Source organism: Hyperolius riggenbachi, chromosome 2 (genome assembly GCF_040937935.1).
Source record: "Hyperolius riggenbachi isolate aHypRig1 chromosome 2, aHypRig1.pri, whole genome shotgun sequence".
Taxonomy (NCBI): domain Eukaryota; kingdom Metazoa; phylum Chordata; class Amphibia; order Anura; family Hyperoliidae; genus Hyperolius; species Hyperolius riggenbachi.
In genome coordinates this window covers 259346029-259479688 of record NC_090647.1, presented here as the reverse complement: position 1 = coordinate 259479688, position 133660 = coordinate 259346029, and the positions used below count along the sequence as shown (strand labels likewise).

At 44.0% G+C, this 133660-nt stretch overlaps 2 protein-coding genes across 4 annotated transcripts; one reads left to right on the top strand and one right to left on the bottom strand.

The window, feature by feature from the left end:
• Positions 1–16928: 16928 nt before the first annotated feature.
• Positions 16929–21153, bottom strand: MRPS17 (mitochondrial ribosomal protein S17). Its single transcript, XM_068265349.1, has 3 exons — positions 21082–21153; positions 20084–20226; positions 16929–17294 (listed from the first exon to the last, which is right to left on the bottom strand). Exons 2-3 carry the CDS (start codon positions 20204–20206, stop codon positions 16995–16997), a joined length of 423 nt encoding a protein of 140 aa, XP_068121450.1. The 5' UTR covers positions 20207–20226; positions 21082–21153; the 3' UTR covers positions 16929–16994.
• Positions 21154–29727: 8574 nt separating this feature from the next.
• On the top strand, positions 29728–126802 carry LOC137546286 (merlin-like). 3 transcript variants are annotated; one of them, XM_068268566.1, is made up of 18 exons: positions 29728–30188; positions 44828–44952; positions 65766–65891; positions 75069–75191; positions 87143–87226; positions 91324–91392; positions 91496–91578; positions 93998–94073; positions 96582–96719; positions 98489–98563; positions 100756–100869; positions 102347–102469; positions 104352–104569; positions 106248–106350; positions 107355–107470; positions 108712–108856; positions 121080–121268; positions 126309–126802. In XM_068268566.1, exons 2-18 carry the CDS (start codon positions 44860–44862, stop codon positions 126342–126344), a joined length of 1911 nt encoding a protein of 636 aa, XP_068124667.1. In that variant the 5' UTR covers positions 29728–30188; positions 44828–44859; the 3' UTR covers positions 126345–126802. The 3 variants fall into 3 exon arrangements, with proteins under 3 accessions (XP_068124667.1, XP_068124668.1, XP_068124669.1); XM_068268567.1 differs by having other exon boundaries at positions 29728–30193; XM_068268568.1 differs by lacking the exon at positions 29728–30188 and having other exon boundaries at positions 44874–44947.
• The last annotated feature ends 6858 nt before the right edge of the window (positions 126803–133660 follow it).

Here is a 133660-nt window from a genome sequence, read left to right as displayed (position 1 = left end):
ACCCCGGCGAGTACGAAAGAGGCAAATTCCCTCGGTGAGTAGTATGGTCTGCAGTTGATTAGGAGGACTTCAAGGTCTGGAGAGCAGCTTTTGGTCAGGGTGGTCAAGTCTCGACACCACTTGGAGCTGATATAGAAGCAGACCCCTCCACCCCTCTTTTTACCCGATGAGGTGGGGTCTCTGTCCGCACGAAGGAGGTTGAAGCCTGGCAGGTGCAGAGAATCATCCGGGATGTTGACATTTAGCCACGTCTCTGTAAAGCACAGAACAGGGGTGCTCTTTTCGATCGAGGGCTTGTGGCTCAGTAACTGAATTTCATCTAGCTTATTTGGAAGGGAGCGGACGTTGGCAAGGAGGATGGATGGAATGGGTGACCGCAGCCCTTTCTTTTTCAGTTTCACCTGAGCTCCTGCCCGCTTCCCTCTGTGGCACTTTCTCCTGTGACCTAGCGCATAGTTCCTCATAAGGAGGTCTACATGCTCCCAGATCGCCTCCACTAGGTTAGTAGCCTCAGGGAATGCATTGCTCGATGCGTGCTCCCAGTGTGCGAGTTCAGCTCTGCTGAGGATTGTGCGGTGGGTGGAGGGGGGGGGGGGGTTGGGCCTGCATCGTGGGGCGGGGGGGCTGGCGGAGGTGCAGGGGGGGGGGGGTGCGGCAGAGTGGTACTTTGCAGGGGGGGGGGGGTGCAGCAGAGTGGTAGTTTGCAGTGTGGGTGTGGGTGGGTGATCAGATTGCCCGCAAGGGGAAAGTTAGGGGCTGATTGATGGGTGGCAGTGACAGGGGGTGATTGATGGGTGGCAGTGACAGGGGGTGATTGATAGGTGATTGACAGATGATCAGTGGGTTATTACAGGGAATAACAGATGTAAATATTGCACTGGCGAATTGATAAGGGGGGGTCTGAGGGCAATCTGAGTGTGTGGGCGGGTGATTGGGTGCCCGCAAGGGGCAGATTAGGGTCTAATCTGATGGATAACAGTGACAGGTGGTGATAGGGGGTGATTGATGGGTAATTAGTGGGTGTTTAGAGGAGAGAAGAGATGTAAACACTGCACTTGGGAGGTGATCTGATGTCGGATCTGCGGGCGATCTATTGGTGTGGGTGGGTGATCAGATTGCCCGCAAGGGGCAGGTTAGGGGCTGATTGATGGGTGGCAGTGACAGGGGGTGATTGATGGGTGGCAGTGACAGGGGGTGATTGACAGGTGATTGACAGGTGATCAGTGGGTTATTACAGGGAATAACAGATGTAAATATTGCACTGGCGAATTGATAAAGGGGGGTCTGAGGGCAATCTGAGCGTGTGGGCGGGTGATTGGGTGCCCGCAAGGGGTAGATTAGGGTCTAATCTGATGGGTAACAGTGACAGGTGGTGATAGGGGGTGATTGATGGGTGATTGATGGGTAATTAGTGGGTGTTTAGAGGAGAGAAGAGATGTAAACACTGCACTTGGGAGGTGATCTGATGTCGGATCTGCGGGCGATCTATTGGTGTGGGTGGGTGATCAGATTGCCCGCAAGGGGCAGGTTAGGGGCTGATTGATGGGTAGCAGTGACAGGGGGTGATTGACGGGTGATTGACGGGTGATTAACAGGTGATTGACAGGTGATCAGGGGGGATAGATGCATACAGTACACGGGGGGGGGTCTGGGGGGGGGGGTCTGGGGAGAATCTGAGGGGTGGGGGGTGATCAGGAGGGGGCAGTGGGCAGGGGGGGGATAAAAAAAAAATAGCGTTGACAGATAGTGACAGGGAGTGATTGATGGGTGATTAGGGGGGTGACTGGGTGCAAACAGTGGTCTGGGGGGTGGGCAGGGGGGGGTCTGAGGGGTGCTGTGGGCGATCAGGGGGCAGGGGGGGGGGAATCAGTGTGCTTTGGTGCAGACTAGGGTGGCTGCAGCCTGCCCTGGTGGTCCCTCGGACACTGGGACCACCAGGGCAGGAGGCAGCCAGTATAATAGGCTTTGTATACATTATTATTATACTATGTACATGCGGCGATCCGGGTGCTAGTAACCCGCCGGCGCTTCCGAACGGCCGGCGGGTTACTACGAGTGGTGGGCGGAGCCAGTCCCCGGCGGCTGATCGCGTCACGAATGACGCGATCGCCGCATAGCCACTCCCGCAGCCGCCCCCGCCGATGGGCGTATTGCGGTCGTTTGGGCCCAGTCTTTGCCGCCGCCCATCGGCTGGGGGCGGTCGGCAAGTGGTTAAGGTGGCCACACACCATACAATTTTTTAAATATCTGTTCAATTTAAGAATTGCAATCAATTTTTCTGACTGATTGTAACATTTCAAAAATCTGACCAATGTACCACACACCTATGTTCAATTTTGTCCCCAATTATGATAAAAATGATTGGAAAATCAGAGAAAATTGCTAGGGTGTGTATATTAATAAATTGACAATCTAACACACACCATACAATCTTTACAAAGATTGAAGAAAAATATCTGGCATTCTGGATCGATAAAAATCGAAGAAAACGGGAAATCCGATCGGATTTTTCAGTCGAATGAAAAAAAAAGCTTTCAATTTTTTCGGGAGATCTGATCGTTTTTATCGAATTGCCGTAAAATCGGATCATTTTATTGTATCGTGTGTGGCCACCTTTACATAGACCAAAACAAATATTGGGGAACATAGATACTTGAGAGGTTCAAAATTCTGTACAATCGGGACATCCAGCAATACAAATATCCAGACATTGTTATTGTGTGGTTAGAGACGTCACCAATACTGGTGCATGTTCATACATGCTAAATTACATCAGAATAAGAAACACTAGGAGGAGGACTTTGCCCACAGCTTCCAATGCCCATTAAAGAGCAGTCCCCTAAAATCAAAAATTTCACTTACCTGGGGCTTTCTCCAGCCCACCGTAGGCCGCGAGCTCCCCTGGCGTCATCCTGGCTCCTGTCCGTTTCCCTCCGACTGCTCCCGTTACCGGCAACACCTGGGACTTGGTGTCGGGCCGGCTTTTCCTGATTTCTGATGCTCCTCGTCATCACGGCGGCCCTGGACGATAGTCCAGCGCATCCGTGGTTAGATTTAGCAAAACGCGCATGCACAGGACTGGTAATGCGAGCCGCCGGAGGGACACAGACAGGAGCCAGGATGACACCGGGGACCTCGCGGCCTACGGTGGGCTGAAGGAAACCCCAGGTAAGTGAAATTTTATGGGACTGCTCATGGTCTCTTTAAGCAGCAAAAACAGACAGCACACTGCTTTCCAGGCAAAAAGGAGCATGATGATGACAGTGTTTCGGACTGAAACATTGTCAGTTTATGCCAATAACCTATGAAACCACCCCAGCAAAATTAGCATGGTGCCCCCCTCTTGGATCCAAGCCCCCATTCTTCCCTGTTAACTGGTAAATCATACACACACCTACGAGGGGTGGCCTTTAGGGGGGGGGGGGGGTGTCAAGTGGGGCCATCGCCCTAGGCTACGCAGTCATGCCCGCCATGCTACGCACCATCGCCCCAGGTCCCACAGTCATGCCCGCCATGCCATGCTCATTTTGGTGGTGGTGAATGAAAGGTCTACAGAAGTCTAGCTATTAGTGTTCAATAACAAATGCACAGATCTTCCTATTTTGTTTTACGCACCTTCTATTTTGCACCAACCTCCCTTTTATTGCTCAGGTTTTTGTCTTCAGCATGCTTTTGCAGTTTGCATTTTTATAATGAATTTCTGCACTGACGTAAAGCTTTCCAAATGTCAGATTAAGGTGACATGCAAGAGCCTGAGCCTGAGGGGCCCAGGGGCAATTAGGTGATTTGAGCATGGACTGGAGCTGGAGGGGGCTCAGGCTGGAGCCTCCAGACTGGCTGGGGATAGGTGCTAGGTTTGAGAGCTAGGGATAGGTAGAGGCTGGCTGGGGAGCTAAGGGTGTGTACCCAGTCTGGCTGGGGATGGGTGTTAGGCTGGATGGGGGACTGTGGATGGGTTCTATGCCAGCTGGGGAGCTGGAGATGGGTGCTAGGCTGCCTTGGAGAGCTGGAGATTGGTGCTAGGCTGGCTGGGGAGCAAGGAATGGGTTCTAAGCTGGAGGTAGAGCTGGGGATGGGTACTCGGCTGGTTAGGGATGGTTACTAGGCTGACTGGGGAGCTGGGGATGTGTGCTAGGCTGACTGGGGATGGGTGGTAGGCTGGCTGGGGATGGGTGCTAGGCTTGCTGGGGAGCTGGGAATGGGTACTAGCAGGGGCGCCTTTACCTACTGACCACCCAGGCAGCGGCTTGGAGTGGCTTTGATGGGGAAGGCGCAATAAATTACTGTCAGTCCAAGGGGAAATAAAAATTCCTGTCCTGAAAGACCGTTGTAAGGGACTGGAGAGAAAAAGATTTCCTTCTGTTTTAAGAAGGCAAATTACACCAAGCTTTGCTTTTTTAGTAGGAGGGCATTTGGTTCCTTTTATCCCCCTATACATTCCTAGTAGCTTGGGTCACCCTGAGCTGCTTGGTTACTCTGCTCTTTTCATTAATAGTCTTCTGCTAAGTCACTAAAGAATCATTCAGACTTCAGAATTATAGATACTCCCTAAGAAGAAGGTGTCTGGCTTATAGCTGTTCTCTGCCCCTCTACAGAGGAGACAGCGACAGCGCCCTTCCCCCAAATGTTACTGAGTCTGCAGAGGGAGTGAGACAAACAAACAAACAAACAGTAAACTCTGCAGACAGCTGTGTGCTCTGCTAGAATGTCTGCATGTCTAGATGTCAGGAGGATCGCCATGACTAGCTATGGATCATCTGATCCTCTCCCCTACACAGCCTGCACTTCTCCCTGAATTCAACAGGACAGTGTTTGAAGTGTGTAATGGACACAGTGGGGGTTGCAGGTTTTGTCTTTCATTGTGCGTGAGTGAATAGGAGGGCAGCATCTAAAGCTCAAACAATGATAATGGACATGTAAGCAATGTGTGTAATTACATCCATCACTACTTATAATTGAAGATGGCATAATAATGTATTTCCATTAATGCTGTCTGTTTGCCCTCTCTCTAATGCTATGTACCACCTCACGATTTTTCCAACGATTTTCCCGATGTTCATCAATTTTTTTTTTTTGAGCGACAAGTAGTCATTTACACGATGTCGTGACATCGCTTAGCGTTGTGTGGTGAAAAGTGACCGTCACTGAGGATCAAGTAAAGTACTGAGGTCGCTTGACTTCTTGTTCGCGCCCGTCCTGTAATGTCACGTGACATCTCACATACCCGCTGGCAGGAAGATGAATCGCTGGACGCTTGTCATGAGGGACACCTCGCTGGATCCATCTTCCTGTGTTGTTGCAGTCACTGTGGTGAGTGTGGAGCTTAACTTTGCTTGCCCTCACCCTCTGCTCATGCTCCCTCTCCCACTGTCTCTCTGACCAAACAACTGCTACTTGGGGAACAATGTGCACAACTATGTACACTAGTCTGAGCACTCTTCAGGGGAGCCAGTAGCATTTGGAACTATTATTGTGTATTTATGTAGCACTGACATCTTCAGCACTTTACAGAGTACATAGTCATGTCACTGACTGCTCACTGGAGCTTACAATTTCATCCCTACCATAGTCAAACTGTAATGTCCGACCATATTATTATCATGTATTTATATAGCACTGACATCTTCTGCAGTACTTTATATAGCACTGACATCTTCTGCAGTACTTTACAGAGTACATAGTCATGTCACTGACTGTCCTCAGAGGAGCTCACAATCTAATCCTACCATAGTCATAGTCTAATGTCCTACCATATTATTATTATGTATTTATATAGCACTGACATCTTCTGCAGCACTTTACAGAGTACATAGTCATGTCACTGACTGTCCCCAGAGGAGCTCACAATCTAATCCTACCATAGTCATAGTCTAATGTCCTACCATATTATTATTATGTATTTATATAGCACTGACATCTTCTGCAGCACTGTAGAGAGTACATAGTGATGTCACTGACTGTCTTTAGAGGAGCTCACAATCTAACCCTACCATAGTCATAGTCTAATGTCCTACCATATTATTATTATTTATTTATATAGCACTGACATCTCCTGAAGCACTTTACAGAGTACATAGTCATGTCACTGACTGTCCTCAGAGGAGCTCACAATCTAACCCTACCATAGTCATAGTATAATGTCCTACCATATTATTATTGTTTATTTATATAGCACTGACATCTCCTGAAGCACTTTACAGAGTACATAGTCATGTCACTGACTGTCCTCAGAGGGGCTCACAGTCTAATCCCTACCAAAGTTATAGTCTAATATTTTCAATATAGGATTGTTTTGGGGTAAACCAGTTGACTTATTAGTATGTTTTTTAGGATGCAGGAAATGTCTGAAGTGTCTGAAGACAGAAACTCCATGCAGATTTTGCCCTGGCCAATGTTCAAGCCTAGGACTCAGCACTAAAATGCAGTAGTGGTACCCACTGAGCCTCTATTCTACTCATAGATATCTGCTCATCCATGTCATCAATTCTGACCCTCTACTACCCTTCCTCCCTCCATTCTACTTCTCTTCTCTTGTATCACTTACACTACAAACACACTGTGCTTATCTCCAGAATGGATTATGAATCAAACTGTTAGGCCCAGTGCACACCAAAACCGCTAGCAGATCCTCAAAACGCTAGCGGTTTTGGAGCAGATTTCAGAGCGATTCTAGGCATGTTTAGAGACATTTTCTAAACATGCCGAGCGTTTTTGTGAAGCAGATTACAAATATTGTTACAGTAAAAGCTGTTACTGAACAGCTTCTGTAACAAATACGCCTGGAAAACTGCTCTGATCTAGCGTTTTTCAGAGCGGTTTGCATTTTTCCTATACTTTACATTGAGGCAGAATCGCTTCTGCAAACCGCAAATGTGCAGCAGGAGGCACGTTTGCGGTTTGCTAAAAACCTCAAACCGCTGGTGTGCACCATCCCATGGAAATACATTAGCCAAGCGTTTTTACAGACAAATGCGGTTGGTGGATCGCTGCTACAACCGCTCGGTGTGCACTGGGCCTTAAACCACCTTACCATATCAGCCCTTCAATGTCATGATATACCCACTCTAGTCCTACCCTAACAGGTGGTAACATATTTGCATACTGGTGCATACTGGCAGCATGTGCTGTATGGCATACAATGCTGATCATCCACAAGGCAAACTTAGGCAGCTGCCTAGGGTCTAGAGAGAGTTTAGGGGCCTGGTGGTTGCTAGCCCCCACCAAATCTAACTAAATAAGCCAGGTGACCATCAGTGGAGGGCAAAGTGTTATCTTGCCTAGGGCCCCATTTCATAGTTATCCCTCTCTGATGGCTTATATCATGTGTGAAGTGTTCTATAATGTATATGATTTTTGTTTTATTTTTTATGGGGGGGGGGCGCCACAGGATTTCTTGCCTGGAGTGACAAGAAGGCTAGAGGCGCCCCTGGGTACTAGACTGGCAATGGAGCTGGGGATGGGTGCTAGACTGGCTGGGGAGATGGGGATGGGTACTAGGCTGGCTGAGGAGCTGGGGATGGGTGCTAGGCTGTCTTCGACAGCTGGGGATTGGTGATAGGCTGGATGGGGAGCAAGGAATGGGTTCTAAGCTTGCTGAGGAGCTGAGAATGAGTATAAGGCTGGTTGAGGAGTTGGGGATAAGTGCTAGTCTGGCTGGGGTTGGGTGTTCGGCAGTCTGGCTGGGGAGCTGGGGATGGGTACTAGGCTGGCTTGGAGTGTGTCTGGAGAGAAATACAAACCATGGACTTCCCATTCTGCCTAGCACCCATCCCCAGCCAGCCTAGAACCCATCAGTCCGTGAGGTGATTGATGCATTTTAAATGTGCTGCAATTGCTTCTTTTCATAGGGGGAGGGATTGCTGCATTTGGTATATGAGGTTAATTTCTGCATTTCATACAAGGAAGTAATTGCTGCATTTTAAATGTAGAGTGGATTTACTAATGTATGAGATGTGTTTTCTTAATTAAAACCACCGTTTCCCTTATAAAATGCCGGGTTGCCACTCAGTGATAAATAGGTTGATTTTGAGTCGCCATCACTGCCCTAGGGGTTACTTACCTCGGGAGGGTAAGCCTCTGGGTCCTAAGGAGGCTTCCCCTGTCCTCCGCAGCTAGAGGGGGTCCAGCGTTGGAACCCCCAAGACGCATTTGTCTGAAGCCTCACGCAACCACAATATCAGCTCCAATCAATCGCAAAAGGCACTTCCCAGGCTTCAAACTTGCGTTTGTGATTTATTGAGCATATGTAACGATCAGTGTAACACAGCGAGGGTCTGATTATTGGTGATCTGCAGTATCACCAAAAATACAGATATATACCTGATTATTGATGATCTGCAGTATCACCGATAATCAGATATATTACTAACCTCTGGACACCTGAGAGATAGGAGTGTTTGGTGCAACAGAAATACTTTGAGAACAATATCAGGAGAACAGGTACAAAGCAGTCAGTAATACTGCTAGGGTATGAGTACCTTTTTAGCAGCCTGAGAATCTCCCGCAGGGAGGAGTCAGACTGGGAGAGGAAGGACCAGAGCGGGAGTGACATCAATAGATGGATGTCACTGACTGATCTGTGAACTATCTCTTAACTGAGGAGATAGCTCTCAAGGTCGGACAAGCCAGGTCGGCAACACACGGATATACAAAGTACAAAGACAGGAGGCTGATTCGGTAATCCTAAGGCAAGCAGGGTTTGGCAACAGAGTATCAGATATAGCGAAGCACCGAATCGGTGAACAGAAGAGTGGTCAGGAAAGCAGAAAGTCATAACAGATAATAAACAATGCCTAGTCTTGGGTGTGAGCCCTGTGATCATCAGCACCCTGGAACTAGTCTGAAGAATAACAGAATGGTAACACAAGTCCCTAATCTTGGGTGTGAGGTCCTTGATCATCAACACCCTGGAACTAGTCTGAAGTATAACAGAATGATAATACAAGTCCCTAATCTTGGGTGTGAGGTCCTTGATCATCAACACCCTGGAACTAGTCTGAAGTATAACAGAATGATAACACAAATCCCTAGTCTTGGGTGTGAGCTCCTTGATCATCAACACCCTGGAACTAGTCTGAAGTATAACAGAATGATAACACAGATTCTGACAATAAGGTCTGAGTGCTTCCACGTAGTGATCGCAACGACAGACAACCAGTGAATGACCAGCACCCAGTATATATAGCCCAGCGCTCTCCAGCGCCTCCCCTAAGTGCTGGACCAATGGGAACTGGTTGAATCGTCAGCTGACCGGCTTGGTCAGCTGAATCCCTTCTGGCTGTCATTAAATTTCTGCCTCTTCTGAACCTGTGTGGACTATCAGTTCCAGCCACACCAGACATGTCTTGCGTACCACCCGCCGTGCTGGACGCGGAACCAGCCGCACCGCTATCAGGGCATGCAGCGTTTTCTCCGCGTACAGCCATACTGGCAGATATAGGCCTACACGTGCAAACCGCCGCCTTGGATGCGGAATCAGCCGCCTTGTTCTGAGCACACGCGGCGGCTTTTCCGCGTTTTCTCACAACATAAGACATACTTTGTGTTACGGGTATACTGACGCCTCCTCAGGTGTGTCAAAATCCTCAATATCAGCTCCCCCTTGGCCTCTGGCAGAAATCGCCAAGCCCGATTGGGTTAGCGGGCTTCGCTATTTCTGCCAGAGCCTGAAGGAAAGCCACTACTGCGCATGCACAGCCCAGATTATTGTTTCTTTGGGGGCTTAAGCTGCCAGCGCTGGAACGGAGTGCTGGGGGAAGCCTCATTAGGAACCCGAGGCTTCCCCCTCCATGGGTAAGTGTCTAATTTTTATTGAGATTAAAGTTACAAGTTTTCTTTAATGTGGACCTGAACTCTTGCACAGGAAAGAAGGAAACTATATAGAAATGCATTTTGTATGCATTTAGAGAGCTTAGCCTGCCTAATTCCCCCTCATGTGTGTCTATTCACAAGTTGTAATTTGACCTCTCCCCTGTATCACCTGACTTCTACAGCAGATAAGCTCATTTAAAAGCACAGGTCTGCTTCCACGAAAGCAGGAAGTAGAAACTCTGGAGATTTATTTTAGGATTTGTATCAGCCGTAACAAAGAAATGTTTTTTTTTAAGTTATTATGCTATTGAATATGTTTTAGAGCAGAAAGGAAGTTCTGAGTTTGAATCTGCATTAAACAGGATCTTTTGGGTACTAGGTAGCTTATAAAGTGATTGGCAGAGAGAGACTGCATAAGATGAGTGGTGGATGAGGTGGGCAGCAGAGTTCAGTAGCAACTGGAGAGGTGCCAGTCTGGTTTTTGGTAGACCGAAGAGTAAGGTGTTACAGTAGTCAAGACAGGATATAATTAGAGCAGGGGTGCCCATTAGGTAGATGGTAGATCCCGACCACACTACATTTTCTATTCTGTATAAACAAGTGTGCTCCTAAAATGATACATAAGTAGATCATATTGACTTGTTAATTTTTTAAAGCGGTATCGTCACCATAAAAATCAAATTTCAACAGCAACTGGTCTGAGTGTATTAAGTGATAAAGATGCTAATCCTGCATTCAAAACTTTCAAAACTTTTTCTGCTGTTATGATTTGGAGTTATCACATACTTAAGGAGCACTGGCCCTTTAGTAGTCGGTGCCAAAGAATTGCATTCTCTTTATCTATAATGTATTCCTCCTCTTTCCTTTATTTCCCTGCCAGCTGCTTATCTGAAACCTAATCCACTACTCACTTGTGTTTACAAGCAAGGCTGAGGCGACTTAGCGATTGGAGGAGACAAGAAAAAAAGTAAAGGGCAGAAATGACATCACGAGTTAGCCTTAACTGTGGGCAAAAGACATGGCCCCCACCAATTCTTGTCATTTACTATATAACATTCACTGAAATCAAAACGTGGACAGTAAAATACATGTGTTATGTAAGTAGATGTAAGTAGATCAAGTATTTATTTACTTATATATGTGTTTTCCCTGGCATAGTATGGCTGATCCTACTGCTTTAAAGTAGCTCACAAGCCAAAAAAGTGTTGGCACCTCTGAATTAGAGCGTGTATAAGGATTTTGGTTGCCTCCTGTAAAAGGAATAGCAGGAGGTAGTTAAGGGGCTCGATTCACAAAGCGGTGCTAACCCAGTTAGAGACTTTAGGCGTGATAACCATTGCACCACGCTGGTAAAAAGCCAGTTTAGGCGTGATAAGTTTAGGTGTGATAAGTTTAGGCATGATAAGTGTAGATCGCGCGCAAAGTCCCGCACGCAAAGCAGCGCCATTAAACTCTATGCAAAGTGCACCAGACTTTGCTAGCGCAAAACTTTTGATCATCTGTGCACTGCGGTGCTAACCCAGTTGGTGCTTAAACTTATCACGCCTAAACTTATCACACCTAAACTTATCATGCCTAAACTTATCACACCTAAACTTATCATGCCTAAACTGAGTTTAGGCGTGATAAAGGGCTTTTCACCAGCGTGCAAACTGTTAGCACCGCTTTGTGAATCAGTGCTGTACTGTATGTGGTACCCAGTATATAACAGCATACAGGGGATTTACTGGTTGGATTGGTCAACTCTCCCTAAGCGTATTGGTCAGCTCTCCTTGTCTACCTATTTATCAGAGCGGTATGAGAGAATAGATTGTGCTGTGCCCATAAAACACACTCCTTTCACCCTTCTGGCCCACCCTTGTATCCTATTACCATACCTCATTCTCTGCTTCTCAGATCTTGCACATGTGCGTCTGCGCCGCTTCACTACAGTCCTCAGCAGCAAGATCCAAGAGTCGGTAACACGATAGGGCGTATCACCCAGCATCAATGATATCCGGCTTTTAAGACGGCCCCTGACTTTTCAGAAGATTTTCAAGGGTTAAAAAGTAGTCTTATATACAGTATATCAAAAGATGGCAGAGCAGCAAGTGTCCATCAGTACAGTCATAAATGATCCTCTAGATTTAAACCTGCTTTGGGGATTATCAACTGGTCAAATTCAGTTTTCTGATTTACTGTTCCCTCCAAGGGAACAATGCTGTTCCTTTCCTATTGCTCTTTACCTAGAAAGGAACATGCCAGCTTGAGCAAGCAGGATTGTACAGCAATCACTGGGCACAAAGAAAAATGGCAATCAGATCAGGCTTTCCATGACTATACTTCAGCTAAACACAATTTCACTGTTGGATAACCAGGTTGTTTGATAGGTTTCTAAATAAGCTTAACCTGCAATGCATGCTAGGACATGGTTGTGACATTGTTTGTAGCTGAGTATGCCCTCTCACTGTGTACCTGGCAATTATCCTGCAAATAATGGAATAAGTTGGATGATGTTCTCAGGTGATCTGTTTGTCAGCAAAGAACAGCCAAAATATTACAAGCAGGATGATTCAGAACTGAAGTGTTTAACACCACAGAGATGGAAACTTTACCATAGAAAACCACGGTAAAAACAAAACAAAATGTACCACTTCTCTGATGTTGATGATGTGAAAGAAATTTAGATTATTTTTAATTAACATTCTTCTGATTAGTCAATAAAATTTACGACACAAATTCTGACATATGTTTGTTTTTGAGCATACTTTTTATTTAAAAAAAGCATTTCCTTAATGTATTTTTGTAACAACCTTTAGATGGTCATGTGTAGGAGTAGTGATGGGAATTACCTCAGTCCTCTCACTTGTCACATGCACTCCATTCAAGCCTCTTGCAGTGCCGTGACTGTTCTTGAAATCCAAGCTGCAATAAATACATTTGTTACACTCCTTGTACCTTTACTAATGTCACACCAGGTCATTATACTTCACCATAACAGTATAAGAGCAACTGTGCCTATTTAGTTCAAGAATCATCAAGAGCCATCAACGGCTCGATTGATAAGAGACAAACGCTCCGTGTATGCCAAGCATAACATGCACCACATGCAGTTCTATGCGCAAGGGAGGGAACACACTTGCAGGGCATTTTTCCTCTGTGATTCACAGGTCTGTCATCTTTTGTGTTCGCATTTAATGCAAACATTGTGACGCAATCGTTCCGCAATTTTGCATTCGCGGCAACATATACTGTAATTACGAATGTGTGTGTCATGCAGGAAAAAGCGAAAAGCTGTGCGATTTAAAAAACAAGCAGAAAATCGCAAATGCAAAACAATAACAGACAGTCACAAACAATCCTTGAGCCAGGTTATTGACTTCATTAGCATGGGAAATCATTTTTAGTGGCTGGATAGTGTACTGGTTAAGGGTTCCACCTTTGACATGGGAGACCAGGGTTCGAATCCTGGCTAGGTCAAGTACCTATTCAGTAAGGAGTTCAAGGCAAGACTCCCTAACACTGCAGGGTGGCCTCCTGAGCGCGTCCCAGTGGCTGCAGCTCTTGAGCGCTTTGAGTCCGACAGGAGAGAAGCGCTATACAAATGTTCGGATTATTATTATGTTCGGATTATTTTGCCGTCCGCAGCAAAACGTGCACACTCACATCTAGTGTGTTCCCTACCTAATTTCACTGGCTGCTGTCAGCATTACTTTAATCTCATGACTTCATTTAAAAGCCCTAGTTCAGGCTCACGTGTTTTAATACATATTGGCCCATATTCAAGTCACTTTTCTTGCTGGCTGGTGGCTTAAAATGTATTTTCATGATAAGGTGTGAAAATAGCATACATAAAAAAATGCCTGGAAAAAAAGGGCAGAGGGTTTGCGGCTAATAGAATCTTGCTAACATTAGTGTTAATCTACTACTGAATTACCATTGTAAAATATTGGTAATATATACCGATATTTTACTATGGCTAAACCTAACCCTATTCTCACACAGAACCCTCCCTCTGGTGGTGCCTAAACCTAAGATCAGGGTGGATCTTAGGGTTAGGCACCACCAGGAGGGTTGGTGCCTAACCCTAACCCCTCTTGGTGGCGCCTAATCCTAAACCCCCTTTTAAACTTTCCTCCTCCCTCTACAGCAGAGCAATCAAGGTAAATTTAAGCGCCTAGAGGCGCACGATTAGTGGTAGCGATTTGAAATAATCCTGGGCACCAGCGCTTGCGGATATGCTAATAGCAGCATTGCATTGTGGAATAGTGGCATCACATTGCGGAAATGTAAATAGTGGCACTGCAATGCAGAAATGGAAACCGCAGCATTTCATTGCAGAATAGCGGCATTGCGATGCCACTATTTACATTCCCGCAAGCCCCAGCGCCGATATTTCAATTCACTACCACTAATCGGCTCCTCCAGGTTGCCAAAACTTACCTTGATTGCAGCATATAGCAGTCATTATAAAAGCTGTGATTTGCAGTATAGAAAGTAAATTAAGACGCCCGATAGCGGTCACCGCGCCCTAACATTTCCTTTTTATTGCCACTACTTGTGGCTGTTTAAAGAAAACTTGAAGTCTCAAAAAAAAAAAAACTATTTCAGATTGCTCTATAGTATTAATGTGCCACCTAAAACGCCCCTGAAAGAAGACTGAGAGGGGCAGTGATCAGCGCTGATGGACGTGAGTAGAGGCAGAGCAACAGCCCAAAGCTCTGCCTCTACTAGAAAGCGCTGCATGAATCTTCCCCAGGGGGTTATAGGGAGTATTCAGTCACGGGTATGCAGCGTTTTAGGTGGCACATTAATACTATAGAGCAATCTGAAATAAAAAGTGGGTTTTTTTTAGACTTTAGACTCTCTTTAACCAACTTGGCGGTATGAACGAGCTCAGCTCGTCCATAACCGCCGCAGGGCACCGCTCAGGCCCTGGTGGGCCGATCTTCGTAATGTTTTTTTTAAAACATGCAGCTAGCACTCTGCTAGCTGCCTGTTGGGGACGATCGCTGCCAATGCGCTGCTACCCACCGCGTAACGCCCCCCCCCCCCCCCCCCCCGTGCGCAGCCTGGCCAATCAGTGCCAGGCAGCGCTGAGGGGTGGATCGGGACTTCCTGTGATGTCACATCGATGACATCATTCCGTTCATCGCCATGGCGAGGGGGGAAGCCCTAAAGGAAATCCCGTTCAGAACGGGATTTCCGGATGGGCTTAATCGCCGGCGGCGATTGGAGGCATGCCACAGGGAGGGGGGAATCATGTAGCTAGCGCTAGGCTAGCTACATGATTTAAAAAAATAAAAAAAAGTAAAAAATACTGCTGTGCAGCCACCCTGGTGATCTTAATAGAACGCCAGGGTGGTTTAAATGGGTGCCTATGGCGGTGCCATTTTTTTCCGAAAGAGCTCCTGCGCCCTTTTTTTCCTGCTTCGGTGAAAACATCACCAGAATAGGGAATAGAATAAGGGCCATTGTGTGGAATATATTTTAATTCACAAAAGGGTGTGCTTTGCATATGAAACACACACACACACACACACACACACACACATATATATATAATATATATCTTATTTTTTCCCCTTACTTGACTGGCTTTGCATTACTCACTTCGGGCATGCCTGTGAAAACCCCCTTAGCACGTCTAAACTAGCTTTTCCCGCGCAAAACTTTATGTGCACAAAACTTTGTGCGCGTAAAACTTTACGCGCGCACTGCACAGAGCGTTCCGGGCGAAGTGCCCATTTAAGCCTATGGGAATTAGCGCGCGCGTAAAACTTTGTGCGCAAAACTTTGTGTGCGATCTGATTGAGAAATCCGGTGCTAACCTACTTAGCACCCTGGTTAGCACGTCTAAAGACTTTAGACGTGCTAAGTAGGTTAGCACCACTTTGTGAATCAAGCCCTTCCTGTGCTAATGTCAGGCATCGATTAGCTGAACAGCAGTCTGTGCCCAAACTCCTCCTCCTTTCTTATAACCTGCAGGAGATAATCAGTGTGAAGCTGAGTGTAGAGACCAGCCAATCAAAGCTGACTGAGATGACCCAGCCACCGTACAACCACCTATAAACATAAAATGGGTATGGATAGGTAGTACTGTGTGTGCTCATTTGTCCTGGAAAATCATCTTTCTATCTTTTATAGTTTTTGAGATATTCAGGTTTTTATAAATGTCAAAAGTTCACTCAGCCTCAATCAGCCTTAGCAATGTTGTGAGGGGGCTGAGTAAACGTTTGCCCTTTATAAAAAAATGTTAATAGCTCAAACTATAATAGATAGAAAGATTATTTTTGCAGAACAAATGAGCACAGCACTACCCACCCATACCCATTTCATGTCTGCAGGTTCTTGTACGGGGGCTGGGTGATGGTACGGTTTTCGACAACGTAAATGCTTTTATCTTCAAAACGAAAACAGACAAGTGTTATTTTTTGCAACACAAATGTAGCACTAACCAAAGATGATGGAATTTTTATTTGTGGTGATGGTAAGGGGGCAAGCTTCACAATGATCTTTTTTCAGAAAGTTGAAAGGCCAGCCTTAGGCCTCTTTCACATGGCAAGCTAAAGGCAGTGAATTCACCACCTGTCAGCTATTCCCCGGTATGTGCCAGGTGTTTGCTAGCACTTGGTACTGGCGGTGAAGAGGCAGCCCCACCATGGAATCACATCTGAGCACGGTTGTGGCCCTGCTCAGGCACATGTCACAGTTCTCTGCCACTGGGTAACACCGTGTGTCAAGCGCTGACACGTGGGGTTACAAACACTGCCATTCGGCTGCATTTAAACTGCTCCTGAATGGCGCTCATGACTGGCTACCAGGAGGCTGAAGTGCACAGTTCAACCTTTCATGTGAAAGAGGCCTTTCTGTGCTCCTCCTCCTACTTCTTCCAGTGCTCTGTGACTCCCTCCATCATGTTTAGATTCCTATCCCTTTTGCACATGCACAATGATGCCCCTGCACACATCAGATTGTGGAAGAGCATGATCTACCAGGCTGTACATGCCAACTGGTAGTAGAGAGCAACTTCTTCTGAAATAGTTAATTCCAATAGCAGTGAAGAAGAGGGGACAGAGTATATAAGTACATTTTCACTGGTAAATATGCATGTTAATATTTCACAGATAAATCAAAACTTAATGTATAGAAAAGCGCTTTTAATTATTTATAAACATGATGGTCTCTTAAATATGGCTATATCTTCAAGAGTCAGCCGTCTTCACTTCTTGATTACTTGTTTCTGCAGAAATGCTGGTGCTCTGAAGTCTTTTATCAAGATTATCAACATCAATGTCCTGTAAACTTTCTAGAAATTTGGTGCCTTCACATAGTTTTCCAGTAAGGGGGTCCACCACTCTGCCAACTTTGAATATGATTTCTGCCAGTTCATGCTTGACATGTTTGCCTCTTTGTTCCTGTAGGGCTTTTAGCAATACAATGTCTCCCACTGTACACTGTTCTTGAGCATCATGCGCAAAATAGGTCTTCCTCTTGTTGTAATACTATAGAAAAAACAGAAGAGATGACATTTAATGCACTGCATCAAAAATATACTCCACAAACAAGCAGCAAGCTACTGCAGCGTGTACAACGCTGTAAATGATTCTCTGTTTTCACTAAAATGGTATCATTAATTTAATGATTTGAAACATCATGTCTGCCTCTAAAGCTGTTAAAATCTTAAAGGCCAGTTTATTTAACCACTTCCCACCACAGCTTGTTATACCCTTCCCACCACAAGGCATTTTCACCTTTCAGTGCTCCTCCCAATAATTTGGCCACAACTTTACCACTGCTTATTATTATTTTTTTATTTATTATTATTTAGTATTTATATAGCGCCAAAATCTTACGCAGCGCTGTATAGAGTATATTGTCTTCTCATTTAACTGTCCCTCAGAGGGGCTCACAATCTAATCCCTACCATGGTCTTATGTCTATATATTTATTGTGTAGTGTATGTATTATAGTCTAGGACCAATTTAGGGGGGCACCAATTAACTTATCTGTATGTTTTTGGGATGTGGGAGGAAACCGGAGTACCCAGAGGAAACCCACGCAGACCCGGGGAGAACATACGAACTCCTTGCAGATGTTGACCTGGCTGGGATTCAAACCAGGGACCCAGCGCTGCAAGGCGAGAGCGCTGACCACTACGCCACCATTCTGCCCTTATCACACCTAAATGATCTATATCTCTTTTTTCGCCCCAAATTAAGCTGGCCATACACTTATAGATTTTCATCCAATGTTCCAAAACGATAGTTTCCTTTCTGACAAGAATCGATTCCTACCATACACTGCACATCAATGTCCAATAGATTCCAGCAGGAAATCTACTGAAAATCAATTGAACTGCAGAGTTGCACTGTTTCATACAGTGCAAAGCTATATGCCATCGATCTGCTAATGCTCTAACCCCGCCTCTGATTGTTTTAAATTTTCCATCCTGTCTTACGGATACTTTTGATCAACTTTTAATCAAAATCAACCAACAGTTCTAACATTTATTTTTACAAGCCCTTATTTGAAATAAAGTTTTTTTTTTGTTTAATTACAAGCCCTTATTTGCAGAATTACAGTAATACATATATAAAAAAGACTAAGGTAATGATTTATGTATTTTTTTTAAATGCTGTCACTTCTGCTCTTCTATTTTATTTATTAGTGCTATTGACCATAGGGCAGGGGTGCCCATTGGGTAGATCGTGATCTACCAATAGATTGCAAAGGACTTCTGGGTAGCTATCACACCGCCCGCCTGAGTGACCTACACATCGTACTCTGTCTCTTTGACTTGGGTGAGCTTAGTGCAATATGCTATCCTGAAGCTTTGTACCTGAAAAAGTGGAATCATAGGATCAGCATAACAGCTGGGAAAGTAAGATTTTTAATAGTCATTAGGATGATTATTTTTGAATTTATATAGCACCATCATCTTTAATAGCACTATATAAATTTAGAAAATCATAGGTGTACAATATAGGGGAGATACAGAACATATACGTGACAGTAACTAATATAGATCAGTGGCTGAATAAAAAAGGCCACATTATTCGAGTACTTGAACAACGTTTTAAGGGAGTACTTGAAGAGAACATGAGATGACATAAAAAAATATTTATACATACCTGGGGGTTCCTCCAGCCCCCTGCAAGCTGATTGGTAACTTGCCATCCACCTCCGCTGCCTCGATTCTCCTTTATGGGTTCTGGTAAGTGAGTAAGTCGGAGCATAATGTGCAAGCGTGGCCCGGCTGTGTACTACTGTGCAGGCACAGAACGCTCCCAGCCACAGAAGCGCAACAGGAGCACGCACAGCTGGACTGCGCCTGCTGGCTCATTTACCGGGACCAATAGTGGAGGACAACAGCAAGGGACCGGGCAGCCTGCAAGGGGCGGGAGGAAGCCCCAGGTATGTATACATTTTCTTTTTTTGACGTCGTCTCAGGTACACTTTAAAGCAAAACTGAAGCCAACATGGAATTAAATAAAAAAAATACATATCTGGGTAGCTCAAATTACACCCAGCATATTGGTCTCCTTACTGCCACTTTGCCTCCCTCTCCTCGCGCAGCCGAGCTATATTAAAATGAAGGGGGCAGAGATGGGCATGATTGACGTGTAAGAGGCAGAGTTACGGAGAACAGCTCTGCCTCTTCCTCTTGTAAGATTCTCAGACTGAGTGGGTAGAAGAGGAAAGAAGGAAAACCGGGTTTCAAGGGGGCCTTGTTCAGCCACAGAATTACCGCAGACCAGCATGTGAATGGAATGCTGACTGAAATACACTTTTAAATAAGAAAACAAAAGATTTCAGGTTTGATTTAAAGTCCATCTCCAGGAATAAAATGTTTACATCCTTCTCTCTTACCCTTTCCAACTCAATGGTTTTTCCTACTTCCTTTGGCAACCCTTATGCTCAGGTAATCCTACAAGGTTCTTGTGGTGACTTTTGTCTAGATCCCATCAGATTCAAAAGATGGGCAGGCGCATCATCAGATCAGACTGGCCTCCTGTGGTGACATCTGGGTGGGGGCTTGATGCTTGCACCACAGAAAACCAACTCTAACTACTGACTGGTTGATATGGGAGTTTGAGAATACAACAGCAACTTGGGGGTTCCTAAGATGGGTCATGAGAGGGTGAAAGAGAGGAGTTGCAGCAACACTAATTGGCCAGAAGTCATTTATAGGAATCTGGAAGTACTTTTCAAAATTTAAACTGCACAGTCAACTTCTGATTTGTAACAAGTTACAAACAAAGAAAAAAAAAACATCATTAAACTTTTTCACCTTTAATACGTAATTATCCAGCAACAGTCTTGTCACTCTGACTTTGGCTGTCTTAGTCATCTTTGTTCCAATCACTTTTCCTACAATCCATTTTGCATGAACTGAAACACGTATACCTGACATGGTGCGAAGACCAAGGGTGCCTAAAGAAACAACCAAGTTACTTTCATCATCCTCATACAAGCAATGTACTTCAGTGACAAAGGAATGCAGTCCAGTAAATACTGCTAAAATGCTAATCGGAAAGACCATTTAAATTACTCTGAGCTTTTATGTACATTACTTAGGATTCTTTACAATCATGTGGGGTGGGGGACATGGCAGTCTTTTGGTGACCATTACTAAGTGGGCACTTCAGCAGAGAATTTGCTCCTCCAAAGGCTACTGAGTTCAATGGGACAGCAGAAAGCAAGTATGCACTAATTGGGTGCCTGAACAGGTTTACCCTAAGACATTTTAATAAGGGTAGGCATCCGTGCCTTACATATGATATTTCACTGCAGATGCTAAGTTGTACATAGGCCTATTCCAGGACAACAGAAGTGAGAGGGTTTAGGAGGCTGCCATATTTATTTCCTTTTAAATAATACCTGTGGCCTGGTATGTTTCTGATAATCCTGGCTTCAGGGAATAACCCACCTAAACCTTGCATGCAGTCAGAAATATCTGATCTACATGCATGTTTAGGGTCTATAGCTAAAAGTATTAGATTCAAATGTTTAGCAGGGCAGCCAGGCAGTTTCAACATTGTTTACCAGATATTTAAAAATTGTATGGAGTGTGGCCACAAGACTTGCACCATCGCTAAATAGTATAGTATCAGCGAGTGTACAGTATAGCGAAGGGTATATAGAAGCTGCAGATTGGAAAGTGTGAAGGGCACGCAGCACTCTGATCTGCTGAAGCACAGTCGCAATGTGGATAGAATAGGAGAAATAGATTCACTCAGTTTCGGAGTAAGCCTGTAGATTAGCGCCTGATGACCTAACACCGCTCACCTGTCTCTTCCACACACACTGTCACTCCCCGTCCCCTGCTCTGACCTCTGTCGCGCTGATGACGTTACACAGACAACACGATAGTGTTCCTGCGGCGGCGTACTTCCCCACAGCGCCATCTGCTGCTCATTTTTAATATGACATTCCGAGAAAATGATTTATAAGACTGCAGGGCACTTGGTAGACAATTTCATAAAATAGGAAAATTAAAGCATTTGACTGCCGAGTTGCTACTTCATAATCATAACCCTTAGAAATTAAGATGAAGAAGAACAGTAAGATTTAGGTAGGTGCCTTCTACGATTATTGGAATGGGAGAAAAGTGCAAACAACCTGTGTTCATGCATTAACTTGAACCTAAGCATTTTTTCAACAATAAATAAATTACAACTGTACACAAAGTTCTGGTCAGTTAAATTAGTTATTGGTAGACCTTAATTTTGTGAACATCCTTAGTGCAGCATACTGAAATCACAAACTGTAGGAAAGTCTGTAGGAAAACAGTGTATTATTACCGGTATTATGACAATTAATCATTTTTTAAATTATTATTTAGTATTTATATTGTGCTGACATCTTCCACAGCGCTGTGCAGAGTGAATTGTCTTGTCCGTTAACTGTCCCTCAGAGGGGCTCACAATTTAATCCCTACCATAGTCATATATGTGTTTATCGTGATCTATGGCCAATTTAGGGGAAGCAAATTAACATATTTGTATGTTTGATTAATGGTTTATATAGCACCATCATCATAAGAAATGCGGGTACATAAATATACAGACATTTTTACATATAACTCATAGGCAAACGCAGGGGGGGATTACAGCTGCCCAGAATCCCCCCTTTGACCAGGGCTATTGCTGTGTCTGGGGCCAGGCACAAGTTGAGATACCAGAATATCTGCAGGCATCCTGCAGCTCACAGCACTGCCCCCATTCTTTCCCTGCTACAGTTGACTTTAGATGTAGCAGCAGCATGAGTACAGAGCATGGAGCAGCAGCGTGTGTACAGAGCATGGAGCAGCAGTGTATGTACAGAGCATGGAGCAGCAGTGTGTGTACAGAGCAAGGATCAACAGTGTGTGTACAGAGCATGTAGCAGCTCTGGGGAACTTAACAGAGCATAATTTCTCCTGCTGTGTGAATGCATTACTTTCCCTTTCATTACCAATGTTGGCTGTCTTCATTATTATCTGTATCCAAACTGCTGATCCCGTTGTCGGTCGGAAAATTGCATTATGTGTACCCAAGCATGATGTCCTACCACATTATTATACTGTACTACTTAGTAGACCTAAGCCCGTTTAAAAACGGGCTCTAGGTCTCTCTCACCTTCGCCACCGGCACATGTCAGCGTGCATGCGCATTCGCCCACCGCGTGGGCATCCGCCCGCCGCGTGCACACGCACACCCTTCTACCGTGCGCTCACTTGTCTACCCGCACCCCTGGCCCTGGAGGATGACGCAGGGACAGTTAGGGTTTTATTGCTTAGGATTGTGCGTAGCTGAGGAGGACCTTTCAGGAATCCCCCCCTTGAAAATCCTGGGTTTGTCCCTGTAACTAAAGTGGTCTAAGTAAACCGTGTATTCCCAGCAAGGAAGTAAACTGATTAGATTCATGGGCACTAAAGGCTTATTGGCTTGTGTGGGTAAGGAAAGCTAGTACATCTAATCTAATCCCACGATCAGAGCAGGACATTGCCAGCCTTCCTGTCCAGGGGGTCCTTAACCCTCCTGGCAGTATGAAAAATTCCGCCAGGAGGCAGCGCGGCAGTTTTTTTTTTTTTTTTAAATTATGTAGCGAGCCCAGGGCTCGCTACATGATAGCCGCTGCTCAGCGGCATCCCCCCGCCCACTTCGATCGCCTTCGGCGATCTCCGATCAGGAAATCCCGTTCAAAGAACGGGATTTCCTGGAGGGCTTCCCCCGTCGCCATGGCGACGGGGCGGGATGACGTCAGCGACGTCGTGACGTCATTGGGAGTCCCGATCCACCCCTCGGCGCTGCCTGGCACTGATTGGCCAGGCAGCGCACGGGGTCTGGGGGGGGTCCGCGCGCCGCAACGTATAGCGGCGATCGGGCGCGGGGTGGCGGCGATCAGTGTGCTGGCGCAGCTAGCAAAGTGCTAGCTGCGTCCAGCAAAAAAAAAAAAAATAAGAAAATCGGCCACTGCATCCTCTGGCCCTCCACCACTGCCTGAGACCCTCCAACTGATCAGGCCACACTCCTCTTCTGACATGAGCACGGCCTCATCTGCGCAGTAGCACGAGCGGCTCCATCTTACTGGGAAGGCACCTAAGAAAGTATGGGTCCGATGCAGTAAACACCAGTAAATTACCCAAGTAGAGGGAGTGAACAGCAATTTTACCGTTACTAGTGCAGGGGAGGACCAGCCATTAAACCCTTAGTGCCACATGTGCTACCATAGTAATGCATACGTTGCTATGGTAATGCTTATTACACCACACTTTACCATTACAACAGGCTGGTGCTCCCCCTGCACTAGTAACAGTAAAATAGTCATGCCCTCCCTACTCACTGCACCTTTACCGGAGTTTACTGTATCAGGTCCCATATATCACCCAATAGTCTACTTTGTTACTCTGTGCTGCTATTTCAATTACTATTTCATAGTAATTTCCATACATGTGTAATGCTGGGGGTCATACTTTCTGACCACCCAGTACAACAAGGCTAAGAGCTGGATAATGGAAGAGGTTACACAGGCTGCCCAGAGCAACTGTAGTTCTGGGCATCCGATATCGCTACAAATAAACACAATGGCAGCGCAGTGCGATGTTGCGCTACCTTAGTTCGCACTGTGCTCCCTTAGTGATAGCAAGCACTCAGAGCGTAACTAGTAGCAACCGCAGCTCACAGTCATGTGCACAGAAGCAGTGCAAGCAGGCTAACAACAGTCACCAGCAAGCATCCACTCAGGCAAGACTACAGGATAGAACATAACTAATAGCAACTGCAGCCTATAGTTACGTTCCCAGAAACTAGAGTAGCAGGAATACTCCAGTCACCAACGTGGTGATGGCAGAATCCAAGCTATCTGGACAATGGACTTCACTGATCCACCGCGGATACAGTGAACGCCCACCAAGCATGGAACTAGGCAATACACAATAATAAGAAAAATAACAAAGGGCTCAGCTAACAGATAAATATACATTAGCAAGTCTGCATATATATTTATCAAGAACCAGCTAAAGCACAAGTAATAAGGTCGCATAGAACTACAATAACAGAACTACACAGTGTAACAAGTTGCCCAGTAGATCAGCGTACTGACCACTATGACGGGCGGGGTATGAAATGGGAGGCAGACCTTTATGCTGGCATTAGCCAATGGATGCAGGTATGCAATTCTCCACACAGCTGAATGGTAATCACTCAATCCTGAGCTGGCTTGATTACCATTTGCTAGCTGGCTGTGAATGCAAAGGACCTCCATAAGAAATACATGCAGAATTATGTAACAACATGCAAGCAGGAAATCTGGCCGCAGCTCAGCTGCAACAAGCAATTGGTGGAATGATGACAGCATCCTGAGCTGCCCAGAACTGCAGAGCGATTGCAAATGACAATGAGACCCACTGCAAATGCACAACCGAATGCAAGCAGATAAGCCAGAACTGTCCGTTTGCAGCTCCACTGCAACGGACAGAATACGCTACAGGAGGGGTCCTTACAACATGGTTCTAAATCTCACACCTGATACTCTTTACTTTCCTTTTTCTTTTATTTGTTTGCATACTTTAATCTGCAAGCTGACTAGCAACCTGCCACACACTTATTTCTCATTACCTCATGGTATCTTTGAGCAGGTTAAAATACTAGTTAGCCTGTGTTAAGTTTAACTCAATACTTTTTGTAGGTGTCCCAAGGCCACTCATTTGTCAAAAGCTGTGCTCATGAGCCACAGGATCTATGTTTGGCCTTCTTTTTCTTATTTTTAGCTATAACAACCTCAGAAGTTTGAGGCATGTGTAAAAGATTATAATAGTCTAATTACCAGGTAGCTCAATGGAGTAAACATATAGGGCTTGATTCACTAAGACAAATAGCATGTCTTATCAGAGTCAACATGTCTTATCAGCATTAACACGCCTTATCAGAGTAGCATAGTGGGTGCTACAAACTTATGCCTGCTAATTGGCAATGACGAGAGCTCCACTAGTCCTGCCCTGAGCCCCCGCGGGTCCAATCACTTTAAAAGACATTATCCCCGCACTTTGATTGGCCCAATAGGCTGCCTGTCAAGTTTCCTGCCAAGTGACAGGCAGCCTATTGGGCCAATCAAAGTGTGGGGATAATGTCCTTTAAAGTGATTGGACCCGCAGGGGCTCAGGGAAGGACGAGTGGAGCTCTCATTATTGCCAATTAGCAGGCATAAGTTCGTAGCGCTCGCTATGCTACTCTGATAAGGCATGTTAACTCTCATAAGGTGTGTAAACTCTGATGAGGCATGATATTTATCTTAGTGAATCAAGCCCATAATGAGGTCCCAGCCAGGGCACAAACTCACAGAGTTTGTATGTTCTCCTTGTGTCTGTGTGGGTTTCCTCTGGGCACTTTGGTTTCCTCCCACATCCCAAAAACATACAAATAAGTTAATTGGCTTCCTTCTAAAATTGGTCCACGATGAACATATGACTTTATACCAGGCATGGGCAAACTTGGTCCTCCAGCTGTTAAGGAACTACAGGTCCCACAATGCATTGCAGGAGTCTGAAAGCCACAGTCATGACTTATAAAGGCAAATGCATTGTGGGACTTGTAGTTCCATAACAGCTGAAGGGCTGAGTTTGCCCATGCCTGCTTTATTCTCTATAAAACTGCCATGGAAGTTGTTAGCGCTATATAAATACTAAATAATAATAGTACAATAATGAGATACTGTGTATTTAAAAATTTTCAATGCAAAGTCAAATTGAAAGTAATATTTGTGGCACAAGGTAATCCCAAAATAATGCAACTGAACCAGACATGTAGAGGAGGAAATAATTACTGTCTGATGTATTGCCATGGAAATAAGATATTTTCAGATATTTCATATATCTTTTTTCCCTAATGAGAGGAGGTGAATCTGGTTTAGAACAGTAGAGTCCACCTCTCCTTCCTTTGAAGTCCTCCCTGGCAGAGAGATGGTTAAAAAGTTTGCACTGCAGATCCACAGGGTCCTTCCATGCTTGCTCAACCCCTGATCCATGCATCCTGGATCTATGTGCTTGCCTGATTGGACCTGGACCCAACTCTCTTATTAGGACTTTCAACAAAGAGTTTCTCTCAACTTCTTGGACTTACAATTCCAATGGACACAGTAATTCCATACTGCTAAGACTTTGTTCAGTTTTGCTTCTACTTTAGTTACTAACATTTTACTATATCATTTCAGTCTCAGATAATTTTTGACATTTTTGTGTAATCTCTTACCTACAAGTTTGTTATAAAATAAACGATTAAAAACATTTCAGTCTAAGGGCCCATTCTCACTAGGGCGATTAGCAGGTGATTCCTGCTAATCACCAAAGTACTATCGCTTTTTAAAGTGCTAGCGCAATAGAAACCTAATTGCAGTGATCTCACTGCTGCGATTGCTGCCGATCGCGGGCATTTCACGATTAACCGCGATCGCAAAACATGTTACCTGCAGCATTTAGCCACGATTCTCGAGTGATCGCTTTACAGTGCTTTTACAAGTGGGAATCGCGGAAGCGTACAATGATTTTACCACGCTAATCGCGGTAAAATCACCCACGCAAAATGGTAGTGCTAATTGAATAGGTGACCTTGGTGCCTATGCTATCAACTTTGTCTCCTTAGTTTTCTCCAAGTTGATATTTTACACCTCGTCGATAAAATGCCTTTTAACCCTTTCCCTGCCAGCCAGTTGGTCCTAAACGTGAACATCTACTGCCAAGCAGTTTTTAGACATTTTGCATTCATTATGTTTACTTGGGATTTTTGACAAGAAAATCTACGTTTTTTTCCTAGCTTTAACACTGAAACAAAATGTTTTACTTTTTCTGGAGATATAGCAAAAATTTTGAGTGAAATATGTTAAAAAAGTGAAATACATTTACTGACAAAAATGTTAATGTTTGTAAATGCCTGATTCTGCTGAATCCAACGGTACCACATATGTACTGGTATCCCACTTTTCCTGTTCTGGAATAGGTGCGCCAGTACAGATAGCCAGATATAGGTGCAGCCAGTATACGTAGCCTGGAATAGGCGTGCCAGTACAGGTAGCCAGATATTGGTGCAGCAAGTATAGGTAGGTATAGATGCCACCACTACAGGGGGGCAAGCAGCCAGTATAGGTAGCCAGGTATAGGTGCCACCATTACAGGTAGCCAGGTATAGGTGCAGCTGTATAGGCAGCCAGGTATAGGTGCCACCAGTACAGGTAGCCAGATACAGGTGCAGCCAGTATAGGTAGCAGGTGTAGGTGCCCCAGTATAGGTAGCAGGTATAGGTGCCCCAATATAGGTAGTACAGTGCTGCCCAGAATTATTCATACCCCTGGCAAATTTTGACTTAAAGTTATTTATATTCAACCAGCAAGTCATTTTTTGACAGGAAATGACATAGGTGTCTCCCAAAAGATAATAAGACAATGTACAAGAGGCATTATTGTGGAAAAAAAAACCTATGTCAGTAGAGGAAGGGGGCCCATTTGGAGGGAGGGAGAAATGATGTCAGCCCCCCTCCCCGCTGCTTCCCGGGAAACACAAACTTCCAAATAATGTACCTAATACGTTATTGGCAGTTAAAGGGGAACTAAAGAGAGGTATATGGAGGCTGCCATGTTTATTTCCTTTTAAGCAATACCAGTTGCCTGGCAGCCCTGCTGATCCTCTGCCTCTAATACTATTAGCCATAGCCCCTGAACAAGCATGCAGCAGATCAGGTGTTTCAGACTTTAAAGTCAGATCTGACAAGACTAGCTGCATGCTTGTTTCTGGTGTTATTCAGATACTATTGCAGAGAAATAGACCAGCAGGGCTGCCAGGCAACCGGTATTGTTTAAAAGGAAATACATATGGCAGTCTCCATATTCTTCTCACTTCAGTTGTCCTTTAAGATTTTCTTTTTTTAAATTTTGCCCTTTACAAGTTATCAGCTGCCCCTGAACAAGCATGCAGCAGATCAGGTGTTTCAGACTTTAAAGTCAGATCTGACAAGACTAGCTGCATGCTTGTTTCTGGTGTTATTCAGATACTATTGCAGAGAAATAGACCAGCAGGGCTGCCAGGCAACCGGTATTGATTAAAAGGAAATAAATACGGCAGCCTCCGTATACCTCTTACTTCAGTTCCCCTTTAAAGCCCTTTTCTGCCAAAACGTACCTAGTTCATGCTTGGCAGGGACAGGGTTAAACCACCAACAAGCAAGAAAATACACAAATAATTTTGATAGTACTTTTACTACAGCTTTTTGCAGTTTTTTAAAATTGTGAAATTATGAAAAGTTATTTTAAAATGAACCTAAACTGAACACAAGACAAGGAGTTTCACTTACCTGGGGTTTCGACAAACCTCCTTACAGCCGTCCTGGCGTGCCAAACCAATCCTCTGGTCCCCCGAGAGCGTCCTGTGCAGGTCGCAGTACGAGGTTCTCATTTACTGTGCCTGTGCAGGATGCTCTCGCCAACATGAACGCATATGAGGATGCGCAGTGGCAAAAACTTAGCAGCGGCGGGGGACCGGAGGATCGGTTTGGCATGCTGCGGGCACAGGATGGCTGTAGGGGGCTGGTCAAAGCCCCAGGTAAGTGAAATTATTTTCCTTGTGTTCAGTTTCGGTTCACTTTAAAGAGAAAATGAACACGTATCACCAAGGAGAAAGCTCAGGAGAAAAAGTGAATTGCATATGGGCCCTTGGTCCATGTTCAATTAACTTTTTCTCATGAGTTTTCTCCTAGGAGATAATTTTTCATCTTCTTTTTAAAATATTTTTTCAGCACTTTGCAATTGAAAATCACCAAAAAGTTGCGATGAAGTACTTTCAAAATTATTTTGAGGATTTTCTCATTTGCTTGAGGTTTAAAAGGCATTTAATTGACAAGTTGTGAAACTTTCACCTAGGGAAAAAGTCTTGAGAAAAGTTAATTGCATGTGGGCCCTTGTCAATAAAATGCTCTTTAGCTCACCAGCAAGTGAGAAATTACTCAAAATAATTTTGATAGTACTTTTTCAACTACTTTTTGGTACTTTTTTTAATTGCAGTGTGCTAATAAGATATTTTAAATAGAAGATAAAAATGATCTCCTAGGAGGAAACTTAGAAAAAAAGCTAATTGCATATGGGCCCTTATCTTTCTCATGTTATCTTTATAGTACTTTTTTTTAAAGAATAACAAGCAAAACTAGTAACAAGCAAAACTTATTCAAAATAAGTTGTTCAAAATGAATTTCATCTTTTTTTACCTTTTTAAAATGGCAATTAGTTGAATGCTAAAAACCTGTTACATAAATAAGGCGAGAGAAAGATATGGAAGTGACAACTCATGAGAAAAGGTTAGTGCATCAGGGCCATTGTTAAGCGCATGCCTCATGCTGGAAGCATTCTTCTGCTTGGCTCACCTATCATTCCTTTCAGGTTATACACATTCCTCCTTGCTTCCTCATTGGCTGACACTCCTGTCATTAATGGCTTAACATGAGTGTCGTGGATTTCAGCTCTGCATATCTTCCTCCTTCCCTATCCACAAACGGGCAGCACAGACTGTATTTACTATTGCCAGCAGAGAGACATCGATTTACATGATTTTGTGATCCTATGGCCTGTGTCTGTGTGTAGTATTACAGGTAAAAGGTACTTGTGTGCTGAGATGAAAAGAAAACAACAGACATGACTGTTTGGCGACAAGATTACTCTGTAAAACCCCTTGGCATTCCAGCAGCAGGACAAAACCTTTCATTTCTATCAGTTTGCGTACTCAGAAACAGATTGTAGCAGAAAGGTGGACCTTTGGCTGTCACGATGCAACTCCCTGGAGCCTGAAACTTCCCTTCATACTTGTGGAATTACTACTCTCTTGTGTAACTATGCCCAGGATAACAACAGCATCAAGAAGCTCACAGCTTTGACAACTGGTAAGGTAAAATGTTTTTGTTTTGTTTTGTTTTTTCATTAAAGCAAATGTTTGCTGATTTTCCTTATGTGTAGTCACTGGGCAGATTACGTAAGACGCCTCAATCTCTGTATGCATGAGACCTGTTGCTGTACTCATGCACTGACAAGGAAGTGGTTGCTGGAAAAGATCTCAACTATCTTTAATTTTCCTGGATGAATAGAAAATGTGGGAGTAATCGTTAATTAGTAAACAAAAGAAACGTTCACCACTAGTATTTTAAATATGTGTTATAAAATGGAGGCTAGAAATGTGCATCTTGGCGGCACTGGAACCTAATGATTAGAGTGATTAGTGTGCTTGATCTGCAGTGCAGAGTCCCAGGTGTGAATCCTATGGTAGCTAGGGCACTATCTGTATCGAGTTTGTGCTCTCCCTATATTTAGGGGGGTTCTTTTGGTTAACCATTCCAAAAACACTTGTCACTTGTATCCATGCTTCCTCCAGTTAGTCTGCACCTATCACTGTGTAGGAGAGCAAAATAATATGGTAGGTTGTTTTAATTAAGTGAATGTTTGTCTTATTTTAGTTCTTCATCACAGTGTGCTAAGAATACTAAAATAGGGCGAGGGCCCCCCGTATAGGTAGCTAGTCGAGCTCCCAGTATTAGGTAGCCAGAGAGATTGCCCTATTATATGTAGCCAGAAAAGCCCCCCCCCCCCACTTCCAGTATAGTTAGCCAGAGGAGCACCCAGTATTAGGTAGCCAGATGCAGCTTCTCAAGGATAGGTATCTAGACATAGCCCCTCCCCCATCATAGGTAGCAAGATGAAGCCTTCAGTATAGGTAGCCAAATATTACCCCCCCCCCCTTATGCCTGCATAGGTAGCCAGAGGAGCCCCCAGTATTAGGTAGCTAGATGCAGACCCTCACGGATCGGTAGTCCCCAGTACAGGTAGTCAGATGTAACCCTACTCAGTATAGGTAGCCTGAGGAGCCCCCAGTATTAGGTAGCCAGATGCAGCCCCTCCCGGATAGGTAGTCCCCCAGTACAGGTAGTCAGATGCAACCCTAGCCAGTATAGGTAGCCAGAGGTGACCACAGTATTGAGTAGTGAGATGTAGCCCCTTAAGGAGAGGTATCCAGACATAGCCCCCACCATAGGTAGCCAGATGTAGCCCCCCCCCCAGTATAGGTGCAGAGAGGTGCCCCCAGTATCATAGATATACAGGTATAAACCCAGTTACTATATAGCCACAACCCCCATCTTGCAGAGATAGCAGCGGAGAAAAACGTTAGTGACCCACCATCCAAACCGGGAGAGACGCACAAGATCTGTCTTCCTCTTCGGCCTCCTGATCTCCAATAGAGGCAATGGAGTCAGTCCTCATGTAAACAGCCGGTGGCGGCAGGTCACATGATGACTGACATCCTGAAGTCAAGGTACCCAGGATGACAAAGAGGGAGACAGTTTGCGTGTGTCCTGGTGAGTTACCTACATCTCGCTCCGCTGCACTCTCTGCTAGACCGCGCTTATCTCCCCTTCATGCCCCTGCTCCTCCCCCCTCCAAGACTGCACCCTTGGTGGCGATATGCCTGGCCTGCCCCTTGAAATTGCACTGGCCTTTTGTTTGCATATCTTATGCTGTTTTCAGGATATAGTCATCTTTTCCACTGTCCAGTCTATATTTGAAGGGCCCTGAAAGCACTAAGTGACCATGTTATTGCTCTTGATATAAGTTAGTACACACCTTAAAATGACTTAGTACAGTATAACCAAACTCCTTTAAGGGGAGCAGAGAGGCAAATATGATACTTTAGTGTTTGGAGCAGGTGTGTAACAGCTCTGCAGGTAAGGTCACTTTCAGAATTTGGAAAAAAAAACACAAGATGGCTGCCTCCACGGAGCAGAGAACTGTCTACAAATTGGGGTAATAAGGTGAGATGGCAATGTGCACTAGTAAAACAATTTTTTATTAGAAATATGTAACATTACAGAGATGAAATCAGATGGAGAAACATTTCATTCAGGTTTACTCTATGGCAAGAAAAAGATAATTTGAATTAATTGACTAGTCTTACTTTTGTGAGTCATGAAAAAAAAAATGCTCACACTCCCTTGGAAATTTTTCTGTTGATGCTTATGTTTGGCATAGATTGCAAGCCCCATTACAGGAATACCGAGGTGACATGTGACGTGATGAGATAGACATGTGTATGTGCAGTGACGAGCACACAAATAACTAAGCTGTGTACCTTTTTCTCTTCCTCTGCCTGAAAGAGTTAAACATCAGGTATGCAGGTGACAGTTTCTGGTTGAACCGTATCATAAACCTCACTAATAAGAAATTACTGTCAAAAAACATAATCTGGCAGAAAATGGCTTCTGAGATCAGGAAAGAGAACAATTGCATCAATACTGTAGTTCATACAGTAGATTGTAGCTCTGGGAAACTTCAAAGACTGTGTCATTGAGCAGAGACAATGAAACGGTAAAAATTTAAAAAGCAGATTTAAATATAAAATAAAATTGTGGGATATCTGCAAAAATCATTTTTAGGAGAAGGAGGATAGATACAATTGTTTATCTCATCAGTTTATGTTCACCTCGGTATTCCTTAGTTATGCGAATTGTTCACATTAACTAACTATATCTATCACCTGCAAAACTGTGTTTTGGATTTGCAGGAGTGTAGTAATGAAATGGACATATTTTTGCAAGTCTGTCGGAGTAAAGAGGAGTGTTGCATCGAATTATAGAAATCAGTGTCTGAGCACAAAGATGTGTTGACAGCTCTGACTCTATGTTCTGTTTTTGGCTAAAGTGTCACATTGGAATAAAAAGACACAAACACAATTGAAAGCTTGACCTGAAAAGGCGATGACTGCAGCGTCTTGGAATGCTCTGTCTGCAATACTCAGACCGCACGTGATCAGATTCACTTTTGCCACTTTTGCAGAGTAGACATTTGTTCGGGCTAGTTATGAACCCTCCAAGTATTTTAGCAGACTTTACTGAACTCCATTACCTTTTCTGGTCTGGAGTTGGTGTAAACCATCACAGTGAGGCCTCATACAGGCATTAGGCTTCTCTTCTGTTGCCCATCCGTTTGGGTAACAATCTAGTGTCTGAACATGCATCTCTTCCTGTGCCTTCTAATGGAAAAAGCAATCATCCATGCTGGATATCTTGTTTGTTTCATATGTTCATAAGTCTGCACAAAGCAGGAAGTAAAACTTTAAACAAAGTCCAATTTTAATCTGCACTGATTTAATTCTGTTGTCTGCTATCAAGGAAGAACATTTTATGGATGGCATTGTGGTGTTCTGCTAAAAGTTTATGTATATATGATATATAAGGGCAACAAAAGAAAATGAATAAATTGGAACAAATCATGTCTACATACTTCAAGTATTTTAACACACTGGCCCGCATTTAATTTACTTTTCTCCTAGGTGATATTTATATACCTTATCAATAACATGCCTTGCCTCAGCTCATATTGAGTTGTTAATGAATACTTTAGATCCTGTTTATGCAATGTTAGTAGCCCTACAGACCCCTAAGCAGGACATACACTCACCACTCTGATCGAATCAGTGAGAAATCGGTGCAGCATTTGGCCTGATCAATTGGCTGATCAAGCGATTTCTGGCCAAAATCGCTTGATTGGGTCGATCGGTCTGGACAGAAAATTCCGGGTTAATTGGCAGAGGATCAAGAATGCATCACTAGCGACATTTGGATTCATCAACCACCTAAGGCCCTGTTCAGACTGTCAGCGTTTGCAGAATGCGTATAAATTAAAAGAAACGCAAGGTAAAAAACGCATGCGTTTGTATGCGTTTTCTATGCGTTCATAGTTACATAGTTACATAGTTATTTTGGTTGAAAAAAGACATACGTCCATCGAGTTCAACCAGTATAAAGTACAACACCAGCCTGCTCCCTCACATATCCCTGTTGATCCAGAGGAAGGCGAAAAAACCCTTACAAGGCATGGTCCAATTAGCCCCTAAAGGGAAAAATTCCTTCCCGACTCCAGATGGCAATCAGATAAAATCCCTGGATCAACATCATTAGGCATTACCTAGTAATTGTAGCCATGGATGTCTTTCAACGCAAGGAAAGCATCTAAGCCCCCTTTAAATGCAGGTATAGAGTTTGCCATAACGACTTCCTGTGGCAATGCATTCCACATCTTAATCACTCTTACTGTAAAGAACCCTTTCCTAAATAAATGGCTAAAACGTTTTTCCTCCATGCGCAGATCATGTCCTCTAGTCCTTTGAGAAGGCCCAGGGACAAAAAGCTTATCCGCCAAGCTATTATATTGCCCTCTGATGTATTTATACATGTTAATTAGATCCCCTCTAAGGCGTCTTTTCTCTAGACTAAATAAACCCAGTTTATCTAACCTTTCTTGGTAAGCAAGACCTTCCATCCCACGTATCAATTTTGTTGCTCGTCTCTGCACCTGCTCTAAAACTGCAATATCTTTTTTGTAATGTGGTGCCCAGAACTGAATTCCATATTCCAGGTGTGGCCTTACTAGAGAGTTAAACAGGGGCAATATTATGCTAGCATCTCGAGTTTTTATTTCCCTTTTAATGCATCCCAAAATTTTGTTAGCTTTAGCTGCAGCTGCTTGGCATTGAGTACGATTATTTAACTTGTTGTCGATGAGTACTCCTAAGTCTTTCTCCAAGTTTGATGTCCCCAACTGTATCCCATTTATTTTGTATGGTGCTAGATCATTTGTACGTCCAAAATGCATGACTTTACATTTTTCAACATTGAATTTCATCTGCCATGTATGTACCCATATAGCTATCCTATCCAGATCCTGTTGCAATATGACACTATCTTCCTGAGAGTTGATGATTCTGCACAATTTTGTATCATCTGCAAAAATAGCAACATTGCTCACTACTGCATCTACTAGGTCATTAATAAATAAATTGAAGAGCACTGGACCCAGAACAGACCCCGGTGGTACCGCACTGCTAACAGTCTCCCATTTTCCGTACGATCCATTGACCACAACTCTTTGTTTTCTGTCCATTAGCCAGTTCCCTATCCATGCACACAGACTCTTTGTAAAGATCGGTGTAACACAGAGAGGATCTGATTACCGGTGATCTGCAGTATCACTGGGAATACAGATATATACCAGATTATTGATGATCTGCAGTATCACCGATAATCAGATATATAAGCTAACCTCTGGACACCTAAGTGGAGTAAGAGTGTTTGGTGCAACAGTAATACTTTGAGGACTGAGCCTCAGGAACAAGTTCCGTACAGCAAGGAGTACTGCACAAATACAGATTCCTTCCGTAGACCTGGACTCTCTCGGGGTAGGAGTCAGGCTGAAGGTAGGAAGGACAGAACGGGAGTGACACCCTGGAGGGGGTGTCACTAACAGATCTAGGAACTGCCTCTAACAGTAAGGTCAGTTCTCGAGGTCGGACAAGCCAGGTCGGAAACACACGGACAGATAAAGTACAGATTCAGAAGGCAAAAGGCGGAGTCTAAAGTATAGGCAGGGTTCGGCAACAGGGTATCAGAAATATCGAGATACAAAATCAGGAGGCAGATGCAGGGTCTAAGGACGAGCCGAGGTTCGGCAACAGAGTATCAGAATTGCAAGGTACAGGATCAGAGTTCAGCAGGATAGTCAGGCAAGCAAAGGGTCATAACAGATAATCACAATCAAACTAGTACTTTAAACTATCAACAGACTCTAACTAAGTGTAGGATTACAGCTCCAGCTGGTCCCGGCACACTTTCGGATCTGACTCAGGTCTGCGTGCTACCACGTAGTGTTTGCAACGCCAGACAACCAGCAACTGAACAGCCAGCAGTATATATACACAGACACTCTCCAGCACCTCCCTAAGTGCTGGACCAATGGGAGGACACAGAAGTGTCAGCTGACCAGCTTGGTCAGCTGACCTTCTTCTGGCTGCCATATAGGCTCTGCCTCTCTGCGCGCACGCGTGTCATTCTGAATCTTGGTGGACTATCAGTCCCAGCCACACCAGTACTGTCTTGCAATGTATCCAGCGAACCGAGCGTGGGAGCCGCCGCACCGCTCACTACACCAGCGGCGGCTTCCCCACGCTCACCCCCCTTGTCAGGGACACTGCCATGCGGCAAGTCCGCCGCCTCCAATGCGGATTCCGCCGCTCTGCCTATGCGGCATGCGGCGGTTTTTCCGCGTTGTGACGCCATGCTGGACGCGGAAACAGCCGCCTCACCCTGAGAAGCGGCAGCTTTTCCGCGTTTCTTCACAGAACCCCCCCCCCCGAGGAGTGGACTCCGGACAGCTCCTACCCGGTTTCTCGGGATGTAAGGCATGAAACTCCTTTCTTAATTCGTCCGCGTGCATGCGACTCCCAGGTACCCATGACCTTTCCTCAATGCCATACCCTTTCCAATGCACCAGGTATTGTACTGAGTTCTGTACAATGCGTGAGTCTAAAATTTTCTCTACTTCGTACTCAGGTCGGTCATCCACCATCACAGGAGGAGGAGGATTGGGACCCACATGAACTGCCAGTTTAAGCAGGGACACGTGAAAAGATCTTACGCCCCGCATGCTGGCCGGAAGATCTATGGCATAAGTGACGTTGTTGATTTTCTTAGTCACAGAAAACGGACCTACAAACCTGGGGCCCAGTTTGGCTGATGGCTGCTTCAGAGTCAAGTGACGTGTGGACACCCAGACTAAGTCCCCTGGCTGAAACTTCCATTCCAAGGAACATTTCTTGTCAGCTTAACCTTTCTGACTTTGAAACGCCTTTTCCAAATTATTCTTAACAATTCCCCAATTGTCCCTGAGTAACCTCTGCCAGACCTCCAGTGCTGGAAATGGAGTGGAGGCCACTGGCAAAGGAGAGAACTTAGGCAACCTCCCGGTCACCACCTGAAACGGAGAGAATCCCGAGGAGGAACTTTTCAAGTTATTGTGCGCAAATTCTGCGAATGGCAAAAACTTGACCCAATCGTTCTGCGCCTCAGCAACATAGCACCTCAAAAACTGTTCCAAAGACTGATTGACCCTCTCCGTTTGACCATTGGTCTGTGGATGGTAACCCGACGAAAATGACAGCTCCGTGCCCATTTGATGACAAAATGCCCTCCAAAATCCAGACACAAATTGGACTCCCCGATCTGACACGATTTTTTCCGGAATGCCATGCAACCGGAAAATGTGGATGATGAACAAATCGGCCAGTTCCTGAGCCGAGGGGAGTCCTTTTAGGGGCACAAAATGGGCCATTTTGCTAAAGCGGTCGACCACCACCCAAATGACCGACATGCCTTCAGACCTGGGAAGTTCCCCCACAAAATCCATGGACAGGTGGGTCCATGGCTCACTCGGGGTGGGCAAAGGCTGTAACCTTCCCACAGGTGCCAGCCGGGAGGGCTTACTTTTAGCACATACCGCACATTCCCTGACATACTCCCTACAATCTGTTGCCAAGGAAGGCCACCAAGCACACCTGGCAACCAGATCCTGTGTTCTGGAAGCTCCAGGGTGACCAGCATTCTTATGGGCGTGAAACATCTGCAGGATCTGAAGACGGAATGGCAGAGGAATAAACATAACCCCCTCAGGTTTTCCCTCAGGAACATCCTGCTGAAAGAAACCTAAGACCTCTGTCCAATCTTCCCAGGTTTCTGTTGCTGCTAACACTAACCTCTGCGGGATGATGGACTCAGGGGCAGAGGCTTGTGCTGTCTCCGGCTCAAAACTTCTGGACAGGGCGTCCGCCTTAATATTTTTGCTGCCTGGAGTATACGTGATTATAAATCTGAACCTCGTAAAAAATAAAGACCATCGGGCCTGACGGGGACTTAATCTCTTAGCTCCCTCGATATATTCCAAATTTTTGTGATCCGTGTAAACCGTGATTGTATGTTCTGCTCCTTCTAACCAATGACGCCATTCCTCAAAAGCCAACTTAATGGCCAGAAGTTCCCGGGTTGCCTATGTCGTAGTTCCTTTCTGCTAGTGAGAACCTGCGGGAGAAATAGGCACATGGGTGCAATCTGCCCTGTAACCCTGAACGTTGAGACAATACAGCCCCCACCCCAACCTCTGAGGCATCAACCTCTACAATAAAGGGATAAGAAATATCCACGTGTCTCAAAATGGGTGCTGAGCAAAACAACTTCTTTAGATTGGAGAAGGCTGTGACAGCCTCAGGGGACCAGTGGTTGGTATCAGCCCCCTTTTTTGTGAGACTGGTAAGGGGTGCGATGATCTTAGAGTACCCCTTTATGAACCTTCTATAGTAATTTGCAAAACCCAAAAATCTCTGGAGGGCCTTCAGCCCCACTGGCTGCGGCCATTCCAGGACAGCTGTGACTTTAGCAGGATCCATTGACAGACCTGAGGTAGAAATCACATACCCTAAAAACGTGACGGATGTCACCTCAAAAATACACTTCTCCAACTTGGCATAAAGCATATTCTGTCTCAGCTTGTTCAGCACAAATTTAACATGGATCCTGTGTTCAGAGAGGTTGTTGGAGTAGATTAGTATATCATCGAGGTATACCAGAACAAACCTCCCCAACACCTCTCTGAATACCTCATTGATAAATTCCTGGAAGACGGCCGGCGCATTACACAACCCGAAGGGCATCACTAAGTACTCGTAATGCCCGTCGGGTGTGTTAAAGGCCGTCATCCATTCATCGCCCTTTCTAATGCGGACCAGGTTGTATGCACCCCTCAGATCCAACTTTCGAGAAGATCTTAGCACTCGTGACCTGCGTGAATAAATCGTCTATCAAGGGTAACGGATAGCGATTCTTCACAGTGATTTTATTCAGACCACGGTAATCAATGCAAGGTCGAAGACCTCCGTCTTTTTTCTTAACAAAAAAGAAACCGGCCCCTGCAGGCGACCGAGAAGGGCGAATGAACCCCTTGGCTAAATTGTCACGGATGTACTCCTGCATAGCCACTTTTTCTGGACCAGACAAATTGTATAGATGACCTCTAGGGGGCATACAACCAGAACGAAGATCGATGGGGCAATCGAAAGGGCGATGAGGAGGTAACTTATCCGCAGCCTTGGGACAAAATACATCAGAATATTCAGAGTATTGCTCGGGAGCTCCTTGCACATGAATCTTGGTCTGACCCAATGTCACTTTCCCTAAACACTGCTGAGAACAGAAATCTGACCAACTAGTTAATTGCCCCGCAGCCCAGTCGATCTGTGGTGAGTGGAGATGTAACCAGGGCATGCCTAAGACAATTGTGGAGGTGGCCATGTGTAACACAAAAAAACTCAGTCTTTCCCCATGCAGTACCCCAATAGTGACCTCCACCTCTGGTGTCTGGGACAGAGGAAGATCCCTTTGCAGCGGGGAATCGTCCACAGCCGTAACCTGGATAGGTGGTTTTACTGGGGTAAGTGGAATACCCAACTTCTCTGCAAACTCGTAATTCATAAAATTAGCCGCTGAGCTTGAATCAATAAAGGCCTCAGTGGCTTCAGATTTGTCTCCCCATGTAATCGTACAGGGAAGAAGCAACCGTTTTTCTTTCAGGGGTATGAGTTGGGTGCCTAGGGTGTTACCCCTTACCACTCCTAGGCGGTAGCGTTTCCCGGCTTATTGGGACAATTTCGTACTCTATGCCCCTCTTCCGCACAATACAGACATAACATAGTTGCTCAGTCATTCTCCGTCTTCGCTCCACCTGAGTCAGTTTTGACCGACCAATCTGCATTGGCTCTGGTGGAGGCAAGACCGGCGAGGATGAGACAGGAGGCGAGGGAGTCATGGGAGTTGCAGCGGAAGGTGCAGTGTAAGATGTCACCCTGACACGATGGCTGGCCCTGGTCTGTCTCTGATAACGCAGCCTGCGATCAATGCGAATGGCCGATGAAATGGCCTCATCGATCGTTCTGGGTTCGGGCTGACTCAGCATCAGATCGGAGACCTTATCAGATAGGCCTGACAAAAAGCAATCCAACAGGGCATAGGTGTCCCACCTAGCTGTAACTGACCACCTTCTAAATTCAGCCGCATAATCTTCGACCGGACCTTTGCCTTGACGCAAAAGCTTGAGCTTCCGCTCATAAGTCGAGGCAAGGTCCGGGTCGTCGTAAATTATGGCCATGGCTTTAAAGAATTCCTCCACAGAGGTAAGGGCTAAGTCACCGGCAGGCAAATTGTACGCCCAGGTCTGGGAGTCACCAGATAGCAAGGTTTTAATAAATATGACCCGTTGGGTCTCAGTCCCCGAGGATCGGGGTCTCAACTCGAAATACGATAACACTCTACTCTTAAAATTCCGGAAGTCAGACTTGTGGCCGGAAAATTTATCAGGTACGGGCATATGTATGTCATCACTAGGAGAGGATCGCACCTCATCAACTGACGTCTGGAGGGTTTGCACAGAGCCTGATAGGGCATCAATTAATGCTCTGTGCTGGCCCAGTGCTTGATGGATGTTATCCACCGAAGTGGCAAGCACACCCAGAGGGTCAGCGCGTGCGTCCATCTGTTTTTTGGTCTGGCGTTCTGCAAAAATCGGTGTAACACAGAGAGGATCTGATTACCAGTGATCTGCAGTATCACTGGGAATACAGATATATACCAGATTATTGATGATCTGCAGTATCACCGATAATCAGATATATAAGCTAACCTCTGGACACCTGAGTGGAGTAAGAGTGTTTGGTGCAACAGTAATACTTTGAGGACTGAGCCTCAGGAACAAGTTCCGTACAGCAAGGAGTACTGCACAAATACAGATTCCTTCCGTAGACCTGGACTCTCCCGGGGTAGGAGTCAGGCTGAAGGTAGGAAGCACAGAACAGGAGTGACACCCTGGAGGGGGTGTCACTAACAGATCTAGGAACTGCCTCTAACAGTAAGGTCAGTTCTCGAGGTCGGACAAGCCAGGTCGGAAACACACGGACAGATAAAGTACTGATTCAGAAGGCAAAAGGCGGAGTCTAAAGTACAGGCAGGGTTCGGCAACAGGGTATCAGAAATATCGAGGTACAAAATCAGGAGGCAGATGCAGGGTCTAAGGACGAGCCGAGGTTCGGCAACAGAGTATTAGAATTGCAAGGTACAGGATCAGAGTTCAGCAGGATAGTCAGGCAAGCAAAGGGTCATAACAGATAATCACAATCAAACTAGTACTTTAAACTACACCAGTACTGTCTTGCAATGTATCCAGCGAACCGAGCGTGGGAGCCGCCGCACCGCTCACTACACCAGCGGCGGCTTCCCCACGCTCACCCCCCTTGTCAGGGACACTGCCATGCGGCAAGTCCGCCGCCTCCAATGCGGATTCCGCCGCTCTGCCTATGCGGCATGCAGCGGTTTTTCCGCGTTGTGACGCCATGCTGGACGCGGAAACAGCCGCCTCTCCCTGAGAAGCGGCAGCTTTTCCGCGTTTCTTCACACTCTTCCCCAGTCCTTGCATCCTCAACTTTTGCACCAGACTTTTGTGGGGAACAATGTCAAAGGCCTTTGCAAAGTCCAAGTATATCACATCTACAGCATTCCCAATATCCATATTAGCATTCACTACCTCATAAAAGCTGAGCATGTTAGTCAAACAGGACCTGTCTTTAGTAAACCCATGTTGATGCTGAGAAATAAGATTATTTTCTAGTATGAAGTCATGTATAGTATTTCTCAGTAACCCCTCAAATAGTTTGCATACAACTGATGTTAAGCTTACAGGTCTATAATTTCCTAGATCAGATTTTTTGCCCTTCTTAAGCCCCATCTACACGAAGGGACATTGCAGCGATCCGGCGGCTCGATTAGCCGCCGGATCGCCTCTTCCGCGTGCCCGCCGCGTCCCCGCTCGCCGCGCGTGCGTCGCATTCGATTCCCCGCTCGTGCCCGCTCGTCCCCGCCGGCGCCGCTTATCTCCCGCACGATTCCCTGCCATTGTCCCCTCGCGGGGATCGAGCAGGGAATCGGCGGTGCGGAGATCCGTCCTGTCGGATCTTATCTGCGGCTCGATTGATAAGGAGCATCGCGGCCGCATCTACTCGTGTAGATGCGGCTTAAAATAAAGGGAAAATGTGGGCTGTACGCCAATCCACTGGGACTCTGCCAGTTGAAAGAGAGTCACAGAAGATAAGATAAAGGGGTTTATCTATAACTGAACTTAATTCACTTAGGACCCGAGGATGCATGCCATCCGGGCCAGGTGCCTTGTCTATTTTTAATTTATTTAGTCTTGCCTTCACTTCTTCCTGTGTTAAGTATTTAGTATTACAGTTAGAAGATTGAGACTCTTCTGCCTCTGTAATTTTCAACAGTGCTGTTTCTTTTGTGAAGACAGAAGCAAAGAAAGCATTTAATAACTCTGCCTTACCTTGGTCATCCACCATTGAGTTCCCATCCTCATCCTTTAGGAGTCCTATACAGTCAACCTTTCTTTTTTTAGAGTTAATGTACTTGTAAAACTTTTTTGGGTTAGATTTGATATCCCTAGCAATTTGTTTTTCAGCTTCAATCTTTGCCAGCCTAATTTCTTTTTTACAATTTTTATTGCACTCCTTATAATTGCTTAGTGCAGCCTCAGTCCCCTCCTGTTTTAAGACTTTATAGGCATTCCTTTTCCTCTTCATTTTATCTTTAACCTTTCTATTCATCCATAGAGGCCTTTTTTTATTCCTAGACATTTTGTTTCCATATGGGATATACATACTACAATATTGATGGAGTATAAGTTTAAAAGCTTGCCATTTCCCTTCAGTGTCTTCCCCTTGTAGTACATTATCCCAGTTCACCAAACTTAGTGCCTGCCTAATTTGATTGAACTTTGCTTTTCTAAAATTCATAGTTTTAGTGGTCCCGCTGTCCCGTGGCCTATCAGTCACCAGATCAAACGTTATCATGTTGTGATCACTATTTCCCAAATGTTCTTGAACCTGCACATTTGATACATTATCTGGTCTATTAGAAATGATCAGATCCAGTAACGCATTCCCCCTAGTTGGTTCCGTTACCATTTGAGTCAAGTAATTGTCCTGTAGTGCTGCCAGAAATCTGCTGCTTTTACCAGAATGGGTAGCCTCAATACCCCAGTCAATGTCTGGAAAGTTGAAGTCGCCCATAATTATGACCTCATTTTTACTTGCAGCTTTTTCAATCTGCTGTAGTAATCGCAGTTCTGCAGCTTCATTAATAAGAGGTGGCCTGTAGCATACCCCAATAAGCAATTGGCAACTTTTATTTCCACCATGAATATTTACCCAAACGGACTCCACATCTTCGCAATCTTCCTCCATCTCATCGTTGAGGACAGCTGTAAAAGAATTCTTAACAAAGAGACAAATGCGTTTTCTATTGCGTTTTGCACACACACGTCACACAGGAAACAGAAAAGAATTATAAGAAACACAGAGGGAAACGTACGCTAAAAACGCAATAGTACGCATTTTTGATACGCATCTATAGACTTTCATTGCGTCCGTTTCTGTGCATGACGCACAGAACTGCGTGCAGCAATGAAGCTAAGAAATGTATGCGTCTCATACGCACACATGTGAATGAGGCTATTAGAAAACATTAGTAGCCATTTCTATGCGCAAAATCTGCCCGTATGCGTTCTGTAAAAAAGACTAGGAACGCACATAGTCTGAACGGGGCCTAAGGTACTCTCACCTGTCCACCGCACGGCCTGGGCTCTGCTTCTCCCCGGCATCTTCTTCATTTCTGTGTTCCCGAGTGCCTGTGTGACGTAACGCAGGGGATAGCCTCTAGTGTCTGTAGCCCCTAGTGTCTGCGCCCAGGAAAATGGAAGTGAAGACAGAGCAGCCGGCGGGGAGAAGCAGAGACGAGGATGTACAACATGACGGACAGGTGAGAACTGCACAGCTCTCGGGGAAGGGGGGGGGGGGGGGGGGGGGACACAGAAGCACACAGATTTTCAAAGATTTCATGCCACTGACCAAATTTGTTAGCAGTATAGGCACCTATATTGTATGAACCAAACGTTTAGCAAATGTACAAGGCATGAAAACCTCTAAATATAAAGATAGAGGAACTGAAAGGGATTATATACATTGATTTGTCAAAACATTAAAACCTCCTGCCTAATAGTGTACAGGTCCCCCATTGTGCTGCAAAAATAGATATGTCCCATTGAGGCATGGACTCTGCAAGACCGGCTCTAATGTTATCATGTGATGTCTGGCACTAGGTTGCTAGCAGAAGATCATTTTAAGCTGTAAATTGAGCCTTCTATGGATCAAACAGGATTTTCAGCATATCCCTCAGAAAAATGACGCAAATCATATCAAAGAAAATGGGATTTATAAGACCAAGCCACATTCTTCAAATTCTCCATGGTCCTGTTCTGATACCCATGAACCACTGTAGTTGCTTTCAGCAGTGGACAGGCTACAACATAAGCACACTAAATGTGTATTTGTCTCTGCCCACTTTTTGGTTATGGGGAGAAAAAGTATCCTACATGTTATTCCAGGTAATGTACTGTGTGTGTGCCAAATTTCATTCAAATCCGTTCACCCATTGTTGCATGATTGAGTAACAAACATCCAAACATCCAAACTTTCACATTTATAATATTAGTGAGATACATGTTCCTCAGATGATGGTTGGTAAATAACTATTTATTTTTTTCCTAGGATACAATTGGACAGTGCTCGGATCATAAGCTATGTCCATCCGAGGGCTGAAGAAGAAAAAAGTTCAGAAGATTTTTAAGGTTAAGGTTACAACAATGGAATCTGAAATGGAAATCAATTGTGAGGTTTGTTTTTAAAGCTACTGGGAAGTCCGATGCAACATCCATTTTGGATGCCTATACATTGTCCTGAATTATGTTGAGTAACATGACCATTGTGCTGTGTTGATAGAGTATTGAAAAAACGTGGTTGGTTGCAAAATGTGCACATGCCGAACTAGGCAACAGGGTAGAGAACGCCGCACATTAATACTAGACGCTAAACTGAAAATCTATGTAATTGTGGGGCAAGACAACAGGCAGCATTAAAAGGAAGAGGGGAGTGGGTTATAGGAGCAGTATAATAGGGCACATTATAAGGGGACTAAAATAGAGGAAAGGGGGCAGAACAATAGGAGGGCAGCAATTACAAGCTCTGAGACAAGGAAGCGGTATTATGAATGTCAATATAATAGTGGGTAATTTAAAAAGGAGCACTATTATAGGGGGCCACTATAATAATGAGCACCTTAATTGGGCACTGTTATAATGAGCACTATAAAGGAGGCTCACTGTAATTGTGGGGGCTATAATAATAAGCACTATGATAAAAGTAAGTATGATAAGGAGCACTATTATGAAAGACATGGAATGCGTAATGTGTAAAGAGGCAACATGGAATGGGGCTAAACAAGGAAGCTGTTACAATGACAAAAAAAAAAAAAAAAACTATACTCAATAATAATAATAATAATAAACTTAAACTTGTATTCAGGGCAGGGGTGCCTCTGGCCATTTTGTCACTCCAGGCAAGGAGACCTGTGGCGCTCTACCCCCCCCCCCCCCCTGCCCTCTCCATGAATTGAAAATATTCGCAATGCGGCAGCTTTTCACCAGAAAATAATCGTATTACAGTAGTGGTTCAGCGCAATACTACGAGCCACCGATCTACCGCCACTATACCACTGTGTCCAATTGTAAAAATGTACTGCTTGATTGTACTTTTGGTACATTTTTGCCATGGATTGATTGAAATTCTGATCGATGTGGTAGTTGATAATCGCCATATTCGATCATTTTGAAAGAATCCCTCTGTAAAAATGAATGCATGTATTGACAGCTATAGGCTAGGGTTACTAATAACAAGATTGGGTGATTCAATTGTAAGGGTAAGATTGGGGGGGGGGGGGGGTCAAAGTAGAGAGTAACAAGGAACATTTATAATTACTTTTTTCCTGGCGGACTCAGTGCTGACTCGCTCAGTAGGCGTTAGCAGTGTTAGGGAGTCTTGCCCAAGGTCTCCTACTGAATAGGTGCTGGCTTACTGAGTAGGAAGAAGCAGAGATTTGAACCCAAGTTGCCTGTGCCAGAGGCAGAGCCCTTAACAATTACACTATCCAGAGAGAGGAGGAAAAGCACTTTTATTTTGCTTTCCTTTAAGACAAGAAGACAGCCAGCACTAGGGGAAGGGGGGGAATCAAAGGTGAATGAGGGAGAGAGGAGGAGTGGAGAGAGACTGAGAATAGCCTGAAATGGAGCAGACAGCTTATCTGTATTGCAGCCACATCACACAGAGGCGACTTGCCTGTAATGTGACTCCTGGCCCTGCCAATCTCTCACACAAGGCTGCAGCAGCCCTCCTGGAGTCTAAGGACTGTCTAAATCTTTTCAACCTGTGTAATACATACCTCCCAACTTTTTGAGATGAAAAAAAGAGGGACACTTCTGCCATGCCCCTGCCACACCCCTGATCACTCCCCCGTCACACCCCTAGTCACGCATACCATACAGATTTCATGAGAAAAATATGTTGTTTTATAATTCAAACCACACTGGTCCTTTCTATCCTGGGTCATTTTCCTTCATATTAACATTTTAAAAATAGTAATATATCAATGTAAAGGATGGGAATAAAGTTTACAGTCAAACACATTTTTAGTAGAGCTATATAGATTTACATAGAAAGAGGGACAAAATCCTGAAAGAGGGACATATGAGGAGGAAAGAGGGACAGAGTGACAGGGCTCCCAAAGAGGGACTGTCCCTCCAAAAGAGGGACATTTGGGAGCTACAACCTTATCTAGCTGACCACATGCAGTCTTTACAATGGTGAGAAAGCAGACAGTTTTTTTTCTAAGGACACTGTAGGAGATAAGCCTCTCTTCTGCATCATGCTGTGTACATTTACCAGCTTGCCATCAAATTGTACATTTATTTCCCTCAGCCAGCCTAGTGCTTCACATTGTTGGCTCTCCATAAACCACAGAATTATACACTGTACCAGCAGCAAGGGGGAAAAAATCTCACTCCTTCCTCCTGGCTAGTCCCGTTCTGGAATGCACACAAAGACACCATCCTCCTCTTAAGTCATAAGGAGGGGCGGGCAGGACAGGAGTCACACAGACATACTCTAGATCCTGAGATAACACTAACATTAGGGAATGCCATACAAAGTGTTGTAGACAGGGCCGGCACTAGACTTTTTGCCGCCTGAGGCAAAAGTAGAAAAAAATCGCCGCCCCCCCCCCCAGCCGTGGGGGGGGGGGGGGGGGTGCCGAGCTGGAGGGGTAGCTAGCAGAAAGGGAGAATTGGGCCTAGCGGCGGGGAGGGGGGTCGGACCCCCCCCTCCCTCGCCTGGGTCCCCCGATCTGCGCTCCTCCTCCAGCGTAAAGTACCAGCCAGCGCGCATATGTTGAAGAGGCAACGGGCGGAGGAATCACTCACCTTTTCCGCGTTCCATCGTGCGCTCCACTGACGTCACTTCCTGCAAGGCCGTCAACTTACAATACAGTGGGCGTCGTTGCCGGAAGTGACGTCAGTGCGATGGAACGCGGAAGAGGTGAGTGATTCCCCCGCCTGTTGCCTCTTCGTCATATGCACGCTGGCTGGTACTTTACGCTGGAGGAGGAGCGCAGATCGGGGGACCCAGGCGAGGGAGGGGGGGGTCCGACCCCCCTCCCCGCCGCTAGGCCCAATACCCTGTTTCTGCCCGCTACCCCTCCAGCTCGGCGGGCGGCCCCAGCGTCCATGGAGAGGCGGGTGCCGGCGCCAGGGCCGCCATCAGAAATTTTGGGGCCCCTCGCACATCATCAGGCCTGCCCCCCCCCTCCCAAGCCCACCCACTGGCTGCTGAGCCCGCTCAATAGCCACCCCACCCCCGTGCCCGTAGCGTCAAAAACTGTGCATGGCTCCAAAGAAAGTGGCACGCACAGCACGACGCAGTAAAAAAGTGTCTCCCTCTGTGTCACCCTCTGTGTCACATCAGTTTGTGCAACAGTGAGGTTAGTGTTAGGTGTAGTGATGGGAAGGCTTGTGTTAAGTGGTCAGTGTAGGTTCAGGGAGGTCAGTGTGGGTGCAGGGAGAGGTCAGTGTGGGTGCAGGGAGAGGTCAGTGTAGGTTCTGAGAGGTCAGTGTGGGTGCTTGGAGGTCAGGTCAGTGTGGGTTCTGGGAGGTCAGTGTAGGTTCTGGGAGGTCAGTGTGGGTGCTTGGAGGTCAGGTCAGTGTAGGTTCTGGGAGGTCAGTGTGGGTGCTTGGAGGTCAGGTCAGTGTAGGTTCTGGGAGGTCAGTGTGGGTGCTTGGAGGTCAGGTCAGTGTAGGTTCTGGGAGGTCAGTGTGGGTGCTTGGAGGTCAGGTCAGTGTAGGTTCTGGGAGGTCAGTGTGGGTGCTTGGAGGTCAGGTCAGTGTAGGTTCTGAGAGGTCAGTGTGGGTGTTGGGAGGTCAGGTCAGTGTAGGTTCTGGGAGGTCAGTGTGGGTGCTTGGTCAGGTCAGTGTAGGTTCTGGGAGGTCAGTGTGGGTACTTGGAGGTCAGGTCAGTGTAGGTTCTGGGAGGTCAGTGTAGGTTCTGGGAGGTCAGTGTGGGTGCTTGGAGGTCAGGTCAGTATGTGTGCTTGGAGGTCAGGTCAGTGTAGGTTCTGGGAGGTCAGTGTGGGTGCTTGGAGGTCAGGTCAGTGTAGGTTCTGGGAGGTCAGTGTGGGTGCTGAGAGGTCAGTGTGGGTACTTGGAGGTCAGGTCAGTGTAGGTTCTGGGAGGTCAGTGTGGGTACTTGGAGGTCAGGTCAGTGTAGGTTCTGGGAGGTCAGTGTAGGTTCTGGGAGGTCAGTGTGGGTGCTTGGAGGTCAGGTCAGTGTAGGTTCTGGGAGGTCAGTGTGGGTGCTGAGAGGTCAGTGTGGGTGCTTGGAGGTCAGGTCAGTGTAGGTTCTGGGAGGTCAGTGTGGGTGCTTGGAGGTCAGGTCAGTGTGGGTTCTGGGAGGTCAGTGTAGGTTCTGGGAGGTCAGTGTGGGTGCTGAGAGGTCAGTGTGGGTGCTTGGAGGTCAGGTCAGTGTAGGTTCTGGGAGGTCAGTGTAGGTTCTGGGAGGTCAGTGTGGGTGCTGAGAGGTCAGTGTGGGTGCTTGGAGGTCAGGTCAGTGTAGGTTCTGGGAGGTCAGTGTGGGTGCTTGGAGGTCAGGTCAGTGTGGGTGCTTGGAGGTCAGGTCAGTGTAGGTTCTGGGAGGTCAGTGTAGGTTCTGGGAGGTCAGTGTGGGTGCTGAGAGGTCAGTGTGGGTGCTTGGAGGTCAGGTCAGTGTAGGTTCTGGGAGGTCAGTGTAGGTTCTGGGAGGTCAGTGTAGGTTCTGGGAGGTCAGTGTGGGTGCTTGGAGGTCAGGTCAGTGTGGGTGCTTGGAGGTCAGGTCAGTGTAGGTTCTGAGAGGTCAGTGTGGGTGCTTGGAGGTCAGGTCAGTGTAGGTTCTGGGAGGTCAGTGTGGGTGCTTGGAGGTCAGGTCAGTGTAGGTTCTGGGAGGTCAGTGTAGGTTCTGGAAGGTCAGTGTGGGTGCTTGGAGGTCAGGTCAGTGTAGGTTCTGGGAGGTCAGTGTGGGTGGCGAGAGGTCAGTGTGGGTGCTTGGAGGTCAGGTCAGTGTAGGTTCTGGGAGGTCAGTGTAGGTTCTGGGAGGTCAGTGTGGGTGCTTGGAGATCAGGTCAGTGTAGGTTCTGGGAGGTCAGTGTAGGTTCTGGGAGGTCAGGTCAGTGTAGGTTCTGGGAGGTCCGTGTGGGTGCTTGGAGGTCAGGTCAGTGTAGGTTCTGGGAGGTCAGTGTGGGTGCTGAGAGGTCAGTGTGGGTGCTGGGGGACGGAGAGACACCAGGATTTAGGCCAAAGTGCTGTGTGGGGGCGGGGCTTACCGGACGTGGTGGGCGGGGCTTACCGGGAGTGGTGGGCGGGCTTACCGGGAGTGGTGGGCGGGGCTTCTTTTCGTGGCCAGGCGATCTTTATTGAAAACTTCTCTTCTTGAGGTCTGGCTGGGTGAGCCAGCCCATCACCTCAGTCATCTTGCCTCCTCCATCTTCAGCAGCACCAGGCCTCCTCCATTCCCAGCATGCTACCTGCAGCTCCTCCTCCCAGACCCTCCTTAGCTGGACGGCAGCCAGCCTGGCCGTGTCTTTGTATGCACCACAGACCACCCACAGCAGGCATGTCGGGACTTTGGGGTGGGGCCTACCGGGGGAAATCCCGCCCTCCCATTGGCTCAGTCTGACACTGGCTTCACCCTCCTCTGTGATTGGCTGGCATCATCACTTGCTGCAGCAGCCGCTCGCAGTTACCAGACATGACATGCTGGGAGCAGGGGGCCTGTAGCGGAGCCGCAGTAAGTGAGCAGGGGGCCCGGGCCCCCCCTTGGGAGCCTCAGGCGGCTGGGCCCATCACTTTTGTATCGGCTGTCCCCCCCTGATGGCGGGGGTGGATGCTGCCCCCGCAGATTTGCCGCCTGAGGCAAATGTTTCACCCCGCCTCATGAGCGGGCCGGCCCTGGTTGTAGACAAAAGGTTTGTAGATTCCTTATTTGAGGCTGAGCAGCAGAGGCTTTCATTAGAACTTTTTATCTTTGTTCCCTGAGTTTTCAGCCTCTAAGGACAGGAAAAATAAACTTTTTTTCCCTCAAAGCCGCCCTGCAATAAATCTGACGCTCTAGGCAATTAGCTGGTCAGTTGGTCTCTAGAAGCGCCTCTGATTAAGGGGTTTCCTGAGATCTCAAAATTATTTGCAGGGTTCCTCCAGGGTATTCAGGTTAAAGGGACTCCGAGCAGTGCCTGTGGTTATGCCTTTAAGCAAACCCACAACTAATTAATTATATCCTCACACCTATCAGCATGAGGTTTGTAATTATATCCACCTGGGTTCCTTGTATTTCATTGCATTGTGCTGAATTGAGCTGCCGACTTTGGGGAAAACTCGTCCTGTGTAATAAAATACTGGACTCCAAAAAGTGCAGAAACTATGGAAAGATGCATATCATTTTTAAGCTCTCTTTCTCCTCTTTCCAATGATATATAAACCGCCACCCTACGCCTTTTAGTTTTCGCTATTTTCGCGATCGAAATAGCGAAAACTAAAAGGCGTGGGGCGGCGGTTTATATATTGTTGGAAAGAGGAGAAAGAGAGCTTCAAAATTATATGCATCTTTCCATAGTTTCTGCACTGCTCAGAGTCCCTTTAAGAAAAGATGGTTAAGGTGTCATCATATTGAACATTGAATAGGAATAAGTTTGCAAGATACACCTTTTAAAGGACAACTGAAGCGAGAGGGATATAGGGGTGTGCATATTTCCTTTATCATTCTGATCCTCTCCCTCAAATACTTTTAGCCATAGACCCTGAACAAGCATACAGCAGATCAGGTGTTTCTGACATTTTTTGTCAGATCTAACAAGATTAGCTGCATGCTTGTTTCTGGTGTTATTCAGACACTACTGCAGCCAAATGGCTGGATAGTGGCTGGATAGTGTACTGGTTAAGGGCACTGCCTTTGACATGGGAGACCAGGGTTCGATCCTGGCTAGGGTCAGTACCTATTCAGTAAGGAGTTCAAGGCAAGACTCCCTAACACTGCAGGGTGGCCTCCTGAGCGCGTCCCAGTGGCTGCAGCTCTTGAGCGCTTTGAGTCCAACAGGAGAAAAGCGCTATACAAATGTTCAGATTATTATTATTATTATTATATTATTATTATTATTATTATTATATTATTAAATGGATCAGCAGGACAGCCAGGCAACTGGTATTGTTTAAAAGGAAATACATATGGCAGTCTCCATATTCTTCTCACTTCAGTTGTCCTTTAAGATGTTCTTTTTTTAAATTTTGCCCTTTACAAGTTATTAGCTGCCAAAAGTATTTAGAATGTCTCTCACGCGTTGCCAGACCCACTGTAATGAATGTGAAGTCACCCTCAGCACTGCAGGCAAAGTAACCTTTTGGATTGGTTGGTGAATCCACACAGCGTACACTTTTGATTGTATGTACAATTGATACAATCTACAATCTGATATAGAGATCGGGTCGCTGCCACCAATTCGCAATAAGCATGTGAATACACCAATCTAACTCTAGCTAAATCCTGTAGGAAAAAAAGGTTATTCAACAACCATTGTAGAGATAACAAAATGTAACGATATTAATAAAACGGTTATGGTAACATTTCCCTTAGGAGATGAGGAACTCTTTGCGGCTTTCAGAACAAGCAGTTGGACAAACGTTTTTTAATCATTTATTTTATAATAAAATAATGCTTAAACTAAATACAGCAATTGGAACAGATTGTTCTAGTTAAATAATAAAGGATTATACTTGAAAATAATAACTAGGTATAGTCTGAACAGTTGGTCAAGTTACTGTGTCCTTTGAAATTGGAAGTCCAAAACAGCAGATATAATAGTCCAATTATGGAGAGCTCAGATCTGTGATGGAATATGGATACTGGCTGGGAAGGACTCTCTCTGACAGATTGGGTGTCCACCCATTTAACCCTTTCTCCACTGGAGGGTGCAGATGGTAATAAGAGATGATTCCCCCACCCCTAGCAAACTGACCTTAGGTTGAGGTCCGGTTTGTGTTAGGGACAGAGTTTGGTAATTTCTCCAATTATGCCATAACTCGGCGGATATCCGACATATAATACAAAAAACAACATTTTACACTCAGTCATCATGCTCTGGAGCCATAGATATCAAACATGTTTGTTTTACCGGCCTCCTTGTCTAAGGTATTAATATCTCAGGCTGTGGGATAGCTAGACGCATCATCAACCTCTGAAAAGGTATATTGCTTTTGCCGTATTACACACTGTGAATTAGGAATGACTGGGCAAAGCGGATCCGGAATATTCATCAAACTATGACACCATGTGGAAATATATATATATATATATATATATATATATATATATATATATATATGTTTAAATAAGGGCTACTATAGGACACACCAGGTGAATGTCTCTTTGTCATTTATAGGTTTATGAACGGTGTGCTGTTCTGGCTTAGCTTTAAGTCCCCTATTGTAGTAGGAACCAGGAATATAAAATGGATCTGCTGTGGAGTTTTTTTATGGAAACATCTCCAAGGAGAAACACACGCTACATCATTTCCTACAGAGAGTGACTGGTTTTTGGACTGGCAGAATATTTTCTTGTTTTTTTAAGTGAGACTGGGGGCCTAAAGGGGTACTCTGAATCACAACTTTGTGCGCATTTTCACACGCTGGGCGCATTTAGCACAGGTGAATCCGTCACCCCCCCCCCCCCCCCCCCATATATATATAAAGTGTTTTCCATAATTATACATACCCTTGGCAAATTTTGACTTAAAAGTAACTTTTATTTGACTTCTATTTACAAGTAATTTTTTGACAGGAAGTGACATAGGTATTTCCCAAAAGATAATAAGACGATGTACAAGAGGCATTACTGTGAAAAAAAAACATTTCTCCGCTTTTATTTACATTTCAGCAAAGACTGTCCAGTCCAAAATTATTCACGCCCTTCTCAATAATCAATAGAAATGACTTGACATGACTATTGGCTATTACAGCATTCAAACACTTCCTTTAATTGCAGACCAGCTTTTTGCATGTCTCCACAGGTATTTTTGCCCATTCATCTTTAGCAATAAGCTCCAAATCTTTCAGGTTGGAGGGTCTTCTTGCCATCACCCTGATCTTTAGCTCTCTCCACAGATTCTCAATTGGATTCAAGTCAGAACTGTGCCTGGGCCATTCCAAAACGTTAATGTTGTTGTCTGCTAACAATTTATTTACCACTTTTGCTATTTGTTTTGGGTCATTGTCATGCTGAAATGTCCATGATGCTCAAGGCCAAGTTTCTCTGCAGATTTCCTGATGTTGTCGCTGAGAATCCTCATGTATTGCTCTTTTTTCATGGTGCCGTTAACTGTGATACGGTTCCCTGGTCCATTGGCTGAAAAACACCACCAAAGCATTAGGTTCCCACCACCATGTTTGACAGTGGGGATGGTGTTCTTTGGGTTGAAGGCTTTATGTCAAATGAAGGAAACATCATTGTGACCAAACAATTCAATTTTTGTTTCATCTGACCATAACACAGAAGACCAGAAGTCTTCTTCTTTGTCCAGATGAGCATTTGCAAAGGCCAAGCGAGCTTTTGTGTGCCTTATCTGGAGAAGTAGTGTCCGCCTTGGTCTGCATCCATGGAACCCATCAGTGTGCAGTGTCCATTGGATTGTCTGACTCGAGACATTGCCACCAGCAGAGCCCAGATTCACCAGGACGGCCTTGGTGGTGATCCTTGTATTTTTTTAACACCTCTCTCACTATCCTCCTGGCCAGCACAGGTGTCACTTTTGGCTTCTGATCTTGTCCTCTGAGATTTTCCACAGTGCAGAATATCTTGTATTTTTTAATAATACTTTGCACTGTAGCCACTGGAATTTGAAAAAATTTAGAAATGGCCTTGTAGCCATTTCCTGACTTGTGAGCAGGTACAATGCGCAGCCGCAGGTCCTCACTGAGCTCCTTTGTCTTAGCCCTGACTGTCCACAAACCAACTGCAGAGAGCTGCTGTTTTTCACCTGTTGAAACTGTCCAGGAAACTGTTCATCTAGGAATGCTCTGACCTGGCACCCATAATGTGGTGGTGCGCCATCTTGCAGGAAAAACTCGCATATCCAGTGGCCTTGAGGTTTCCATTGATGAAGAATCAACTATCAACTATCTTTGTACCCCATATACCACACCATACCATCAATTTTTTTTCTTCCAACAGTCTTGGAGGGATCTATTGAATGTGGGTTAGTGTCAGACCAATAGCGGTGGTTTTGTTTGTTAACTTTACCATTCACATAAGAGTTTGCCTCATCACTGAACAAAATCTTCTGCGTAAACTGAGGGTCCTGTTCCAATTTTTGTTTTGCCCATTCTGCAAATTCAGTGCACCGATCTGGGTCATCCTCGTTGAGATGCTGCAATAGCTGGAGTTTGTAAGGGTGCCATTTGTGAGTAGCTAATATCCGCCGAAGCGACTAATGCCACTCTCCAGTGACATGCGGCGAGTGCTACGCTGTGGGCTCTTGCTGAATGAAGCTAGGACAGATACTGATGTTTTTTCATTAGTGACAGATTTCATGCATCCACATTTTGGCAAATCCAACACTGAACCAGTTTCATGAAACTTAGTAAGCAGTTTGGTAACTGTAGCATGGGAGATGGGTGGTCTCGTTGGGTGTCTTGCATTGAAATCTGCTGCAATGACCCGGTTACTGCGTTCACCAGACATCGACACAATTTCTATCCGCTCCTCACGTGTTAATCTCAGCGACATGTCAATGGCTGTAAACAAAGAGAAACTTGTAAATAACTCATGAAAGAATAAAGTTATGTTAAAACCAAGCACACCATTGTTTTTCTTGTGAATTTCCCAATAAGTTTGATGTGTCAAATGAACCTCTTCCTATTGAAAAAAACAAAAGTTGGATTCAAAATGGCCAACTTCAAAATGGCCACCATGGTCACCACGCATATTGAAAAGTTTCCCCTCTCACAAATACTAATGTGCCACAAACAGGAAGTTAATATCACCAACCATTCCCATTTCATTAAGGTGTATCCATATAAATGGCCCACCCTGTGTGTGTGTGTGTGTGTGTGTATATATATTATATATATATATATATATATATATATATATATATATATATATATATATGGAAACGTCTCCAAGGAGAAACACACGCTACACCATTTCCTACAGAAAGTGACTGGTTTTTGGACTGGCAGAATATTTTCTTGTTTTTTTAAGTGAGGCTGGGGACCTAAAGCGGTACTCCGAATCACAACTTTGTGCGCATTTTCACACGCTGGACGCATTTAGCACAGGTGAATCCGTCACACCCCCCTATAGTCTCGCGCATGTTGCCTTGCAGGAATTGGGATTCGATCCGCAACTTTTCACACGGCGGGCAAGGTAAGTGCAGAAAATAATGGTCTTGGCATTTCCTTGGCTGAGTCGATCTGCCAGCCAGGTTGATCGATGGCTGAGACATCAGGGGCCAGTGTACACATGCTAGATTCTCAGCAAAAGTGGTCTTTATAGGCTGAGTTTCATCCAGCATGTGTACACAGCTTATGAATGAGTCTGGAGATAACATGGTAGATTATTTGCACTACAGCTAAAAGGACAACAGAGAAGGAAGCCTGAGATAAAAAGCTTATCAGCCTTAAAGTAAACCGGAAAAATTTAAATAATAAAAAAAAATACTTTCCTCGGAGGTAGAAGGCTCTGGATCCTAATAAGGCTTCCCCCGTCCTCCTCAGCCAGCCCAATCCAGCACGGAGACTACTACACAAAGTAAAACAATAACAATACCAGTGGCCTGCCTGCGCAGGCGCACTAGCATCTTTCCACTCAGGAAATAGCCGAGCCCAGTCGAGTCCTCTCTATTGCACGGGCTTGTGCTTGTGCAGTAGAATGGAAAACATCAGGCTAGTGTGCCTGTGCAGGAGCGGCGACAAACACCAACAAGCTGACTGCTGAATCCCATCTGCTGAGGAGGACAGGGGAAGCCTCATTAGTATCCAGAGGCTTCCGCATCCAAAGGTAAGTACCCCATGTGCCATTTTTTTCCCCTAAAAGTACACTTTAATATAGAAAATGTGATAGTCCATTTACCTTACTCCAAGATAAAATACTGTGTCCAACCTTTTTTTTTAAGAACATTACAAACAAGGAAATAAAGTATGCAAAGGTAAATATTACAATAACTTAACTTGGGAAAACTTTTGTTCAACAGATCCTTAAAGGGATACTTAAGTCAAGGGGCAAAAATGAGTTTAACCCAGGAGGCCGCAATAGCAGCATAGGGGGCGATATTATGGCTGGGAACGTGGAAAATCACTCGCGTTCCCATGCCTGTCGGCCGGTGACGGCGAAACCGGAAGTCGCCGCCGGCGGGTCCAGGAGCATCAGAGCGGGGCTGCGAGGGCACCGATCGGCTGCAGGGGGCTGAGGAATGCCCCAGGTGAGTTAAACTCATTTTTGCCCCTTGACTTAAGTATCCCTTTAAGAGGGACTTTGGACCACTCACACCAGGTATCGAAAAGCTATTGGGTTCTCATATCTGCAGACATACAAAACCATGAGAATTCATATCATATGAGAACTCAACATCATATACTTCTCCTCACTTCCTGTAGGCAAAATATAAGTATAGAAGGAGATATGTTCAGTAAGGCCCGGTTCACATTAGCGGTGGCCGTCCGGAATCGCCGTGCCGGAGCCGGACCGCTTGCAGAACGGACGGAACGGACGCACGGCATGGCAATTAAAGCCTATGCGTCTGTTCACATGCGTCCGTTCTGCCGGACCGGAGCCGGCCCGGATCCGGACTCCGGCGTCCGTTCCAACATGCGCTATTTTTGGGTCCGGCTCCTCCGGCAGCCGTATCCGGGGCGGAGCCGGACTGCACCATCCGGCCAATACAAAGCAATGAGAACCGGAGAGCGCACAACACACTGGCTAAAAATCCGGATGTTCTACCCCACTTCCTATGCGGATTGTTGCGGCGATTTTGGATGGGGACACATGGGCAAGCATTTTGGAGTGGAGCAGCAGTGACTTTACACGAGCTGGAGATGTTGGCAGCATGTCGGAGGTGGAGGTGAGTGCTAAACAGCAGAGGGCCTGATTCCACAGGTCCCCCTTCTGCTGACCTCCCAGACCCCAACATTTTTTTGGTTTGTACTTAACTTTTGCCAAACGGATCCGGATCGCATCCTGATGAACACCTGATGCAACCTGACCGGATCCGGATCGGATCCGGATCAGAACCGTACGGTTCCGATCCGGATCCGGTCCGGATCCGGTCAGGTCATCCGGTCCGTTTGGCAGACAACCGCAAGTGTGAACCGGGCCTAAGGGGAAAAGAGCAATTGGGTTTAGGATTACGGCCCATATGCAATTACCCTTTTCACCTGAGTTTTCTCCTAAGTGATATTTTCACAACTTGTAAATAAAATGCATTTCAAACCCCCAGCAAGCAAGAAAATACTCAAAATAGTTTTAGTAATACTTTTTCACCTATTTTTGGTACTTTTTCAAATGCAGAGTGCAAAAAAATTATTTTAAATACAAGATTATTATTATTTTTTATTTATATAGCGCCAACATATTCCGCAGCGCTTTACAAAGCACAAAAAGACGACAAGGGGAACATAGATACACTAACAAAATGTACAACAGAGTCCCAAGCACCACAAATATTGTGCCATAAACAGTAAACATTAGGAGGATGACCCTGCCCTTGCGAGCTTACAATCTAATGGGTAGTTGGGGACACACTAGGTAAGGGGGTGGAGGATGGATGAGGCAGTGACCCTTTGCCTCTGATTACATTTTGTCAGATAAGTAAATAAGGGCTATAGAATGTTCTAAACTTGTCTGAAAAGGTGTGTTTTAAGAGTGCGTTTGAAGATGTCCAGGTTTGGAGCATGACGTACAGGCTGTGGAAGAGAGTTCCAGATAAGGGATGATGCTCGTGTAAAGTCTTGGATGCGAGCATGAGAGGAGGTGATCAGCTTAGAGGCCAGAAGAATTTCTTGGGAGGAGCGGAGGTTGCGGGAGGGACAATATCTTGAGATTAGTGATGAGATGTATGGAGGGCACAACTCCATGGAGGGCTTTGTATGTTAGAGTCAGGAGTTTGAACTGGATCCTCTGGGTAATGGGTAACCAGTGGAGAGAATGGCACAGTGGGGCTGCATCGGAAGAGCGTGTGGAGAGGTGAATGAGGCGGGCCGCTGAATTTAGAAGGGATTGGAGGGATTACAAGATGAAAAATTATCTCCTAGGAGAAAACTCAGGAGAAAAAGTGAATTGCATATGGCCCTACATCTCTTAAGCCCCATCTACACCATACAATTTTTTTTTGATTCATTGATTCGATTCAATCCGACATGTCCGATCGAGATTCGATTCGATTCAACTTGCCATTGTAAAACAATGGTAAATTGAATCGAATCGAATTGAATCCCGATCAGACATGTTAAATTGAATCGAATCGAATCAAATCAATGAATTGAATTGGACAAAAAATTGTATGGTGTAGATAGGGCTTACGATTCGTAATACTTTCTGTGCCCCATTTGAGAAGGTTGTTATGCAGAGGGAACATAAACAGCAATAGCATCCGAATATTTTAATTAACATAGCTATTTACATAAAAAAACAAAATGGCTGCAATTCCAGTTAAACACCCAATAGTTACAATGAAAATTACTGTAACAATCTCATGTTTACATCCCCAATGCTCTGTGACTCATGTCATTCAGGTGTTCCTAGGCCTCTGTTTCATAACACATTGAAACCTGTTAAAACCTGTACTGTGGTGCTCATACAATAATCAGTCCCTGAAGGCACTACACACTGGATGTCAAGTGCAATGAAATAATAGCTCATGTTACACTAATCTTTGTTTGTCAGGTAAATAGAATGCTGCTGTTTTGCCTCAGAAAGCTTACTGGTAAAACAGCAAAATCTGTACACCTTTCTGTTTTATATAGATGACACATAATCAGAATGATGAATACCATGGTCATCTACAGTATGATGCAACATTTTAGAAACATTTCTGATTTGCTTCAGTATCTGTTGGTAAACTTTTTACTAAATATTAGAGCTAGCATTATTACTAATGCACTTAAACTATGATCACACAAATAAGCAAATTGCTCATATTGCTTGTTTTCTCATTCAACAGTAAAGGCAATATGTTCAGCACAGTTTGTCTTCTTTAAAGGACAACTGAAGTCAGAGGGATATGCAGGCTGCTATATTGTTTTCTTTAAAAGCAATTTGCCTGGCTGTGATGCTGATCCTCTGCCTAATACTTTTAGACATAGACCCCGACCAAGCATTCAAATCAGGCATTTGTGCTAAGTTTGACTGCATATGCTGCATGCTTGTTTCTGGTGTGTGATTCAGACACCCCTGATGCATGAAAGATCATCGCTAGCTATTTCCCTAAACACTGTGCAATGAAAATGGATGTGACAAATTCCACAGTAGCGATTGCTATTCACCAAATCGCAGGACATGCAACATTTTGGGAGCGTTTGCGCTTCAATGTAAAGTATTGGAGCGCTGGCAAATCGCTTATGAGTCACTACACATTGCGATTTGTGTGTGACTTTAAATTAATGCAAACTGTAAAAAATGTATGCAAACTGTAAACTGTAAAAAAAAATTATAATGTTTTAAAACGACCAATCAGCGTTGAAATCACTAATCGCAAATTGTAATTACAATCGCTGGCAAAAAGCTTACATTTTTATTAAATCGCTACCAAAAGAAAACGCTCATGAAATCGCTTGCAAATCACTCATTCAAAATGCAGGAGATTGCGATTTGCGACTTGTAGTGGGTTCCAGGCCTTAGGGAGTCTTGCTAATGGACTACTTATTGAATAAGCAATGGTAATACTACTTTCACTCAATGACACATAATTGGCATGCGCGAAGTCGTGAAACAACTGCTTTGTATTTATGGCTGGTTCACACTACCAAATCAAAAATTGAGTAAACACACAAATATTTTGTTTGTATACTCACAAAAGACTAATAACCTTAAGGCCACTTTCACATTGGTGTGTTGAAGTTTGGCACAATGGCTGTCCTCTGTAACGCGGCTTGCCACACTGCAACGCACCACCAATCCACCATTCAAGGGTGACGGGTGCGTTTCTATGTAATGGAGCATGAGATGGTAATGTACTGCAGCTACTACAGCGCATTACCACAAAGCCAGTGCGTTAACGCGCTGACCGTGAAGCATACTGTTCATTGACTGTATGCTTCACTTTATCTGACGCAGCTTACCGCACTGCAATGCACCACCATTCAGAGTACGGCGGGTGCATTGCCTCGTAATGCACTGCCTGCAATGCATTACCACAAAACGTGCATGTTACCAGTGACAGTGAAGTATACTTTTCATTGTATGCTTCACTGTACAGTATCACTATATGAAACACTGTTATAGGGAACGCAACACAACTCTCACTGAGAGCCGAGCCTAAGTGATGCATGAATGTAGCAAGTTACGCAATTTTGCGTAACTCCCTATGTAAATGTCTGCTCACGTTAGGTTTACCTTTCATTTGCCTTATGTCTGCTGCTCAGCGTTTTGAATTATCGCACTGAAAGTGGATAGCTGAAGACTGCAATGATTGTCTATGGGCTAGTTAACATTGATTTTTTTTTATTGCAGTTGCGGAAAAGTCCTGCTGCACGCATTTTCCTGGACAGTGGATTGCATTGCTATGCATATGATGAATGCCTCCTCACTTTTTAATAGGCATAAAGCACTTTTTAGGATGAGTTGTAGGGGTATCTACAAATTTGTCCATGCTTGTTGCAAACAAATCGGACTGAAGTAAAAAACCATCCCCACTTAAAAAGAGTTTTAAAGCCACCGCCATCTGAGAAATTTCTCAACAGCATTACTCCTTAAGGGCTTGTTCACACTATGGGGCTGATTCACTAAACCGTGATAACTCATATCACGGCCACGCTAGCTTGTTTGTGCGCGCAATTGCGAATTTCTGTGCGCAATCGCGAATGTGTGAAAATTTGCAATTGCAGGCGAAAACGCTAGCATGGCCGTGATATGCGTTATCACGGTTTAGTGAATCAAGCCCTATGAGCGCTTTGAGTTTTATAAGCGCTGGCGATTTTAAAAAGAGTTTCAAATGCACTTGAGCAATTATTATTATTATTATTATTATTCAGTATTTATATAGCGCCGACATATTACGCAGCGCTGTACAGTGTATATATATATTGTCTTGTCACTAACTGTCCCTCAAAGGAGCTCACAATCTAATCCCTACAATTGCCATATGTCTATATTATGTAATGTAAGTACTGTAGTCTAGGGCCAATTTTTTAGGGGGAGCCAATTAACTTATCCGTATGTTTTGAACTTCAATGTGAATGTTCTCACATAAGTGATGAGCTTTCTTTCCACTCGCAAACGCGGGTCCTGCACCATTTTCAGAGCAATTGCACTTCAGTGAAAGATATAGGAAAACTGCTAAGCGCTTTAAAAAGCACTTGGCTAAGTGATTTTGTGAGCGAATTTCCTCACAAAGTACATTAAAGTGATTCAGTTCGAGGTCACTTCCTGGTTGTCTGTAAAAAAAAAAAAAACAATGCCAATCACCAAACAATGCCAGCAAAATGGCTTTAAAAAGCGCTCACAAAAGCGTTCAGTGCTTGCGATTTATAATGTGAACTAGGCCTAAGACATGAAGTAAGAAAAATGTTATCAGTGCAGGACAGACAACAATAAACGCCTGAGACCCATATGCAATTATTTTTCTCTCCTGAGTAATCTCCAATGAAATAATTTTCATCTTCTCTTTAAAATAACTTTTCAGGATTTTACAATTGAAAAAGCACCCAAAAATTGGTGAAAAAGTACTGTGAAATTTATTTTGAGTTTTTTCTTGCTTGCTGGTGGTTTAACCACTTTACCCCCGCGCGTACGTATTTCTCCGCCCCTTTTTCCATCCTTTAACAACCAGGGACGGAGAAACACGTACTTTCCGCGTTCCCGACGCTGCCCGCGCTCCCGCTCGTAAACACGCCGCCCGCCGCTAGTAAACACGCCGCTGCCCGCTCGCCCAGAGATCAATGAACGGGAAAATCCATTCCCGTTCGTTGATCTAAGCCCCGCAATGATCAGCTGCTCTCCTATGGGCAGCGCGATCATTGTGAGAAAAAACTCACGTGTCCAGCCTCCTTATACTTCCTCCACGCTTCCGGAAGGAAGCTTGGAGGTCGCATTAAAACAAAAAGTTACTGTGGCCATCTTGTGGCCAAATAGTAAACTACACCCTACACATTTTTCACATACAAATAAATGACTTTTACACATAAAATTAACTCATTACCTCCCACACTCCCCATTTTTTTTTTTGTAATTAAAAAAAAATTAAAAAATTTACAATTAAAAAAAATACATAAATAGTTACCTTAGGGACTGAACTTTTTAAATATTTATGTCAAGAGGGTATAACACTGTTACTTTATAAACTATGGGCTTGTAATTAGGGATGGACGCAAAAATGAAAAAAATGCACCTTTATTTCCAAATAAAATATTGGCGCCAAACATTGTGATAGGGACATAATTTAAATGGTTTTATAACCGGGACAAAAGGGCAAATACGTTTCATGGGTTTTAATTACAGTAGCATGCATTATTTAAAAACTATAATGGCCGAAAACTGAAAAATAATTATTTTTTTCCCCACATTTTTCCTATTTTCCCATTAAAACACATTTAGAAAAAAATAATTCTTGGCATAATGTCCCACCTAAAGAAAGCCTAATTGGTGGCGGAAAAAACAAGATATAGTTCATTTCATTGCGATAAGTAATGATAAAGTTATAGACGAATGAATGGAAGGAGCGCTGAAAGGTGAAAATTGCTCTGGTGCTCAGGGGGTAAAACCCCTCAGTGGTGAAGTGGTTAAAGTGCATATTATTATAAGGGCCCATATGCAATTATTTTTTTCACCTGAGTTACCTCCTAGGATATAATTTTCATCTTCTCTGTAAACTACATTTTCAGCATTTTACAATTGAAAAAGTACCCAAAAATTGGTGAAAAAGTACTGTGAAATTTATTTTGAGTTTTTTCTTGCTTGATGGTGACTTAAAAAGCATTTTATGACAAGCAGGGGCGTAGCAATAGGGGTTGCAGAGGTTGCGACCGCATCAGGGCCCTTCAGCCCCAAGGGGCCCTCCCTCAACTGCAGTATTAGCTTCCTATTGGTCCTGTGCTCATAATAATCACTTCTATAGATGCTTTCAATAGTGGTAATCATTAACAAACTGCTCCCAATCCCCTTCTTGCACCTCTGACACTGTAGTTGCCATTGGCAGGTTTTGGTGCGCCGTATCAATTGTTATGTATAGAGTGCTTAGGGGGCCCCATTGTAAAACTTGCATCGGGACCCACAGCTCCAAAGCTACGCCACTGATGACAAGTAGTAAAACTATCACCTAGGAGAAAACTAAGGAGAAAAACTGAATTGCATATGGCCCAAGGTGTGAAAATATCACCTAGGAGAAAAGTCAGGAGAAAAAGTGAATTGCATATAGGCCTGAGAGTTTCTTTGACACTAAGGCTGCTTCCACACAGGGACGTTACAGGCGCACGTTAGTGCAGCCTGTAACGCTCCCCAACTCACAGCAATACAAAGTCAATGGGGCTGTTCTCACTGCCCACGTTGCGTTACATGTAACGCTTCATGTTCTTCAGAACGTGCAGCATACTATAGCGTTCCAGCAGCTTAAGCCGCGTTAGACTGTTTGCACATGCTCAGTGTTGGGGCGGAGAGGAGGCGGGGAGAGGCCGCTACCTAGCCGCGCACATGGCTACTCAATATGCACTGCACTGGTGGCCACTGATTGGCTGGCGGTACCACGTGATGCGGAGTGTTTCACTCCGCATCACGTGGTCCCGCCGGCCAATCAGCACCACTCTCACTGCCCTAATGCGGAAAGAGCCGCTTAACGCGCCTCACTCAATGTCCTCTACCAACACCGTCAGACGTTGCGTTAGGGGACGTTATGCGACCATAACGTCCACTATAACGCAACGTCCCGGTGTGTAACTAGCCTAAGGGCCATATGCAATTCACTTTTTCACCTGAGTTTTCTCCTAGGAGATAATTTTTTAACTTCTTTTTAAAATAGCTTTTCAGCATTTTGTAATTTAAAGAGTACCAAAAAGTAAAGAAAAACAGTTATCAAAATTATTTTGAGTATTTTCTTGTTTGCTGGTGGCTTAAAAGGGATTTTATGACAAGGTGTGAAAATGTAAACTTGGAGATAACTCAGGTGAAAAAGTGAATTGCATATGGGCCTAAGGGCCATATGCAGTTAATTTTTTTCACCTGAGTTATCTCCTAGGAGATCATTTTCATCTTCTCTTGAAGCTACATTTGCAGCATTTTACATTTCAAAAAGTACCCAAAAGTTGGTGAAAAGTACTATCAAATTTATTTTGACCATTTTCTTGTTTGCTGGTGGCTTAAAAGGCACTTTATAACAATCTGTGAAAATATTGCCTAGGAGAAATCTCGGGAGAAAAAAGTGAATTGCATATGGGCCTAAGGGCCATATGCAATTCACTTTTTCACCTGAGTTATCTCCTAGGACATACATTTTTTAAGTCTTTTTTTAAAATAGATTTTCTGCATTTTGTAATCTAAAAAGTACAAAAAGTAGGTGAAAAAGTACTATTTTCTTGCTTGCTGGCTTAAAAGGCAAATTATTGACAAATTTAAAAATATCACTTAGGAGAAAACTTAGGAGAAAAAGTTAATTGCATATGGGCCATGGCCCTAAAAGTTTTTCAGTGGAGTTCTACTTTACTAAATTACATGGACTAGCAATGGGAAGATCTACCAGACATGCAGAATATATCTAATATCTATGAAAAATAAGGGAAATGTGATACAGAGTATGACATTGTGCTCTTAATGTTTCTAATATAATGTGTGTTATATCAATATAACAGTATATAAGCTACCTTGTTAATGGGTGTTTTGCTTGCAGATGGATTGGAAGGGGAAAGACCTGTTCGATTTAGTGTGCAGAAACTTGGCACTGAAAGAAACGTGGTTCTTTGGACTACAGTTTGTGGCCAGTGGGATGGACACATGGTTGAAGCTGGATAAAAAGGTATGATTTAGACTATCTACATTGATAAGTTCATTCAGTCTTTTGTTTCTAAGTAACTTTCTTTCAAAATGTGTTATCTATGTAACTGAGGTTGTTGAAAAGCTTTTCAAATACGGTCCTTTCCCTGAAAAGTAAATAGAAGCCAAAACAGCTGAGAAAGAGTGAGATAAGGTTTTAGATTGTTGGTCTTACCTGGCATCGATCCTGCCAAAGCATCTGCCGGAGTTAGTTCATGCACGTTGCTTGCTGCTGGTATGTACGCATTTCTCCAAAATGGCTAATTATCTTCCTTTTAAGGAGGTTCCTTCCACGGCCACTACAACAAAAATATTTACTCAAGAGTGTGAGGCAGCGCAAGGAAGCAGCCGCCTCTTCTCAGCGTGAGGCGGCTGCTTCCGTAAACAGCATGTCGGAGCGCAGGGAAGCAGCCGCCTCTGCCCAGTGTGAGGCGGCTGCCTCCATGCAGGGCATAGCGGAACGCGGAGAAACCGCCGTGGTGGATGCGGCGGTTAGCGCACATGGCCCCCTTACTGATACACCGCAGAGCGGTGTTAGTGTGGCTGGGACACGTAGTCCCTCTAGGTTTAGAATGACGAGCGCGCACTGAGGCAGAGCAGATATGACAGTCAGAAGTGAGTCAGCTGACCAGGCTGGTCAGCTGACTCTGGCTCCACTCCTCATTGGTCCAGCACTTAGGGAGGTACTGGAGAGTGGCCTGTGTATATATACTGCCGGCTGCTCAGTTGCTGGTTGTCTGGCGTTGCGAACACATACGTGGGAGCACTCAGACCTGTAGTCAGATCCTTAAGTGTGCCGGGACCAGCTGGAGCTGTAATCCTACACTTAGCTAGATTCTGTTGATAGCTAAAGTACTAGTTTGATTGTGATTATCTGTTATGACCTTTTTGCCTGCCTGACTATCCTTCTGAACTCTGATCTTGTACTCTGCCATTCTAATACTCTGCGCAAAAGGTGGATCAGCGCAACACCAGGCCGCCTCCGAATGGCCTCCATCAGAGATGCGCTGAGCCCCCCCAGGAACTACAAACGCACCTTGAACCCAAACAGAAGCTCTGCATATACACCAAAAGCATGGCTGTTAAGTGGGAGCAGCTGACCAAAAACGAATTACATTAGTACATAGCAAGGAATGGAAACTAACATCCTCCTCTAGTGGTAGACAGGTCATGTGTATGCTCGGTGTGTGTTCGACCCCACAAGTGGGGCTTGCACTCTTTCGCAGGTAGGCACTAGTCTGTTTTTAAGTAGCGCTGCTCATTTCCTTGCTACATTCTGATACTCTGTTGCCGAACCCCGGCTCGTCCTTAGACTCTGCTTCTGCCTCCTGACTTTGTACCTCGATATATCTGATACCCTGTTGCTGAACCCTGCCTGTACCTTAGACTCCGCCTCTGTCTTCTGAATCTGTACTTTATCTGTCCGTGTGTTTACGACCTGGCTTGTCCGACCTCGAGAACCGACCTTACTATTAGAGGCGGTTCCCTGTCCTGTTAGTGACACTTCCTCCAGAGTGTCACTCTCAGATATCCTTCCTACTCTCAGCCTGACTCCTCCCGCTTTGGAGAGTTCAGGACTTCGGAAGGAATCCGTGCAGTACTCCTTGCTGCTCTGAGGCTTAGTCCTCATAAGTGTTACTGTACACCAAACACTACACTCTACTCAGGTGAACAGAGGTTAGCTGGTATATCGGATTATCGGTGATACTGCAGATCACTTATAATCTGGTATATATCTGTATTCCCAGTGAAACTGCAGATCACCGGTAATCAGATCCTCTCTGTGCTCCACCGTTCGTTACAAAGAGATTGTAAGGTTGCATGGTATTCCTTATGGATATTGTGTCCAACTGGGGCGTGCAGTTCACATCAATATTTTGGAAAGAGCTAAGTTAAAGAGAGACTGAAGCGAGAATAAATCTCGCTTCAGACCTCAGTTAGCAGGGGCATGTGTGCCCCTGCGAAAACGCCGCTATAGCGCGGCTTAACGGGGGTCCCTTCACCCCCAAATCCCCCTCCGTAATGCGGGGGAGCGCATCCTGGTTGGGGCAGTGCTAACCGCCGCAGCCCTGCCCCACGCGCGTCTGTCAGCGCGTATCTCCGCCTCTCCCCCGCCCCTCTCAGTCTTCCTTCACTGAGAGGGGCGGGGGAGAGGCGGCGATGCGCCGCTGACAGACGCGACTGGAGGCAGGGCTGCAGCCGTTAGCCCTGCCTCCAGGAGCGACCAAATGCACGACCAAGTCGTGCTGGGGTGGTTTTGGGGGTGAAGGGACCCCCTTTGTGCGGCGCGATAGCGGCGGTTTAGCAGGGGCACACGTGCCCCTGCTAACTTTGAGCTCTGAAGCGAGATTTATTCTCGCTTCAGAGTCTCTTTAAACAGAAGTTAGCCTTCTTAAAACAGAAGGTATTTACAGGTATTAAGGTTGGAGTGAGCTCTGAGATGTCTACTAGTACATCACTGCTGAATATGCAAATTATCTCTTTGATGTCCCTGAAAGCTAAACACACCTCCAGAACTGCTGAAATGAAATGATGTGTCAGCTTGTTAATATTACAGAGCGGTTCTGGAGGTGTGTTTAGATTTCAGGCACAGAATGCTCCCAGCGACAGGAGCGAGACGGGGGAGCGCGCCAGGCCAGACTGCACCTGCACCGACTAGCCCTGACTGGCGGATTTTACAGGGCCAGTTGCGGGCATACGGGGAGCCACAATACGACGATGTGGCTTCGATCAGGTCGGAGGGGGCTAGAGGAAGCCCCAGGTATGTATGTTTTTATGCTGTTTATACTATTTAAAGCATCTATAGAAGTGATAACTACAAGCACAGGACCATTAAAAAGCTAATGTTGTAGTTGAGGGAGGACCCTACAGGGCCCCTCTGGCCAAAGGGCCCCAATGCATTCACAACCTCTGCAACCTCAATGTCTGCGCATGCCCAGTGTCCAGATATTTGCAGGAATCCAGCTCTCCTTAGTCTGTACGAGCCATCCTCTTGCCTGTGCCCAGTGCTGAATCCTCCCTTCAGTTAGTGATTGTGCCTGTCCTTGTGTGCTTATTACATCACCAATCCTGTACTTGATTGACCCCTCATTTCTGACCCAGCTTGCCTAATGATTCCTAAACTGATTTAGCATTTGACCCTGACCTTTTATAAACTTCCTTCTCTGCCCCGACTCTGGATTGTGACCTCGTAGTGAACCTCTGCTGTCTGAATTGACCTCAGCCTGTGACTTTGTCACTGGAACTCTGCTGCCTATATTGACCTCTGCTGATCTGCCCTTGTTACCTCTGGTAACCTACTAGGATTACCTCCAGAGCTTGCATTAATCTCCACAGAGTCGTGTCACTTGCTTTCTACACCATCATTTTCAATATGGATTTTGGAGAGGAGCAAACGCGACACCTGAGAGACATCAGAACATGCCAAATGTAGTCTGCAGTGGGTGAGTATTATGTACATATCTTTATTTTACAAGTTTGTTTCAGGTCAGTTGTCCTTTGAGCCTACAAAAGTTAACAGGTCCTGTTTTGCAGTATAATTAGTGAACAAGTAAGGCAGATGTCAGTCAATTACTTACTCATGCTTCTTATAGGGACAAACACAAACCGAAAATCAGAGGTACCAGGGAAAAAGTACAAACACAATTGTCAATTTGACATGCCCTATGGGTACTTTATCAGGTCTTATAAGCCTGTTTATCATAATTTAAATAAATACAAAAAAGGGTACCATCTTATATTGGTGCCCTTTTTGGCAGCGATATCCAATATTGGATTTAATAGTCATGTGCTGTGGGGGTCTTTGCTGATCCCCCTCCACTTAAAACTCTATATAAGTGGGGTGTAGCTATCCCACAGACTACGTGACAGGAATCACTGCTCGGGATGGTATGGATCGGAGTTGGTCGCTACTAGCTTATGATACAATGATACACCCTAGCAGGCCACTCAGTGGTACTGATCCCCTATACATATCCCGTGGGGGAGGCTACTTACAAGGTGCTAAACATTGTGCATAGTGCTGTACATAGAAAACCCTAATGAGATCACATTTCACCACAAAGGCTTCTTCAGAAGGTGCTATACATATGTTACATAGTGCTATACATAATACACAATCACCACAGAATTAAAATAACAACATGCCCCCCATATATCAATGCCCCTGTCAGAGCTACATTCAGCTGTGTCACGGACGGTTGCGGGGCCGCAGGCGCGTCCTGTAACCGCCCGTGAGGAAAAGCGATCGCACTCGATTCTCTGCATCGATTGCGCTTCAAATCGATACAATCTGGGTTGAGTGTGTAGGGGCAGCTGAAGTCTTTTTTTTCAGCAGAGAGATAGCACCAGCCCAACTGCTGGATGGCTCTTTTGATATGCTAATGAGCCTGGGCCCAGAGAGTCCCTGGCTTCAAGCTGTGCTGATGGCCCATCCATCAGGTAGAGACCTTGACAGAAGCAATCTAGTTGGGAGAAAAGCCAGACCCTCCGGCTCCCTCCCAGCAGGAGAGCTGACACCTAGCTAGCTGCCCCAAACTTCAAAGAGCCTTTGCCTGGGAATGACCAGCTATCAATCCCAGGGGTATCTCATATTCCATAAACTGCTATATGTATCATATTTTCTGTGTTGCCAGGCTGGCAGACCCTCCAAACTAACAGAGCATGCTTGGCCCTATCTGGCGCTGGTTCTGAAGAAATTTCAGACCATTCTGAGGGAAAGACTGCCAGTTAGGCAGTTCGAAAGTGCCCTGCTGATACCACAAGGGTCCCACCCCTCATGTTTGGTATCAGGCTGCTGGGTACATCGAGGCAGGCCTGAAAATATTAGTAAATCTGCCCTGACCTGTACGGTTCTGTGGGATAGAGCCCATATATGGTTAAGGTATGATTTCTGGTTCCCAGGACAAGGGGAGGACTCATCTCATGTTCTAAGGGGGTGTGTGGGCCCGCCCTCACTCCCTCCTACTGACTCAGGGGCATAAGAATGGCAGAGGACCCAAACTCAGTGTCCTCCACCCTGAAAACATCTTGAACTCATCGGTGCCAGCTTGAGGATATGCTGGCATCCACCTGGTCTGAACTCTGAACTTTGATTGAAACCCAGAACTCTGATTTTTCCCACAAAAAGGACATCTTTCCAGGAACTAAGTATTTTTCTCCCTTCTTTTATTTTTTATACTGGCTATTACTGTTTTAATAATTGTTGATTTTAATAATTGTCTGTATATATTAATTATTTATATTGCGTGAATAAACGACTTTCTCCAAGTCATTCACTGTCCGCTACCCTGCTTATCAGCACACACAGAACTGATCCCGGGTCTCTGAAGATACGCTACTGTTTGTTTGTTGTTGGCTAGACAGAATACCGTGTGTTTAACCGTTTTATTCGCAGGACTAGTCAGTCAGTAAATCGGGTCCACTGGCCCATACCAGTGGTGGTGGCAGATACCGTGGAATCGTGTGTACGTTGTAATTACCCGTGTCTCACAGGCTCCCTTCCGGGTTGTCTGCGGCTAATTCTTAACGGTTCCTGCGCATTGACTGCGACCAGAGTTCGCACGATCTGTGCGCTGGCACCGTTTAGAAGGCTAAGTGCGGTGAGCCCCTAGGGCTCCTGTGACAAGCTGTCATATTTATACCAAAGAGACAGGAAGGGGACGTTTTAGCCCAATTGGGCCACGCCCACCAGTGTATCCACAGGCCCCAATGTGTATACGATGGTTTGTGGGGTCCCGCATTCTTTACGGGTTGGCCCCCAAAGGCAGTAGCGCCATACAGTTGCTTACCTGGACGTGGGTATTGTATAAAGGCAGGGGTTTGCCGGTAGAGGCGGTGGACGCTGTATGCGTTCCATCCGCGGAGGAAAGAGGTGGGGTTTGCGCTCCACTTGCGTCATTTCCTCCACATCCCATGCGTGCGCTATGACTCATGGCGCACGCAGTACGCAACCAATCAGGTCGCGTTGACAGGCTTACAGAAGGAGTGGATCTCAAGCCTCCCAACGGGACTGGCCCCTCCCCTGTTGCCATGGTGCCCCAAAGCGTGCGGGCAATGTTTACATCATAAAATACATGACGATCCCCTGTCCTGTATGGTACATAATCCACATTAGGGACTTAGAACATAAATAAAAGACGTAAGTAACAAACATGGGGCTGAGAATGCTTCTTATAAGTATGACTTTCTACTGCTTTCATGATTGCTTATCACACCATTTTCATTTTCTGAACTTTGCACTTACTTTGACTGGGAGAATACATTATTATTCATTGGCTTATTATCAGTGCCTTTTAAAAAAATTATCTGAAAGAAACATATTTTCCACCTGTACATTATATTCCAGTACCTATTTTATGATAGTTGTATTTAGGGGCAATGGGCTGTGACCTCTGGAAACCTTTATTTATGGCACGTTATTGCCGTGGAAGAAATCTGTGCCTGTTATTGTTCTCAGTCATGTGAGATATTTGAGTTTCAGATTTTAACACAGCGATGCATGCTTTGAATCCCATTTACAAAAATATCATGATAGGCATTTTTACATCAACATTCTGTTGCCACCTCTTGTTATATTGTAACTGCTGCTCACGTTTGGTCTTGGTATTCATCCAATATTTATTATTATGGCAGCCATTAGTATTAAAACAATACGATGAATAACAAGATATTGCTGAACAAACTCTGGAAGGCATTTACTACCCTAGAGATGCTTCTGACAATGGATTTCACCACTTGTAAACATGACTCTGATATCTAATGCTTGAGTGTACAGTTTTCTTGTTGGCAAGAGAGCACTTTCTTGCCCGAAAAACAAATACTAAGACAATGTATAAATATAAACCATATATATATATATATATATATATATATATAAATGTATGTGACCTTTCACCTTTCATGATGGTCATGTCTAGGAGAACTCATGGAGAAGCACGTGATTTGTTTGATCAGCTGATAGATTTGCAAAGCGCTGATAACATTCTGCTTTAGCACATGATTATGACTAACAAATCAGGGACTTGCATATCTATCACCTGATCAAACTGATCACATGCTTCTCCATGAGTTTTAGACATGACCATCAGTACTGACCGTATGTGGGAACTTTTAGTCAGGGCTGAGCCTGAGAAATGGGCAGCATGATCAAAACTGGGCATAGTCAGATAAGTGGCATTGTGGCTTTCTTCTCCACTGTAGTTCTCCCTCATAGTGAACCCATATTATGTTGACCTCCACGTTACAGCGCTCCCTCATTATATAGTGATCTCCATTATTATACTTTCTTCATTATAGTGGCCGCATTACAGTGCTTTTGCATTATAGCACTCCTCGTTCTAGTGCATTCCCTGACATAAAGTGTTCCTTATCTATTGTTCCTCATTTCATAATAACACAAATGCTTCACCATGCACCTTCCCCATTATTTTATTAATGCAACTAAATAAGTATACAAGCTTATTATTATTATTATTATTTAGTATTTATATAGCACTATTATCTTCCGCAGTGCTGTACAGAGTATACATTGTCTTGTCACTAACTATCCCTTGGAGGAGCTCACAATCTAATCCCCACCACAATCATATGGCTATGTAATGTATCATGTAGTGTATATATCGTAGTCTATGGACAATTTTAGGGGGAAGCCAATTAACTTATCTATATGTTTTTGGGATGTGGGAGGAATCCGGAGTGCTTGGAGGAAACTCACACAGACGCGGGGAGAACATAGAAACTCCTTACAGATGTTGACCTGGCTGGGATTTGAACCAGGGATCCAGCGCTGCAAGGCTAGAGTGCTATCCAGTAAGCCACCGTGTTGCCCTAAGCTCATCTCTGAATGCACCCTTCAGTAATGCAAGGCTTATTATTGTCATAAAACCGCAGAGGGCATAGTGGAAGGTCCTCCTTCTGGATGCTGGTCCTCCATCCTGAGTTCTCTCTCCTCCACCAATTAGAAGAACATAATTATGGCCAGGCAGCATGTTTGCCACTTAAGCTACTGCTCCCTCCTCTGCTAAAAATCATCTCCTCATTAGTCTGCTGAGTGTGCACAAAAATGTAAAGCCATAGGAAAATGCTGAATAGCTGGGTCAAACCTTTAGGGTTAGAGAACTTTAGGACTCATCCAGACAGCTGAAATTCTGCATTGTGGGGCAGACTTAGAGCATGTGGACCTGCCCTTCCTCTGACTGATAGGTCAGTTCTTGGCTGAACCCACAGGCTTCCCCGTCACAGAACACAGAGATCACCCATGTCCCCCTGGCACACCGAATGGAAAAGCAAGTGCTTTGGTGATAAAAGTAAAATATTGCAAAGGGTTTAAATATATATTTAGTGTGTGTGTGTGTGTGTGTGTGTGTGTGTGTGTATATATATATATATATATATATATATATATATATATATATATATATATATATATATATATATATATATATATATGTATATATATATATATATATATATATATATATATATATATATATATATATATAAATATATATATATGTGTGAGTGTGTATATATGTATATATATGTTTATATATATGTATGTATATGTATGTATATGTATATGTATATATATATATATATATGTGTGTGTGTATATATATATACAGTATATATTATTGCATTTTTATATATTATTTCAGTTTATATTTGTATTTTGTATTTACATCCCCTCTGCCAACCTGATCAGGGCCTGGAAGTCTCAGCTGCTGGTGCCAACGACAGTGATTTACGTTTTACATTGCTGTTTACATTTCCATGTAATATAACCAAGAACCAACAGGGATGAGTTGACTATTAATCTTTTAAAGCTTGATTACTAAATGAGCTTATGTGTTTTTTTCATTTCATATGTACTGTCTACTTAGATATTTCATGCTTTCTATTTCCTCTTAATTTTCTATGACTGTAAGATAGTTGGTCTAATTATGCTTTGAATACATATAGGGGTTTAAATTATTAAAATAAGTTATAATACCAAAAAGAAGAAAGAACACTAATTGCACAGCATGCGCTACATAACTGGCCTAAGTACTGGTAAAATTGCCTTGAGTTGCCTGGCACTGCGATTTAACGTACCTCTGTGAATCAACCCCATAGTTCTATGAAGGAGCCATTATTAATCTCACTTTCTTTAACATTGTAGATTTTACAGCAGCAAGTTCCTAAGGAAGATCCAGTGAAATTTCGTTTTCTGGCCAAGTTTTACCCGGAAAATGTAACTGATGAACTTTTTCAAGAGATAACTCAGCATCTTTTTTTCCTCCAGGTAAAATATGGGTAATGTCCAAACTATGAATTTTACTTATTAGTGATCATAGTCATGCAAAAAATATATGCAATGTTATAGTGTTTGCTTTGCTTATATGTCACAGATCCACTTTAATGGTCTATTACTAGAGGCCTGGGATCTTGATGGTTCTGCACAGTATCTTATCTGTTCCTAGCACTGCACTCTTCTGGACAGAGAGCTCTGAGGCTGTTCCTAGGTTCTGTTAGATCCATTCTTTCAGCTTAAGAGTCACAGTCTCAAGGGCCCCCACCATCACTGGAATGAATTTAGCCTTCCTTTTCTACATCATTTCTAGTTCCGGCCCTTGTACTTTTCCAACTTCTCATACTCCTTTCTGATGTTGCTGTCATTTGATCTTCTGTGTTTATCACTACTGTTTTTTTCTAGTCCTTGTCTTCAACCATGATTCCTGGTTGATTGGCCATCCACATCCTCTCTGTATCGATCTAGTCCAACAGAATCTTAGCCCTTTCATTCTTCATTATCTTATGGTAACCTGGAATTGAGATTGATTAGTTTATGTGCTATGCAGATATTCTTGGCCACAATGCCTTCTTGGTTATGCTATTCATTGTATGCTGTTCATGTCCTCATTTTACATCCTGCCACTATTGTTTATGTTGGACTGTTTTCAGGCATCTATGGATGTGGTTTTTGGTGCCTATTATTGTGCTGTGCCACAGTGACAGTGCTGTTTTTAGGTCTAACACTCTGTAGCCACTGGTAGGATTTCCCAGTTTACGGTGTTGCCTTGGCCTCCACCTGGCAACTTACAGGACTGAAGGACCTGCTGGTAATGTTTTAGCACCCGCCAATACCACAGTAGGAGCCAATGGCTTAAGAAGCTAGAACTGTTTTGGTGCCATCAAAAAAACACAGATAAACACAGAACATTTATATCTCGCTTTTCTCCTGGTGGGCCCAAAGCGCCAGAGCTGCAGCCACAAGGACGCGCTCTATAGGCAGTAGCAGTGTTAGGGAGTCTTACCCAAGGTCTCCTACTGAATAGGTGCTGGCTTACTGAACAGGCAGAGCCAAGATTCGAACCCTGGTCTACTGTGTCAGAGGCAGAGCCCTTAACCATTACACTATCCAGCCACCACTTACACTATCCAGCCACCACTACACTACACTATCCAGCCAGCAGGCAAAGTGACCTACACATAGGCAATTGTCCTGTTGCATTGGAAGAATCTGCTGCAAGTGTCAAAATGGCATGAAACCCTGCTTGAGAATCCCTACCCTTAGGGGAAAAAAGATCAAGCTCTGCAGTTCTACCCTAGTTTTCAATTGTGCTTTGAAACCTGTCTCTATCTCGCCAGGGTTAGTGTACATAGTGTGTGTGCAGCTGTATTCACATGAATTAAGTATTTATATATTCTCTCATATGGATTCCAACCAGTACTTTCATATGCAAAGCTGTTTGACTTTGTACTAGAGGCAGACATGAAAAGTTTGCAAACAAGCCTGTACATGCAATAGTCTTCTGAGGATATTTCCAAAGCACAGGAATCTCTTCCTGACCTTATGGATGACCAGCCTGCACAGGTCGCAAAAGTCAAAAGAGGCATGGGGAAATCACTGATTTATCACAATTTTATTTTTTATAATTAAAGGGTACTTGAACTGAAATGCGACATGATGAAATAAACATAGCATTATCTAGTACTAGTCCTACAAAAAAAATTGTCTGAAGTCCCCTTTTCTGTTTTCCTGTACATTAAATGCTAAATAAGAGTTCTGTTGAAAGTTGAATTTAGTCCATGTCCTCAAAAAGTAATTATTGTTATCTGGCTAAGGAAACAGTGCTGATGAGGTTATAATGCTTGGAAGTTAAAAGGGTAGTTACTTTTGTTAGTTTTTCACCTGAATGAAGCAGAATTTACATCAGACTGTCATAGCTGCTGTTTAGAATTCAGTATTAAAAATCAGATTTAAAACTGAAACTTAAAAAAGAGACTCTGTTTCATGTTACTACTATATATATATACAGGATCTTCTCAAAAAATTAGCATACTGTGATAAAGTTCATTATTTTCTGTAATGTACTGATGAACATTAGACTTTCATATATTTTAGATTCAAATACACACAACTGAAGTAGTTCAAGCCTTTTATTGTTTTAATATTGATGATTTTGGCATACAGCTCATAAAAACCCAAAATTCCGATCTCAAAAAATTAGCATATTTCATCCGACCAATAAAAGAAAAGTGTTTTTAAAACAAAAAAAGTCAACCTTCAAATTATGTTCAGTTATGCACTCAATACTTGGTTGGGAATCCTTTTGCAGAAATGACTGCTTCAATGCGTCGTGGCATGGAGGCAATCAGCCCGTGGCACTGCTCAGGTGTTATGGAGGCCCAGGATGCTTCGATAGCGGCCTTAAGCTCATCCAGAGTGTTGGGTTTTGCGTCTCTCAACTTTCTCTTCACAATATCCCACAGATTCTCTATGGGGTTCAGGTCAGGAGAGTTGGCAGGCCAATTGAGCACAGTAATACCATGGTCAGTAAACCATTTACCAGTGGTTCTGGCACTGTGAGCAGGTGCCAGGTTGTGCTGAAAAATGAAATCTTCATCTCCATAAAGCTTTTCAGCAGATGGAAGCATGAACCCACTTTTGAACCAAAAACAGCGGCAGAAGCTCCTGACCTGGGCTACAGAGAAGCAGCACTGAACTGTTGCTCAGTGGTCCAAAGTACTTTTTTTTTGGATGAAAGCAACTTTTATATGTCATTCGAAAATCAAGGTGCCAGAATCTGGAGGAAGACTGGGGAGAGGGAAATGCCAAAATGCCTGAAGTCCAGTGTCAAGTACCCACAGTCAGTGATGATCTGGGGTGCCATGTCAGCTGCTGGTGTTGGTCCACTGTGTTTTATCAAGGGCAGGGTCAATGCAGCTAGCTATCAGGAGATTTTGGAGTGCTTCATGCTTCCATCTGCTGAAAAGGTTTATGGAGATGAAGATTTCATTTTTCAGCATGACCTGGCACCTGCTCACAGTGCCAAAACCACTGGTAAATGGTTTACTGACCATGGTATTACTGTGCTCAATTGGCCTGCCAACTCTCCTGACCTGAACCCCATAGAGAATCTGTGGGATATTGTGAAGAGAAAGTTGAGAGACACAAGACCCAACACTCTGGATGATCTTAAGGCCGCTATCGAAGCATCCTGGGCCTCCATAACACCTGAGCAGTGCCACCATGATTGCCTCCATGCCACGCCGCATTGAAGCAGCCATTTCTGCAAAGGGATTCCCAACCAAGTATTGAGTGCATAACTGAACATAATTATTTGAAGGTTGACTTTTTTTGTTTTAAAAACACTTTTCTTTTATTGGTCGGATGAAATATGCTAATGATTTGAGATAGGAAATTTGGGTTTTCATGAGCTGTATGCCAAAATCATCAATATTAAAACAATAAAAGGCTTGAACTACTTCCGTTGTGTGTATTTGAGTCTAAAATATATGAAAGTCTAATTTTTATTAGTACATTACAGAAAATAATGAACTTTATCACAATATGCTATTTTTTTGAGAAGATCCTGTATATATTATATATATATATATATTACCATTAATATCACATACGTTTATTTTCAGCTCAGGGTTGTGTTAAAGTGCATAGGAGTCTCTTCCTTACTTTATAAATAAGCATGACCTTTGTGTCCACAACTTGCAAATAAGGTAGAATCCATTTGTTTTATGTCAGTTTGTGTAGTTGGCCAGTTAAATACTATAGTTAAAACTAAGCTTAGAGGTCTAGTTTTATCAATGAGACCTTGAGCAGATGCCACTTCATATTCTCCGAGTGAGTGACCAAGTTTTAGTATATGGCACAGAGCCAGTTACTCCTGCTACTAGTTAGTGTAGTTTGACATCAAAAGGATAATTGCTGAAATCAGACCTTGCCAATTGTCAGATCTTGGAGGAAAATACCTTGGGCCCGATACAATTCACGTTTTCTCTTAGGAGATAATTTTCATCTTGCTGGTGGCTTAAAGGGCATTTTATTTATAGAATAAAACGTAGGGGAAAAAAGAATTGGATACGGCCCTTTGTATGTAATAGTAACCAAAGGTTTTACCGTACTTTTCGGACCATAAGATGCACCTAGGTTTAGAGGACAAAAGCCAGGGTAAAAAAAATATATACTAAACCTGGTCCGTCCATGGTGGAGGGATGTCTTGTGGATTTTTTCCCCCCAATTCTTATTTCCCCCTTGTACCTCTTGTGTCCCCCTTTTGCCTTCCATGTACCTCTAGTGTCCCCCGTATCCTTCTCTATCCCACTGTGTTCTCCTCTGTCTCTGTGTCCTCCTCTGTCCCCCGTGTCCTCCTCTGTCTCCTGGCTGATTGACTGCATGTAGTCTGATGGCTGACATGACTCCCGATAAGCTGGAGTCACAGTGTGCACTTGGAGCAGTGGGATTTAATCACTGCATCTGTTCTGCTCTGCCACACCCTCGGTGGCACGTCCTGGGACTCAACTCTTGCCGCATTGTTCACTCAGGTTGGCAAATACATCACCTACTAGGAGATCACAAAGTGGGGGGGAGGAGGACACAGGGAGACAAAGGGGACATAGAGGGACACAGGGGACAGTGTCAGTGAGTCTGGTGGCAGTAGACTGCTGCAGCAAGCACTTATGAGGTGACACCTGGTGCCAGTCCAAATTCTATTACTCAAACCATAGGATGTGCTGACTTCGACACACACTTTTGAGGGGAGAAAAAGTGTGTCTTAAGGTCTGAAAAATGCGGTATGTAGCATCTGGATAGTATCTTAGATGGACACCAGTTGCTCTGCTGCTACCCCAGACAATTTTTACAAAAGTACATTTCTAGAACTGGTGGTGCACAGATGCTTGGTTTGCCTGGTGAACTTTTGTTCAGTCTGTCTGAGGTGATGGTTTACCCAGACTCTACAATCAAACTGGGGACAGAAATCTAAGTGAGGACAGAAGCATCTCTTCCCCTAGTTTGATAGGTATTTTTAGGGCTGGGAACCACAGGAGCTGTTTAAGCCATACTTTGAAATGGTTGGCGATTCCAAAAGCAATAGGCTAGTAAAAGGCAATTAGGTTGATTCCACAGGAGAGGTCATAATTTCCCCAAATTGCAATTGTGGGTCCTGTAGCATTTTTGGAGCAAATACAAAATATAGGATCACTGCAAAATCACTTTTTTTAAATTGCTGTACCATGCGATTTTGTAGCAATTTTACTACACAGAATCACCAAAAAAGAAGAAAAAGGAAATAAGTGCTGTACAAATCGCTAGCATTCAATTCAAAAGTGCTTTAAAATAACCAGAAATCTCTCTGGATAAAAGCTGCTAAAATTGTTACAAAAAGCGCTTAGTGATTTAATTTTACAATTTCTAGTGGGCCCCAGCCCTTACAGAAGCAAGTGAAACTGTGCTAGTGAAGGCTGTATACACTTGTCTGTATGCGTCAGCTGCCATAAAAGGATAGGCACTAATCCTTATGTATCCTTATTTGAGCTTTCACACCCTGTCCACACCTTCATTATCACTCAGTGCAGCATAACAACTCACATATAAGTACACGTAGGCTGCAAAGAGGCATTCAGGCAACAAGTGGTGCATATCCAGTTCTGCTTTAAATTGATAATACATTGATTCTTTAGAATCATAGCATGAAACAAAAGCTTGGTTCTCAGTACAGTATTTATTTACAGACTGGAAAACCTTGGTATATTGGATAAGCTTGTGCTTTAGCATACTGTCCTTTCCTCTTCAGTGTGGCTTCACTGGCATTAGCTATATTATCCTCATACTCAGGAAAGCAATGAAGCCTGCAGATTGAGACTTGTCCTGAATGGAAGTATGTCATCCTACTGCTGCAGGCAAAAGGCTTGCCCCAACACACAGATAAAGCATAAAACAAGTTAAAGATATCCTTAAATGTTACAAGAAAAAAAATGGGAAAAAAACTATAAATTCAGGCTAGTATACTAGTATCACCTGCTCTAAACAATCTAAGTTACCCTAGGTCATATGACAGTGCTCGAGACTAGGATTGCAGTATGTTCAATATCATATAGTTTGTAGGAAACATGACTCTATAACCTATCTAAACCTATCAGGAATTTCTAGATCCACTTTGGTTCTAATACTTGCTTGCCTTTCCTTTTCTCCTATTTTCTTTTCTTTCTCTTCTGCCTGGATAGTCACATTGAACCTGATTCACAAACAGCTGGTAAAATGTATATGATCACATAAAGTTTCACCAGTGTTTACACAATTAACATGTGTTATATAAACAACGAACAGGTTTTGCAAATTACAAAAGTTACGCTCTTTGCGCAGCACACGTTCTGGTACTTACGTAAGGTTATGTGTGCTGTTTGTACATATAAATGATACTTATCCTTTGTAAATAACAACTGTGTATTCTTCCCTAATGTCTCCAAGCTACTACCCTTTGACTGTAAGCTTGCAAGGCCAGCCCCCCCCCCCCCCAGTGTTTATTATCCTGATGTAATCAACCATGAATGTATTTATATTTCTTGATGTCCATTTTTGGATGCTTTGTAGCACTGCCTTATTCAGTGTAAATTAAAGGACACCCGAAGCAAAAATAAACTAATGAAATAAACTATTGTATCTATTCTCCTTCTCCTAGAAACAACTTTTTAAGATATTCCACAGTTTTATTTTATGTTTAAAACTACATTTTAAGTTTTAACTGTTTTATTGTTTTTGCTCAAAGTCACATTCATTGAAAAATGCTAGAGCTAAAATCTATTAACTATTGACCCTTTTTATCTCTTTCCTGCTCTCATATGCCATTTTCTGCTAGGGAAGTGTTTTATAATGGGAATTTCTTATCAGTGAGGGTCACACTGTAGTCACTTCCTGTCTGAGTCAGGACTGAGTCAGCCACTTACATAACTGATATTTAACTTTTTCAGGCAGAGAAAGAAAAAAAGGAACACAGCATAGTTATTAGTGTGCTAGGCACTGTACATACACATGTCTCTCTCATCATGTCACATGTCACTTCAGGTATCCTTTAAAGATAGCAACACAGTGGCTGTGCACTGTAATCATATACAATCACAACATACACTTACAGCCCATGTAGTTAGCATAACTATGTCTAGTTAATGCCTAAAACCCTCAAAACTTACAGTCCAAAATTTGGTAACACCACGCTGGTAATGTCTGAAGCTCCTACTGTGCATGTCGGAGAATGTAGTAATCAGCAGTAAAACTAAGAAATGAAGAAAGTGTATATTCGTTGCCAAATAGATTTGATTCCAAGATCACTGTAGAGCAAAATGTTTACATTTTTAGTTCTAGTATGAGATATGACCGGATCACTTTAAACAATCTATCTGGTTACACACAAGGTGTAATTACCTTTTAATGAAAGCATATGAAACTCTATTTATGGCTGTGCTTTCATTCCCTTGATTGTTACTCTAACATGAGCTGCTAATGAGCCATAAAATAGAAGCTAATATTGGACAGTAAACTGGAAATATCATTTGTGCATATTAGCTGCAGTCTAATTTAATATCTCTGAAAACTAATGAATAATTGAGAATTGCTTCGTACAGAGTCAATTACTCATTTGGAGACAATTTCATTTTAGCTGTTCAATGTGCATTTCCAATGTGAAAATAATATATAATTTTAATTTTCTCTAAAAATATTTATTCTGAATATTTAGGATCTTAATGAGAAGTGTTGAGGATAAGATGAATGGTAGGAGTTGCCTGCATGCATCATATAAGATTTTAAACGTTCATAAATAAATCTAGTAATCATTTTATGGAGACTTTTTGACAAGATTGCTAACACAGGAAATGGGTTTACCCAAAAGACTGGATCTGACATGTCACAGTTTAAGCCTGGATTTAAACATGGATTAATTACACCAAAATGGTTTAAGTGTATTTGCTGTATTCAAGGGACCCTGTCATGGTATGTAGTTTGCATTGTGTAACATTCCAAGCATGTATCTAAAAAACATGGGACTCTATGTGGTTGTGACATGATGCATGTCCCAGCAGTTGAGAGGCCGGCAGACGGGAGGCTAAGCTTCCTGTTAAGTGCGCCATTCAGCCTTCCCTGTGACAGGCCTAATTGTAATGTTGCCCCAAAGTTTAACCCATTCTTGAGATCAAACCCTAAACTCTAACGCTAATGTTAGCCTATCTTTGAAGCCTAAAGCTGAGTACACACATACGATAACGATCGTTCAAAAACGAACGATAACGACAATCGGACCGATAATCGTGCGTTCCAAATTTTCCAACGATCGTTTTTTTTTGGACGATAACGACCGTTATCATTCAATCCGACCGATCCAACCCGGCGGATTTTTTCGAAAGATAATCGTTCAATCGTTGCAGTGTGTACAAAGATCGTCCGATAATGATTATCTGTGGAGTAGTACGCATGTTCTTATTGCCTGTCATAACGTCACTTCCGTTTGCGCACGCATTTTTTTATCGTTCGTCGTTCAGCACTTTATACTTATATCGTTCACGTGTGTACACAATCGTTCGTAACGAACGATCTTTATCGGACGTGTATACGAACCTTTAAACTTACCTGCACCCGTAATTTTAACTACTTCCTGACACCTATACCTAACTTCTCCCCTTAACCTTTTCGGGACCACGTGCATTAGATTCTACGCCGCACTTGTGGCTGTTCTAGCCTGATGCGGTGTAGACTCTACGCCGGCCCGCAATTTCCGCTCCCGACGCGATCGTGCGCACCCGGAGGGGGAGATTAAGCTGTCATATGAAAGCCGACATCTCCCCCGAGTGATCAGCAGCCATCGCGTATGGCTGCTGATCACGTGATCACTACGATCGCCATCCGATCGTAGTGATCAGTTTGACAGCTGCGGCGGCAGGGGGTAAAAGAAGAGGATCCACTTACCTCCCTGCCGTTCCCGCGACAATCGGCACCCCCCTGTGCTCCGGCCGGCATCTCCGTCTGACGTCAGCGCCGGGTCCCGGCTTGATGACGTCATCAGGCTGCGACCCGGAACTGATCGTCAGACAGAACGGAGATGCCGGCCAGAGAAGAGGGTCCCGTGCGGCTCATCGCTGGAGCCTGGAAGGTGAGTGAAGGCTGCTGGCAGAAGGGGCAGGCACAGGCCACCATGGGGGACACCAATCTAGCCAACCACACACGGGATCCGGCCGCCTGACCCCCCCAAACGCGCGCACCCCCCTCCCGCACAAAATGCCTGGTCCTTAAGGGGGGTAGGTGGCCGGTCACGAAAAGGTTAATGTAAACCCTTCTGGCACCTAACCCCAACCTCTCCCCTTAATGTTAACCCTTTCCTGACCTAACCCTTACCTCTCTCCTTAGTGTAAACCCTTCCCTAACACCGAACCTAACCTCCAGCCTTTATGTTAACCCCTTCCTGACACATATTCCTAAATTTCACCCCTAACAATATTATCTTCTTGATGCCTAACCCTTACCTCTTCCCCCAAATGTCCCTAGTATTTTACCCCATCCGTTTAATCCTTACAACTATATCTAGCTTCCACTGACCCTAACCCTTAGCTTCACCTAATCATTGTGGATAACCCTAACCAGTAACCCTAACTGATACTTAACTTCCATTATCTTCACTGGGTGATGTTTCTGGCATACTAAGTCAAATGTTAGCATCTACCGCCATTAAGCTTCTTTCAATTCTAAAGTCTTATGTATCAGAACATAGTACACTTCAGCCCTTATTCAAATCACTTCTTCTCCAAAGTTTTCTCCTAGGAGATAATTTTCATATTTTGTTTAAAATAACTTTTCAGCACTCTGCAATTGAAATACTACCAAACAGTAGGGGAAAAAGTACTGTCAGAATTATTCTGAACACTTGATTTTAGTCTGGTCTTGGTCGTTAAAGGTGGCCATTCATCTGTCAATTTTGCAGCCAATCGACCATCCGATTCGATTATTATTATTGGACATCTAATGTTTGGACGGACAGGAGAGACGAAGCAGCATCACAATGCCGATTCCTGAAAGGTTTCATGTTGAAATACCCTATAGATCTCTCTCTGATCAGATTCGATCAGAGAGAACTGTCTCTTGGTTGAACCTGCCCATACATCGCTAGATATATGGAGACCTTAATTTTTAAACTATTTGATGGAACCTACTGGGAAGAAAAGATGGGAAAGTTGTTGCACTGGTGTTTATGTTGGTTTAGTATCTCTACCAAAATTAATACTTGCGCCAAACTACAGTAAAATACTGAAGTGTTTAATAACAAATAAATTCAGAACATTAAAACAGTATTATTGCCAGTAATTACTGGTAACAAAACAGAGATGGCACTTGCATGTGATCACAGCAACATTCACTCCCCCACACTGTATGCTGAAAACACAAATCGCAAGCGCTTCCTATCTAACTCCTAGGTACTGCCAGTATAATTACTCCTCTTATCTAACTCCTATGGCCATTCAACTCACAGGGTCGTATGATCTTTTTCAGTTTTCTTCTCTTAAAAGTTCTATTTAAAAGTTCCTTTAAAAAGGGTCCTTTAAAAAGGTCCGTAGCAACTCACTTTCCAGGAGAGGGGGAGAATGCCCGTACTTGCCACAGATGTCGGGGCTCCGTTCTTATCAGACGGCGGTGAGTGGTGGGCCTCGGCCGAAGGTTCACCTAGTCTCACAGTCCACGCCGCTCCTCGTGTTGCTGACCCAATTTCAAATCGGCGAAACACTCCGGCGTACTCTACCGGGTGTTCGGGTGACGTCACCTCTTTACAGCCAATAAGCCGACATGTTTCGGTAGACACGCCTACCTTCTTCAGGGCTTAGTTTAGTATCTCTGTCTGATTGTTTATTGATTGGGAAATGGCTTAGCCATAGAGTTGGCCACAGATCCACGTGTGAGTAGGCCCTAAATACAGAATATCAAAACAGAAGCCCAGCATTTAGCACTTCACATGGAAATGGGCAATCTCATCTCCAACAATCTTCCTACCTCTTTAATTAGGTATTTACTACATAGTTTATGTTACATTTTGTTGATTTGATTGATGAAAGGTGTGACTTTGCATGGAGCTTAGTTTGGGCTTTGTTCCAGCGTACTCAGCTGAACTGTAATCTAGCATTGGATGACTTCACTAGCAAGCAGCATCATGCCAGCACAGATTAATAATATTTCAGCTCCTGTATTGGCCCTGAACACACCTAGGTGGATGCCTCGTGTTGAGCACTTGTCCAACAAAGGGCACATCCAACACCATGACATGAACAACACAATGGAAAACCATTTACATGGCTTGTATTTTCCTCAAACCAACCAACTAGACAACCAATTGTCTTGCATACTGTGCGCGCAAGCAAAATGATGGACTTCACTATATGGCCGCATTCAAAATAAGCAAGTCATTCAAGCTACTTTATATACACGTGGACAACTGCACGATATCAGCCCAACAGTCGTGTAAGTTGATCCGCCAGATGGATCGGGCAAACCATCAGTCGCTTGTCAAGCGTACACATATCTGATTGTTGTCCAACAAACCAAAATCAGACGATAATTAGGCAGCTTTGTTGGACGTGTGTACAAGACTTTAGATGAAAGTCACAACAGCCGGGTGAATGCATAAGCCAGGGGATAAGGACTCACCAGTTATCTTAGCATACCGGTGACTCTATAGAGAATTCTTTTTTTTTTGCTGATAAATTTCACCCCCAGCAATAAAAATAAATAAATAAAAATGCAGTTAGCCAACAAAACTTGTATTTGCATCCCATTCTCTGGATTCACTGGTGGGGTGAATTACCTCCTGATTTAGTATCACTTTAAGTAAAAGTACATAGAGTTAGATCTCCTTTATGACAAGTAAGTCTTTTTGTCTCAAATAGCAGTTCTTGAGACTTAATTTATTTTTCTTCCTTTTTCAGGTTAAAAAGCAGATTCTTAATGAAGAAATAATTTGTTCTCCAGAGGCATCTGTACTTTTGGCATCTTATGCTGTACAAGCCAAGGTGAGTTAAATGAGTTGATATGCTGGAAAAGGTCAAAGTATTCATTTCTGAATTACTACATCAGGAAATTTAATGTTCGGGGAAAATTACTAAGAAACCTGAATTGAAAAAAAGGGCACTGATTACGTAATTTTTTAAAATGCAATATTTAAAGTAAACTAGTATTGAGAGAATGTTGAGGGTGCAATCTTTATGTGAAAACTGGCGAATGCCTGGTCGTCTTGCTGGTCTATTGGCTTCAGTAAAGCTACACACACACACACACACGTGATAACCGTTGTCTAAAACGGCCAATAACGATCATTTCAGCTGACGATCATTATGTGTGTACAGCAGCCACAGATCGATATTGCTCGGCCATCATTAAAGATCCATTCCCTTGGAATTTTAAAGACCCTCAATGCCCAAGCATGACTGTTCGCAATGCTTTTTACTAGCCCTGCCAACTAATTAAAACCGATCTGTTGTTTGCTGATGGTCGTCCCTATGCCCTTACCCCACATAACAACAGAGCACATCACTGGCCTCAAGGCTAGGGCTGTATCTGTACAGCCTTGTTCCGCGAATTGTCGCCCAATGAATCGTTTCTCTATCCCCTATGGGCGACATTTCTCGCATGTGTGTATGAGCTAAAGATTTGATACACAAGATAACCCAAGAGCAGCCTTTCAGGTAATCGATAATTGTGTTAAATCTCCCTGATTGACCGGTTGGTTATAAACGCAAAAACCACACACACGTGTGTGTATGTGCCGCGATCACTCGAAAACGTCTTGACTGATTTGAATGAAACTTGGTATACAGATCCCTTACTACCTGAGACGATATGTTCTGGGGGTCCCACAGCCCCCCTGCACACCTGGTCGGAGCTACAAACAGCAAATTAAATTTCACCCATTCATGTCAATGGAAAAAATGTAAAAGGCTGCCATTCTCACAGTAATCAAGCCAGAGTCCCCACACTTGGCACAGTTGGTCACTTTGTGACTGAGGTTACAAATAAAGGAAAAGTGGGCAGAGCATAAAACAGCCAATCAGATTTCAGCCATTCATATTAAATGGGAAAATGTAAACTGCAGCCATTCTTACACTGTTAATCGCAGGGTTTTCAAACTTGGTACACTTGGTCACTGGGTGAATGAGATTAAGATTCAGGAAAGTGGGTGGAGCCTAGAATAGCCAATTAAAGGGGTGGGGCCACAAACAGCCAGTCAGATTTGTTTCATTTCACTGGGAAAATACAAATTATTGATGCCAAGGACCCCAAAGCTCACAAACTTGGTCATTGAGTGACTGTGTGTCCAGGTTACAAAAAGTGGGGGGAGCCAAGAATTTGATTTTTTACATGGGAAAATATAAACTGCAACCATTCTTACACTGTTAATGGCAAGGTTACCAAACTTGACACAGTTGGCCACTGGGTGACTGGGATTAATATTCAGAAATGTGGGTGAAGCTGAAGGCTACAATAGCCAATCAAAATTCACCTATTGATTTTCAAGGAGAATATTTACATTGCTATCATTCTTACACTGATAATGGCAGAGGCCTCAAACCTTATACAGTCAGTCATTGGGTGACTGGGGTCCAATAATAAGGGGGTGGAGCCACAAACAGCCAATAAGGTTGATTTCAGCCAATTTGGTATTTGGCAGGGTTCTCAAACTTGACACAGTTGGTCACTGGATGACTGGGATAAAATATTGAGGAAAGTGGGTGGAGCCTACAACAGCCAATCAAAATTCACCTGTTGATTTTCAAGGGGAATATTTACATTGCTGCCATTCTTACATTCTTAATGACAGAGGCCTCAAATCTGGTACAGTCAGTCACTGGGAGACTGGGGAAATTCTGAAAATGGCGCAGGCCACAAACAGCCAATCAGATTTGTTCAATTTCAATGGGAAAATTCAACTTATTGAAGCCAAGGACCCCAAAGCCTATATACTTTGTCATTGAGTTTTGTGTCAAGGTTTGAAATAGTGGGCAGAGCCAAAAACAACTAACGTTTTACATGGGAAAATTGCAGCCATTCTTACACTGTTAATGGCAGGGTTCTCAAACTTGACACAGTTGGTCACTGAGTGACTGGAATTAATATTCAGAAAAGTGGGTGGAGCCTACAACAGCCAATCAAAATTCCCCTATTGATTTTCAAGGGGAATAAAGAAACTGCTGCCGTTGTTACACTGTTAATGGCAGAGGCCTCAAACCTGATACAGTCGGTCATTAAATGACTGGGGTTCAAATTCACTAAAGGGGGCGGAGCCACAAACAGCCAATTAGATTTCTTTGCTGGATAAACTGCTTCCTTTCACATGATTTTAATGCCAGGAACCCGAAAGTTCACAAACCTGGTCACACAGTCCTGTCAAGGTTACAAAAAGGTTATAAAAAGGTGGAGTGGACTCAAAAACAGATTTCCCAGGGGAAAAACTGCAGCCCTTCTTCACTGTTAATCATAGGCAAACGCAGGGGGGGATTACAGTTGCCCAGAATCCCCCCCCAGACATAGGCTGGTGCAGTGTCACCAGAATATCTGCAGTCATCCTGCAGCTCACAGCACTGCCCCCTTTCTTTCCCTGCTACAGTTGACTTTGTAGCAGCAGCGTGTGTACAAAGCATGGAACAGCTCTGGGGAACAGAGTCAGGTATGAGCACAGCCCTGTGCCCAGCTGTGTGAATGCTTCCCTTTCCCCTTCATTAGCAATGTTGGGTGTCATTATTATCTATATCCAAACTGCTCCTGATCGATCCTGTTGTCAGTCGGTCGGACGGGAAATTGTATTATGTGTACCCAGCATGATGTCCTACCATATTATTATACTGTATTGTGTGTGGCTAAGGCTAAGTTGGTGGAGCCCCCCCCCCCCCCCAAAAAAAGAAAACAATCAAAATTCACCTGTTGATTTCACCTCTGCCATCCTTGCACTGTTAATGGCACAAGCCTCAAACCTGGTACAGTTGGTCATTGGGTGACTGGGGTTCAAATTCAGAAAAGGGGGCAGAGCCACAAACAGCCAATCAGATTTGTTTCATTTCACTGGAAAAATACAAATTATTGATGCCAAGGACCCCAATGCTCAAAAACTTGGTCACTGAAAGACTGTGTTTCCAGGTTAAAAAAGTGGGGTTAGCCAAATACAAACTTCACTGGGAAAATATAAACTGCAGGCCTTCTTACATTGTTAACGCAGGGTTCTCAAACTTTGCCCAGATGGTCACTGGGTGACTGAGATTAGTATTCAGGGAAGTGGGTGGAGCCTATAATAGCCAATCAAAACTCGCCTGTTGACTTTCAAGGGGAATATTTAAATTGCTGCCATTTTTACACTGTTAATAGCAGATGCCTCAAACCTGCTACAGTTGGTCATTGGGTGACTGGGGTTCACATACTGGATTTTAATTTCTATGGGTTAGGGTTAGAGAAAGTAGGAGGAGCTAACACCAGCCAACTACATACCCGGGCAATGCCGGGTCATCAGCTAGTTAACATATAAAAGTGGCCTTCAACACATGCTTTTCTGCACAGACAACTGCCAGCCTTAATGTTAGCATTAACCTTTATTGTCACTTTTACTTTTTTTTTTTAATTTAAAGGAATCATGCATCAAAGTATTGTGCTGTAATTAAAGTGGGATAAAACTCTGATATACACATTCAATGAAAATGTGTTTTCCTGCTTTTTAATACCCAATCAGTTATCATATTTGCTTTTGTGCACAAGTAATATTGTCCATTTACAAATTACGAGTTCCCAAAGTATAGTTTATGTGCTCTGAAAGCTGGCATTGTATTTTATTAATATCTGCTTCTATTATATATTAAAATCTTCTAGTGATTTATTCCTCAACTTTTCAGTTCAGCTAGGAATGTAACAAGAGAGAAATGTAAACAAAATACAATGTTATCACCTCTTCCTATTGGATCATAAGCTGAAGGAATTTTCCACTGTAAAACAAACTGCTGTGTTTAACTGTTTGAATGATGTTCTGCTACATTTTTTTTTTGAGTTAGTAGTTTTAAGGCTATAAGTAATCTTTTAACAAAGAAGAAATTCGGAGTTTCAGGCCATTTTAAACATCTTTTTCTTGCAGTATGGTGACTATAACCATAACGTACACAAGCCTGGATTCCTGTCACAAGATGAACTGCTACCAGATCGAGTGAGTATTACTAGGTTGTCATTAGCATTGAAATGATGTGTCTTTCTTTAGAACAACAAAGAAGTAAAAGCTTAATTTTCTATGCAAGTGTCTGTTTCTGTAGGTTCTGCAGCAATATCAGATGACTTCAGAAATGTGGCAAGAGAAAATAACAGCATGGCATGCAGGGCACAGAGGAATTTCTAGGTAATGTTAATAAGAGGCAAACCTTTACTGCTGGTACTGGCAGGTTGCAGGTCTCCCTGTTTGGAACCTCTGTTCAGCTGCTTGAGAAGCAGGATGGAGCACTTCCAAAACTGCAAGTAAAATATAAACAGGGAGACTGTGGGGTTGACTAAAGAATACTGGGAGCTCAAGCTTTGTATGCTGTCAGTGCACTCCAGTAGCATTCATATACCTGACACTTTATGTGGCATATTAAAGAAACACCAGTAAAATGACCCTGCCTTTGCTTCGGACAGGTATAAATAAGAATATATAGTGACAGGATACTCTAAAGGAGTGAAGACAGATGGAGTGGGGAAGGTTAAGAAGGTCTTTAAGGTTTCTACTATTGTTTGTACTTTGAGGTACTTTCTCTGAGTATGTGTAGCACCACCACCGTTTCCGTCCAGTGCTGGGTGGTGCCGCTATTAAATATATTGGTAATTTACATTACCAATATTTCACTACAGACTAGACAGACGGTCCCCCTCATTCTCACATGAACCCTTCTTTCCTAGTGACTAACACTACCCCCCTTGTGCCTAACACTAACCTCCTACTTGTTATAAATAACACTACTAACGGTGCCCAAATGAACGCTATTTGTAGCTGATCATCTACAAATAGCGCATCAGCTGCAGTCAATAGTCCGTATGTAGTAGCCAGACGGCTACTATATGCATTGGGTGCCTGATTACTGATCATTTGCTTTGGCGTCTATTAGGCGCTGCTGATCACTGCGCCCAAATGACCTCATCCAAATTTCTCTCCCCTCTTTTCCAGGCAACAGCTGATATTCTGGATAGAAAGTCAGGAAAATACTAAAGTTTTTTGGTTGTCATGAAAACAGGTGTTGGAAATAGATCTCCAAACAGGCAGTAGCATAGCTGGTGAGCCATAGGAGACAGGGAAAATAATGGTTTGTTAATGATTGCCACTATTCAAAACAAATATGAAGGTGATCATTACCACTACATTACCACTGACAATGTTAGAACATACAATCAGAAGGAGGTGCAAATATAAATGTCATCCATATACTTTAATTACAAGGGTTTTTGCAAGGATTGTGATAAGAATCTTGGTTTACTCATATCGTACATAGACTCAGAGAGTGACTCAGAGAGTGACATGGAGAGTTTTTTAATCAGTGAATGGAAGCAGCTGACAGGCAGCGAATGCACCACCTGCAGCTGTCCATGTGAAAGAAGCCATAACTTTTCTACTGCTATAGCATTGCTGCATCTACCCTCTACTTTTCCCTGCACTGCCAATCTATACTACAACCCCCAGTTCAAGTGCAGTTAATAGAATATTATTGTAAATACATCATGCATAAATGGTATCGTAAATTAGTTATGCATAAAAGGTTTAATAAAAAAAAAGCTGTAGTTAGTGCAAAAAAAAAAAAATGTCTTCTGCAGGAGCTCCCTCATCCTCAGCCACTGACTGCTGGTTGCTTAGTCCCAGTCAGTCTAAACACTCCCAATGTGGCCACATGGTCATGAAGAGGGAGGGTGATTGCTCTATCAAACTTAGCCTCACCTCCCTGCCCCCCAATAAAATAAATTAAAATTCTGTACCTGCATTCAAAACACTTATTCCCTTCTCTACTCACACATAAAATTAACTCTGCACAATCACCTAGCACTTAAAGAGAAACTACGACCAAAAATTGATCTTTATCCCAAGCAGTAGCTGATATCCCCTTTTACACGAGAAATCTATTCCTTTTCACAAACAGACCATCAGGGGGCGCTGTATGACTGATATTGTGGTGAAACCCCTCCCACAAGTAACCCCTCCCACAAGAAAAGTTCGAACTTTTGTGGGAAATAGCTGTTTACAGCTGTTTCCAACTGCCAAAAGCATGCAGCAGCTACATTGCCTGCCAACAGTAAAATGTTCACTGGAGTTCCTCTTTAAAGAGAAACTCCGACCAAGAATTGAACATTATCCCAATAAGTAGCTCATACCCCCTTTTACATGAGAAATCTATTCCTTTTCACAAACAGACCATCAGGGGGCGCTGTATGACTGATATTGTGGTGAAACCCCTCCCACAAAGAAATTCTGAGTACTACTGCATTGTGGGAAATAGCTGTTTACAGCTGTTTCTAACTGCCAAAAAAAACATGCAGCAGCTACATCACCTGCCAACAGTAAAAATGGCACCATGTAATAAATGTCAGAATGTAAATCAGGGATTTAAAAGATATTACAATGGACAAACACTGACTAAATCATTTATACATAATTATTGTAAAAATGAAGCACTTTTTTTTATTACATTTTTTTTCACTGGAGTTCCTCTTTAACTGCCACTCGGAATATAAGAAGAAGCAAAAAAAAACTATACTCTTTTTTATACCTGTTTACTATACTCTTCACATTTTTGTAGGGATGAAGCGGAGATTAATTATTTAAAGATTGCTCAAGACTTGGACATGTATGGTGTGAATTACTTTCCTATAACAGTAAGTAATGAGTGTCCCGCTACTTAGAGTCCACCTTGCGCATCTTTTGTAAAGTTAGAAAGTGGTCGCAAACTAATTCTGTATGAAAGTTACACTTTGATTTACTACACTCTATACCTTAGAAAGGTTAAAGTGTACCTGAGCTGACATGTGATGTGTTTAGATAGATATGTGTATATACAGTGGCAAGAACACAAACACAAGCTGTGCTTCTTTTCTTTTTTGACTGCCTGAAAGAGCTAATATCCAAGCTATGCAACTGTATTTATTTTTTTAATCGGGGGACAGTTGGGCTATATCATCCCTCACTGATAACAAATTACAGTTATAAAACACTTTCCTAAGCAGATAACTGGGCTTCTGACTGCAAAGGAAATATAAAAAAGTCAATTGTGTATTTTCGTTCCGGGATGCTTGAGACAATGCAATTGAGCAGAGTCAATAAAATATTAAATCTACTTTGTAAATATTTATACATAAAATAAAACCATGAGATGTCCAAACAGATCATTTTTAGGAGTAGGGGGACAGATCCAATTGTTTATCTCATTCATTTATTTTCACATTAGGGGTTCACATTAGGGCCTCGATTCACTAACCGGCGCTAAGCCGGTTAGGAGGCTTTATCAGTTTGTGTGTGCAAACCACAGCGTTAGGTGGTTAGCACGCACAGGACCACCCACATCGCGCGCAGTGCGGCTGGCGGGTAATAGTGCGCGGTGCGACGATAATGCATTGGTGCATCAATAGTGCATCAATGCGCCGCTTCGGGGCTACCCGGTGCAACGTTTACAGGGCAGCGGGTGCGACATTATCTTCGCACCGCGCACTATTACCGGCCAGCCGCACTGCGCGCGATGTGGGTGGTCCTGTGCGCGATGTAACTTTGCGCTGCTGTTAGTGTCCGCAAAGCTACATTTCGGGCATTAAGTGGCTTTTCACACTGGCGCTAACACTTATGCTACGTACACACATGCGACAACGATCGTTCGTTGTCAACGACGAACGATCTTTTAATTGACGAAAGAACGACCGAAGTAAAGTTAGTTGTAATAAGTGTGTAACGATCACATCGTTAGAACGAACGTTACACCACGTAAAAGCACTTAATGCGCCTGCGCATAAAATTGTAAAGTTCCTTGGAGAAAAAGTGAAATGCGCATGTCCAGCCTGGTACGAACGATCGTTTCCAACGATGTACCACTTTTGCTAACGATCGTCGGTGGTAAAAATCCGCCAAGACAGAACTTTGTTTTGTAGCGATTTGCCTCGTTCGTCGTTTGCCTTAATAGTCGTTGGTTCGTTTTTTGTAACGATCGTCGTTGGTAAAGATCGGGGAACGATCGTTACAAACGACTATAGTCGCATGTGTGTACGCACCTTTAGCGCCGGTTAGTGAATCAAGCCCTAAGCACCATAAGTGGTATACCTTGTTTTTTTGTCATATGGTTTTGATCATTTGTAGATAAAAATGGGAATGTGGCTACAGTATGTAGGTAGAATGTGCAATTTTGGTTGTGGCTAAATAAGAGTATAATTTAAAATTATATAACGCAGGGCTACATTTGTTTTAATGTAACACACTTACTCAATCCCTACAATTACTGGGCCAAATGAATACATCGTTGCACCTCATTCCACAGTGTCACACAATCGTCCAAAGAAAATGAATACATAAATAAAAATTCACTGAGATGATGAAAGTTAAATGAAAAGCAAATTCCATTCATATGCAGATAATACCAATGGCAGGCAGTCAGCAATTACATGCAGATAATGTGAACGACAGGCCGACATCATTAATGGAATGCAGATATTACTATCAACAGGCAAATTCTAAGGCTATGTACTTAAAGGAGACCTGAAGCAAGACGTATATGGAGGCTACAATATGTGTTCCCTTTTAAACAATACCAGTTGCCTGGAAGCCCTGCTGATCTCTTTGGCTTCAGTGGTGTCTGAATCACACCAGAAACAAGCAAGCAGCTACCGGTAATCTTGTCAGATTTGACAAAAATCTGATCTGCTGCATGCTTATTCAGGGGCTAAAAGTATTGAAGACAGAGGATCAGCGGGGCAGCCAAGCAAGTGGTATTGCTTAAAAGGAAAAAAATATGGCAGCCTCCATATCCCTTTCACTTCAGGTGTCCTTTAATGCCAATTACATGCATATCAATCTAACCCCTTGCTTCAGTATAGTCTGCGAATTTTCCCCATTGGTTCCCCACTGCATCAGGCTATTTACCCCCTCTCGCAGTGTTCCCCACTGTGTTAGGCAGTCCAGTATCTTCCTTAGTTTCAGTCAGTCTCCTCCAACCTTATTGCCCTCCTTAGTACAAAGGCAGCCCTACCCCATGCCCACCAAAGGTAATAGATAGTGCTGCAAAATGAATTTACACCATGGCAATATGTGTTTAAAGTAATTGCTAAAGAATCCAAAATAATTTAAAGCACTCCATTTAGAGGTTTCTATTGGATGTTAAGCTAATTGCTGTTTACTTTTTTCAGCAAGCTAAGGATGATGCAGATATACTGCTTGGAGTGGATGCTAAGGGAATTCATATTTACAGTAAAGACAACAAAATATCACCACTGAAATCATTCAAATGGGGCGACATCAGAAACATTTCATACGATGACAAGAAAGTGAGTAGATGATTACCTTACAAAATGAGAATAATTTATGATATAACATCATCTAAGCTTCGCCTTACAGTATTCTTATTTTCACCATAGACACTGTTTATAATTTTGTCTTGACTAAGTCCTGCGACCCACTACAAAGCGTAAAGTGCTATCGCAATCACTAGCGATTTATGGTAGCGCTTTGCAATCGATTTTGGGAGCGATTTTCCTGCTCCTATACTACAATACATTAGAATGGAAACGCTCCTAAAATGCTGCATGTCCAGCTATTGTGATTTGCCTAATCACAATTACTCTAGTGGAATCTGTCACATCCATTTACATTAGCAGAGTGTTTCGGGAAATCGCTAGCTATTGAAAATGATCCCTAAATGCTCAAAAAACGCTCTAGTGGGTTCCAGCCCTAACACACCTTTTAAAGCAGGCATACATTCTTACCCAGCTCATTCCTCTGAGCCTGCCTGCTGGTAGCAGTATTTGCATGGACTGCCGGGACTGTCATTGTGCCACCAGCAGAGGGCTCTGTGGACTTTGAGCAGCCCTGATTTTCTGCAATTCACCAGATGCATTCTGTTAATCACATGGACTGTTTAAGGGCCCTTTTCCACCAGCGCGTTTGCGCTGGCTGAATCGCAAAAACGCAAACCGCTAGCGATTTTACAATCGCTACGGTTTGCTTTTTAACATAGGAATCGCGGTAGGTAATTTCCACTACCGCGATTCGTTTTTTACTTGATCGCGATCGCGCCGCGGAGCGACTTTTGCCGCGATTTTGCTATGCAGTGCATAGCATAGCAAAATCGCGGCCGCGAACGTCGGGGAATCGCCGCTAATTGCGATTCAGCAATCGCTAGCGTTCAGCGTGAACGCTAGCGATTGCTAGTGGAAAAGGGCCCTTAGGACTGCCTCCTGCTTCAGCCAGTGCCAGAACTTTGTGCTTCCAGGCCTAAGTCTCTGGACTTCCTGGTAGCTGCTTCCTTGTCCTGAACCTTGTATTTGCCTCCCTGTTGCTGAATCCTGTATATTCTGTCTGAGACCTTGCTGCTTTTTCCTAATCTTTGGTACTCTTCTTTATCTGATTACCTGCTACTGACCCTGCTCTCCTGTTTATTCTGTTATTGCCTGATCCTATGGTACTGTGTGTGATTGTATATATTTGCATGTTGTTTATGTTTGTATGCATTATATCCTCTGTATATATTGTGGTTACGTAGATAAATTAGTCAGGCCAGGGTGTTATATATTGTGTCACTGAATACCTGGGTTATCTGTATATATTGTGTACTGTGCATGTGGTTGCATTTTATTTGCTTTCACGTTTGTATTCATGCTTGCATTACATTGATTTGCAATAAAACCTTATTTGCACCTTGTCAAACCTTTGTTTCTCCATTCAGGTCTGTGACAGAGCCACAGACCAAGCTCTGCTCATAGCAGAATTTGACACAGAAACTTAGCGCCCCTAGCTATACAGCTTACTCCCTTGCTTATTCCTTCTTTATTTTTATTCCTTTAGATTGTAAGCTCCCAAGTGCAAGGTTTTCTATCCAGCTGTTTCTTGTAATTTCTATGTTTTGTTAGACATTGTATTAGTCACTGACACATTTATATTGCATACTACCGATTTATTATGCACCCAAGTTTATTTCTTACTTTGTACAGTGCCAGGGAGGACGCTGGTGCTAGACAATACAGTAATAATAAACATTGCATATTACTTTCCACAACATTGGATAGAATTAAATAATGATAGGCATTTTTCATTACAGTTAAAACTTACACCCATTGATAAAAAAACAGAAGCTTTCAAGTTTTATTCCAAAGAGCACAAAGTGAATAAATTGGTAAGTTTAATGTGTACCTGAACTCTGTATGTGTTTTTAAGTATCAAGTATTTTTGTGTTCTCCTCTGAAGCTGCATAATATCTATACCTGTCATGATCTCACCTGACTAAGGCTGGGTGCACACATAGCAGACGCTAGCGTAGCATAAAACGCTGAGTTTTATGCAGCAATGTTAGTCTATGGGACACAGAAAAACCACTTGCATTGCACTTTTTACAGTATGCGTTTCACAAACGCTGGTAGTATTGCATATTGTGCAGGATGGCTGCCAAAACGCACATTATGAAAGTCTATGGTAACACATATGCATAGAGTTTTGCATGCGTTTTTTAATGCGTTTTTGATTAAAAAATAAAGATCTCTGATGTGTTTCCACTTCCTGTTGTCTTCCAAGTGATTTGCATAAATTTATGAAAAAAACCCATACAAAGCGCATATGCGTTTTACATTACCGAACTGCAAATGCATCAAAACACACCAAAAACGCAATCAAAACGGAAAAGAAAATCGCAGACGCATCACCCTAAAATGCTACTTTTGCGCGCTATGTCATATGTGAACCCAGCCTCAGGCTCCAGCGGGGCCTCTAGAGCTTCCGGGAAGCTAGATAGCGCAGCCTGCCTCTTCTGATTCCCACAGCGGCTCCCTTAGTGTCATAAGGTGGGTGCATGCAGCCACCTGCCGATGTTATACCTTACGGCACTGGTGTTGACTGACAAGCATTAAATTAAAGTGACAGAGTGACCAGTAGGTCACTCTCTAGTTTAGCAGCAGAGGCTGTTGGGTGGTGTAGTTCTGGCTCGATTGGGCGGGTTTAGGTGTAATGGTGGTGACTATTTAAGGACTGCCTCTTCCAGAGCTCCCTTGCCTGTGATAGCATTAATTTGCCTTTGGGTTACTCTGCTGGGTTTGATTTATTGTGGATTTCTTGTGTACGGCCTTGCTTGACCTTTCTTGTGGATTGCTGCCTGGACTGGCATTGGATTTAAACCTGACCTTTCTCTTGCCTTGAACTTTGGTACTGCAACATTTCTGATATCCCGTGTATGACCCCTGGACAATTATTGGATTAGCTTTTGCATATCGATTTGTACTACGCCTCTGAATACCTGTTGTTGACCCAGACTGTGTTTGACTTCCTGTCTAAGTCTACTTAGTGTGGTTCTGGTGGTAATCTCACCTTCTTGGCCTCAGTCCCAATTCCTTGTGCGCTTAAGGCCTGGGTGTAACTGAGTGATTATTCTTGCTTTGTAAATATTACCAAAAACTTAAAAGCTACACTCCACAGCTAAAAAAAAAATAATATACTGTGAAAAGGGTTTGGATCACATCCAATATGTACTGTACAAGCCCATTTAGCCAGCAGCGCTCTGATCTTGTTGCCCCCTGCTTGCAATAAGCTCATTTCCATTGTAGAGATGCAACAAAAGCAGGAGTACTGTAGATTAGTGCTTCTCAACATTATTAAAGCATGCACACTTTGATTAATGACTGTGTTGGAAAAGTTCCTCCTAGTCTCAAGTAACCCTTGACGCACGCATAATGCTCAGCTGTACTTCATAATTGTGTATAAATGCTTTTTAAACTTTTGCTTCTCCCAAGCTGGGTGCAGGACACATTCATAAGGCAGTGTAGCACAGGGGATATGTGCCCCCCCCCCCCCCTTCTGCTACTCTTGCTCAGAGACTGCAGACATATCTGAATTCACACAAGGTACTAAAACTAGCCAATTAATGCCAGCGTAGGCCAAAAACTGCAGCTAGTATCAGACCAGCATCAACTCAGCAAATTGTTGGTCAGCAATGCAACATTAGGCCAGCAATTTCAGGCCAAGACAGGTGGGTGAGGAACCACTAGCTTACCAATATAATAATAATCCAAACATTTGTATAGCGCTTTTCTCCTGTCAGACTCAAAGCGCTCAAGAGCTGCAGCCACTGGGATGCGCTCAAGAGGCCACCCTGCAGTGTTAGGGAGTCTTGCCTTGAACTCCTTACTGAATAGGTACTTGACCTAGCCAGGATTTGAACCCTGGTCTCCCATGTGAAAGGCAGAGCCCTTAACCAGTACACTATCTAGCCACCACCAATATACTATAGATATTTGAAGAAATTGTCTAGATTTCTGTTTTACGTCTATGAGAATGTTGATAAACATGTGATTTATTTTTCTTATGGTTGCTAAAATACAGATTTTACACCTCTGCATAGAAAATCATAACTTATTCTTGACAAGAAGAAAAGTAGATTCCGTTGAGATCCAAGAGATGAAAACTCAAGCCAAAGAAGAAAAAACAAGGAGAAAGGTATTGCTCCGGAGTGGAATTCTTGAATTATAACTTATGAATGGAAACTGCACAAACAAGGGTGCAACTACAAACTCCAGCAAAAAGGTTCACACTTCCATCCTCCGTGGTGACCTCCATGGCTAGAAGACCCAGCTGCCAGGAATCATAGTGTGATCAACATAACCCTTACAAAACAAGTACAGCCATAACAACACCTGATGTGGAGGGGTGGCCACTGCATTGGAAAAAGGGAGAGTACGGATTTAGGGGGTCCCCATAGCCCTGGATTCCCCTAAGGCCGCAGGGCCTGCTCCCCCAGTTATGTCTATGTGCACAAACTCACCTGAGAATCTTCTTAGCCAGTCTGACCATTAGGGGCCCTTATGAAATGATTGATGCTGTACAAAAAAATGAAAAAGAATGCACTCTATTCATGCATCTTAAATCTAACTTGTGGAGGTTGATGGTGGCAGTGGTGGATACAATACAGCCTAGACACCTCAGCAACAGAAAGGCTTTGTTCACATCTAAAATTGCAATCACTGAGGCCAGCATTTTGCGATTTTGTGAGTGATTTTTGTAGCGCCTACCTGCGTGCTATCATTTTTTGTAAATCGCTTTTATAAGCGCTTTTGCAGAGCGATATGTTTTTTCACTTCCTGACGCAAGTCATGAGGTGAACTCTGACCCGGAAAATAATAAATGCAATGTATTTATTCTTAAAAGTGCTGGGGAATTCGCTATACAAAGCGCTTTTTCAAGCATTTTCCAATTTCCCTATACCTTCCATTGAGGCAAATTGCCCCAAAAATGGTACAGGCAGCGCTTTGGTGGGCGGATCGGAATCGAACCGCTCAGATGTGAACACTCTCATAGGGAATCATTGCACAAGCGCTTTTTCAGATATAATTATTATTATTATTTTATTTAGTATTTATAGTGCTGACATCTTCCACAGCACTCTGCAGATTATATTATCTGTGTGTTTTTGGGATGTGGGAGGAAACCAGGAGTGCCTGGTGGAAGCCCACACAGACATGGGGAGATCATACAAACTCTGTGCAGCACTCCTGGGAACTGTGTACCCAGCACTGCAAGGCGAGAGTGCTGCCCACTATGCCACCCTGCTGCCCATGCATAGCAGCTATTCTGAGGTGGTAAGGACTTGGCAAATTGTTTAATGCAAATGCAGTTTGGAAAGAACATTACATTGAGGCAACTACACATTGTCTTCTTAATTGTCTGTGCTCATTGGACAATTGCCAAGTCAAATTAATTGTTATACTTGCTTGGCCAATATAAGCCTATTCTGATCATTAACTAATCCATCAAAAAGTAATTTATATAAATTAGCATTATTAACCTGTGTTTGGCTAGTAGCCTAATTGGCAGCCCTTGAATTGCCAGCAGTTCCCAGATCAGTGATTTAACATATATTTCTGAAGTACAGCTGCAGTTGTAAATATTGTAAAATTAATAGACTGTAGTTTATTAGAAGGAACATCAGAAACTGTTGATGGAGAAACAACTCAGGGAAGAGGCAGAGAGACAGAAGGAAGAGCTCGAGAGGAGACTGTTTGAGCTGGAAGAGGAAGCAAGGGATACCAATGAAGCTCTGGTGAGTGGTCAGATCTACTTCAGGACAATGAGGAGATGAGTTTTCATATTACTGTATAGCATGGCACACATCCAATCAAGAACATTGAGACTTTTTTTTACAATAATGCTTTCTTATAACAACTGATGTTTTCCACACAGCTTTAGAGAGTACGTTGAGCAATTTACGACACTAAGGTTTGCCCATACATTATTTTTCGATTTTGAGGGACAATTGATCTAAAATTATTGGATCAAAGCAGAATTGGTACCGCAACATGGCCACTAGATTGATCTTAAACTTGGTCAAAAAGGATCAATTGGAAATAATGGAAAATCTTGGTTGCCAAGGCTCCATTGGGTGCGCAGCAGTAATGGCATTCGATATTATGATGACCGACAGATCCCTGGACTGTGTCAACCCAAGTGTATATGTGCCTGTCTTCCTCCAAGCTCATGTACCGTGTTGAAGGTTTCCCTGTCTTGCCAGCGAGCTACGTCACTACATGCACCAATGTCATGTGGTACTGGCACTCGTGGTGATGCTGGACACCAGTGAAGGTCAGGATTCATGCCGGTGGACAGATAGGACTTCAACACTGCACACAGGCAGAGGAGGGACACGTGTACACTTGGGGGAAGGGGGGGTGGCTGTAACAGATTTTTACTTACCCGGGGCTTCCTCCAGCCCCATAAGCACGGATGTTACAGCGCTTGTCTCTGGGTCACTTTAACTGTCTTTCAACAGTTCTCATAGTCTGATGTCCTTATCATTGTCTAAGTCCAATGATCAATTAGCAATGTGGTTTTGCACCCCTGATAACCAACAATAATGGTTTTGTTTACATAAGAAGGAAGTAGCGTTGTGCTATCCTCAATCAAGAAAAATTCATGAGTTAATGCACACACACCTGGACAGCTTGAAAAAATACATTGTAGTAAAAGGAGAAAATTGCGCAATAAGTACATATACAGTACGCAAATTGTAACAAATATACTGTATGCAGGAGTACACAAATATGTAGTCAAATTCAAGCAAAATAAACGTAAATATTGTACTAATCAGTAGTGACAACCTGAATGGATTTGGGCAGTAATGCAAAATAGAGCAAACAAAAGAATGGGGAGCAAAAGGCAAAATGTGCGGCAGAGAATCTGCAATTGCACTTGAGATTGACAAATCAAAGGCGCACTAGTGTGTAGCCAGCGTCAATCAAAAAACTCAAAATGGTCATCCAATTAGGTAGCAATACCAGTTGCCTGGCAGCCCTGCTGATCCTCTGCCTCTAGTACTTTTAGCCATAGACACTGATCAAGCATATGCAGATCAGGTTCTTCTGACATTATTTTCAGATCTGACAAACTTAGCTGCATGCTTGATTCTGGTGTTATTGAGACACTACTGCAGCCAAATACTGTAGATCAGTAGGGTTACCAGGCAACTGGTATTGTTTAAAAGGAAATAAATATGACAGCCTCCATATTCTTCTCACTACACTTGTCCTTCAAATGTCCTCCAGCTGCTTCCTTTGCTTGTACATCTCGAAGGAAAGCTTTTTAATGTGAATTAAGCTGGCCATGCAGACTGCAGAGTCAATGCAGCACAAAGCAATGGAACTGTCAGTTCCTTGCTGCTTCACCCAGCATGTCCAACTAAAATGACTACAGGATGTAGAATAAAATCAGAAACTTGAGCATTTAAGCAACTGTATAAGGCATATGCATGTGATTTATGACCAAACAGAGATAACAGTAGATAGATATATACTGTAACTATCTGAGGGGAAAATGTATCATTCAGATTGCTTTGGTTGTGATTGTAAGATAAATATATATATTGTAGACTTTGAGCACAATGGTATGACACTGTCGTCTTACAGAACTGTCCAATTTATGATCTGTAGATTCGGTCTAATGAAGCAGCCAAGCTGTTGGCAGAAAAGGTCCAGTTAGCACAGGAAGAAGCAAAGCTCATATCTCGGGATGCAGAGGAGGCCAGGCAGGAGCTACAGCGCCTAGAGCTGACTGTTCTTAAGAGCAAGGATGAGATGTGCATGATGGAGAAAAAGATGCGAGACTCGGATCTCATTACCATGAAAATACTGAACGAGTCTGAAAGAAGGTGAGATACAAGTTTTCTTCTTAACCATCATCCCTCAATTATCAAACTCCCAGTTAGTCAGTCTAAGGCCCCTTTCAGACTGTGGATTTGCGGTAGCGGTGCAGCCCGGGAGCAGCACCGCCAAAAACAGGCCTTCTGGGATTACTGCATTAATAGATGGTAATCCCTGTCTGGCAGCAGGCCAAGCAGGAAGTGAGGTGCTCTAGCGCTCACTTCCTATGGCCAAATCAATGACGTGTGCAGAATGAATTGTCAAAATACGCTTCAGCGTATGCCATATGCGTAAAACTTGTGGCGGTCATTTTAAATCACGCGCGTTGCCATAGGCCTACATGACTTCCAGTCCGCCGCACGTCAACGCAGAGTTCGCACAGCAACATAGGTGTTAGATTAGCTCCTTCAGCCGCGTTGCAAGTAGTGCGATGTGCCCCATAGACTTTCATTGTCTAGTGTTAGGCTGCAGTAAAATGCCGTACAATGCCAGTGTGAAAGGCCCCTAAAGGTGGGCACACACCAATTTTAAATTTGTTTTCAATTTAAGAATTACAATCAATTTTTTTATTCATTCCAACTATTGACCAATCTGTCCAATGTACCACACACGTGCTCAATTTTTCCCTACTTATGAAGAAATGGATTTAAAACTCAAAAAAATGTGCTTGTATTAATAAACTGACAATCTACCCATCTATTTTCATAAAAATTGATCAGACAAATCCACCACTCCCAATCAACTTATATCCCCCCAAAAAACAGGAAATCAGATTGAACCCCCCCCCCCCCCAAAAAAAAAAAAAACCCCACAGGAAATCCGATTGATTTTTCAGTACAACTTATCATTTTTATCTACCTAATTGCCGTAAAATCTGATCATTTTATTGTATTGTGTGTGGCCACACACGCGATGCAATAAAATGATTCAATTTTATGGCATTTCAATAAGAACAAAGGGTGTTACTGAGAAATTGAATTTTTTTTTGTTTTTATTTATTCGTTTCGAGAAATCTGGTTGAATTTCCTGTTTTGTTTTTTGGTAAAGGATTGGAGTGGTGGATGTTTCCGGTCAATTTTTATGAGAATTGAATGTGGTAGAATACATTGTCATTTTTTTGATGTATAGGTCTAAGCATTTTTTTCTGAGTTTTTTCAATGATTATTATCATAATTGGGGGAACATTGAACAAATGTTTGTGATATATTGATCAGTTTTGGAAATGTAATTAAATCGAAAACATTGATTGTAATTCTTGAATTGAAAAGAAACATAAAAAATTGTATGGTGCATGGCCACCTTTATGCTGGGCATACACAGCTCGTTTGTGTGGCGGTATCGAGCCAGCGGCTCGATGCCGGCGCGTCCCCGCTCCTCCGCGCGGATCGATTCCCGCTCGTCCCCGCGGGCGCTTCCTAATCAGCGCTTCGTTTTTTCTATTGTTCTGCCCGCCGGTATCGATCGCGGAATCGAGCTCATTACCAGATGGAAATTATCAATCGAGCCATCAGCGGCTCGATTGATAAGAAGTATCCACCCGTGTATGCCCAGCATTAGCCTAGCATTGCATATGCACATATGTGCTAAAGCAATGCATTTTGTGAGTATGTGTTGGTGAGTCCTGGTTGGGACATGTGATTCACCATATTTCTTATATATACAAAAGACTTGACTATTGTTTTACAGAGCTAAAGAAGCCAAGCTATTGGAGCAGGACTTGCACGAAGCCAGGAATGCTGAACGTCTGGCAAAGCAGAGGCTGATAGACCTGAGCACTTTTTGTCAAGCTGTGAGTAGAAATTGTCATGTTCTTGCACTATGTAAGATTATTTATTTAGTATGTATACAGTGCTGGCATCTTTCACATTACTTTACAAAGTATATAGTCTTGGCATTAATTGTTCCACACTGGCGCTCACAATCTAATTCCTACTATAGTCCTATCCTATGTCCATCATATTATTATTATTTTTTATTTATATAGCGCCAAAATCTTCCATAGTGCTGTACATAGTACAAAACAAATATTGGGGAACAAATATACATGAGAAATTCAAGACACTGTACAGTCATGACATACAATAGTAGAGATACAAATACATACATAGTTAATGTGTAGTTTGAGATATCTTTAAAATGGGTACATGTCGGGCATTGCTAGGATCCTAAGCACTTTTGGGCACTCCATCTTAAAAATGGGTGTGGTCATGCACCAGAATGTGCTCCCCTTTGCATTAATAAAAAAAAAAATAGGCAGTGTCACTTAAACATAACTAGGCAGAGTAACCTGGCTTCTTTGCAGGCTGGTCTGGCTTTCTGCTGGGCAGGCTGTCCTGACGCCAGGTCGTCTGGCAGCCCCGCCCCCCCCTCCCCACCATAGCATTCCCTGGGCTAAGGTTAGGCACCACAAGGTGGGAGTTTAAGGTTAAGCTCCTCCAGGGGGGTTAAGGTTAGGTACTACCAGGGGGTCTTAGGGTTAGGCACCATCAGGTAAAGGGAGGGTTCTGTGTGAGAGTAGGGTTAAGTCATAGTAGGTAATGAAGTCATAGAATGTTGGTAGTGTAACCAATATTCTACTATTGGCTATTTGCTGCACCCTTTTTAACTGGCACATTTATGAAATGTACTCCTCGCACACACTGTATGCTGTCATTCTGGTATCTTAGAATGGGGGCGAGATCAATAATGGAATAGTATAAATGCTGTATACTGCATTCTTGTTCAGGGTCATATTTCAAGTAATTTTCACGACAGTAAAGTTTACCTGATTTTAATTCTGCGTTTGTAATTTAGATGCCAACAAAAACCCTCTCACAAGATGCTTCAGAAGGAGTATGTGATAATAAAATGTTATGGCAAAGTGTAGACACGGAATATAAAAGATTATCACTTGAGATTGAAAAAGAAAGGTATGCATCCATTTGTCTATCTATCTCCAATAAACTTAGCTGATAACTGTAACAAATGGTATCAGTTGAAAAGGGAGGCAGAACCGTCTGTGTAAAAAGGGCACCGCCCTAGACTTCAAAGTTATTTGCCACGGTATATGGCTTTAAGCGGTAGAAAAGGAGCTTATCCGGAGTCTTTCACTATTCTCATAATCACAGTTCTTGGTTATATCTGGTGCCCTTTTATAATCAAAATCAACTTTCTCTGCAATATCCGGCGCCCTTTTTTAACCGAAATCACATTTATCTGCTACATCCGGCACCCTTTTCAAATGAACGCGTAATAAACAGCTGTCTGTTTTTATCAATTAGTGGTGCTTAGGGGATGCTTTGTGTTTTCTTGTATGTTGTATGCATTTTTGTTTTTGATGAATCAGTGTTTGCATGTCACAAGTGTGGGATTTGTAATCTTTGCTAGGATGTGTGTTTTGCCAGTTAACAGGATGTTAAATGATGCATGAGCCAAATAAAAGAAAAATCATATTTATTTACCTGGGGCTTCCTCCAGCCTCTAGAAGCCTATTGGTCCCTCGCCGCAGCTCCACTCTCTGCCAGTGTCCTGGGGTCCCCTCTGTAGCAGAAGTACTGCACCTCTGCAGAACGCTCTCGGCCACGGGAGTGCGACTGCAAGTGCTGCGCCCACAAGCTTGCACATGCGCAGAACTGGCCACCTGCTATGGAGGGGACCCCAGGACATTGGCAGAGAGCTGCTATCAGGGACACATAGGCTTCTAGAGGCTGGAGGAAACCCCAGATAAGTAAATCTGATGTTCTTTTATTTGGCTCATGTAGCCTTTAATAACCTTTGCAATGTATGTCCAGATATCCCACTGCCTGTATGGAGGTGATCCCCTCCAAGTTGAGCATTGCTATACGGAGCAAAGAGACAGACATTGTGTACCTTCAGCAAGTGCATGCCTAGCTCAATAACATGACAACCTAAATAGTGGTAATAAGGGAGATGGTAGGGTATTAGAAATAAGTGGCTGTAATGGACCAGTGTGTTACCAAAATTATGTAGGACTAAGACAATGGTATTATATACAGTACAATAAACTGTAGTATAAAACATTATTATAGCTTTTGTCATTGCAGTACAGACTGGCATTACCGGTATATGTAACATACTGCACCCATGCCATATACAGGGACATATACAACAATGTTTTGTGCACATAAGTTATATCTGGCTTTCTTTGCAGACTAGAGTATCTTGAAAAAAGCAAACAACTGGAAAATCAACTAAATGAGCTTAAGCTAGAAATTCAGACTCTAAAGCAGCAAGATCGTCAACTGTATGGATTATCACTATGGAATGACAGCCCTGAATTCAAGTATAAGCAGCAAGTAAGTGTGACCAGGCCCGGATTTACATCACAGGAGCCTATAGGCACAGTTGTTCTGACACCCTAGACTTTGCCCGCCCTAAACCTAAAACCCCCGACCTAACCGCACCACAAGTGTACTGGCTGTCCCTGCTTTAAATTCTCTCTAATTCCCTTACCCATCATATGTAGCTACAGATGCCCCTTTGTATTAGGTAGCCAGATGTACCCTCAGTACTCTCAGTATTAAGTACTGTATATTCCTGCGTATAAGACTTTTTAACCCTTGAAAATCTTCTGAAAAGTTGGGGGTCGTCTTATACGCCGGGTATCATTGATGCTGGGTGATACCCCCTATCCTGTTACCGCCTCTCAGATCTCGCTGTTGCGCACTGTAGTGAAGCGGCACGAGTGCACATGTGCAAGATCTGAGAGGCAGAGAGGGAGGTAAGTAGGACACAAGGGTGGGCCAGAGGGGTGAAAGAGGCGTATTTTATGGGCACAGCGCGATCTATTCTTCCATACCGCTCTGATGAACAGGTAGACAAGGAGAGCTGACCAATCCACTTAGGGGGAGGGAGAGCTGACTAATCCAACCAGTCAATTGACTATATACTGTTATATACTGGGTACCACATACAGTACAGCACCAGTATATGATTTTTTTTTTTTATTTGGTGTACGTTGGAAGAGGGGTAGTCTTATACAGCGAGTATATCACAAACTCTATATTTTAACTGAAAAAGTTGGGGGGTCGTCTTATACACCCAGTCGTCTTATACGCCGGAATATACAGTAACTAATAGTACCCCCGACTGAAGGGAGATCTCGTCAGTGGAGTGCCGAGAGCTGGGTACTCTGCACAGTGAAGGAGGGAGGGAGCCGCTTCTAAATCATCAGGTGCCTGTAGGCACGTGTTTACAGTGTCTTATGGTAAATCCGGTCCTGGTGTGACCTAACCTGAACAATCCTGTAAAGCCAAACGTATACATGTAACATGCCACAATACACAATCACACACAATTACCCATCTACAAAACCCATGTAACTGTATAGCATACCCTTTACTCAATGGATGTAATTGCTAGTTTTTAGGCATGGGTAGGGGTGGGGTCAAGGCACAAAACCCTTAATGTGGGGTCAAGAATATCAATCGGCTGGAAAAATGTAAATCTAACCCAGGAGACTACAGTTTTCCTGAGCAGGATTGTGTCATGTAAAATGGACAAAGGTTATCAGTTATGGAATGGTTTATGCTAAAGTTGCCCATTAACGGTACTATATCCAGAATGATGTATCGCCTGATTCAATCATTGCAATCGATCGGAAACGATTGCTTGGGCCCACCAACAGAGGGGAAAATGATAAACAATCTGATCACCTGAAAAGAATAGATCCGAAATTTGCATCGACGGAACAAATCATGGTACAATCGTTCATTGTTGATCGGCATGGTCGATTGTTCGGAAAATTGTACCGCTCATAGGCACCTTTAAGCAGAGAAACCTCTAAATAACTTTTGCTTACTGACAATTTGGTTTCAGCTTTTTTATTTCTTAACCTTGTTGGAAAATTACATCCGGGGCATTCCTGTGGGCCAGTACCTCCGGGTGAGACGTAACTGCACTGAGGCCTCCACATTTGAAATGGAGGCAGCAAACCTGCGCTCCCGTTTCAGGGAGCGGGGCTATCCAGATAACCTGCTGAGGAGGGCATATCAACGGGCCAGTGCGGCTGATCGCTCGGCCCTGATTTTGAGGAATGGGTCCCGGAGGGATGGTGTAGATGGCATACGGTTCTGCACCAAGTATTCCGCTCAACATAAAGAGATTGCTCGAATCTTTGAACGCCATTGGTACATTTTGATAAATGATCCAAAGATTAATACCTTGGTGACACCGGAGCCTAAGATTGCTTTCAAAAGAGCACCATCCATCCGGGACCTTATTGTTAGGAGTCATTTCCGCGGAACTGACTCCATACGCCCCCATTGTAGTGTCACTGGCACTTACGGCTGTGGTGGATGTGGTATATGCCGATTTCTAGTTGTCGGCAGGGAGATTGTACTCCCCAATGGCCATCATTGGTCATTACAACATTTCGTTAATTGTAACACCCCATATGTGGTATATCTCCTTTCTTGCCGGTGTGGGGCTTTCTACATTGGCAAGACGGGACGTGATTTGAAAAGCAGGATCGGTGAACATCTCACCAACATTAAGAGTACCACGTCCACCACATCTGTGGCCAGACACTTTAAAACGATGCATGGGGGCGACTATCGGGGCCTGCGAGTTATCGGCCTGGATCGTATACATACAACAATCAGGGGGGGCAACTATGATCGGTTGCTTCTCCAAAAAGAATCTCGATGGATCTTTGAATTAAAAGCTACCGATCCTCCAGGTTTAAATGAGTCAATTGGATTCTTACCATTTTTACCGATATGACTATGGGCCCCTTTGGGCCCGGGCCACCACTGTTCATTTCTCCCTTCTGTGTGCTCTGGGTCCTCCAACTGCGCCCTTCTCTGTCTGTACTGTGCGCACTGTGTCTGTGGATGGGTTGCCTTGACCTTGGTGGTCTGGGCTTTCTCTCTGCGGTATGACCGTGCACATGGCTACACATTTGATGGAATTTATACTCCCCCCTTTTTTTGATAACAATTTTTTGCACAGGACATCTGACCCAATATTGTGGTCACTTGGATTGATGTCCTATATAGTACGTTTTGCTCAAATGTTTGCTCCAGCCACTATTATAATTCTTAGCTTTTTTATATTATAGTTTCATTATAGTTTTTGTTTTCATGGTAGTTAATACATCAAGCTGAATGAATAATGAGTGTATGTGGTCTGTGTGTACTCTGCCTGTATTCTCCTGTCACGACCAATAGCCATCGGTCTACATGCAACATCTGCGTGTGACTTCCTTCACACGCTGGAGCTGTTTACTTTGGATCCAGCTCCTCCCCTGTATCTGATTGGCTGTGGCTCGTTGTTATGGGGAATGATGTGCGCTCTTGCCGCCAGTGACGGCGGCGTGTGCGCGTATTTAGACAGGACACGGAGACCCAGTTAGCCACGCCTCCCTTTGAGAAAGCCGGAAGTGTCCGGCGAAACATGTTAGGGCGTTTGGCGTGACACGGCTCTACGCACATGCCGCCTTGCCAGGTTCATCCGCCGCTGCCCGCTGCCATCTATGCATGACCGCTTGAACGGTCCCACAGTCCTACCTCCACTTGTGGCTGCTGCTGACCAGTTGTACAACGGTCTCTGCTCGGATTTCCGCACTATCACCAGTGGACTTGTCTGGACTGCTTCCTGTTCCTCCCCTAGCCGTGAGCTCCGGCGGTGGGTTGAGGAACCCTGAAACACAAGCACCCATTTGGAATGCCGTCGCCCGGAGTGGGTACAGTATACGGGTTCCAATACCCAGCCTGGTCATTTTGACAACAGTTTGGTGCATGATTTTACGCTATATCTGCTGCTGCAACTTGCTTTGCCTGCCCCTGCTGTGCATCAACCTTGGGAACTGACTGTTTCATTTTGGCCAATGCTTGCTTTTTTGATTTTTGCTTTGCAATCAACACCTTGCACATTGATATCATCTATATTGCTATAACTGTGCTTATGAGATCATCTGCTGAGCTGGACTCTTGGCCTATTACATGCATTGGGATCCCTAAACCATATTAGGTGGTTCAAGCTAGGGCTGTGAGTGCATGGATGTGCGGGTCAGTATGCGTGCGATGTCCCTCTGATGATTGCTGCATGTGTGGGTTTTTATGATGGATTCTTGTGATTTTTGATAATAATAATTAATAAAGCTTTTTTGCATTTTTATAAGTTTGACTTGTACAGTGAACTTATTACACATGCCTCCCAACCCCCATTTCCCTTGATCTTTACGTTATTTCTCATAAGTTTATTTTCACCTCGGATGTCCTTTAAGCAGACTGGTATCAATCTCTGTGGGCCCTGCCATACTAAATACCAGCCCACATGACACACATAAGAGAGGGGCAACAAAGCCTCCCTTCCCTAGCATAGACAAGGGGCCCATCCCTACCTCTGGTGCCCAAGAGGAGGTGGGGGTAACTACCCCCACACAAAATATGGGGATAAGTCCTGGGGGTCTTATGATGGAATCTGGGAGTCCTCTTCAATAAGGTGATCCCTAGATGTCCATACTAGAGTGGGGCCGAACCTCCGATTTTAGGTTCGCGAACTGAAGGTCCTTTCTGACAGGACGCTTGCGGCAGGGCAGGAGAGAAGTTGGATGGCAAATTGGGACAGCTCTGGCCACAGGTCAAGCCTGCACACCCAGTAGTTCAAGGGTTCCTCATCGCTGTTCACAGCAGTGTCTACATCCACACTTAAGGCCAGGTAGTCGGCTACCTGCCGTTCCAGGCGTTGGTGGAGGGTGGATCCGGAAGGGCTACGGCGAGGCGTTGGACTAAAGAACGTCCGCATGTCCGACATCACCATGAGATCGCTGGAGCGTCCTGTCTTTGACTGCGTGGACACGGGAGGAGGATTAGTGGCAGTGGTACCTTGCTGGTGTTGTGCTGTCACATCACCCTTAAAGGCATTGTAAAGCATAGTTGACAGCTTGTTCTGCATGTGCTGCATCCTTTCCACCTTCAGGTGAGTTGGTAACAGGTCCGCCACTTTGTGCCTGTACCGAGGGTCTAGTAGTGTGGCCACCCAGTACAGCTCATTCCCCTTGAGGTTTTTTATACGGGGGTCCCTCAACAGGCAGGACAGCATAAAAGACGACATCTGCACAAAGTCGGATCCAGATGTACCATCCATCTCCTCTTGCTCTTCCTCAGTGACGTCACATAAGTCAACCTCCTCCCCCCAGCCGCGAACAATACCATGGGAAGGTTGAGCAGCACAAGCCCCCTGCGACGCCTGCTGCGGTTGTTCTCCTGCCGCCGTCCCCTCCTCCTCCTCCTCCTTCCCCAAAGAAACACCTTGCTCATCATCCTCTGAGTCTGACTCGTCTTCTGCACACGACTTCTCTTCTTCCTTCTCCTCCCCCCTCTGTGCTGCCGCAGGTGTTGAGGAAACAGCTGGGTCTGATGAAAATTGGTCCCATGCCTGTTCCTGCCGTAACTGTTCCTGGTCACGCTCATTCGCAGCTTCATCCGCCACTCTACGCACAGCACGCTCCAAGAAGTAAGCGTAGGGAATCAAGTCGCTGATGGTGCCTTCACTGCGGCTCACCAGGTTGGTCACCTTCTCAAACGGCCGCATGAGCCTGCATGCATTTCTCATCAGTGTCCAGTTGTCGGCCAGAACATATCCATCTTCCCAGACTGTTTCATTCTACTGGAGTTGTAGAGGTACTGGGTGACGGCTTTCTTCTGTTCTAGCAGGCGGGAGAACATGAGCAGGGTCGAATTCCAGCGAGTCGGGCTATCGCAAATCAGGCGTCTCACCGGCAAGTTGTTTTTCCGCTGAATTTCCGCAAAGTGTGCCATGGCTGTGTAAGACCGCCTCAAATGCCCACAGAACTTCCTGGCCTGCTTCAGGACATCTGCTAAGCCAGGGTACTTTGACACAAATCTTTGAACAACTAGATTCATGACATGTGCCATGCAGGGTATGTGTGTCAGCTTCCCCATATGCAAAGCGGCAAGCAGATTGCTGCCGTTGTCGCACACCACGTTGCCTATCTCCAGGTGGTGCGGGGTCAGCCACTCATCCACCTGTTTCTTAAGAGCAGCCAGGAGAGCTGCTCCAGTGTGACTCTCCGCTTTGAGGCAAGACATGTCTAAGATGGCGTGACACCGTCGTACCTGGCATGCAGCATAGGCCCTGCGGAGCTGGGGCTGTGTAGCTGGAGAGCAGAACTGCCACTCAGCCAAGGAGGAGGAGGACAGCGAAGAGCATGTAGCAGGAGGAGAGGAGGTGGCAGGAGGCCTGCCTGCAAGCCGTGGAGGTGTCACAATTTGGTCCGCTGCGCCCTGCTTGCCATCGTTCACCAGGTTGACCCAATGGGCTGTGTACGTAATGTAGCGGCCCTGCCCGTGCTTGGCAGACCAGGCATCCGTGGTCAGGTGTACCCTTGACCCAACGCTCTTCGCAAGAGATGACACCACTTGCCTCTCAACTTCACGGTGCAGTTGGGGTATGGCCTTTCTAGAAAAATAAGTGCGGCCTGGCATCTTCCACTGCGGTGTCCCGATGGCCACAAATTTACGGAAGGCCTCAGAGTCCACCAGCCGGTATGGTAACAGCTGGCGAGCTAACAGTTCCGCCACGCCAGCTGTCAGACGCCGGGCAAGGGGGTGACTGGCCGAAATTGGCTTCTTCCGCTCAAACATTTCCTTCACGGACACCTGACTGCTGCTGTGGGCAGAGGAGCAGGAAGTGCTCAAGGGCAGAGGCGGAGTGGAGGAGGGTGCCTGTGAAGGTGCAAGGGAGAAAGCGGCAGAAGCAGATGATGCATCTGAAGGAGGAAGAGGAGAAGGAGGGTGACTTTTCTTCTGTGTGCTGCTGCTGCTTTTGCTCAGGTGGCCATCCCATTGCTGTTTGTGCCTTTTCTCCAGGTGCCTTCGTAAGGCACTTGTCCCTACGTGAGTGTTGGCCTTTCCACGGCTCAATTTTTGTTGGCAGAGCGAACAGATGGCTTTGCTCCGATCTGAGGCACACACATTAAAAAATTTCCACACCGCTGAGCCACCCTGGGATGTGGGCACTATGGGGACCTCAGCAGCTGATGCTGAAGGGCAAGTTGGCTGGCTGTACATAGGTGGCGATACATGGTGCCGGACACTGCCACCAGCTGTTTCTGACGAAGAGCTGCCCCAGCTTCTTTCAGCAACTTCTCTCCTCCTACTACTCTCTGACTCCCCCTCTGAACTGTTCCCCTCTTCATCTCCTCTATTGGGAACATACAGAGGATCCGTATCATCATCATCATCGTAATCATCCTGCCCAGCTTCGCTTGCCTCAGAAAAATCCAAACATGCACCATCAGTAGGTCCTTCATCCTCCTTACACGTTACATCCATAGTGTTGCTGCGTAACTCAGACATATGAGCTGGTGAAAATTCATCTGGCTGTAACAACAATGGCTGTGCATCAGTGATTTCACCACTGAATAATTCTTGCGAAGTGTCAAATGCAGCGGAAGTGGTGCTAGTAGTAGCGCTGGTGGCTGAGCAAGATGAGGTGTTCTGTGTCGCTAAATACTCAACCACGTCCTGACAATCTTGGGAGGTGATGGGACGTGCCTTCTTCGGAGCACTGTACTGTGGGCCAGGTCCACACAAAATTACATTTACACGACCTCGCACAGACCTGCCGGGAGGCCTTCCTCTGGCTCTGGCACTACCTCTTCCTCTACCTGTTTTGTCCATATCGGGTATGCACGGAGTGGTATATCACACTGTGTGCACTCACGTAGGTAGGTGGGTTCACTTAACTGCACAGGTATGCGCACTGATGCGGTGGGTTCACTGAACAGAACAGGTATGCAGTGGCGGGTTCACTGAACAGAACAGGTATGCAGTGGTGGGTTCACTGAACAGGTATGCAGTGGCGGGTTTACTGAACACAACAGGTATGCAGTTGCGGGTTCACAGAACAGGTATGCAGTGGCAGGTTCACTGAACAGGTATACAGTGGCGGGTTCACCGAACACAACAGGTATGCAGTGGTGGGTTCACAGAACAGGTATGCAGTGGCAGGTTCACAGAACAGGTATACAGTGGCGGGTTCACTGAACAGAACAGGTATACAGTGGCAGGTTCACTGAACAGAACAGGTATACAGTGGCGGGTTCACTGAACACAACAGGTATGCAGTGGCGGGTTCACTGAACAGAACAGGTATGCAGTGGTGGGTTCACTGAACAGGAATACAGTGGCGGGTTCACTGAACACAACAGGTATGCAGTGGCGGGTTCACTGAACAGAACAGGTATGCAGTGGTGGGTTCACTGAACAGGAATACAGTGGCGGGTTCACTGAACAGAACAGGTATGCAGTGGTGGGTTCACTGAACAGAACAGGTATACAGTGGCAGGTTCACTGAACAGAACAGGTATGCAGTGGCAGGTTCACTGAACAGGTATGCAGTGGTGGGTTCACTGAACAGGTATGCAGTGGCAGGTTCACTGAACAGGTATACAGTGGCGGGTTCACTGAACAGAACAGGTATGCAGTGGCGGGTTCACTGAACAGAACAGGTATGCAGTGGTGGGTTCACAGAACAGGTATGCAGTGGCAGGTTCACAGAACAGGTATACAGTGGTAGGTTCACTGAACAGAACAGGTATACAGTGGCGGGTTCACTGAACAGAACAGGTATACAGTGGCAGGTTCACTGAACAGAACAGGTATACAGTGGCGGGTTCACTGAACAGAACAGGTATGCAGTGGCGGGTTCACTGAACAGAACAGGTATGCAGTGGTGGGTTCACTGAACAGGTATGCAGTGGTGGGTTCACAGAACAGGTATGCAGTGGCAGGTTCACTGAACAGGTATGCAGTGGTGGGTTCACTGAACAGGTATGCAGTGGTTGGTTCACTGAACAGGTATGCAGTGGTGGGTTCACAGTACAGGTATGCAGTGGTGGGTTCACTGAACAGGAATACAGTGGCGGGTTCACTGAACACAACAGGTATGCAGTGGCGGGTTCACTGAACAGAACAGGTATGCAGTGGTGGGTTCACTGAACAGGAATACAGTGGCGGGTTCACTGAACAGAACAGGTATGCAGTGGTGGGTTCACTGAACAGAACAGGTATACAGTGGCAGGTTCACTGAACAGAACAGGTATGCAGTGGCAGGTTCACTGAACAGGTATGCAGTGGTGGGTTCACTGAACAGGTATGCAGTGGCAGGTTCACTGAACAGGTATACAGTGGCGGGTTCACTGAACAGAACAGGTATGCAGTGGCGGGTTCACTGAACAGAACAGGTATGCAGTGGTGGGTTCACAGAACAGGTATGCAGTGGCAGGTTCACAGAACAGGTATACAGTGGTAGGTTCACTGAACAGAACAGGTATACAGTGGCGGGTTCACTGAACAGAACAGGTATACAGTGGCAGGTTCACTGAACAGAACAGGTATACAGTGGCGGGTTCACTGAACAGAACAGGTATGCAGTGGCGGGTTCACTGAACAGAACAGGTATGCAGTGGTGGGTTCACTGAACAGGTATGCAGTGGTGGGTTCACAGAACAGGTATGCAGTGGCAGGTTCACTGAACAGGTATGCAGTGGTGGGTTCACTGAACAGGTATGCAGTGGTTGGTTCACTGAACAGGTATGCAGTGGTGGGTTCACAGTACAGGTATGCAGTGGTGGGTTCACAGAACAGGTATGCAGTGGCAGGTTCACTGAACAGGTATGCAGGTATCCAGTGGGCTCACTGAACAGAACAGGTATGGTGGGCTCACTGAACAGAACAGGTATGCAGCCAGGAACAAGCTAAGCCTAACTAATCTTTCCCTATGAGAGACAGTCTGCAGCAGCTCACCCTACTCTCACTAACGCAGGCACACGAGTGAGCTTAATGGCCGCCGATGCCTGCCTTTTATTAGGGGGGGAGTGGCTCCAGGGGCTAGTGTAGCCTGATTGGCTACACTGGGCCTAATGACTGTGATGTAGAGGGTCAAAGTTGACCCTCATGGTGCATTATGGGGCGAACCGAACTTCGCCTGCGGGACGTGAACGCGAACCACTGAAGTTCGCATGGAACCGTTCACAGGCGAACCGTTCGGCCCAACTCTAATCCATACCCTTCCAGGTAGATGGAATATGTTGAAGGTCACTTTTGACCTTTTAGATCTTTTGTGAAAAAAGTTAAAGGGGTTCTTTAAGCTAAAAAAAATAATATTGTTTCTCAAACACCTGCGCCAATAAGGCCTGTCAGCTGCTGAATGGATAACAGTATCCTTGTGTTACTGAATACAATCTACAGTGCTATTGTGAAGTAATAAAACCTTTTTATTAATTAAAACAGCAAGCAGCATGTATCTCCTGGGTCCCTAACCCTTTTTAAACCATCAACAAGCATGTGTTACCCACACACACAATTCACTGCAGTGAATGGATTTTAGATGGAAAGAGAAAAAACTGGGCGCAAATCAAAAACATGCGCTGAATCAAATCTTCCAAAATTATAAAAAAATTATTGTAGATCAACAACAAAAAATGTGCTGTGCACAACTATTAAAACAATCTCCTGTCAAAAAGCTAAAAGCAACTGTTTCAACAATTGTAGAGGCAGAGATATTAATCCCATATAGATATGCTGAAGAAGAGGGGTGGACCCCTTGAAACGTCAGCCATTCATTACATTGTACGAAGTGACGTCACTCTGAATAGCACCCTATCAGTGGGCACTTCCGGTATCTGCATGCAGCGCTAGACATCTGAGGCTGCATAAACGCTAGTCTCTCCCTGCTTGTTGGAACGGCTGTCCTTTAGTGGAGGATTGAGACGAAGATATCTATTACCTAACAAGCCACCCACTCTGGACGGGTAACGTATGAACGGTTACCCAGTTTATTGCTGGTCTGCAACTTGATTATGCAAGATTAAGCAGCTGCTTCTGTACTGTACACATGTCACATGACTTACTCCAGCGGCTCTATCATTTGGATTTAAAGAAACTCTATGTACACATATAACTATATATCAGCATATCTATATGGGATTAATACCTCTGCCTCTACAATTGTTGGAACAGTTGCTTTTAGCTTTTTGACAGGAGATTGTTTTAATAGTTGTGCACAGCACATTTTTTGTTGTTGATCTACAATAATTTTTTATAATTTTAGAAGATTTGATTCAGTGCATGTTTTTGCTTTGGGCCCAGTTTTTTCTCTTTCCATATAAAGTCCATTCACTGCAGTGAATTGTGTGTGTGGGTAACACATGCTTGTTGATGGTTTAAAATGGGTTAGGGACCCAGGAGATACATGCTGCTTGCTGTTTTAATTAATAAAGAGGTTTTATTACTTGACAATAGGGCTGTGGATTGAATTTTATTATAGGTTCTTTAAGCTGTCTTTTAAAAAAAAAAAAGGTTTCACTTACCTGGGGCTTCTATCGCCCCCCCTGCCGGTCCTCAAGGATCATCCTGTCTCCTGCCGCGGGTCACTTTCTCTTTTTTCGTCTAACTAGACAAACAACACTGCACCTGCGCGGCCGTTCTTGTTCTCGCTCGGTTAGCAACGGGATAAAATCACCTAAGTGAGTTTTTCTAACACCCTGCGAGATGATGCCTATTGCTGGGATTTGAGGGTAAGTATGGGAAATCTTATTTAGAGGGTAAGGGATAGATTAGAGGGTCATAGATGGAAATATAGGTTTAATGTCGCTATATGCTGTGTAATATTGCTGTGCCATTTTTGTATATTCTAAATCTCATTCTGATCTCTTGATGTAGGCAGCAGGTCTAGTGCCCTATACGATACATATTTTTTTTAATAATACAGGCTGAACTTCAGTGTACATATTCTACAATAAGTAAGCATTTGTCCTTGTGAAATGCAGCATTTCTTATTATACAACTCTCAGGAAATGCAGCATCTGCTGTCAGTGTTTCCCAGGCAATTATAATGTTACGTAACTCATATGTGTTTGTGAAATAAAGGTGGGGCTGCAGGTTTTTGCTGCATAATGCCATATACTTTGTACAGTAGCCATACCGGTACTTGTACAATAGACAGACTTTACTGCCAAGCCCATTTTAATATTTGTAACAAGAGAATCACCATTTGTAAAACTGCTTGCTTAAATCAAACCTGTAGTGTAAAAAAGAACCTGATACTTACCTATGGAGAGCGAAGGCTCAGTATCCTATTGAGCCTCCCCTGTCCGCTCTCAGTCCCCTTGTTCTAGCGCTGTCACCCGGTAAAGTTATGCTGTCTCCGGCAACCCTCAGACGCCCGAGTGCTCCTGAAGACGGGTAGCTCCGTACTGCACTTGCACAGCATGGAGCCACCCTTCTTTGGGAGCACTTGAGCACATGAGTGCTCCCAAAGCCTTCCGAGGGTCCCCGAAGGCGTATTCAACCAGTTGGTCAAATATGCAGAAAGGGGGTGACAGCCCTGGAACGAGGGGACTGAGATGGGACAGGGAAGGCTCAATACAAACCAGAGCTCCATACCTAAGTATCAGATTTATTATTTTGCTTGAGATTTACTTTAAGGCCTATTTTTAACCATGTCTACACATTTTTTTGTGTAAATATTGTATTAATCTTCTTTTAGGATAACCTTTTGCTTCAAAAATGGGAGAATGAACCTGCAAACCTTTACAGCAGTCCTTCCGTGTACTCAATGAGTACTGTACGCAGCTGCCCAACTCCAGACAGACCAGCTTATCCTAACCCTACTAGGACAAGTCATACATTACCCAACTATGCTATGGGAAAACTAACAAGACAGAATCCAAGGAAGGTATACATTTCAGTGCTTATTTGTATTGGTGGTAGTGATGTCTATAAAAAAATGTGGACAAATGATGAGGAATAACAGAGGCGCCTGATTAGTGTAAAAAGCTTAAAAACCGCTTAAAAGGAGGGGGGTTGGTGGTAACCGCCCTCAGGTAAAGAGTGACCAGTCAATCAGTCATATATAAATAATTGATAGAATTTATTTGGGATCTCCAGGCAAGCAACGCGCTCCACGGGTCAAAAGCCCGCCTCATCAGGCAACCAACCTGGAGATAAACACGACTGTGTCCGAGTAAGGAAGAGCGCCTACTGTGATTCGGGCTTTTGACCCGTGGAGCGCGTTGCTTGCCTGGAGATCCCAAATAAATTCTATCAATTATTTATATATGACTGATTGACTGGTCACTCTTTACCTGAGGGCGGTTACCACCAACCCCCCTCCTTTTAAGCGGTTTTTAAGCTTTTTACACTAATCAGGCGCCTCTGTTATTCCTCATCATTTGTCGATCTAGTCCACCCTTGGTGGAGGGGTGCATCCCCTTTCTTCCGATCTACAGAGAGCGACTTCTTAGACCTGAGTGGGGTCAGGCTATAATTCTCCCCACCTGCACCATCAGTGGTTGCCTTAGTGGTGACCCAGACTTGTGAGTATATTTCTAATTGTTGTTTTGTCTTGCTCAATTTGTCAAGACTTACTACACCATATTGGGCTCTCGGTTTTTTTCCTTCACGTTATTCCATATAAAAAAATGTGGTACCTTCTTTACATTTCTGCCAGCATATGTTAGTATGCTATAATTGTAAAAGAAAAAGAAGGCCTTGCACATCCCTATATAAAACTTTAGCTTTATGTGAAAAAATTAAAAGGCATACATTACACAGTCCCAAAAGACCAGAGAGAGGTACTGGCTGGTGGGGAGGTCGACAGCCGTTTCGCGCCGCTATCTGCTGTGGCGCATCATCAGGACCTGATGATGCGCCACAGCAGATAGCTGCGCGAAACGGCTGTCGACCTCCCCACCAGCCAGTACCTCTCGCTGGTCTTTTGGGACTGTGTAATGTATGCCTTTTAATTTTAATTTTTTCAAATAAAGCTAAAATTTTATATAGGGATGTGCAAGGCCTTCTTTTTCTTTTACAATTATTGCATATATACAGTTGTCTGGCCGGTGCACTCCCTTAGTAATATACTCAGCATCCTGTGCAGGGTTTTTTTCTTCTTTGCAAATATGTTAGTATGCTTGTGTATATTACATGCATCATAAAATAATCATGTTTAACCTGCTTTACATTTCCAAAGGTTACATTTCCATATGTGACTGAATAGTAATTTGACAATTTTGTGGTGATGTCATACTGAATAATTTCATCTTATGAAAGCCTCTCCTCCTCCTTTGTTTAGTCGACCCCAACTCTTTGTGGCCATATGAACTTTTTCACGCCAGATGTGTCTGTCAATCACTGCTTCCTTCATCTGTTGCATAGGCATGTTCATAGCTTCTCATATGCCGTCTATCAATCTTAGCCTCAGTCGTCCTCTTCTTCTTTAGCCCTCAATTTTTCCAAGCATCAAGGATTTCTTCAAATAATCCGGTCTTCTCATTATGTGATCAAAGTATTTCAGTTTTAATAGTAGTATCAGCCCTTCTGGTGAACTCTCCTTTTTTCTTTATAGCGTACCTGAAGGAAAAAAGTGGCCCCTAGGAGGTACTTCCTCGGGAGGGGGAAGCCTCTGGATCCTAAAGAGGCTTCTCCTATCCTCCTCAGCAGAGGAGATCCAGTGATGGGACCCCAAAAAATATGGTCGGCGTTTGTCACTGGTGTGAGCAGGCACAGTAGCGGCTTTCCATTGGGCTCCGGTGGAAATAGTCGAGCCCGATCAGGTTTGCTCCACTGCACAGGTGCAGATGCCTCGTGTCTGCGCACTAGAGTGGGCCCAATTGGTTTTCAGCTATTTCCAACGGAGCCCATCAGAAAGGCGCTACTGTGCCTGCACACTGCGGCTACTGCTGGTGTTATTATTATTTTTTTTTCTGGGGCACTCAGCGGTGGAAAGGGGTCTGCAAGGAACAACGTGGGAAGCCTCTTTAGGGTCCAAAGGCTTCCCCCTCACGAGGTGCATACCCCTTAGGGGAGGTTTTTATCTTTACAGGTTTACTTTAAGTATTGACTGGTTAGATCTTCTAGCAGTCCAGGGAACTCTTAGCAGCTTTCTCCACACCCACAATTCAAAAGTATAATTTTTTCTATGAATGACCTTATTTATAGTCCAACTTTCACAGCCAAATGTTACTACTGGGAAGACCATAGTTTTATGAAAGCCTAGGATCCACTAATTAACTACTTAAAGACCGCCTCACGCCAATGGGAGTGACCGTGGTGGCAGCCCTAGGACCGCCTAACGCTAATTGGCGTCATGTCCTGGGGCTGCAGTTTCACAGGGAACGGCCGCGCGCATGTGCGATCGTTCCCTGCCACTTCACAGAACGGAGTTCGTGATTATCCTGCTAGCCACCGATCGCGGCTAGCAGGCTGTTTGTAAACGAAAGGTGAAAGAAATCCCCTTTGTTTACATGCGTACAGCGCTGCGGCCCCCAGCAGCGCTTTATGAGATCGGCGATTCCCAGCCTCTGATTGGCTGGGGAAAGCCGTCCTCTCAGAGGCTGATGCCTATGAGAGGCGGAACAGGACGGATCGCCGTCCTGTTTCAAATCAGATACTGGAGGGGAGGGAGGGAGGGAGAGAGAGCCTCGATGAGGCTTCAGCAAAAAAAATAAAAAATAAACAAAGTGCTGCAGCGATCTGACCCCTCTGGGGGCATGTCCCCTTAGGGACAAAAAAAGGAGGTGAGTCCAATCGCTGGGCTCCCAAGCTGGGCTGTGCAGGAGGCTGAAAAGCCTGCACAGCCCAGTACAGCAAAAAATGGCCTAGTCTTTAGGGGGGGTTAGCACTGTGGGCGTCAAGTGGTTAAACAGTACTATTATTGATTTTATATTTTCAAATAGTACTTCTGCAAGGATCAAAGAACTTCACCAATGCCAAACATCCATTAGTACTTGGTAGTGTTGACTATCATGATCAGGTCCCATTACATTTCCTCTTTACATGTTTTAATGTTGAAAGAAACACAGAGATCTATATTTTAGAAATCCCTTATATTACAGCCATAAACATATTTCCACTTCTGAAGATACGAAGATAAAAGGTTATCCATGAGGCTGTGGGCATTTGTTTTATTTTACTAAAACAAGGTTTATTTCTTTCAGAGCATACACATTAACTTTTCAATACTATATCAAGAGATCATTAAGTAACCAGCATGCTAAACTAAAATGTACAGTGTATTGCTGGCTTTAAATGGCGCCACTGGTAGGATTGGCATTGCCACATTATTTTTTTTTAAAGTGAAGTAGGACTTTAAAAATGAAATGTATTTTTCTACTTGTGCATTTATATAGCACGGATATCTCCCATGGCACTTTACAGTGTATATAGGCTTCTGTTCACTAAGAGCAGTCGATTTAGGTTGGTAAAATACTGCATTTGGTATTTTACACTTTTTTTCCAATTCACTAAGATTTCCGCACAGATCCTGCAGTTGAAGTTTGGTAATACTGTATACAGAAAAATGTTGCTCAAAATCACTAAGCCCTACTTGGTAATTCTCAGCAGCTGTGAAGTAGGTCTGGCAGGAAGCTGTGATTCTTCCCACAAGTGGTGTACATGAGCCGTTGCTTTTTCTGTCCTGTGCATCTCTGGCATTCCTTAAGATGTGCTCTTCTGTGTATAAATATATACAGTAGGTTTGCACATCTAAAGGTATATAGAAAAGCCTTTTAATTGTCTCCTTTTCCTGCTCTGTCTTTGTTAAATACCGACCATCAGTGCATAGGAACAAATGGGTTGTGAAGCAGTACTGTGTGGCTCTCCCTATTGGCTTTCTGCTGCATCTGTCAACTTTACTACATGGAGATTGTAAGTTGCCGACTGGTCAGAGCTGGAGATAATGTCTGAAAACTTCTATTAGATTTACTGAATGCTTTAATCTTTGTGAAATGACATTTACTGACATGTGTTGAGGTACTTACCGCACAAGTCGTTAAAGGGACTCTGTAACAAAAATGTCATTGTGTTTTCTACCATCCTACAGGTTCTTAAACCTATTATAATGTGCTCTGGCTTACTGCAGCACTTTCTACTATCACCATCTCTGTAATAAATCAGCTTATCTTTCCCCTGTCTGACTTGTCGCCCTGTGTCTGGAAGGCTGCCAACTCTTCAGTGTGATCTGCTATATGCATGCCCCCTCTATGCACACTCCCCTGTGTGTGTGTGTTATTTACATTAGCCAGCTTTTCTCTGCTCTCTTATCTTTTACAAGCTGGATAAATCCTCTGTTCACATACTGATGAGTCACATACTGCAGAATTACAGACAACCGGGCAGAGCTGTCTGTAAGAAGAAACAAACAATCAGCTTGTAACTCTTCAGTGAGCTGCAGGGGGGAAACACACAAATGATCTCTTGAGATTTAAAAGGAAGGCTGTATACAGACTGATTGTGTATGGATGTATTTTCTATGTGTGGACATACTGTACATCAACCTACTTCCTGTTTTGGTGTCCATTTTGTTTGTTTACAAACAAACTTTTTAAAACTGTTTTTGACTACTTTTAATGCGGCGGGGAGCGGCGAAATTGTGACAGAGGGGAATAGGAGAAGTCCCCTAATACACCGGTATGTTTACTTTTGTGTGATTTTAACAATACAGATTCTCTTTAAATTTTACTTTTCAGTGTGGTAATAGGTTTAGTGAATTGGCATTTGGCAAGATGGTTGGTAAAATAAGCTGTGCTTAGTGAGTTGAAGCCATTGTCTTGTCACTAACTGCCCCTAAGAGGGACTCACAATCTAATCCCTATCAGTACAAGAAGGAAACATTTTGATTTTAAAGCATGTGTCCTGATTCAATGTGCATACTGACTTTACATCAATTCGTCTTCATCCTCCTAAATAGGTTTTATTTTACCTTTGTTTTTCCTAGGTTGAGAAATATGACCTGGACATCATTTACATTTAAGATGGAAGCAACCTCTGGACTTTTTTTGGATATTTAAATTATTTTTTATATGACAAATAAATCCATCAAATTTGTTTTCACTTTAAGGGACTGAAAAGTTAGAGATCTCTTTAGTGGGACTGATACTCCTCTAGAATATTGTGAAAAGGTTGAGTGGTAGGCTTTTCCCACCCAGCCACGTTCCAGGGATTTTAATTTGCTGCCTGTGATATGTGTCTCAATGAGGACGAGAATGCCAGGTTACTCTTTACACATAAAATTTAGAATTAAGGATCTTTTGATTGAGTCATTTAAACCCCTCACGTTTCAGCATAAAATGCTTGAATCCTTGTTTTTAGCCGCCATTTGTGAAATAAAGGTAATCCGCTGAATAGTTTAGAGAAAAGCTCATACGAGCACATGTTGTACCTGAGCAAAATACATGTGTGCAGTGCAAATAAAAGTACTTTGGTTGATAACAGCATTACAATAAAGCAAATAGAACCAATAACTAAAGCCAGTAAAACACCCTGTAGCAGTGAAACAGACAAATGGGACATTATACCCAGAACCATCACATAGTAGGATATTAAACAGAGTGAAGCCATAAGCCACACATGTTCTGTTTTAACAGAACAATTACGTCACAATTGGTGGTGGGACACTGGGATGAGGCCCCGTCTGAACAATAGCACAAAATCGTCATGCACCGTTGTATAATCATGAAATGGCAAAAACATGTAGCAATACATCTATCAATCAAGTTCCAACCTCTTGACAACCGGCCGAAGATTATCAAATTGCATATTGAGCATATAGTAGAAAATGTCCACTTGTAAAAAAAAGATGACATTCAGACTCAGAGTGGAATAAATGGTAACATAAACACAAAGACGCGAGCATTATCGCCCGCCAACACTCCAGACAAAAAGGGGGAAAAGGAAATCCCAAAAGTAGAAAGAAGTTCCTGCATGTTAGCCTGGGACCCTCTGATGGATAGCACTCTCAAACACGAAGGAGGAAGGATGATAGGTCCACATACCTGCTGGAAGGCTTGCAGTTACGGTAGGTGGCATGGTCAATTTAGAGGGCCAGATAACTGTAAAACTGCGTTGTTGGATAGAAAAGTAAGGCATAACGGAGAACAGTTCAGGAGTCAAAAGTACCTTAACATGGAGGGGAAGCTCTCCCTAAGCCATGCGGCCAGACTTCCAGCCAGCGGTGTACCTTCTCAGGTTCAGTGAAAAACAGCATTTTACCCTCGGCTGTTACCCGCAGTTTAGCGGGGTAAAGCATGGATTTGGATGTCAAGTAGTTTGCTTTTGGCTGCAGTAAATTTAGCACGCTGGTGCTGCACTTCCATTGTAAAGTACGGATAGAATGAAATCGTGGTATTTTCAAAAGCTATGGAGCCTTTTTCTTGCAGCTTTGAGCACAATATCTCTCTGCAGTTTAACACTTTGAATATAATTGAAGAGGTGGCGCACCAGGAGCAGGAGGCTTGGGGGAGAATTTATGCGCTCTCTCAACAATAAATACACTGGAAAAAGTATCAGTACCAAATAATTATTTGAGCAGGGTTTCCGTAACTTTTTCAGGCTCTGACCCCTCAGTTATTTTAGGCAGGCCAACGATCCTGAAATTAGAGTGCCTTTGCCTATTTTCTTGATCTTCCTGACCATCTGCAATGGCCTTAAGCCCCTTCTGTGAGTTCCTCATCTCCCTGGACAGAGGGTGCAGTGTCCTCAAGTGAGCTAAAACACTCCTCAGCTTCCACTACTCTGCCCTTAATGCCTAGCATACATGGTACGTTTCTTTCCTTATCAATCAAGCTGCTGATGGCTTGATTGATAATATCCGACAGGTCTGATGACCTGCCAGATAGATTCCCCGCTCGATCCCCGCCGGCGGACAATAGCGGGGATTGAGCGGCTGATAAGGAGCGCCGGCGGGGACGAGTGGGAATCGATCAGCGCGGACGAGCGGGGACGCGGCTGGAGTCGATCGGCTAATCGGCCGCCGGATCGAACCATGTATGCCCTGCATAAGACTGCTTAGGTCTTGGCGCAGGAACAACATCCGATCTTATCTCCTCAAGGGTGGATGTAATAACCCTTAGTGAGGATTGGCAGGCTGAGATCACCTTCACCACTTGGGCAAAGTTGTCTTACAGTGGCCGTGGATTCCTCATCTGAGCACGGCTGGGACGCATATTTGGCACCATCTTGGTCCAGGCCATGCTGGAATTTTTGCAGCTTAGCAAGAAGCGTTAGCTGGACATACTGCGTCTCTGCATCTAGAAGAAGCTTTGAAAGACACTAGGATGGGTTGGGAAGAGAATGGTGCTCTATGAGAATAAAAGCATGATGGCTTCAGAAGAGAGCTCTCTCTAAGCATGTCCTCACGCCATCATCTTCTGGCCACGCCCTCAATCCATCAAATCTGTAACCCAAGGTGATATGTGACATATTGAGATAGACATGTGTATAAACAGTGCCTAACACACAAATACCTATGCTGTGTTCCTTTTTTTTCTTTCTCTGCCTGAAAGAGTTAATCAGGTATGTAAATGGCAGTTCCTGTATGAGTCAGGACTGGGTCAGACTACAGTGTGACCCTCACTGATAAGAAATTACAACTATAAACCACTTTCCTAGCAGAAAATGGCTTCTGAGAGCAGGAAAGAGATAAAAAGGATCAATAGTTCATAGATTTTAGTTCTGGCATACTTTAATGAATGTGCCATTGAGCAAAAACAATAAAAGAGTAAAAACTTAAAAAGTAGATTTAAATATAAAATAAAACTGTGGAATATCTTTAAAAAGTCATTTTTAGGAGAAGGAGGATAGATACTATTGTTTATTTCATTCGTTTATTTTCACCACGGGTGTCCTTTAAGGTTGGAGAACAGCAGAACATAAGCAGTCCAGCAAATCTGGAGTGATTTCTTTTTAATGCATCTATTTTCAAATGTTTGCAGCCCTCATCAAGGTCATATGCGAATCTATTCAGCTTGATGAATGTAATATACGCACACTCGCCAGTGCATACGGAAAAAATATAGGTGGTCTTAAATTTATTTAAGAACGGTTCTTGTTGTGGGTGTACTGTACATATGCAAATGCTAATAAATAAGAAACACAGAGAGCCCAATATAGTGTAGTATGTATTAGAAAACGTGGAATAATAAAGTGTGAGATAGTTACTCACAAACACAGGTTACCTCTCAGGCAACCACTGTAGATGCAGGTGAGGAGATTAGACCTGTCCTCACTCAGGATTAAGATGTCGCTCTCTGTAGATCGGAAAGATAGGGGTAGGTCTCCCCTCCATCAGGGGGGAACACCGTATAATCGCTAGAGAACAGAGGCACCAGCAGGATAAAAAATAATAAAAGTTTTAAAATTGCTAGGGAGGCAGTGGTGGACTTACCTCCGGAAAGCAGACATGAATAACTGTCTGAATTAAATTTATTTATTATAGGTACCCCAAAAGATACAACGCGTTTCGCAGGCCCAGCCCGCTTCATCAGGCAATAAGATAGGGGAAAAACTGTGGACAAAGACAAAAAATGTTGCTATAGCGAGCCACATAAAATAAATAGTATCTTGCAAATTGCAACACTTATCTAAAAATCCTTTAATACATTAGTACATATGGTACGTATGGTAGTACAATCTAAAAGAAGATTGTAAAAGATCTTCTTTTAGATACATTTATTTATTTAATTCAGACAGTTATTTGTGTCTGCTTTCCGCAGGGAAGTCCACCACTGCCTCCCTAGCAATTTTAAAACTTTTATAATTTTTTGTCCTGCTGGCGCCTCTGTTCTCTAGTGATTATATGCAAATGCTATTGCACAAACTGTAATTCACTAACTTTTCATCAATCCTCACTATATTATGATTTGACCCAGGTGAGGGTTCTAAACTTTTGTATAGCAGGTACTTAAAAAAATAGTCCAGTGTGTTAGTTCACTTTGCTTCTCTAGCCTTAGTAAATAAAGCACAAAGCGTAATCACTCACAATTACAAGGGCTGGTTGAATTTCTTTCCATGAATTGTCTGTCAGGCTGGGAGACCTTCATTCTTGCTGGGCCTGCAAGGAAAAAAGTGCCCCTGGGGGCTACTTACCTCAGTATGGGGAAGCCTCTGGATCCTAATAAGGCTTCCCCTGTCCTCTTCAGCCTTGGGGATCTAGCGCTGGCAGCCCTCGAACCGTGTGCAGCAACATTTACCTTTAGATTCCCATAGCACTCCGGCAGAAATAGCTGAGCCCAATCCGGTCTGCAAATACGCCTCTACTGCGCCTGCAAAGCCTACCAATAATCTTGTTTTTGGGGGCTGGCAGCGCTGGATCCCCAAGGGTGAAGAGGATGGTGAAGCCTCATTAGGATGCAGAGGCTTCCCCCTCCCGAGGTAAGTACCCCATCCTTTCAAATACTAATCCAATAGGATACCCAGTGATGGCAGCATCATGTTGTGAGGTTGCTTTTCAGCATCAGTAACTGGCAGAGTAATCAAGGTGGAGAGAAATCTGAAGTACAGAAATCTAAGTAAAGGAAACCTGTAAGTACTTAAAAAAAAAGTTTAACTTACCTGGGGCTTCTACCGGCCCCCTGCAGACGTCTTGTGCCCATGCCTGGATAAAATGATCCTCCGGTCCCTGCCGTGGCTCAGTTTAATTTTCAGCGACTGATCCTGTTGCCGGCCACTGCGCCTTTTTTTTTGGGGGGGGGGACTTACAGGTTTCCTTTAAAGGGGAACTGAAGTAAGAGGTATAGGGAGGCTACCATATTTATTTCCTTTTAAACAATACCAGTTGCCCGGCAGCCCTGCTGGTCTATTTGGCTGCAGCAATGTCTGAATGACACCAGAAACAAGCATGCAGCTAATCTTGTCAGATCTGACATTAATGTCAGAAACATTTGATCTGCTGCATGCTTGTTCAGGGTCTATGGCTAAAAGTATTAGAGGCAGTGGATCAGCAGGAGAGCCAGGCAACTGGTATTGCTTAAAGGAAATAAATATGGCAGCCTCCATATCCCTCTCGCTTCAGTTGTCCTTTAAGGAAAGTCTGTTCTAGCCTACTAAGGACCTTAAAGCAATACTAAAGCCACCCTAAAAAAAAGTTAGATACTCACCTATAGAGGGGAAAGGCTCTGGATCCTTTAGGAACCTTTCCCAATCTCTCCATGCCCTTTTTCAGGTTGCTTCAGTATTACTTTTAAAACGGAATATAACCCTGCATTTCAACTTTGCTCTAAAACATTATTTACAGTATATTATATGCAACCAGCATTTTTTTTTTACTAGACCAGCATTGGAAGGGTTACACAGGGCTTTAAAGTTCCTGGAGATTTCTGCAGACGCATCCGAAGCTCATATAGTTAAATTTTGTTTACATAAATGTATCTAAGTGTTGAATGTTACACACTTTGGCTGTCCTCCAGCTCAGTCAGAGAGATGAGTCACATTCAACACTTAGTTACATTTTGTTTACATAAATGTATCTATCTGAGCTTCAGATGTGTCTGCAGAAATCTCCAGGAACTTTAAAGCCCTGTGTAACCCTTCCAATGCTGGTCTAGTAAAAAAAAAATGCTGGTTGCATATAATATACTGTAAATAATGTTTTAGAGCAAAGTTGAAATGCAGGGTTATATTCCGCTTTAAGAACTGTTTAAAGGATCTGCATACTTGCGTCAATGTGCTATATTAGTTTTTCGGGATCAGTGTGTACTTTATTTAAAAAAAAAAGTTTAAGATGAAGCTGCAAGAAAAATGTGAGAGGTCTTAATACTTTCTGTATGCTAGGTGTCATTACATGTAAATATTTTGTATATTAGTGTAAAGCATGAGTGTGAACAATTCTGCCAAGTACGAGAAATACATTTTGCTTAATTCTGTTGATCTTTTTTTCCTTTTGTAAAAGAACTGCAATTATCAGATATGTTTATTGTAAACCTTGTGAGGTTTATCATCATGGAAGACATTACAATAAAGAAAAGTTACTGCATAGTTACACTATGTGATAATGAAACTTGCAGCATGTGAATGTGGCTAGTTCCCTTCTCCTTCAGCTGTTGGTGTGCCTTTATTTTGATACAGAACATGCACTGAGTGCGGAGAATCTTAAACTACATCTACCCTGGAAAGTCTGTTTATAAGACTGCCCAATAAAAGCTCTTACGGCATTTTTTTTATTTTATTTGGGGTGTTCGTTTACTTAAAGGACACCTGAACTGAAGTGTGAGGGATATGGAGGCTTCCATATTTATTTTAAAACAAAGCATATTGCCTGGCTGTTCTGCTCATCCTATGCTTAAGACTTTAAGCCAGGGGTACCTATGGCTCGGGAGCCAGATGTGGTTCTTTTGATGGCTGCATCTGGCTCACAGACAAATCAGTAGGGGTTGATTCACACTGCTCAAAATTTTACTGCTGTAGCGTGCACTACTAACTTACTCATGCTCTAAATTGTCCCACTCTGAACCCTGTCAGGACCAGTGACTTTGTAGGACAAGATCCCCGCACTTTGATTGGCCCAATAGGCTGCCTGTCACTTGACAGGCAATCTTTTGGGCCAAAGTGCAGGGATCTTGTCCTACAAAGTGAATCAACCCCCAAGTCAGCTAGCTAATTGTACAAGCTGTTAGTCGGTATTTCTCCTGTCTGGCTGTCAGGGAAATTGCTGATGTTGCTGAAACCCAAGAGAAGCTGGAGACATGTCTGACACTTCTTCCACTTCTTAACTGTATACACATCACCATGGCAACAGGGACGTGAGCCCTCTGCTGCGCATGCGCACTGTCCCAGTTTGAAAGATATTGTATGGCTCTCACGGAATTACATTTTAAAATATGTAGCGTTCATGGCTCTCTTAGCCAAAAAGGTTCCTGACCCCTGCTTTAGGCCATAGACCCTGAACAAGCATGCAGACCAGATGTTTCTGATTTTAGTTTGACTGGATTTGGAGCATGCTTGTATCAGGTGTGTGATTCAGACACTACTGATGTCTGAAAGATCAGCAGGACTTCCAGGCAACTGCAGTTCGTGTCGGTCAGTTATAAGAAGCTGTTACAGTTGCTGTTACAGTTGCTTAGCATATATCTGTTGAATTGCTGATTTCATAGCCAACAAATGGTATCATCCGGATTCAAAACTTTTTGTTTTCATCTACAAACACCAAGGGCCCTTTCACACTGGGGTGGTGGGGTGCAGTATTTTTACCACACCACACAGGGCAATGAAAGTCTATGGGGACTTTCAAACCGACACAGTGCGGCACGATACAAGTGACGTTTTCGCCACATCCCTGACGCTAGGGAAAACCTA

What these genes read in the sequence shown, in the direction of transcription:
- MRPS17 (XM_068265349.1), bottom strand. Translation starts at nt 20,206, where the DNA reads ATGTCAGGTATACGTGTTTCAGTTCATGCAAAATGGATTGTAGGAAAA. An exon ending in TGGATAATTACGTATTAAAG is followed by an intron (nt 17,295 to 20,083) that starts GTGAAAAAGTTT and finishes TTTTTTCTATAG; the next exon opens with TATTACAACAAGAGGAAGAC.
- LOC137546286 (XM_068268566.1), top strand. Translation starts at nt 44,860, where the DNA reads ATGTCCATCCGAGGGCTGAAGAAGAAAAAAGTTCAGAAGATTTTTAAG. An exon ending in AAATGGAAATCAATTGTGAG is followed by an intron (nt 44,953 to 65,765) that starts GTTTGTTTTTAA and finishes TTTTGCTTGCAG; the next exon opens with ATGGATTGGAAGGGGAAAGA. An exon ending in AGCACAAAGTGAATAAATTG is followed by an intron (nt 98,564 to 100,755) that starts GTAAGTTTAATG and finishes GCTAAAATACAG; the next exon opens with ATTTTACACCTCTGCATAGA.